The sequence below is a fragment of the Pyxicephalus adspersus genome, chromosome 5 (assembly GCF_032062135.1).
Source record: "Pyxicephalus adspersus chromosome 5, UCB_Pads_2.0, whole genome shotgun sequence".
In the NCBI taxonomy this organism is placed as follows: domain Eukaryota; kingdom Metazoa; phylum Chordata; class Amphibia; order Anura; family Pyxicephalidae; genus Pyxicephalus; species Pyxicephalus adspersus.
Window position 1 is genome coordinate 103,583,441 of NC_092862.1, and position 144,179 is coordinate 103,727,619.

Genomic DNA, 144,179 nt, shown 5'->3' on the forward strand with positions numbered 1-144,179 from the left:
AAAGTGTAAAAAGTGTTTAGGTGTTTTGGAAAGGGTTCAAGTATGGGAAATCTTTCAGGGAATCCAGTCCATACATGATGAAATGGGAAACAGCTGCATTGGAGCTTTTTTTCTGACCAAGGTTTGCTAATGTTGAATTTGATGGACATACATTTTTTCAACATTCTAATTTACATGTGGTATGGTGGAAAACAAAAATATTGTTCTCCACACATTGGCAAGTTCCTGAGGAGCCCACCTTTTTTGGAAGTGTTTTCTATCAATTTCTGTTCTTCTAGCACCCTGCTACCAAGACAGGAAGTAGGAGAAAATATTTCAAGTGGAGACAACAAACACCACAAAAAATTACAGTCTTCATCCCAACTTAGTCAAAAAACAAAAAAAGTATTATAGGACTTAAGTTGAAGCTTTATATTTATACCAAGAATACTTCAAGAGCCAGAGTACAGGTTTATGTGGCAAATTCAGGGATCATTTAGACTATAGCATTTAAATTTTGTTCAATAAAATCTTGCCTTTTATACAAAGTCTTGCCTTGTGTTACGGCAGTTCATAGTAATGTGCTGTGGATGGGATCTGTGATGTGTGGCCATTTATTCATAAAGACATCTCAGCGTCACTACTCCTGTCCCTGTCTTGTGCTAATCTGTCAGGCTCATATTACTAATAAGACAATTCATCTACATTGCCTCTAGAATGGTAAAACATTATAAAACTAAATTAAAACTGTGTAGCCAAGGATTGTATATGTTACAAAATCAAAGCAAAGAATTAATGTTTTATGGAATACTTAAAAAAACACAAAATCCGAGAGGTGGATCCGTTTTCTTTTATCTTTCTAGTTTTCTGGCTTTAGAATCAACGTTTCAGTTTAAGACATTTAAGTATTATGTATTCTGTTAAGTGAAAACTGTTGTATGTTAAAAACGGGCTACAATCAGTCTTTACAGCTTTATGTAGTTGCTCGGATTTATTTTATGTACATATGTTGACATAGTCAGCTCAGTTAGGATTCCGAGGTGAAATGAAAGTCAGTGTAGACATATGGAAAGAGAGGCAGCAGAAGAGGAGTGGTGGGGAGGATAGAAAATAATAGCTGCAGAATTCATAATAGATTGATGAGGGAAGAATAGTCTGGTAAGTGGGATGCCAGGATGTTATAGTAGTTCAGTCAAGAGATAAGAGAATTAACCGGGAGTTTCATTGTCTCTTGAGACAGGTGGGAGCATATTTTGAAGATGTTGCATGGGTCAAATGGGCAAGGGCCTAAAGATATTCGGAATTTGGGGGGTGAAGAATGAAATGTGCATCAAGACAATAGGCCCAAAGAATTGACCAAATACTATCACGGGGAGATTTTTAAGGTGTGTGTGGGGGGGGGGGGGGGGGGGAATATGAGTTCTGTGTTATCTAGGTTAGGTTTTAAAACCTGTCAGCCATCCATGATGAGACAGCCAACAGGCAGCATTGAACTTGTCTGGAACCAAAAGTGACAAGTCAGGCGTCGACAGATAGATTTTTGTAAACAGAGAGTATTGCAACCCAAAGAAGGATATGAGTTTGCTAATTGAGAAAGAGTACATACAGAGGAAAACTGGTCCATCAACTGATCAACAGTGATCAACAGTGTTAAATGCAGAGGAAAGATGTAGGAGAAAAATGCACCGCAACATTGCACTAGTGAGGTAACTGTCCATTCTTGTTCGAAATGTTTAAGTGGAATGGGCAGGTCAACAGTCATATTTAAGAAGGTTGAGTAGGGAGTTGAGATTCAAATAGTCAATTAGTCTTTTGTGAGCAAAATGTCCAGGACAATTGAGGGCATATTAAAGAAAGGAGATTGGGCAGTAGAATGGATTTCTTCAATGACATTTGCAATTGGCTAGCAAATGTTTTGAATCCTGGACCAGATCCATTCCAGATTTGCTGAATCACCAGTTTCACTAATGAAAGTGTATCCTCTCCAGCTTTGGGGAACTTGATGAGAGAAGAGAGGCAGCCTCATCTAGACTAACAAGGCTGAAGTAGGATATACAGGTGGAAGGGGTTGGAATGGTATGGGGAACTGAGACTTCAATTTTTGGTTATTGAGACATCTTAGTTTGTGATGATTTTATCTTTAAAGTAAGTGGCTATGTCTTGAGCGTAGAGGGTTGTCATAGTGGAAGGAAGTGTGGGGTTTAATAGGGAATTAAAAAGTGTTGAAAAGAGGCAGCATGGGTTGGATACTTGTGAGAATATTGCAGTAGAGAAGTATGTTTGCTTGACAACAGTTAGTGCTGTGTTAAACTGTTGGAGCTTGGCTTTGTAATTAAGTCATCACTAAGGCCACATTTCCTCAATTTGTGTTCCGCTGCAGAAGCAGGAGATAAGTAGATATTTACATATTCTGAATTAGATATGTTTTAGAATATTAAACTGCCTATTAAATTTAGAGAAAGATCTAACAATAGATAAAGAAATAGCAATACATTAGACATAGCAATTATTTTAGACAATAAGTTATGTTAGTATTGTTCTCAGATACTTCTAAATCAATTTCTGCCATTTATGTCTTCCTAGGAATGTACAATAATAAAGCTTTTACAGAAATTTTTTGCAGTTCAAAGAAATACAGTAACTGAGGTTTCCACCTTGAGATTTTGCCAAATGTTTTTTCTAATGAACTAATATTTTGAAATAGTTTGTTTTACCAGACCGTTATCTGATGTCTGTGGGTATCTTTAAATTTACTTTTAGTAGATGAGTGGGCTAACTTTGGTACAGTGACAAAAGCCAAGTTACTGTAAGAACTGTTACATAGGAAATCATTTTATTAATATAAATTTATGAAAACACATCTGTTTGATCTTCTGTTGGGTTATTGTGTCTCATGATGTACATTTATTAGTAGCCTCATAAATCAACTTTTATGCTTCCGTTGCAGCATTGGATTAAAATTTTGGCTGGATGACTTGATTTTATGACTGATTGTATCTAGTTATATGACCTGCATGCAACTTTAGCAGTTTATTAGCTAATATGAGTGGGAACTTCCTCCAGCGCTATATTTGTACACTTACATGTGATTAGGTTCATTCATCACAAACTGCTTAAAAGCTCCTATTTTCGTTGGGTACAAGAGACCCATAAAAACTAGTTCAGTTTAACCCAAATGTGGAAAAGAGACAACTAATTCGTTTTTTGTTTTATAGATAACAACAGCGATGTGTAATATGTTGGCGCTATATAAATCCTGGTTATTAATAATATTATTAATAATTAAAGGATATCACACAATTTTTATGGCAGGTACTCATGTTATTGTATTGAAAAGATTCCCTTACTCTTTGAAGCACACCTACACTAGGATATGGACCAGGGTATGGCGATTTATTGCTAATGCTAGTGCATAACTTTGGCTCATGGCTTTTTCTCAGCTGTAGTTAACCCCCCTAGCGGTATTCCCAAGTAAAACAAGCAGTTCTTCTCAGAGCAGAATTCGCCAAAAATGTGTTAAAATCTTTCCAATGTACTAAAATCACCCAGGTTATTTTTTTCCAGCGAATGTGGAATTGCACTATAAATATTTTCTTCCTATCTTTTGATTGGTAGTGCATGAATAAATTATTACCTTTACCTTACCTTACCTTTTGTTAGTTTATTAATTCCAAACACATGCAACAAATACATGAAATAATTTTATTGACATACTGCAAAAAATGCAAACTTTACATTTTCTCAATAGAGCAGTATTTATTAAATGTTAGTTATTCAGCACCACTACAAACAAATACTTGTATAAATGTTATTTCAAGTGGTTACTCAAGCACTTTCTCCTAAAGACCCTTAATGTCACTACAGTACAGCTATGATGTGAGGGTCAGGAAGAACCAGTATTCACTAAAGGTGACCTACTAAAGATGTTGCTACTTGAAGGGTCAGTTTTCATTGTACTTCAGAAGAAACTTTCCCTTGATTTCTGGTGGCATGGGCAGCAAGTAAGCTAAGGGGAATTGTTCAGTTTCTTATTTTGCAGGTATGCATGTTTTCTTTTTCTTTTCTTTTTTGATGATATGATTGCTTTAAGTGTTTGTGGGTATTTTCCACCTAGAGAAAAAAATCACCCATATTGTCTTACCTTTCCACCACATGAAAAACACAGGACAACAATGAAATGTTCCTTTGGACTTCTAATTACTTTTTGATGTAAAAATTATTTTACATCCTAAACTGAAAATGTGTGCATGGTTAGACAGAGGGGTCAGTCTTCTCCCAGGTCCACATCCTGAATGCTAAAGCTAGGCGAAAGATGATCAGAGAAATAGGCTAGTTGTTAATAGACGGTTTGGTTGTATGTGTGTGTGGTGGCTGGGCAGTAGTGTCGATACCTAGCTACCAAAATATTATATTACATCAGCAGTTAACCGGAGCTTTAGGCCTCTTTTAGACTTGTGGTAAAAAAATGCACATTGATTCACTCCCAGGTGTATAGCAAACTGCTGCTAAACCTCTAGTAGTGACACTTGCATGTGTTGCCCTTGCTTTTGTAGTAGTGGTGCAGTTTTTCCTTCAGAGGAAAAGCTACATTTTCCAGAAAACATGTTGCACTCGTGCTCCAACCACAACACAAATGTAACAACATGCAAAAACTTGCACAAACTGGCTCCCAACAGTTGAAAGGGAGCAGTTGGGAGTGCAATTGAACATGCAGTACAATTATACACTTTACAAGAAGTCTAAAACTCACCTAATTTACATGATGATTTTCTTTTTAGAAATATTACTGAACACTTCTCTTTTCAAACTTTTTTGTGTGTTTTTATAAATCTTACAAGATATTTTTAATTTTTTTGCACTTATAATTCTATTGTCCCTAAAGCATTGCAGTGTTACAAATACAGTCTCATCTATCCTACCCTTATTTTGCATTAATATGTAATGCAAAAGTACAGAAAGAGAAAAAGCACCATAAAATAATGTTATCTATACACCATGACTTAAATACATTAATAAAAAAATAATTAAAAATGTTTAATACCAAGACTACCATTTCTGGTATATTTCATTTAAAAAAAAACACAAAAAAACAAAAGCAGTGTTTCCTTTTTTTAATTCCATTTACTAATGCAGATGCATTATTTTTAAAAAAATAACTCCAAATGTGACATGTCCATGACAAGGTAGAATGACCTATCATATCTATGATGAAGATAGGCAAGCAGCTTCACACTGATCTTGTGTTTCAAACTGGTTTCTATTTCCTCCACAGCCACCATACCAGAATTGGACACACTCATTCTGATCAGAGTTGTACCACCATTTCAGTATATAATCCTGGCAGTCTCCTTCTTCTTGTTTCAGTTGACATATATCTGCAAAATATATTGTAACAATATGTAAAAATGAATATTATTAAGGACAGTGGAGCTGGTTATTATTACAGCACAAGCACAAAGATAAAATAGACGCAGGTTTTGAAGGCTAACACCAATTAAACTATTAATTTACAGAACAGCATTATTTGCTCTTTTACATTTGCTCATTATTCAGTTTTAAATGCATGCTTACAAAAGATTTCTTACATTATCTCAGAGCATAAAATATATGTGTGAACTAAAAAATTTTCTCAAACCATTTTGTTTTTATTGTGTGGAGATGGAAATCTTATAAAAATATTCTTATCAAGATAAAAGAGTGACAATATTATTTAGGAATTTTGAGGTCCATAGAGGCTTGCATAGTCTGAACGGTAGGCTCTACTTTCTTTCTTAGCTAAAAGTACAGTACAATTTTGCAGCCAAAAAAAAATAGCAATTTGCATCCCCTTCCCTTACCACCACCTATTCTTTTAGAACATAAATCTTCCCGAATATTCTGCTAAATAACTGTGTGGGACATTTATCAGTCACATTCATGTGCATACAGTACATAGATACAAATCAGACTGCCTTTCACAAAGTCTGTGACAGGTTTACAGTGTATTTGTGTCCCTATGCATCTGATTGCTGGGCAGCAGACCACAACAGATTTATTTCTACAGATAAGACATAATTTCACACCACTAAGCAGTGCTCCAGGTCAGTTTTCATGTTGTCCTAATATATTTTTGAGCAGCCAAAGAAGAAATGTATCACTCAAACTGTAATATTGTAATATATCTAACACATGATCTGTCTCACTACTACCGTTTAGCATTGGATTGCTGTGTATATATGACAAATGTTCCCTAAATATCATAAACAATTGACCCTTTTTTAATAAAGTTTTTTTTTTATACATTTTTTCAGGGTATATTTATAAATGTTTACCCACGTTTTACAAAAAATGTACGCATTTCACACACATTGGATTCAAATAGAAAAAGGTTTAAATTATGAATACAAATTGATTCACCCATTTTCTAATTGTATCCATGTTAACAATGTAAATAAAATAAACAAATAAAAGTGAAAACTAGGGATGAGCGAACGCGATTTTAAAATTTGATCGGGCTGTTCCCGCTTACCGAACATGTAAGCGAGAATGGCCTGTGTAAATTCGGCCATCGAGATCGAATTTTTTGGGACCTGCAAGAGCAATCAGGGGAGCGGAGCTGTCAGCTCCGCTCCCCTGATAGCTCTTGCAGCCCTGTAGTATGTGTTCTTGGATAGAGATTCTCTATCCAAGAACACAGGAGTACTGCGGCTGTGCTCATCATGAATTAATGCAGCCGTGGGAATCATCCTGTCAGCTCCGCTCCCCTGATAGCTCTTGCAGCCCTGTAGTATGTGTTCTTGGATAGAGATTCTCTATCCAAGAACACAGGAGTACTGCGGCTGTGCTCATCATGAATTAATGCAGCCGTGGGAATCATCCTGTGATGATTTCTTCGAGCTTCCGATGGGTCCGCAAAATCAGTTTGCAGAAATTCCGCTGACCCATCAGAAGTTTGAGGAAATGTTTGGGAGAATGTCAGAGGCATTCTCGCTCATCCCTAGTGAAAACGTGGGAGGGTAGGGGAAGCAAATTTATAACATGGGTATATATAAATGTTGTTTATATTTCAGGGATTGGGATAAAAAAAAGAGAGGAAGCAAAATGACCTAATGCAATATCATTAAACAATTTATTAAATTAAAAACATTTGAGTGTTGTACTTACAATACCCTCAACAGCATCCTGGTTTTTCTACATTATTTGGTACAGTATCATTTTCAGCCTTTATGGGAGCAACAGGACTAAAGCTATGGATGGATGGATTTTCCAACTAGCTGAACGTTCAGGATTATGCTTTAGCCTTAGTCTGTCTGGAATTTGCTATACTTTAATGTTCACTTTAACTTATATTGGCTATGAATTGAAGATTTCCAGTAATGTTATATTAATGCGGTTAACGGTATTTACTGTGCTCTTATTTTTAAACAGAAAACATCTCTGGCAGATCAGAAGTTGCAAAAATGATGATCTGTCAAACTAATTGTGCCAAATTATTTTTTAGACCAATTAATGTGGTTTTTCTTGGCTTGTGTGACTGTGTCACACTGACATAAAGCATCTGTTCCTGACTGGAATGCTGTATTTTTTTTACTTCCTTTGTAATTTTTCTAAATACGGGTCACCCTATCCAATGCTAGAGCCAGGCAAGGATCCTCCACCATTTAGAGTTTTAATGATATCAGGGTACCTCTTTGCTGCATTTAAATTTAAATCATACCTAAACTCAACATTTTTACTTTACATAGGCAGTGAAAAAAAGGGTGCAACGCCAACCCCTTAAGTCTTGATCCCCGCGGCGATCAAGCCATAATGGGAGACCAGAGCCTCCTGGGATACTTACGTCATGCAACCTAGGAGGCTCTGAGTGCTTGATCTCGGGCATGTGCAGAAAGGGCATTTTTTCCACCAAGGGAAAAGAGATGTCGATCTCACGCATGCGCAGGGAGATCTCTCTCTTTTTATCCCCTTAACAGAGGCTACATCACCCGATCTCGCACCTGCACAGTGACGGGTGATGTAGCAGTAAGACAAGAAGAAAATAGAAGAGAAGATAGAAAACGTCAGTGCCCCGCATAGGAAGATGTGGGACCGGATTGTGGAAACGACCAGAACCATTGAGGGATCTGCGGGATTAAATTGAAGTCTAATTTTTCCAATTTCTTCTTTTAGTTTAGTTTCCATTTAAGGTCTTGGCGCGGGCGCCACCATCTTCCTTGATCTTGTATCTATATGTGAGATTGGGTGACATACCCTGCTCTAAGTGCGAAAAAAAGGGTTCCAATCTCACTGCACATGTGTGAGATCACCATTTTTTATCTAATTAAAGGAAAAAGCCCTTTCTGTCTTTACAGTGGCGGTAAAAACAGAAGAGGAAAATCTTCACTTTTTTTTTTTATTTTATTTTTTTTTTTTTTAAAGGTTAAAAATGAAATTTTTCCTTACATAAAAGGGTTATCTACCCATTTATGTAGAGTAAACATTTTGGGGATACGTCCACTTTATAAAGGCTTTTATTTGAATTTTTTACCCTTTTCGACTTTGTACAAAATTATTTATTAAAGTTTACTCTCCTTTGTACTGATTGTATTTTTATTTTTCGTGCTGCAAATGCTTATGTGCGTAATGAAAATTATGACATAAAAAAAAATGTAAGTCCAATAAATCAGTTTTAGATTTGGGGCAGGGGGGAGGGAGACCTGTAAGTGTTACTAAACTACTAAAGAGGACATACAGGTTTCTTTGCTGTGTATAGAGCTGTGTAAATCTAAACACAGAGAGACAATCAATTTGCATGTAAAATAGCTCCTGCTTAAGTATTTCATTTGTGTATTTAGATGTTTGCCTGGATTTCAGCTTTATTTGTTACAACAATTTTATCTCCTGGCCCCTGTTTTTCTTGTATTCAATACAGCATGCTTGTTTGCAATTTTTCTTTTACCAAATTCTGTTTTTAAACTAAAAGAAAAAGCCAAGTGACAGACATGTCTAATTCATTTCCAGCTCGGTTTGATGGCTAGTCACACAAGACCGAGAAACAATGAGAAAAAGTAGGAGTTAGACTGTTTGAGGATCACTTTTATGCTGTGTACACAATTACACTTCACCATTCTCAAAAAAAAAAAAATATGCAGTTAGGTGAATTGGCTTCCCCTCAAACTTACCTTAAACTGGCTTAGCCTGTGTTAAGGACATATGACAAATGGTAGGAACATTAGATTGTGAGCCCCTTTATGGGACATATACTGCGTAATATGTCGGCACTATATAAATATTGCATAATAATAAAAATAATGCACAAAAATTACCAGATCAAACTTCAAATAAAAGAAATGTACCAGCTGATGATAACATAGAAACATACCTCTACTGATGAGCTCTGATCCTTCACTAGTTCCTTGACCTGCTTAGACAAGAAAAAACTTATTTCTTAAATCTTAAACAGATAAAACATCAAAGTACATAGTAATTCAGCACAGACTGAATCCATTTGTATGTTTCCCACAAGGTGAAACCAAAAAAAAATGAAAATTGATTAACAAGAAAGATTACTGTCAGTTAGCTCATCACTTTATGTAGAACAGGATTCGACATATAAAGAAAGTATCATGTAAGAACTTTAGTAACAGACCAAACTGGGTTATGCCTGGGAGGAAGTCCATGTTAACTACAGAATTTAGCCTTTTTAGGGAAGTGCAGTTTTAAAAGTTTATATCATAGAAGTCTATTAATAGACCAGTGAATCTGACATGTAGCACACTTTTTTGATGGATAATATACCATGTGCATGTGATTTTAATGGCAGTGATTGAATATACACCATGTGTATTGAATGTTAGAATATTATTTTAGGCACATGCATGTGCGACTGAAGCCAAAGTTTTATTTTAAAACTTCCCAAATCTTATAGGGGAACATTATCCCCACCCCCAGCATTAGGTAAAAAAGGGGAATTTTAATGAACTGAACCATTCCAATTGCCACATAAATACAGACTGCCCTCATGTGTACTTCCTCTGTACCCTCCTGAGTTTCAGAATTAAACATTAATGTAATTATTGTAAATAAAAACAAAGACACTACATAAAACATAACATTCAATTAGAAAAACAAAACAAACACAACCGTTTCAGACTCACACAATTATAAATCCATGTTGGGTTAGCACAATTTATTTAATATCAATTATGTCTCACCAACAATAATGCTTTATCAGTATATACTGGTATATGTATACCAGACATGAGGTCATCCTAAAGAAATGCAGCATATCCTGTAAGGTTTAAGGATGATTATTAATTATTATTACAGTATTGCATTGTTTTGTCTATCTATCTTATTATTAAATTGTATAATCATTCAAGTCTTTGTATTATCTCTCTTTGTACACTTCAAATTGAATCCCATCAATATTTGCATAAACTGTCACAAATTATATCCGTGACATAACAATCCAAAATAATAGATTAGCTTGTTTAGGGAAATACACTACAAGATTCTGCTGAAACCATACCACCAGAATTATTGGTTTTTACAAGACAACAACACCATATAAAAGCCACAATCATAAAACAAATGAATGACCTTGTGTTTAAACAGAAAATAGAACTTAGAAAGACCTAATGTTTGGATGGAAAGAACACAATAGAATATATTTTCCCTTAGATTAGTTTTACTCTGGCTTAGAACGTTTTCCTTCTGCCTTACTTTTGATGAGGAGTTAATGCAATAAACTTTCATTCCAATTTTTAACAGAGCTCAAATATTTTACTAGCTAATGTTTTTTTCCAAAGAAACCCACCATCGATTTTTTATTCACTGGAATAAAATAAATTTAGGAAACATTGAAAGAATTGCATTTTGTTTCTCTCCGTCAAGAAGTTCCAAATTCCTTACACAAGCCACAAAACACAAATACACAACATGCTCTTTGTTAGGGTTCCACAGAATTGATTTTGTTGTCCCTATCTATGGGGGCCAAGCAAAACTTACGTTTGGAGGAGCAAGCCTGTAGACATTCATTCTCAGTGCTAAATCTGTTTCCATTGCCATCACAACCTCCATACCAGAATTGGGAGCATGCATCAATATCTTTTATATAGTACCACATGCGCTGGAAGTCCCTGCATCTTGTGCCATGGTTGACATCCAATAGGCACTTCTCTGCAACTGAAAGAAGCAGGGTTAAACAGAATTCCCCTCACTACTGTTAGTGGCTACATTAGTCATAGCTAATGTCATAAAAGCAATGTAGTGTTATGCTATGATGTTTCCTCAACTTTCTTTATCATATGCTGGTCATAAAACAACAACCTTTCGCTGCTTTTACTGGAGATACATATAGAAGGCCTTAAAGCTGACAAACAACAAAAATTATTTCAGCTATGTATACCTTACTAAATCATTTTATTCTTCTTTGCCAATGTAGGCAACATGTGTATGTGTGCATTTAGTTTGGTATTAGCCTCCTGGACCCCCAATACAGAAGAGTTTAACACACAGCGCTGTTCTATTTCATAGAAAGGGAAAGGAGGCGGATGCGTGAGTGTGGAGTGCACAGCAGTTGTTTCCAATCAGTCATTTATCAATCTGCCATGGCTGCACACTTCAGAATTTTGCCCAAAATGAGCACAAAATCTTATCTCCGATGGCTGTTATCTGACCCGTGTACAAAACTTAAAGAGTGCCAACAGATATAAAAATGTTACTCAATTGCAGCAGAAAATAATCAGTTCAGGCTAGGCTGTCTGATAACAAACCAAAACAGGTGTATTCAGTAAAGCAGCCCAATAAGCAACCCACAAAATAAAGAAAGATCCTTAAAACCGATGGATGATTCAGGGAAGGTTTTCTTATTCATTGTGGCCGGCCTTAAAAGATGCATACATGTGAAAACACAAACAAACCTTTCCCTTGTGAGGGGGTGACATCGTGTCTTGCTGATTTGACCCCCAGAAATGCTAAAACCCATCAGTTTGATGCTGCGCTTGTTTGTTTAACTCGTCGTCCAGTTAGCAGGCAGGAGTGGACAAATGACTAAGCTGTATTGACTAAATTGACTAACTGCAGTAGATAAATGTAACCTGGTTACCTAACTACTTGGGACTTTAGGTCACAAGGGAGACTGAAAAAATTATATATATATATATATGTATATATATATATATATATATATATATATATATATATATATATATATGCTAATGGTTCTTAAAAAAATATTTTGTACAAAATGAGAGATGAGTAAATATCTCTAAAATTACCCAATACTCAGAACAAATATTATTAATACAGTTAGTCTGGGGAAACCTTGGTTGAATCCTTACAGCTCCAGACCATGGAAGGAGGTGTGCATTTTCAGATCTTTATTTGTATGCAGTTGTATTTCTACTACAGAATAAGTTGTAAAGAATAATCCAAATGCTGCAATTTTGTATTTGTTACAGTGTTAATAATGATAATTACATTTTTATAAATCTCATTATAAAAGAAAAACCCAGGGGATGAAAGTTGTAGCATGTGGTTGTAGCAAATGGTGCAGAATTATAAAAGTAGATTGTAGAGAACTGTTGAGCACTTTTTGACTATGTTGTACTTGTGTTTATTGGGTACAGGTCTACTCTACTATAGAAGCTCAAACACCACTGGAGGTATAAGAAGTTATGATAACAGAAAATGCAATGATAACAGAAAGGTCTTATGTAATTATTTAATTAGCACTAAGTTTTAAGAAATGTGTTACACATTAGTCGTAAATAGCTTCACCTGTGGTTTTAAAATGGACTTCCTGTGCTTAGGGTGCAGGAGGAGACATGATGGAAAGATGCTGTACCTCCCATAGCCAGTCTTAGTCCTTTTAACCATCAGAGAAAAAGTAAGGTTTTGTCAGCAGTGCATAAAATGTATTTTGAGTCCTTCCTCAACAGACCCCCAGTCCCCCAATCCCCCAGACTCAAAATGTTGAATAAGTTGTTTAGACCAGTGGTCCCCTCAGAATTTTAAATCTAAATTTAATTCAGAAAATTAATTTTTTTAAAATTAAAATTCGGGGGCATTCTAGTGCTTGACAGTTACCTGAAAGCAAACAAAAAACTTTGGGTGGCAAGACATCGTCAAGGGGTCTTAGAAATAAGGTTGGAGACAGGGACAAGTCAGGAGATGGATATCAAAAACTTTCAGAGGCCTTATCAATCCTTGGGAGCACTGTACGTAAGACGTGTTTGGTATCAATTATAGAACATGGATGGATTGCTCTCCTTCCTCGTCCTTTATTACATGTCCTACACACCTTCCCAGGAAGGAGGTTAACAAACCTCTCTATCAGCTTGTAAACACATTTCTTTTAGATAGTTGATAATATATTTAGATACTTTTTGCTTTGTTTTTTGTTACTTTTGCTGGTTTTATATAACAGTGAAGGCCCATGGGGCCAACCTGGAATGTTGGTAATGGGTTCTGTATTGGCGTGCATTCTTTTACACTGGGCACGCATTTTATGTTGAGTTAGATCTTACACTTGCTTTTTACTAATTTTTGAATGGTGAATCCAGAAAGGAGTTCCATTTTTTTGCTATCAAAATCAGTTTTTACAATACAGGGTACCCTCCATTTTTGTCAAAAAACATACAAATTAACATACAATGAAAAAAAATAATGAAATATTAATTTGAATGTACTGTTTGTTTAAATTTCTTTTGTTCATACAAAGGATTTATTGTTCATCTATAACATTTTTTTTTCACAGTAAAACATTTGAAAATTAATTGAGTAAGCGGTTAAGGTTAAAATTTATGCTTATAGCTTTTCCTGGAGTGTTCAGTGTTAGGACAATCCCGCTGGATGTTCCAACAATAGTCAGCCATAAAATGTACATCCCATCTACCCTGATACCGTCCTTCCATGACCTTCAAATCTTGGTGGAATCGTGCCCCTTGCTCATCACTGACTGCACCAAGGTTTTTCAGGAAATTAGAAAGATGGCTATGCAGAAAATGCACCTTGATGCTTATATTGCAACCAAACATTTTGTAGCTCTCCAAGAGTTTCTGGACAATTTCTGTGTAATTATTTGCTTGTGTGTTTCGAAGAAAGTCCTTGACAATGGATTTGAATGATAACCAAGCATTCTTTTTTCGTCTGCTGACATTGGCCTGATGAAATGTTCATCTGTGGACCATCAAACACCCCGGCCTTTTTTTTTTCAAATGACAGGGTAGGAAATGCCAAAATGAGGTACTTAAAACAGTCTCCTTCAGTTGGCAAAGCTTTAACGAACTGCTTCATCAGACCCAGTTTCATGTGCAGATGCGGGAATATAATATTCTTTCTATCAACAAGTGGCTCATGTAGAATGTTTGGATAACCAGGTTATGGGGCAGATCTTGGGGGCCAACTCCTTTCCACCCAATGCCTCTAATGAGCTCTGCTGTCCCACATGCACAGATAACAGGGATACTTGGTGTATCCGCGTTGCTGACCAAGAAGGAAGCATACCATTTTAAGGTCAACACAGATGACCCAATTGTGTTGGTGATATTGCAACAACTGAATGACTCTTTTTATGTCTGCATATTCTTCTCAAAGAGAAACTGAATGGCCAATTGGGACTGACCCAAATATATTGCTAATTGCCAATAATTGCAAATATATCGCCATTCAGTTGAGTTATAGATTGGAATTCCCAATTCCTTCATTAAACCAGGTATGTTTTGGCAATACACAAAGCCACTTATAGCTTTAAAGTACTGCAGAAATGCAATTTTTCTGGTGCGAAAGTACAAAACATTAGTTCCTTTTTCAAGTAAATTTTTCTCACGCAGTCTTGATGCTAGGAGTTCTGAAGCCTTCTTCGATAGTCCCAAATCACTCAACTCATGCTGTTACCTAGTTCATCACCATAATCATGTTCTTCAAGAGTAGTGTAACGAAAACCGACACTGAGATTTCATCTGAATGAGCCACTGGGCGTAAAGCCGATGGTAGACTAGGATACTCTATGTTACATTTATTTTTCTTGTTATATCCTGAAGTTTTCACTATACAAAAGTAACAGTCACTGAAATGATCTCCTGGCTCTTGCCAAACCATAAGTATACCAAATGAGGTATATGAGGGGCCCAAGACTTATCTTGATCACCAAGTTTAACTTTAAAATATGCCAAATAGGCTTGCTCTACAAATGTGCTGATGTTCGCCCTTTGACTGGAAATGGTGAAACTGCCACAGATATAACAAAATGAATCAGGGTTGTTTAGGCACTTATGATTTTATGAACTGTGCTTGAACAGTTTGTAAAGAGTGGAAAAATACTCTAAAAAATGTTCAAAGTCAGTAGAGAAGTATTCCAACAGACTCAAGCTTCAAAGCAAAAAATGTGAATATATTTTCTATACCCACTGTGTACTGTTTAATTTATTTTCTGTTAACCATTTTATCAGGAAATATTTACATCATATGTACTGAACTAAAAAAATTAAACAAAGCAAAATGAAACAGTTGTGCATCACAACCCATCTCTTTTCTAGTGCAGAATGGAGCATTACAGCACAAACCAGTTTGGTTTATTTTAACTGCAGCTGCAATTTTTTTACCCCAAATCCAGCTGTGTATAACAAAAAAATGGTCTGCAGATGTTTTTTTCTGTAAAAAAAAATTACTTGGAATATTAGGGATATAAATGGAGATGAAATGGAGATGAAATTCACTGGAACTGTATTACTAAGACATATTTTTATATGCATGCTCATACATACCAGTGGTTATAACCTCTGTCTCAGTCAGACCCGTTGGGCTCACAGTCTCTTCTGTAGTTTCTCTTTCTTCCTCATAATAGTATTCTTCCACTTCTCTTTCTGCAAACTCCCCAGTTTGCTCTGTGGGTTCAATTTCAGTGTAATACTCACTAGGGGGATATTCCATTTAAAGATAATTTTTTAGAATATAATTATTGTTCTTGTTTAATAAAGATAATAATAAAGTACTTGAAATGCCAAAATGTCCCCCTATTCTCTTGGTATTATGGGAAAAAGTGTTTATTTTAGACTCCCACACTTCTCAGTAAAAGTTCCTTCTATCTGGAGGAAATATGTGAAGGTATTCTTGAGCCTGATAGGGCCCTGTGGTAACTTCTTTTTCACTTGAATTTACCATTGACAGCTGTTTCCATTACAAAGAGTAATTAAAACATTTTCAGGTCCAACTACATTATTGCCTACAGATTGTGAGCTACATTCATTATTTTTTTATTACTTTATGCAAACAGTTGGATATGTAGCACATAGTGTATTATTGTGAAAAACCTTAATAATTTATGCAGATGTGATTTGACCTCAATGATATTGGATAAATGTGATGTTGCATTCTGTGGATGATAAACCTCTAAACATTCATAAAGGATCTGCAATGCAAAGTTTCTTTGCTCTTGATGTGACTAATATAAATAATTTGAACACAAATCAAACAGCAAAAGCTGACCACAGTGAAACTGCTAATGTATTTCAGTGGTACATACAAAATAAGATGTTTGCAAGAACCTACTATAAAATCTTTTTTTATGGAGTCAGAGGGAGTCTGATACTTTGAGGTATTAGATTTCACAGCCACCTTAAAGAGGATTGAGCACTAGTATTTAAAAACTTGTAGCCTACAATTACCCTCTTTACTACCAGCATGCCTCAATTTTGTAGCAAAACAACAATAAGTCTCCAAATAAAAAGGGATTGTACAACACGTTTAGAAAAAAACTACGTTTCTTCTTTGTCCCAGGTGAGCAAAGCAGCAGAAATATAAACAGTATACTTTGCACAACAAACTGTTATATTTCACAAATCATCGTGAGAGATTACCTTCAAATGCACTCACTGCAGAGAGGTATTTTAGACTGCAGTTTGAATTTCAAGGTACTCTGTTTACTTTTATTTATTCCATTCACAAAAACATCCATGAACATAAACATTTAATATTTTCCCTCGCAGGGGACCAGAAAAATCAAATAACATTATAAAATAACACAAATTTAGCCTCCTAGCTCCTTTCTCTTTGACACTCTTCAGAGCTACTGGTCCAACAGAACTAAACTTTGGGAGACCTCCTTGAGCTATCCCAGCATACAGCATGCAAACAGCCTGTCCATCTGAGCCAACTGCCCCTAGGCTCCAACTTTCTCCTGTTTCAAAGACAGAAGTTCAGAGCCATTCTCAATTTCTGGCTCAGAGTGCCTGGCCTATACCAGTTCTATACCAAATAAAGAGATGCAAATCAACAGTGCAACACATATTGACAGCCTTATCCAGGTCCTGTAATCCCTTTGCCATGTGGTAGATGATGCCAAATACCCTCTAAATCTGGCATCACATGATTCACTCTTCTACTAAAAGAGCTAGTATTGAGCCTTGTGGTACACCACTATTAGATGTCTTGGTTTTGAATGGGTCTCATTTACTGTACATCCAAATTCTGATATCTCTTCTTTAGCTATCTGAGCATTCAATAAAAAACTGAAGTCTAACTTGTAAACTTTTTATTAAAATTATTATGTTGAAACCATTTCAAATGCTTTCTAAAAGTAATATGCATATATTTACAGCATCACCCAGGCCCACAATATAAAGTCAGATAATCTTATGTAAAATCTTTCTGAACAAACAATTTTGTTGTTTAATGAAATGTAGATAATCACTCAAATGACCTAATGTTTTGTAATATTGTAAAACCTGATTATTTATATATATATTACTACTACTATATACTATAATATATATATATTACTAGATTGTAAGCTCTTCGGGGCAGGGTCCTCGCCTCCTGTATCACTGTCTGTATTAGTCTGTCATTTGCAATCCCTATTTAATGTACAGCGCTGCGTAATATGTTGGCGCTATATAAATCCTGTATATATATATTATATGAAAAAGGTGTATAGCACCTCAGCTCACCTTTCCGTAATAGAGATCAGTGAATCTCCACGTCCTTCACATTCTGCTTGAAAGGCTGATCCTGGATAACGGTTAATTTCATCTGAAGAAAAGATAAACTAAGTCATTAGATATAAATTGCTAGTAGTGTAGAAGTGGAGTTGAAACAAACTAAAAAAAAAAATATTAAATCACATAAAATAAACCAGCTTGACCACCAATTTGTGATCACTGCTGACAAAGTGTGTGGCAACTTGACCTCCTCAGGTCTATAGTTATATGAGGAATATCAATATTTCCACATGAACAAAGGAGCAATCTTTATTGCAATCTTAGTTAAAAATAGCAACATATGTTTATACTAATGCTTTGTAGGCCTTATGTAAACTCATAGAAACCTCAGGAGGATGTATTAAAAATGGCAGTTTTACTTATGACAGATTACTGGCTATGCTTGCCTAGCTTTGATTAAAAACAAACACAATTTAAACATATTTTAATACTTCCCAGTAAGACAGCAAAGGAAATCTTCCAAAAAGAACATCTTTTCACTAAGTGTTCTTTCAATTTAAAGGTAACAAAAAATACAATGCAATAAGTTCATTTAAATTACCCCTACATAGTAACCTTTACTTGTGCTCATCCACCATCATTTTATGAAGCATTTTATGAGAGCACAGGACATAATTTTGTAAGCCACGAGTACCTGAAACTATAGCTTAAAAAGGGTTTTAGACTCAACATGTGAAAGTGCTGAATTACCCAGTTAGGCATGGTGTGAATTGCCTATACCTGGAAGTACTGGGTTTTTCCATGACCAAAGGGAGTTGGGTGGCAAAAAAAAGGTATATGTATTTGCTTATTTAGGGGTGAGGGGGGTATAAATCAAATTCCCTGCTTTGAACACAATAGTTTCTTTCAATAGTTTCTATACACCTATAGGTCGATACATCACATTATAAAGTACATTATTACTTACGATTAAGAAGATTAATGAATGCTTGGGTGAAGGTTTCAGCATAGGTCAGTTCAGGTTTTTCAGCTGTAAGCAGGTGTAGGGAATGCTGCTCATGGGGGAGACTAGAAAGTTCATTCAGTTCAATATGGTTTATCTCCTTCCCAAAAGCTAGGACAAATAGTGTAAATTTATCACATTTGGCTCTTTTGGATATTTCCTTCAATTTTTCTCTGTCCCAGGAACTTGTTTTACTCCCAAGGATTGTAAAAATTACTTTGTGTGTTCTTGCATTGGGAGCCTTTTTGAAAATATTTTCTATGGTCCACTGAAGAGAGTAGCCCAGTGAAGATGGACCTTCCAGTTGTGTCACAGCCTCCCTAATATGCCGTTTCATTTGATTCCTGTCATTGTAACTAACAAGGTCAAACTCTGTTTTGACAGGACTTACATTTTGATTAGGCAAAAAGCTAGGACTGGCTTGTTGTACCAGAGCTACTCTCGCTCCAGTGTTACGTGCTCTTGGCTGAGATGATACAGCAATATGATCAAGCATCGAGCTAACAAAATCTTTAGCTTGTAAAAAGACATCACGTCTGACGCTCCGAGAACTGTCCAGTATAAAGACAATGTCCATGTCAATTTGGGTTGGAGGTATGGGATCCAGCTCACATTCTTCGTCAGGTATACATTTATCTAAAAGAAATAAAAATATCTGATCTGTACAACTGCATTAAATCCATGTTTAACTGCAATTTGAAAAAATAAGGAAGAAAATTTCATTGTTTGTTAATCTTTACAAAATCTCAAATCTAGAATATTAAGGGAATAGAAGAAGAGGACATGTAGGGGATTTTTTAATTCCTCTTTACATAGAGGTGTATAGATCATGTATCAACCCAAAACCTCTTTAGATATTGCTGTTTGTTCCTTGATTAAAAAACATTTTCCTCACTTTCTGACTGGGCCTGTCTGACCTGGGGCTGATTTATTAAAGATTGTAGAATGTAGAATATAGATTCTCGAATGGATTTCAAATGTTTTCAATTCTGGACCAGATGCATTCCAGGTTTGCTGGATCATTCATGACAGCCTATCTTCTACAGTCTTGGAGAGCTTTAATAATGCCTTCTATTAAGGAAAGTTCTGAATATTTTCAGGCTACTATGGTCAGACAGAACAAAAAGTGAGCTAAAACCTACCCAACAAGCATACAACATTTAAAACCAAGGAGAGATTCTAACCCTTCATTAAAAAAATGTTTCAACCATAACATTTAATTTCCTCCAATCCAATGTGGCAATAGTAAGCCTGCACTACATTTGTATGGTATTTCTAATGTAAACCTGTGTTGTGGAAAAGGCAACTACAATAATAACAGGCATGGAAGACCTCAGCTATTAAGAAATATTAGGAGAAGTGTATTTATTCTCTTTAGAAGAGGTGATATAGAGGGAATGCGATTATGCTCTATAAATACATAGATGGTCTATATAGTAAATTTGGTGCAAAGTTGTTTACTTCAAATGTATTTCAGAAGACAAGGAGGCACTCTTTCCATATGGAGGTAAAGTTTTACCTCTACAGGCTTAGCTGTGAAAAAGGGCACGATCTTCATGAAGATCATGTTCTTGCCACCTCAGTAGATTATATAAAAAAATGTGCTGAACATGGTCTATGATTTAAAATATACATAACTGGCCATAAATTCTCATAATAAAATGTATGTTGATGGTCTAGGGAGTATCCAGTGATCTTTTATGATCATATTCTTTTCACTTCTGAAAACTGAAAAACAATGGGTTTTGTGCCTTCCTCTGGATCAGTTTCAGGTTTAGATTTCTGAGTATGCAGGTTTTTCATTTTATTGGGTTTTATTGGCTTTTTTTCAATATGACTAACTATGCAACTATGTAGTACCTACATCGATATTCATATTGTCATTAGAATCCAATCAAACAAAGCTATTTCTTTTTTGTTGAATCACAAGCTTACTAGAACACTTTATACCTGCAGTCAGTTCAAATTGCTCTCACTACTAATAAATGATGTTAATGGCTAATGTCATAATATTTCTTTATATTCAATTATGAAAACATAGGTAAAATATTATCTTTTTGCAGTAATAAGTAAGAAGATGTAAAGGTTTTTGACTTAAGATCTTACCATAACAAAGAGTGCAATGAGAAATGACTTCCAGTCTCTGGTCTTGTGGTCTCTTCCACACAAACAGCTGGAATCTTCTGCTTTCATCCGCCTAATTAACAACAGTGGTGACATTTTTAGTTAGAACTGTGGATAGGTGGTTTGCTGTACTGCTGTAGTTTCCTGGATTATGTGACAGGGACATATGGAGTATGTATGATCCTATGTTTGTGGGGATTTTACTGACTTTCTTGTTGTTTCAACATTTAGTTTCAGCTATTCGTAGGCCTTTTTTATATGTAAGCTTAATGAGGCTGAGTGGCCCTGAGTTATTAAGGTCCTCCAAGGCTGAAGAAGATAAACTTTTATCAGTAAACCAGCAAACCTGGAATGGATTTGGTCCAGGGTTGCAAAGATTTGCTAACAAATAGCAAATGACTTTTAAGAAATCAATTCCAGGTTTGCTGGATCACTGGGGTTTACTGATGAAAATGTATCCTCTCCAGCCTTGAAGAGCTTTAATAAATTAGACCCAGTGTCTCTCTTCACCCCCTTTTCTTATTCTCTGTCTCTCTCTCCTGCTGAGCAAACAGGCAAACATTGACAAAAAAAAATATATGTGCTGCCTATGGTTTTGGCAGAACTCATTAGGCAGCACCAAAAGTGCAGGACAACTACTTGGACCAATCATGAATGGCCTTGTACAATGGTTACAGGTAATAGGGTGAGCATCACATTTCTGCTTGTAGGTGTAGCAGTTTAACACATCATCCAATACAATATGGTCCTTGTGATCAGAATTTTAATGTCATTACTTTTTTCAATTAACATAAAGGAAAGTGAGAAAAGACAACAAAAAACCCTGGTTTTCTGATTTAAGAAATCTGCATTATAAATAATACAATCTTTCCATTTACATTACATACTTTATTTCAGACCTTTTAAAGCACTCATTAGGCCCTAACATAGCTTAACGAAAACATTATATAACCCTGTCTTTGTACTTCTTTACTCTTCTCACATGTGGTAGGCTCCTGGGAGGACCTATGCCAATATTCACTTCATTATTGGGCTGATATCAATCTGGAAGAGCAGGCATTCCTAGGCATAGCTCCATGAAGACAGTTCTAGGTAATGTCCACATGTGATGCTGAACCTCCTGGATTTAATGAACTAACATCAATATATTAAAGGGGGCAGGTTGGAGACAGTAAGGCTGGGGTTGGGGGAGGGCTGGATGATGATAAAAAAAGGATGGTCTCTCTCTGACTTGCCACATACTTCAATGTACACTGTGACAAGCCTAAAATGTGCAGTAAAATCAGGGTAAACAATCTTAGAATAAGGGATGAGCCTATGCAACTGTGCTGGACAGAAGATAGGGTTCAAACTCTGCTTTTATGCCTTTGTAAGCTTTGTAAACTAAAGCTACGTACACACGTCAAATTTTTCTTGCCCGATAATCGGCGCAAATCTGGCAGGTGTACAGCCCGTGTCGTTCATTGACCGTGAAGCTGTCCTGGCGGAACCACGGACGATGAACGACAGGCCATCCTAATGCAAGGGAAGGGGGAGAGCACACAGCAGGGTGTCGCTCCGTCGCTCTCCCCCTCCCCTCTTCATAGAGCAGAACAGTACTGTATGTAAAGCACTTGTTCATGCATCGTGAGGTTCTTATCGTGAGGATCTTTCACGATCCTTTCCAATGACAAGAATTGCACGTGTGTACTCGGCTTAACCTTCTAAAAACCTATTTACATTGCAAAAGCTGAATCGTCAAAGCATTGGGGACTCAAGATTCATGCACAGAACTTGATTTATGAACTGCTGGTGAACTTTTCTTATGTTTATTGAAACACATGTTTTTTGTTTTGTTTTATACAATGATTTTTGAATTATACAATGATGCACTTCAATGTATATGCATTATTTTAAGGTTTAGGTCAATTTTTTATTTCATTGTTTTGTTAGCATTATGGGTTTTACATTTTGCTTTTGATAAATTTTAAATGATAACTTGGTACAACAACTGTGGAATAAAGGTAGGGGTACTAAATATGGAGTGTGGAGAAGTTACATATATTCTTTGTAAGCCATTTCAAAGCTGTAAAAGATATTATCCAGAAACTAAAACCTTCATCTTTTGCCAGTTACCAGACTGTGGATATTTTAGTTTAAAACAGATGAAAAAGATTGTCTTATATAAAAAATGCCTAAATGAGAAACTTAAGCAAAACACAATATTTAGTTATAAATAAGCTATGCTACAGTATCTAAGAATGTTTCTTATACTGATAATCTAGCAATGGTTTTGTCTAAAAAGCCTGATTGTAGCTAGCAATTTCGCCTAGCAGCGCTAGGGTACTTAGATTTCCTCCCACATCCCAAAAAAATGCAAGTTTGGTTAATTGGCTTCCCCCCAAAACTGACCTTAGATTGCTCTAATGACATATGACTATGGCAGGGACTTAAGATTGTGAGCCCTTTGGACAGTTAGTGACATGACTATAGACTCTGTAGCAATATGTGAAGTAATATGTTGGCGCTATATAAAAATGCAAGATGATAATAATAATATACTTTTTTTATTTTTGAAATATTTTGGCTAATTTGGATATGCTGTAAAATTATTTACAAGATTTAATAAATGTAGTTTGCTTTTGAGAAGAGTTGCTTTAGTATTTTAAGTCTTGTTAATTTATACTCCTTATGAGCTATGCCTATTGTTACATTACTGTGGGCTCTTTATTTGGCTATAGCTTTGTCATTATTTAGGATAATCATGTAATGCATACATTGATTTTTTGGAAACTATAGAAAACTGCATTTTTTCCAGTTTTGACTAATGTTAGTTAATTAGTTAATTTAATAGATTAATTAAATAAGTTAGTTAGATAAGAATAATACATAAGGAAAGCAAAAGTTAAATAGGGCTAACATTTAAATTTCATTTAAATCTTCATTTAAATTTGTTTTTACTTATAATGGCCCTTTAACAGCTTTAGGACATATAGCTTTTAAGTATTTTTCAACAATGTTATTTCAATGATTTGTGTGTTAACTTGTTATGAATATTTCCCTCAGCTACAGTCAAAAGTGTCTGGATATTATACAATGCATTAAGTTTTTCAAAATCAAAATTTGCTAATGAATTAACATGTCAAATTTAAGGTATTATTGCCAATTCAGTTGGGACAAAAACCAATCATTGATTGAAGATGTGAATTGAGAGGCTAAATTGCTAAATTAATGACGAAGTACAATTTTCCTAATACCTTAAAAAAACTAAAATGTTTTACTATTTATCATCTATACCTTAACTTTAGGTCTTGGAAAAAATTAGTTATTTTTCTTTTGGAGCATGTTCCACAGGATCCCCGACCTCCTCAGCAAATTTAGTAACAATACAATGTTTAAGACTGTGGAATGAACTGAAAGTCAGAGATTGGCTGTAAAACATGTTTTCTCGACTACAATTTAACTTTGAATCACAAATAAATTCTATGTCTTTTACATTTTTTTTGCTCAGGGACTTCGCAATTAACTGAAAAATTGAGCAAAAAAAGTCACTAAAGTCACTACAGGAAGTCTACATTTTACTGTGACTTTTAACTTCCTACATTGGGAAACATATTTCAGATTGATTTTAATCTGGTCAAAATTCTGCCATTTATCCCTACTGTAAAATATGACTTTTCCACATATATAGTTACATAGTTAGTTAGGTTAAAAAAAATAAATAGGTCTATCAAGTTCAACCACTAGAGTACATATCTCAGATAAAAAATGTAAAGAAAAAATAGATATAGTTGATCCAGAGGAAGGAAAAAAAACCCTGGTACAATTTGCTCCAACAGGGAAAAACAATTCCTTCCTGATCTCGTGAGAATGTTACCTGGATCAACAGTCTCTGTTGTCTTTACTTTAAAACTTCAATACCCAGTTATATTCTTTGCTTCTAGAAAAGCATCAAGCCTTTTCCTTATGCAATCTATAGAACTTGTTGAAATTACTTCCCAAAGGGACCCTATTCCACATTTTCACAAACTTTACTACAAAGAATCCCTTCCTCATCCAGAGATTAAATTTCTTTTCCTTCAGATGCAAAGAGCGCCCCTTTGCCTTTGCAATGACCTTATGTTGAATAACTGTGAAGGGTGATCATATTCCCCTTAAACATCTCCTCTCAAGGGAGAATAGATTCAGTTGAGCTCATCTCTTTACATAGCCAATCTCCTTCATTCCTTTTTTTAGTTTAGTTGCCCTTCCCTGCACTCTCTCCATTTCCACAATATACTTTTTGTGAACTGGTGCCCAAATCTGGACTGCATATTCGAGATGAGGTCTGACCAATGCTTTGTGCAGGGGCAGGATTATGTCTCAATAACAATTAAACTTAAGGTCAACCTTGGTAAAGCAGGTCTCAAACAAAAAAATGGAGACTTTTAGGTTAGTTGTCACCTGCTCCTGAATTAATAATACTCATAATTACTAAATTTTTGGCAACCTAGTGAAATTTCTTCTGAATGAAATGGACAAATAACTTACAACAGTTTTAGGAATAATTAAAAATCGTTAACTCACCGCAAAGGCTGTCTTGACATTAGGTACCCCATCAAAGGCAATAACTGCAGGAACTATGTTGAGAGCACTAAGCTCCAAAACAGCAGTGTTTATTGAATCAGAATTTTGTGATTTTCCATTAGCAAAGAAAACAGCAACTTTCCTCATGAGAATGCCATGTCTAACACGCTTGAAGATATTTCTACCAATATATCTCATAGCTTCTCCAATGTTTCTCTGAGCTGTGGTTCGTTGAAGTACAATCTTACGGATTTCATCCAAAAGCAAACTTTTCTTCTTGAAGTCAGAGAAACGAATAAGGTGTTTAACATTGTTGTTGTAGGTGACCACTGCAACACGAGCCCCTTTGGGGCAATTACTTGCACTGATTTCCAATTTTTCTACAAGAGAGACAATTATGTCCTTCATTCTTTGAAAGGCAGCAGGTGAAACATCTTGAGAGGAATCAAGAGCAAACACTACTTCAGTTGGATACACTGGGCATTGAGAAGAACCTTAAGATGAAAAAAAAAAATTAAAGGTCTATTTTCAATGACACATAACTAGTTAGCAATGTATAATAATGTAATAGGTTCATAGATTTACCTGAGACGCAAGCTGTAAAAAAGAAAAAAAAATATTTTCATTATTAGATTAAACTAATCAATATAAAAATATTCATTTAAAAACAACAGAAGGTGAATTTACTTACGGCAATTCTCTTTTGTAAAATTCACAAGCTCGCAGGTCTGAAAATCATTATAATGTAAAAAATGATTATTAAGTTTTATTGTTTATTTGATTTCAGCGATTCACAATTATATATTTTTATATAATTTTTTAATATTAGTCTACTTCTCTCTATCTTAAAAATCATTAGTTATTCAATTAAAAGTGTTGTTTGTGTACTACAGGTCCCAGTTTTATAAAAATGTTTTGGCTGGATGCAGATTGTTATGGATTCAAACGCAAATGCCTTGGTATCGAGCTGAGGCTACAAGGCTAAATTATGAGTTTACCATAATACTATTAGCTACAAATAGCAAGTGTGGTGAACCCTATATTCCTTTGCTGGGCTGTGGGACCTTTATAGAATGGAAAGTGGCTGAGTAATTCTACAGCATTTAGATCAGTGATTTTCAACCAGGATTTACTGAAACCCAAGGGTCTGCTCAAATAACAATTTGTGACTCTAAGATCAGTTTACCTGGTACCAATGATCATTTTGGTTATATGTAATTTGGGGGTTCCACTTATTGGTCAGCAATGTGGCACATATTTTTTTACTGACCACCACACTAATGTAATGAGAGCTGTGGATAAAGTGATTATACAAGAGGTTCCCTGCAGACACAAAAGGCATTACATAGGGTTCCCCATTTTAAAAAGGATGAAAAATGCTGACATAGTTTGTGTCCCACGCGAACTGGTATTCCAAAAAGCTGCTGACTTTAGGCGTAGTTTTCAGCTATTGCCTGCCTATCAGGTGTTTAGAGGACAAGAAAAACGTGTCTAGCAGAATTATGCTATTAATAGACTACTGGTTACTGTTTTTCTCTTGAGCAATTTCTTGTTTAACTGTATTAGGTTGTAAAATGTATGTAGTATGAGCACTGTTCATTGTTGTGTCTGACCCAACTTATTTCTGTCCCAAGTACTAACTACTTTACTATTCCAGCTTACAAAATAAAAACAAGCTTGCACTGACATTCTTGTGGATGTTACTGTGAATTCTGGGTGCCGCCATTATGGTGGGGGCTGTTCCCACTACTTTCACAGACCACACTTATGAGTGTGCCACAATAAGAAAGAGTCAACTGGCTAAATTTATTCACAATTATCCACTTTATAGAGCCTGAAGCAGACAACTAACTGAAAAAACACAATGCCTGTTATCGACACCTGAGTTTCTATTTATATTTATTTTTGAGTTTTACAGGTAAAAGCTAATACCACTGTTAAAATATTTGATCATATTAATACTTTACAGAATCATTACATCTAATACTATAGTCTTATGTGGCCATTCAAGTCTCTTTTGTACTTCTGACCTAAACTTAAAATAGATTTCACATTTAATTACCTAAAGCTATTTCACCTGAAGCATTTGGCACATAAAATGCAATACAAATAATAGGATGTAGATTGCTCACCGTGAAGGAAAATGGTCCTGGTGGCCCTTTGGGACCCTTAAAAAAAGTAAATAAAGATATAATTTGGACATTTTTGTTAAAAAAATAATAAAGTTTTGCTTTGAATTTTGTTCTTACCCTAGGTCCAGAGGGTCCCCTCTCTCCTGGAACACCTCTTTCTCCTGGTCTACCAGAATCACCCTGCAATTTAAGTGTATTATTATTATTAATATTATATGGTCCCTGCACACACCCTGTATAATATGCCTAGGTGCTCTCTGTAGATCTGGAGTATAGACAATGTAGCTCTAGGTGAAGCACATTCAGGATAAGTACAATTTACTGTATGTCACAGTGGTGGGAATCACACCTTAAATGCCACCTATAGGGGTTTTGGTATCAGTAGAGATTTTGCAACAGTAAAGATATTTTTCATAAATCTAATGTGTTGAATTTAAAGGTAACTTTAAAACCCCTAGACACAGTACATACTAAAATGGAACAATTAAATAGTTTTGAAAAAGCATGTATCTGTAGCTTATCTGTAAGATGTAAAAATACATACCTTTTTCACTTTAAAATTAACTTTAAAAGTTTGTTACTTATCTTTTTAGTAGATTGAAGCAATAATTTCCCATATTTATAAAAGCTCACCAAAACCGCAGACGATAGACTTTCATAGGAGAACCTGGCTGATCCAGCAAACTCGGATCATGGATCACCAAAAAATACCAATATGTATTTTTGCAGCAATTTCACAAAAATACATTTGCCCGATTTGCTCAGCCCTACCACTAAAGATTAGATTTGCTACTTTTGAAAAAAATCCAGGCTTTCTATTTCTACACTTATAGAGGATCCTTTCCTGTTATATAAATAATTAGTCCTCTTTTCATGCACACTTCCCCACAAGTAAAACTAAAAGCTGCAGCAAGTATCTTCAGTCCATTTTATTTCTTGTCCTATGGACTTAAGCATCAAGTCCTCTCCCACTATTCTGTGTTGTTCATGGCCCACTTCTAGATATATATTTTTCTTTCTTTCATCTAGTCTTAGCATCATGTCTGCTCGTTACCAAGAGTGAACTGCATTCAGGAACACTTTGCTCTAGGTTTAAACTTGTGCCCTATTTGTTAGACATCTCATTCTGATTTTAAAAACATTATCTCTTTTGGTGTAATTGTTAGCTGAGCTTTTAGCTTTGCTGAAAGTAATTCATAATTTGTCGGCTTTTCTATTATATGTTTTTTTTTACACATTTTTATTAATACTCAGTATGTCTCTTGTTCTGTACATGCTGGGCTCATCTTACATACTGCTAACTGTATGACCATGGGTGTATATACTGGACGGGAGAAATGTTGAGTGTTAACTATAACATTTGTTAAAATAAAGAATTACAGATATTACATCACCATAATATGAATTTTTCAGCAAGGCACATATTTTCCAACCTTCAAAATATTTATGCACAGCCTTAAACCCATGGCTTTATGAATATTGGACTTGACCACTGATGTTTGTTTTTGCTTTATATTTTAAACTAAATGAAAGGATAAACAGGCTGTAAAGGGGTACATCTGGGTGAATAAAAGACCTTCATCCTTGAGTTCAGCTTTTTGAACAGTTTGTGTTCACTGCTTAGAATAACTTAATGTTTGCCACTGCTGAATTTAGTTCAAAACTGTTTGCACTTACCAACATACTTTTTAACAATTATAGATATAGTGTTAAATTGATGGCAAATTTTGAAATATTAATGTCCAACAATTTATACATCAAATACTCATCCCTGAAGTGCTGATAATGAACTTTCTACATTCCACTTCTACAGAAAAAAACTATGCCATATATTACATAGAAAAATTAAAATTTTGGCAAGGTTAACCTCAGCTTAAAATAGACCTGCATATACTTTGTTATTATTCCAGCAGGCAAAACTATTCTTAAAAGCAAGATTCTCACCCTTCTACCCCTGCCTCCTTTAGGACCACGATTTCCAGGACTGCCAGGATCGCCATCATCTCCCTTTTAAAAAAGAACACAAGAAAAAGGTGTTACTAATAATACATTGAATTTTATCAGACTTTTGCCAGACATTGGTCTCAGTAAATTATATCTCTAATTTCTCATAAATTATAAATTGGACTATTTATTATAGGAAAGCATTTATACAAATATGCATTCTGTTTGTTCATTTTTAAGTCTATATTTAAAAGAACAACTAGGAACCGAGGTAAGGTTTTTAGTGAACCCAAATGAGCAAAGGACAGAACCTACACCTATCAGGTTATTTAACCTCCCAAGCGGTAACCCCGAGTGTGACTTGGGTTAGAAAAAAGTTGCTAAAAGCGGTAACCCCGAGTCACACTTGGGGTAGGTAAACCTATGGGAAGTAATAGTAAATACAGCCTTACCTGATCCGCCGGCGTCCCGCGTAATCCATCGGCCGGCTTCTGCATCCGATGAGTCTCCGGGGAGTTCCCGGTGACTTCGGTGCGTGTGTACGTTGCCAGTGGGCCAGGAAATTCAAAATCCATTTGTATTGCATTCAATACAAAATAACTGTATTGAATGCAATACATTGGATTTATTTGTGTAAAAGCAGTACATTGTTTTCAAGAACATTTATTTTACAGTATATATATTAGTATGAGTATTATATGTATTAAAAAAAAAATCAACAAGACACAGGGAGTCTGCAAGGTTAATTTTACTCAACAACAATTCCAGGACACCATTTTCTACTGACACAGGGGCACCATTCCACCAACTGACACAAACTAACCACGTTTTTTATAGACCAATCATGCAGGTACTTTTTTAACTGGAATAAAGTATTAGGGGAATTAAAGTAATAAATCAAGCTTTATGCACAGAAACCTTGCTACATTTTACCTGTCAAGATGGCAGGACTACATTTCTTACTCCTATTGAAAACTGAAGGCAGAGCTATGATTTAATGTTTGTTGGGGAAGGGCATGTTTTACTTGCAATAATACAGTGGCAGTTTTTACTCATCTTGACAACTGAGGCATTTATTACTTTTACTGACCACTGAGAATGTGATATTTTTTCACCCATATTAAACACCAAAGCACCACTATCCCTCCCAACATCCCAATAGATAAAAAGTAATGTGAACGAGGTTTGATTACTTTATTAACATTGAAAGAAACGCCTTCCTTTTTCTATATTTCTTTGTCATACTCCTTGGAATGACTTCAGGTTTGCCAGAATGTCCTTGCTTCAGCTAGTTACTGTTCAGTGATCATTCACCAAATAAATCTTTGAGGGGTCACATCTATGAATTTTCTTTGATGGGCAGCTTGGTGACTCAGTGGTTAGCACTCTGGCCTTTACAGCGCTAGGTCCCAGGTTCGAATCTCTTCCAGGACACTATATGCATGGAGTTTGTATGTTCTCCCCATGTTAGCGTGGGTTTCCTCTGGGTACTCCGGTTTTCTCCCACATTCCAAAAACATGCAGTTAAGTAAATTGGCTTTCCCCCAAAATTGCCCTTGGACTGTGTTAATGACATATGACTATGGTAAGGACATTAGATTGTGAGCCCCTTTGGGGGACAGCTAGTGACATGACTATGGACTTGTACACCGTTGCATAATATGTTGGCACTGTATAATAGTAATAATGGGATTTAAGTCTGATGTTGGCAGCAACCAATTAGTCCCTGGCGTATAATGCATAGTATTAAAACATAGTTTTCATACTGTCTCATCTATTCTACTAATCTAACTTACATAACGCTGACATTACATTATATTTATAATAATATAAATGAAAAAAATTCATAAACGTTTTGTATATTTCAATTAATTAAGCATATTCTACCTGAGGTCCAGGGTAGCCAGGGAATCCTAAATGACCCTACAAAGGAATAGTTTGTAATAATTATTAAAAATATCAAACATAAACATTTTACAGTTCATTCTTTTAAAGTTAAGGATCATAAAGAGAACCTGTACCGTGAAAGCTGTGCTCAAAAAAGCATTACATAACATGAGGAGCTTATCACCAGTACCTCCTGTAGAATCTCTCATATTAGAGCTGCCCCTCTGATAGGGCTTGTGGAGGGTTGGGGAATAATTTTTATGCAGTAGCAGAAGTGGTAGAGGAAACAGATACACAAATCCTTGCATTGCAGATCCTTTGGTACAGCTTCTCAACGAGGAACAGTGAGTGGCACAGCAGTGACATCACCCATTCTCTCTCCAAATTTACTACGTCTAGAGTCAGAAGCAACATTGTCATAGATGATCTCATATTTACGATATACAGCTACATAGCGTAAAGCTCAGGAGTGCCTAGTCACATACATAGAAGTGCAATGGTAATTTTCAATATGATTTTAGGGAGTTCAGTTCCACTTTAACCAATATTTTTCAGCTCTGCTTACACATGTCTTAAGATCTTGTTCTTTAAACATAATTAACCAGCAAGACACCTCATGACTGAAAACCAAATTGTCTTTGTTGGAATACAGCATGCCTTTGTCAATTCACAATTGTGTCAAAATGCGTGTCTATCACACAAAGCAAATGTTTTGCTGGGCTTTTCTTTAATGTGAATGCTAAATCTCACAAGCTGAGCATCACAGCAGGAGGACAAATAAGATTAAATTTAAGCCCTAATACAAGTTACACATCAATAACATGTACAGTTATGCAATAAAATATCAATACAGCCAAGAAATAAAAGGTTTAAAAAACAAAAGTGGAGAATTGTGACTCCATGGCTATGTTTAATAGATTTAAACAACTCACCTTCTCTCCCTTTTTACCAGGTGCACCATATCCTTCAATCCCATCTATGCCCTGTCAGTCAGAAAGAGACATTAGAGAAACAAATAGAATCAATCAAAAGTACACTAAAAATGGAAATATAGAACTGATTTTGTACTGGTGATTCTAGCCATATTTACTGCTAGGATTTGAAAGGCTGCTTCATATTCTCCGACTGCTAAGCAGAATGGTGAAAGTGAGAATGGAAGACAAATATAAATATTCATTTACCTGAACCTGTTGTTTTACTCTGCATATGTAAAGCACATGTTTATTTTTAAGAGATGTTGCCACCTTGCCATTTTAGGACAAAATGACAGCATATGTGAAAATTCCACTAATCATTACATGTGACAGTCCCTGAATGGTAAAAGGGACCGCAACAGATATGGATGTACAGTAGGGAAACTTAGTGGTGGTATAGTACTGTACTTTCTCAAATTTACTTTGTTTCCTGACATTAAATATTATATGCACTAATGCTACCAGAAACAGTTAACATTTTATTATGAGTGTGACACACTGTATAACATGCATACTCATGTATCAAAAACAAATGTATTGACCTATTGAATCTTTTGAAAGTGAAAGTGTCACTTTATATAATTACATTGTTAGTTAGGTTGAAAAAAGAAATAAGTCAATAAAGTTCAACCACTAGGCAAAAAAACATATCCCAGATAAAAAAAAAACCTTATAGACATAGTTGATCCAGAGGAAGGCAAAATAAACCCTGGTACAATTCGCTCTAACAGGAGAAAAAAATGGATTCCTGATTCCCTGAGGCAATTGGATATTCTCTGGATCAACAGTCTTTGTTATCTTTAATTTAAAACTTCAATACCCAGTTTAAAAGCATCCAGATGCAAAGAGTGCCCTCTTGTCCTTTATAATGACCTTAAAGTCATTAACCTTGAAGGAAGTTGTCTTTATTGACCATTTATATATGTATACAGGGGTGATCATATTCTCCCTTTAGGCAGTATAAATTACTATTGCTGGTCATCACTTATAAATAAGGATTTTAATAAATCCCTTATGAAATATTGTCTGTGGTGCTTTCTTTTTGCCTGTTGTGTATTTTTTATAAAACAATTCCGTGGGGTCTATTTATGAAGAAGTGAATCTGACATTTACGCAAACATTCAGTGGTGGAGAATCTTCCAAGTTCAGGTGTTTCAATGGCAGTAATTGATTCTACGTCAGGGAATGTCAGATTTACTGCTTTACAAATAGCCATTGGGCCTGGATGCAGAGCTCAAGCAAGAGTTCTGCAGAGTACAACAGTCTGACTGGATGCTGTGTGTGGCTAGATAGGTTAATAAATAACAAGAAAGAGTGAAGATTGTAATGTTGGCATGTGTCTGACAAATTTCATAAAAAATGTCTTTTAAAAAAGAGTCCTAAGTCTAGTTTAGGGCCAAAAAAAAATTTTTGTTTTAATCCTTGTTTTCTTTTTGTGGCAAAATATATATACATACACATGTCAGATGATTCTTGTTCGATTATTGCTTTGTGGCTAGTATAAGACAAGAATCCGGCATCTGTTCAGCTCTCATCCAATGGCATTCATGGATCCATCCTGGCGGATCCAGGAACGACAAACAAAAAGGGGAAAGAGGTGCTCGTTCATGCATCTTTAAGTCTTTTGTCATTGCGGAAGATCATTTCCAAGGACAAAAGTCTAATGTGTGTACGTAGCTATAGGCATAGATTGGACAATCCCTTTCAAAAACCATAGTGTATTTTGATTTTGTCAGAAAATTATTATTAATAATATACATACAAATAATAATATTACATTTGTATAATCAAAGTATGAGCATCCTATTGTATCACAAAAGAGAGTATTTTATTAGGTAATTGCCTAAATCAAGATCTCCTTTATATTTAGTATTGTTACACTGCTTTTTGTTATATTACAAGTATACACATATTTACATATTATATGAAGAATGTAATAAATTGTACAATAACACAGTAGCATTATGTATAGGTACATTTCTCTATAGTTTCCAGGATCATTATCAGTAAAAAAGCATAATTGCATATAAAGAAATTAGTCTCAGCATTGAATGAATTGGTAGAGTATTGAAGGAAAGATCGGTATGTGTTTTTGGGCAGTAAAGGAGTAAAGCAAACTTGTTGCTTCATGGACAAAGCATCGTTTGCTCCAAAGTATTTTCAAGTTTCAAAGTTTCCAGTTACAAATAAGTTTCAAAAACAATAACACAGTTTACTAGGGTCATATATTTCTGTAAATGTCCTCCATGATGAATTAAATGATACAGAAGGGCATTTTTTTTAAGCAGTATAGACAGTTCAAACTAGCCTTGGGACTGAGCAATCCCACCCAGCCCAGTGAACAGCACCTTGCTAGCCCTTGAGTCACTTGCAGTGCTAGTTCCTAAAGATCCAAATATATATAAAGAACCATTTATACCTCCAAATATGGCACCAGTAAATATAGATTTAGGTATCAATATAATGAAAAGGAATTGAAAATGCTTACAAAGATAGTAATCAACTGATCCAATGAGAGTTCAGCTATCAAAAGTTTAGTATTAGTTTAGTGAAAGATGATTTAATATCTGTTTATTATTTGGTTGCTTTGTGTTATTGCTCATTGGGTAAAACAAAATGATTTTAAGTTTGCAAATAAACACCTAAAGCTGTACCTACCAAGAATAAACAAAATGAACAATAAAAATATAAAATAAAACTTACAGGTAAACCTCGACGTCCTGGAATCCCTGTGTTGCCTTTTTCTCCACGATCGCCTGGTTCTCCCTATATTTAAAAAGTCAGTGGCAGGTACATATATGTACGTCAGAATATTTAATTTTCTATTTAATTGAATTTTTCCAAAAGCTAAAAAATGGTTCAAGCCATGTAAATATCTGAAAAAATGGCTTTGCACAGACTAATAATAGTGGTGGCTTGCTTTGATTTTTTTCTGGGCTTCCAGCTATCACTCCTATCTGCACCTATAACAGTCTCATGTTTTAAGCTCTGCAATGGGAATTTGTGGAGATTGAATAGCACTTCATTTATCTATCAGGAAGTAGTGCTGAGACTTTATAAAAATGCGGGTTAAGAATTTATGAGCTTATACATCAGGCTAAAGCTATCATATTGTTATTGGACATTTAAAGATTATGATAACATTCCCTAAACACATGTTGGTGGACAGCCTGGTAATAAACAGGAAATAGTGTTTCAGAGGACAACCACAATACAAGAGAAGTCTTATGGAAGTGTTTGTGGGAAGTAGGTGTAAGTGAATGGTGTGGTTGGGCTGGTCTTTAAGGTGTGTGATGGGTGCATTCCTGGTGCTCTATGAGCTGTTGCTCTCAGACACCTGACCATTGTCTATCACCAGCCATTACTAGTCAAGAGGCAGGATCAGCATGAGCTGTAGATACAGCACAAGCCAAGGCTAAATGGCTGGACTGTGGGTGTTCAACCCTACAGCGAGATAGGTAGCTTGCTGGATTGTACCCTTCCTGTTACTGCCTAGACTTTGTAGGCTGCATGCAGGAGCGGTATCTGTAAACTGAAGAGACCTTAGAAGAAAAAGGTAAATGATGTGTGGGTGTATATATGTAAATGTGTGTGTATGTATGCAAGTGTCTGCAATGTATGTATGATGGAATGACATTTTGGATGTGAGACCTGTGGATTCTACTTTTTGTACTATTGACCACTACTGGCCCCTCTATGGTACATATTATTGACCCCTGAACTATACATTACATTTTACTGACCCTTGCACTTTATATTACATAATATTGACCCCTAAACCCTACCGATTATTGAACTATGCATTATGTGACCTGTGGACTCTACATTACACACTACCGATGCCTGCACTATGCATTTTATACTACTGACCTCTGCTCTCTGCTTTACATAGTTCTGTCCCCTAAACTCTGTGGCACTGACTACTGACCCTTTTACACTACTGAACTCTGTGATACAAACTACTGACCCCCTGAAGACTGTATTACAAACTACTGAGCTCTGCACTTTACCTTACATACCACATATTGCTAAGCTTTGCACTCTATGTTATATATTACTGCACTCCATATAACATGTTGCTGACCTTTGCACCACATAATACTGATGTCTGCACTATATACTACATAAGGAGTGCCTAAACTTTTTTGGCTTGCAAGCTACTTTTAAAATGACCAAGTCAAAATGATCTACCAACAATAAAAACTTGAACCTAATAACTCCTGTGCGCAGTGGAGTTTATTTTGAAAGGCAGGGCTCCACAATCTACTCGGGTTGCCTTTGCGGTCTACCAATAGATCGTGATCCACCTGTTGGGCACCCTTGTACTACATACTAAAAGTACCTGTTATCTGTCTAAGTTTTAGTGTAATATGCATATGTAATGTAAACAATGCATTTTGTAAAAGCATATGTAACAGGAAAATTTCAGTTGGCACAGTATTAAAGCATTTTTTGTGGGTAGAAGGGCTGTAGAATATATGTGCTGTGTAAACACTAAGAAGGCTGTTTTTGTTTTTAACCATGTCACTTTAGGTTCCTTCCACTCATAATGCAGTTAAGGTAAAGATAAGAAGAAATTCAGTCCTAAATTATTGCAAGATCAAAAGACTTAGACTAAAATATGCACAGGAAATAAAGTATATTGGTCACTAACTGAATCAAGAAATGAATAAAAGGGTAAGAATTTTTTAAGATTTTGGTTTCATATGTACATAGGAAACTTTAGTACTTTTGCATAGGTAAAAATATAAAAAGTACATTTTAAGAAATGACCTACCTTTTGACCACTAGGTCCTTGACTGCCAGGAGCCCCGGAAGCACCGACAGGACCAGGCGTACCCTAAAACATCAGGATATGTCAAAATAATAAACAGATTGACAAGCTGCAAATAAACAGCTTCAATTTTGTCTGACGTACTTTTTACAAAACTGCATATTTTAGGTCTTGTACTTAACAATAGTCAAAGGAGAAACTTTGATGTAAATTCCAGATGCCAGTTTCACAGGCACATTGCATAGAAAAATGACCGCCAAGTTACCTGGCACTCAACAAAGAATTAAAAGAAACCCAGACATTTGTAATTAACCCTCTGAACACTCCTATGTTCTTAAAGCTACAAAAAGAATGTTTGCACTACATGTTTTTTAGCCAGCTGAATAAAAGTATTCTTGCTACATTTATAATAATAGGAATAAGAATATTATTAGAATAAAAGTAAACTATCAATTAATTAAAACAATTGTATGTTGATTTATTCGATCGGTATATTCAAATATATTCAGCTCTCCAAGGCTGGATAGGTTACAATTTAATCAGTGAAGCTGAGTGATCCAGCAAACTTGGAATGGATTTATCCAAAGTTATTTGCTATTTCTTAGCAAATGTTTTCAATCCTAGACTAGATCAATTCCAGGTTTGCTGGATCACCCAGCTTCACTGTAGAAAGTGTGTCTTCTCCAGACTTGGAGAGCTTTAAAAATTAGGCCAATATACTTATAACTGCAATCACAGCAATAGGACTCCTTTTCACTTGGGGGCAATACTAATCTGTTTTAATACTAACCAGACCTACCCAGAAATGAAAGGACACTGCCAATGGTCTTGACAACTGGCACCTACTGTTTAAAATGGATAGTTAACATGTTCCAATATTTTATTTTAACTAGAAAATTAAAAATGGGAAAATTTGAATTTTACAATATTTTGCAGTACCAAAGATATTATAAACAGTATATATATATATATATATATATATATATATATATATATATATACACACACACACAACATGGAGAAACGAGCATGTAATGATTGCTGTGCTGCATATGTTTTTCTTTTAAATCCTGACATGCATACTCTTTAACAATTGTTAAACTAGTTAACATGCAATTTGCTTCTGATGTACATAAATACAGAACCAAGTGTGGCCAAAAAAATGGACATTGTTTTGCATTTCACATGTTTGATTAAAGGACAAATCAAACAAACCCTTATTTTCTGTGAAAGCAACTTTCAGAATTGATCCCCCTCTACAAGACAATTGAACTTTAAGTTATAACATGTTAGGATGACAAGATAACTGAAAATAGGTGGCCACATTGGAGTCGATTGGGAAATCTTATGGTTTAATCCAGTTTACTTGAAACCTGGGGTAACAAGCAAGTGTTGTTATCAAGAACAGAAAATTATTGCCAGTACAGCAACTTAATGCCATTTTTTGGCTTGTTCTTACAGGTGGAAGGAGGCTGCATTTTACCACACTACTTTACCAGTAAGCTTGAACAGGGCCTTAGTTTTGGATGATACCCCATACCATACATCTTTCCCAGTATTTGGGTGCACAGGTTGTAGATCAGGGAAAAATATTTAAATATTTTTTTAGCTTCATCTACTGTAAATAAATCCTGCATGAGTTTTTGGGGACTATTAATTTTTCTCCTCAAATACATGTAGAGCAAGCTGTCTATCATAGGTATAGGGGTTGGAACAAACCATATAACACTAAGAAGGTTGCTTACACCAGACGGCTTTTACTCCTATTAGAAATTGTTTTCCAAACAAGAACTAAAAGTGTCTAAAATGTGTTTGATGCTGGAGTTTGGCTTTCTTTTTTGTTTGTCACTTAGAATACCCTGTTCATAGGGTGATAGTTCTGCTTTGCATTGTCACCATGTTAATGTATGGAGAAAAACAATGGACGGCAGTATTACAAGGTAATACAATATAGAGGGGACTTAGAAACATAAAAACTGTTGTGTAAAAAATCAATATAGAACGCATCACATATGTCATATTTATTTTGTTTTTAACTATTATAAGGATTTTTAGTAATTCTATTTTATTTAACATACCTGGGATCCAGGAAATCCTTGCTGTCCCTGTAGCCCTGGTGGACCAGGCAAACCTCTGGGGCCCTAAAAGTATGAAGTCAGAACTAAGACGAGGTTCTTATATATTAAATAAATGTAGAGATTACAGCTGTGTAAGCTATTGCTAATTGTCTTACAAAAATGTTTTAAAAATACTACAGAATACAGTGACATCATATATGTATACCTATCTTTGTACAGCACCCTAGTAAGTTTTGTAATATCTACAATAAAGAAGTTGAAATAATGGTGGAAAAAAACACTAGGTATAGTAAATCTTTTAATCATCATTTAACGTTTAGTCTGACATATGCACACACCAGATAGAAACTAGGAAGGCAAGATGAATAGTAAAAACATGAAAAGAAACTTCAAAAAGGCATACATATCCCTATTATGTGATCTACTGTCCATCTTTATCTAAATATCTTTTAATTTTGCATGTCAAAGTTTGTTGTAATCTGTTTTGACTAATACATGAACACATTCAATTTACCATAGTGTTGCTAATATACAGTAAATGGAAAGTTGGTCTGACTTCAAAGACAAAAATGAATAAAATAAGCTAAGTTGTTTTAATATACCTGTATTCCTTGAAGTCCATTTTCTCCAGGAATGCCTTGCTCACCAGGAATACCTCGTTCACCCTGCAAATAAAACAAGTTTATCAAATCAAGGTTTTGATTTTGCTACCAATAAATCTTTAGCACTCCTTGACCTACAGTGAAATAATCTCTATCTTTAACTTTATAGTTGGGATAAAACCCTAAAGCTGTCACAATCATGATGCACCAGTTCTAAATCTTTTACTCTACTTTTGTTTACAGGGTCACTGAATGTATAACTTGGACACTTTCCTGTGAGACCTCACTGGTACATGACTGTACCCGTAATGTTAACTTAAAGGTAGCATTTCTTTCTTTTTTTCTTTCATCCCATTATTATTGCTCTATTGATCTATCTATCTATCTATCTATCTATCTATCTATCTATCTATCTATCTTCCTGGTGTAAAGTAATACATCATCCATTTTATTTTGATCTATATAAAGTGTAGGGATCAGCGTGCAGGGCATCCAAAACAACACCAACTAGCCACATAGGGCCATAGTGGACAAATTTACATGTCCTGAAATTAAATTACAAAGTCTCAACAGGCCTTGTGCCCTATAGTAAGCCCTCACTGGATATTAGCCAGCAAAATATTCAACCTTGAAAGGGCTCCTTACTACCAGTTACCTTCTTGCTCATTTCTTCTTGAGAAGATTTGTTAATACATCTAACACATAGGCCTCATCCCTTAAAGTGGAACTAAACTGAAAAATAAAAAAATCACACTTACCTTCCGCAGATCCCTCAATTGGGCTAGAGAAGTCCTTGATTGCGTCCCAGGCTGTCCTGGAATTCTCCCTCAACCCAGTGAGGAAGAACCGACAACCTTCAGCCTTCCCTTTTCTGGCTACGTCACCTAAACTCGCACTGTGCAGGTATGAGATTGGGTGACATAACCTGCTGAAAGTGGAAAAAAAGGGTGCCGATCTCACTGTGCATGCGTGAGATAGATAACACTTTACCCTCAGTGTAGAGAAATGTCCCTTGAGCATGCACAGAAGGAGCATCCAGGAGCCTGCTGGGATGCATGACGTAGATATTCCACTCTGCACTGGTTTTTTAACTGCAATGGTGTTGCAATTAAAAAAAATATATATTTTTACTATATATAAAAGAGTTGTCTACCCATTTATGTAAAGTTAAAATTTTAGTTTAGGTTCTCCTTAACAGGGCAGTCAAACCCAGATTTGAATCCACTTCTCTAAGCCCACATCATTGAGTAACATCTCTGTTCCATATCACCGGGCAACCCTTACTAACAGAAACATAAAGAATTTAATCCCTGAGCTAGTAAAGACATGTGTAAAGCAGAAAAAGTAATTACCACTAAGGCCAGCTAACTATATCATATTTGGTAAAAAAAAACACACTAAATTTAGAGGCACTCCATCTGTAATATGTTTTATTGATAAATAAAGCTTTACCATGTTAATATCAATATATAAAGTAATTATTGACCTCAACCACAGCAAACTTAAAATTACAAATTTAAATAATGATTTGAAGTTGCGTGCAGTTGCATGAACAACATCAACCTGAATTAGGAATGACATTTCACAAATCACCACTAACTTTCTAGCACCTCGTTTTTACACATGTGATGTGACTCATCTGTACCAGCCAGCATTACTCTACTTGGCTCAGAAAATTGCGTAAAGTATGTTTCTTTGAACCTTCATATGTGCTGAACCTTCACAAATCCTCGATGACAATTAAGCCTTTGCCAAACAAAGCAAAAAAAACTCTGAAGGCCTAATTTTTCTGACAAATGTTCCTAAAATCAAACACAAATGAAGTAGAATAATAAAAAAGCTAAAATAAACATTACATTTTTTATGCAAAAATGCACCTCTAATAATAATTACTTAATGGCTCTCTCAGTATAAATGCAGCAAAATGGTGCTCACTAATATATCATTAGTGGTCATGTACAGATGAATGGGTAGAAAACACTCACCTTTAATCCAGGAGGTCCTCTGCGGCCTTGTGGACCCTTAACAAAAAAGGAAAATAAGTATAATGATTTGACCCTACAAGTTAGTTACAAAGACTATGCCTAGTGTATATATTTTTTTCAAACTATGACTATTCTCTAGTAGGCTTTCTGTAGTTTTGTTTATCACAACTTACTCAAATACATAAGGCCCAACTCTACTGTTGACTACCTCCTCTCACCTTTGGTGAAAATAAAGCCCATCTTTTCTAACCTGATTGCTCATGGCTCCTTAGACCTAGGCATTTTTACATGAAGGGGCTTAGGGATTGATTCTAGAGCAGCAAACTAGTGAGTCCTGTTTAAAATCTTCACTTCAGCAAAGGTCACCCGGTCAAATGCTTATCCTTATGACATGGCAGCTGTTTTAAAAGGGTTTGCTGGTTTTGTTGATATATTGTAGAGTGGGGTTCTATATTGTTCTGTACTCAAAATTCAATTTAGGCAACCCATAACTAACTAAAATTCAGGAAATTTCCCCATAAATGGCTTCACAGTTTTCTACTTTAGTTGGAAGGACAACAAAATTAAGAATTATCCATTTTACCTCTGGACCATTGTTCCCAGTCTCTCCTTGTATGCCATCATTCCCTGGTTCACCCTGTAAACACACATATTTCAATTTATTCTTAAAATACCACTTTAATTCACCCTAAACTACTTCAGTTTTATCAACAATCTAATGAACCTATTTCTCAAAATCTGTAACTAAGCAATGTATTTTGCTTGTAAGTAACTGCTTTTCTCAATATCAGTATAAGCAAATTATGTGTAAAATGACTGTAGTTTAAAGTTTAACATTTACCTAATAGTTTTTGAATGTTGATAGAAGAACTCAGATCTACTATGTCTCAAAAAGTTTGCTACAAATACCATAATTAATTTAAAATTTTACTCCTACTAAAGTCTCGTGCCTTTCTTTTTCTTTGTAGTCCTATTCACATGTTATAGAATGTGACTGTTGGGTAATGCCTTAAAATACCTTTTGTTCTTAGTGAAACTGACACTTTCTAAAGTGCAGGGGGTGTATTTAACCAGTCCTGCTCTTTAGGGAAAGCAGGGGGTCATACTTTAGGAAATGTGAAACTGCATAGTCATAAATAAACACCCTGCACAGCTAAAGCACACTTCCAACAGTTCTCGCCCGATAATCGGCTCAGGGCCGATATCGAGCGAGAATCTGGCGTGTCTACAGCACCAGTCGTCCATTGTCTGAATGACCCTCCTGGCGGATCCACGGACGATGGACAACTAACGATCCTAATGCACGGGAAGGGGTGCTGCTCCGTCGTTCTTCCCCTCTCCTCTGCATAGAGTAGAACAGTGCTGTATGTACAGCACTCGTTCATGCATCATGCAATATTAGTCGTTGGAAAGGATTGTGAAAGATCCTTTCCAACAACTAATATTGCACGTGTGTATGCAGCTTAACAAGAAAGTGAAGAAAAGACAATAAGGATAGTTCATATATCATTTATGACTGCAAATCTATTTCTGTGACTTTAAATTGTGTTTAATTTTTTTACATACTTCACTACTTTCCTCAATTTCCTCAATTTACCCATTTATTTTAATAAATTTGGCTTTATCACACGCACATAATTGCGCAAGAATGCAGATGATTTATAATTTATTGCAGCACCATCTAGAGGTCTCTTGGCCAGCAGCTTTATTTATTATTTGGGAACATTTGACATAACGGAGAATAATATTATATGAACCTATTGATTCTCATTGATGTGGGGTTTTGTTCTATTGACCACCCCACATCAATGAGAAGCAATAACTCACAGGAGTAAGCTTATAAAATTGTTGATCATTTTCATGACCCAATTTTGACATATCAATAAATCTTGGCTAAAACATTTACTAGAGATATCATGGAAAAATATTAGGTTTATATGTTTCTGAATAGGTAGGGTCAAAACATTTTTGAGTGCCGATGAGTGATAATATCGAGCAGACAAATACAAGAACATTTTACTGCATTTTGAGCAATCTAATGGTAATACTTTGCAACAATTTATTAATGCAGATGATATATGGTTACACCTCTATGACCAGGTGACCAAAGTTTCAAAAGCATTTAAAAGGGAGAACATTTTTTACATATTATGGAGCAGGAATATGTTGGAAGGGTTAAAAAAAATGCCAAATGTTTAAATTTTGTGGTGAATATGTGGAATTAATGTTATTCTCTGGTTTCAAGTCATTCTCTTTTTGGTCAGGCCTAAAACTTTTCAACACGATTTTTTGTTGTTTGCTTGATTGCAGGCGATGGGCTTGGTGCCCAGGTGGGCAGCATAAGGAAGCTAATATATATAAACAAAGACAATTTATTACCTGCCGTCCTGGATTTCCTTTCTGTCCTTTTGGTCCAGGTACATTATTATTTAATCCGAGATCACCCTATAAAATGTAGGATGTTATTAGTTATACAAAACTCACAAAATATAATCTATCGGGTTCACTAATTATTTATACAGACATAATTTGCTGGTTCATATATGTAAATCCTCAAATTTAAATTGAATTGAATCTACAGTGATTTTTTGCTGAATGTCACAATCAATACTCTTTAATATTATGTTTAGAGTGGGACTCCATCCGAACAAAAAGCTGTTTTTTTTTTGTTTTGTTTTTTAATAAGTAGGATCAGTATTTCTTTTAGATATTATTGTTGCTATGTCTCCATTGGATAGATTTTCCCTTACTTCATGTCCCAGAGACAGTTGTCATCAGGAAAGGAAATGAGGGGTAAAGCTCAGAGAGTAGTAACAACCTAAAAACTAATTCATCCTAACTTTACCTGAAAATTACACTTAAATTAAGGATCACATTGATAAAATGAAGATCCATCAGAATAATAGAAATTACCATTATTTTTTACCTGAATAATGGCATTTTTCAGCTCACTATGTTTATAAATTCTTACTATTTACTGGCACTTTTATTATTGCTAGCAGATTTAGAAACATGCAGTCAGTATGATTGCTACTTTAAAGATTTTAGGTTAAGATTCTGGTGCTGAATACCAAAGCACACAATAGAGTACAGTGGTGTTTTTCAAACATCTTGCCACAATGTAATACACCTGGCCCTCATTAATTATTATTAAAGAAACATGTTAAAAGGAGACAAAAGTCACCATCCTTTTATAAATATACCAATAAAAAAACAATCAAAGTTTAAAAAGGGGACATCAAAGAAGTTGCAATCTGTTATCAAACCCCCAAAGAACCCCTAAGGTGTAATGATTCACAATTGTAGCTAAAAACATATTTGATAATAATTTAAAAAAAAACATTATATATATACAAAAGAAACATGACATACCTTTTTATATAAACTTGCATTGGATCTAAAAAAAAGGTTTTTCATACTTACAGGGTCTCCTCTAAGCCCAGGTTCACCCCTTTCTCCAGGCATTCCTCGTGGTCCTTTTTTGCCCTAAAATAGTTTGAAGCAATTGAAAAACAATTATAGCACATGAAAATACATAAATAGATAATGCTTTTTGTTAGGGAGTTCCTGGCAACACAAATTTAGGGGAGTTTTGTTTGGAGTTATAGACCATGCTTACAATAGTTACACTAGGAGCTCTCTTTAATGTAATAAATGCATGGTAAAGTAATATTTCCTTTATTTGTTTACAGAACAATAAATGACTATTGGTTATTGTACAGATTTGTCAACATTCTGGAAACTGTGGGACTGTGTAAATCAGGAGTACGACAAAAAGCTTCAAAGATTGCAGCTGATAATTACATTATTATTTCATTATTTTCTACTGTATTAATGTCATATGACTATGGAAGGGACATTAGATTGTGAGACCCTTGGAGGGACAGCTAGTGACATGACTATGGACCTTGTACAGCGCTGCGTAATATGTTGGTGCTATATAAATACTGTGTAATAATATAAATAATATTACCTAAATGTCACAGGGAGTACTCATTTTATGGGGTAAGGACAGCCAGTCATGTTTGGCATATTACCATACAGGATTTTCTTTCCTAGCTACTAAATTTGTAGTCAGGTTCATCCCAAGCATTTCTGGAACCTCAAGCAGAGTTTTACTTGAGGCTCCTTCAGGAATCCCACTACTAACTTGTTACTGATAGAATGCACTGTATATAATTTTGGGACATTTTCACAGATCCAATAGTTCTCTGTTTCCAGCATCCTCAATGACCAATAATTCAATATTTAACAGAATAATACATTTTACATTAATTCAGTTGACTTTTTTATCTTGCAGTTTTTTTTTCTTTTTTTTATCTACCGCACTATTTACTTCTTATAAAGCGTGCTTTTACAAAACATTTTTAACTAGGTAATCACAGGGTTGTTTATTTTAGGATGATTATTAACCTTTGACTTTTTATACTCCTAAAATAATTGATGTAAGATTAACAATAACATTAGAGTGGGTTTTTAAATTTAACATTTTAAAGTAAACATTATTTGTGAAATTGTACAGAACATGAATAGTTTAGCAAAGTATTCAAAGTATGTAGCTTAACAAAATTTAAAGGCAAAAAAGTAAACAATTGATAACATTTAAAACTTACAAAACAAATCATTACATTTTTATTAAGTTTGTTTTTTCTTGTGATAGAGTACCAAATATCCAAAATGTACGGTAACTATGATATGGTAAGGAATCTGGTTTCCTGATTTGGTTTTAAAGTTTTACCACCTTGTTTTAACAATTCAGGCTGTTTTTCATGAAACGGAATACATCCAACAGGTTCAACCAATATGGGCTTAGAAAGGCTAATGGCAGTAATTTTTATTAATTTAGGAGTGGCTGACCCTAATTATGTTGACTTCTCCTTAAGACTCTTTCTTTCCACTCTCCTGCTGTTACTGCTTCTTAATTTATATAATATAATCTTAGAATTACACTTTTCCCATCACAGGGTATGCATATATGTGATAGGAGAAAACAAAGTTACTTATTAAACTTGAATTTTAATTTTCACAGGATGAATAGAACACTGTACAGTATACCTATCATCAGAATACAACACCACATTCTATCTGGTACATTGGAAGATAAACATGCTGTATCTGGCAATGCATAAAGATGCATTGCCATATACAGAAAGATAATCAATTATTCTGCAGTATAATTTATTTTTTAATTGTAATTTCAAAACGAGACATGAGGTCAAAGAGTCACTGTGTTCACATATGCAATACATAGCTATGGCTATAGTTGACATTTATTATAAAATAAAGAACATATAGTTTGGACAGCTTGAAAACAATACATTCATACATTTTTTTTTTTTTTGCAAGAAAGAAAAATAAAAAGTGTCCTACCCGCGGACCAGGACTCCCTACTTCTCCTGGCAGTCCATGTGTTCCATGCTCACCCTGTAACAAAATTTTCATGTCACTTTTCTTATGAACATATTTCAACAATGCACATAATCTGATTTGTTGCAATTAGCAAGTTTTTGTAAGCATATTATAAATTTTTAATTCTAATAAAATGTTATTATTATTTTTATTATTAATAATAACAAAAAAATATTATTAACAATTATTAAACATTTAATTCTTCTAAAATGCATGTGGATTATACTAACAGTTAATCCATCCTTAATCCTTACCTAACCCAGAAAATGTAACATTTTACCTAACACAGGACAAAAAACATGATTCCCTTTCTAAACTAGACTCCTAAGAGTCAAATACCCACCTTCATTTCACTCCTTAACTGCTCCACTCAACGTTAGGAATTAGGAAAGGCTATCCTGTGTCAGCTTCCAGTCAACACTTTTTGGTGCTTACGCAGGGCCAAGGACTTTCATTCTGCTCTTTTATGATATGGCTTAGCCAATCTCCAAGCACCATCTCAGTCACATATAAAATGTTATTTACAGCAGTCATTTTACCCTTTAATACATAACCTCCTTTTTCTTACCCTAACTTCAACCATTAGCCCAACATCTGCAACTTGACTGTCACTTTAAACTAATCTTCAACCTCAATTCTAATTACACTTTTTTTGGGGTCCCCTCCGTGGCTAATCTCTCATCAGACCAGAGACAGTTGAGTATATGACTAGCTAATAGAACTGGGGATTCAAAATAAAAGAAAGGTAAAATTTTATGCATAGATCTGTCCCTTGTCAGAAGTCTTACTACCCACCTCACCAAAATATCTGTGAGCAGTTTGTTTACATTTGCCCTCTAATTACATGGAAAAAAATACACATTAGTAAAAATAAACCACAAATACAGAAGTTATATGGGTAATAAATTTATATCTGAATGAAATGGCTTTCACTTTACAAGTAACATGTTGAGGAAAGATTTATTTTACCTGTTCTCCAGGCACACCATCAATTCCATTCTCACCATCATCTCCCTGAAAAAAAAGAAGGTAAACGATTTTAAATTTAAAATGATGTACATTGTACTTTTTATACTTTATTACTTTATTTAAGTGTCAAAACGCCAATCCACACGCTTTACTAAGTTTCTTCTAATTTACAAAAATGGTGGTGTACACAAATTCAAATGGTCTGCTTTTTAGCACCAGATACAACAAGCATGTTACACCTTTTAAACAAAAGGTATCAGGAATTAAAAGGAAATAATGATATGAATCAAAGAAACAATTATCACAAACCTACAAAATGCAATTATAGTTTACCTTGTCTCCTCTAAGGCCTCTTGCACCCTGTATAAAGGAAAAAAAACAAAAGTTTGTAAATACAAAATACTAAATGGTACAAGGAGTCAAGCTCTATTATTACTAGAACACTGGAACACAGAATCACTAGATTTTGGGATAATGTTAAGACATGACCAAGATCTAATGTATGGCAAGAAAACATTTTAACAGATTAGCCAGGACATGAATTTGATTGATGTAAAGGATTTAGGCAAGCTCGTCCGGCATTCACTGAAAAAAGCAAGACTCTGTCTAATTTTAATTGATGAAATGATCATATCATTTTTTGATACTTAGTGGAGTCAGGCATCAAAATTAAGTAATGTTGGTAACATATCATGCATCCAGCAAACAGCCCGAATAACACGAAGTTGGAAGTTCTTTTATGTAAAAAGTTGATCTATTCAATCAAAAAAAAAATATCTAATTTCTCTTCTATGAAAATGTTTTAGAATATATTGCATTTGGTACTGCTTATATTAGAAGAATAAAAAAAAGCCTTAGAATTTTCACTCAAAGAGAAAGTACCAAAAGAACATATGATCCGTTAAGTGGAAGGTTCATCTCCTTTTAGATTTCAATGTAGATTTCAATGTAGATTTCACCTATTTCTAACTGTAAAAAAAAGTTCTCCTTAGTCCCGATTTTTTTATGTTAACCTTGCTTAATAAATAATAATAAATATGAATCTGTATAGATAGATTTACTTAGTATGATTCTTAGTAATATTCCTCTTTGGCTTCTGTTTTATCTGCAATATTTTGGGAATTTCCTAAAATTACATACTAAATATATATGGGACCATAGGGGTATAGCCAACAACTTCTTTACCTGTCAATTATTGTGTCATGAAAGATGATTAGATAATACAGCAATAATACAAATTTTGCATCATCTATAAAGACTTGCCTTTGGTCCTCTGGGTCCTGGGCATCCATTGTCTCCTCGTGTTCCATTCAGTCCACGTGACCCTCTGTCACCCTAAGCAAAAGGGGTAAGTAATATAATTGTTATTAAAATAAAAACATTGAAAATCTCTACTCAAACTTACCACTTTGACATTAGGTAGTTAACACATTACATAAAATAATGTGACTGCTGAACTTTCTATTGCTAAGAGTGGGTCTACATGAACAGTTTTAAAAACGCATATAAATGTTCCTACCACGTTTATATGCGTTTTTATGCACTTTTACAAGTGTTTTAAAGCTTAACTTTAAAACGCTAAAAAACTTTTACAAACACCGCGAATTGCCGCGATTTGCCGCAATTTTACATAAGCGGTTATAAAAGTTTTACTTTTAACCCTTTCAGGGAATGAGTTCAGGGGTACATAAAACCCCTTACTCATTCCCTGAAAGGGATAAAATATGTTTAAAAATATTGGACGAGGCATTAATGGTAAATTATTTTGCAAAATGTGTGTGTTTTTGTAACTAAATTTTTTTTTTTTACAGGTTATCCCAAGGACAGGATGATTCCCAGGGCTGCAATCCTGACATGAGCACAGCCCTGGGACTTCTCCTGACAGTGAGGGATCACAGGGCACTAGGGGTTAAATGAGGACTAGCCTCTCCATTTACCCCTAGTGCTCTGTGATTGACTGAGGTTTTACGTTTCTCAGCCATTCAGCCGTGTGCCCATTCATCTCTAGTGCTCTGTGATTGGCTGAGAAATAGGAAACCCTCATGACAGCTCAAGCATCATCAGGATTTCCCTTTCCTCAGCCAATCAGGGAGCAGAGCTCTGCTATGCTAACAGCTCCGCTCCCCTGATTACTCCTGCAGCCCGAGAGGAGCTGTGACATGTGTTCTGTATCTGTAATACATGTCACAGCTCCTCTAGGGCTGCAGGAGTAATCAGGGGAGCGGAGCTGTTAGCATAGCAGAGCTCCGCTGATTGCTCTGCTCCCTGATTGGCTGAGGATAAGGAAATCCTGATGATGCTTGAGCTGTCATCAGGGTTTCCTATTTCGCAGCCAATCACAGAGCACTAGGGGTGAATGGAGAGCCTTGTCCTCATTTAACCCCTAGTGCCCAGAGATCCCTCACTGTCAGGAGGAGTCCCAGGGCTGTGCTCATGTCATGATTGCAGCCATGGGAATCATCCTGTCATTGGGATAACCGGTAAAAAAAAAAGTTTAGTTACACAAACACACACGCATTTAATAAAATAATTTAACATTAAGGCCTTGTCCTATTTTTACATATATTTTAACCCTTTTAGGGAATGAGTAAGGTTTTTTTTGTACCCCTGTACTGATTCCCCAGGGTGGGGTGGTGGAGATCTGGGAGTTTCCTTATTAAAGGGGGCTTCCAGATTCCAAAGTCCTGCTAAAAACCTAAACCTAAACCAAGCCTAAAAATGTTTGAAAAAGCCTCCATTGAGTTCAATGGAAGCATTTTCAGGGGGTTTTCCTGCGTTTATCCAGCGTTTTAATTTTTTAAACGTTGCAAGCAACGTTTAAGATAACGCTCAAAAACGTGCCTAAAGGAAATGTCCCCGGGGTAGATTAGCCCATTGGAATGCATGGGGACTTCAAACAAGGGCTTTAAAAGCCTCAGGTTAAACGTTGGGGAAACAGTCCGTGTAGACTAAGCCTAAGATTTTTTTTATATGTAAGTCTAAAAGTTAGTTTAAAAGCTACCTACTATCGCATTGGAGGCCGAGGAGACTAAAATTATTGGTTCTGTACAAAAGCCACATGCATGTAAAACATAATCATGATCTATACATTGATGTTATATAAAACTACAATGTATTTAAAATATGAAAGCATTCCTTTATTACTAAGGAAAGCCTTTGGAAATAGTTATAGTTATAGTCTTTAGAAATATTAGCAAAAAGAAGATATGCTTATCCTAAGTATGAATGCTTTTTCTATCTTAACATAAAAGTTATTGAGCAAATAGCATCATAGCACAAATGTAAAAAGTGAAGTACATGGGTGACATATATGAAAAACATATATGAAAAACTTAATCTTTTTCTTTAAGTTACAGCCAAACTTTGAAGGAAAATGGTGCATATATCTTGTATATTACATTTGTTAAATTAGGTCAATTTCTGTTTGTTGTACATACTTATTCATTAGTAAACTGTCCAACCAAGTAACATGTAGCAGATTTTACTTACCATTCCACCTTCATCCCCAGGGTGCCCTTGAGATCCTTTTTGACCAGGCCCTCCCTTAGTAAGAAAAAAAAAAGAAATTATTTAGTATACTTTACCTATTCATACAAGTATTGGGACAAAATTACATTTTAAGACTACATTATTACAATAGAAGTAGGGACTCAACTCTGTAAAGCAATTGAAATTCATGACCTGTTTTATTAATTTGCCATACCTAATATTTTGATGTGAAGAGCCTGAAACCGCCTACTCCATGCTCTTGTTTCTTTTGACATTATAGTGCCAAGTAATGGAACAATAAAGTATAGCAACTTCTTTTTTTTTTACTTTTGCTGCTGCTAAATTGGGGCAAATTAAACAAGGAAGCAAAATCCCATTTTTTCACCCCAAAATATTGAAATATTCTTTTCCTTGAATTTAGGATTTGTGAACTGAGCCCAATTAGTAGTAAAGTAGATATTTTTTATTTTGTAGATGATCAAAGCAATACCATTTTTAAAATTTTTAAAAACTTTTTTGCACATACATTGCAGATTGGATAAACTTGGATGAACAAAAGGGAAATGTTTTAGCAATTGTGTTCTACTTTTTAAACCGTTTTACTGAATTAGCCAGAGGCAGTGTGGCTTAGTTATCATCATCTACTTTTAAGTAAACAGGTAAAATGCCACATAATATTATCAAAGATTGCTAACATTTATTGGATTTTCCATTCTAAACTTAAATTAGATCTTTAATGAAAACTTTTAGTAAAACAAATTGCCTGAAACATAATTGGTCATTAATTTACCTAATCTGTACTATGTAACTAGAATATACAATCTTTCACCTGAAGGTTAAACCTGGAATCAGAGTTTAACAAGACAAAAAATTGTCTATAATCTCTATTACTTACTATTACTCTATTACTATGTATCAAGAGCCCTCTTCATTTCCAAGGCTATTGGAGGAAAGAGATCTATAAATGAATACTAGCTTGCATCAAATTTTAACCTGCTGACCCCTTTAAAGCTTAAATTCAAATTTAGCATATAGGACCTGATTTATCAAAGCTCTCCAAGACTGGTGAAGATAGATTATCGATTGAAAACCTGGGTGACCAGAAAAACCTGAAAAGAATCTAGTCCTGGATTGAAAATTTTGTCAACTAATAGCAAATGACAAGTACAAGCATGTACATTCATAATCAAATTTATTGTCTTTCATATATCTTCTCAGTAATCCAGCATAAAACCTATATTTTGTAGGTTTACAAATATCAAGCACTACTGCTCTCTCTCCTGGCACATGGTGATTGGTCTTATATCTATCCTCTCCACCAAAGGCTATATGCAGCCCAGTGTTGATATCACCACTACTTTTAGAAGGTAGTATCTGGGCAGTGGGTGCACACAGTGCGTTTGTAATCTATGTGGCTATTAAAGAATATTTTTGAGCAAACAATTGTACAAAACCCCACTTATGAATATTTTTATTGGCCTAATGCATACTTTCCAACTGTATTACAAGAGCCTTTATTTAAAAAAAAAAATAGTATTGCAAACATGTTTGTAGCCAGAGAACATCTGGACGAATTTCACATGGTTACATACTTATCTCTCAGGAAATACTAGTGATTTACCAGACACATACACCATTAAAGATAAATTTAACTCCATTATTTATCTGTACTAGACTGCAGAGAAATACAGGAACAGATCTAACACAAGTTTGCAGCTTGCAATACATTTGTATGTAATATATAATAAATATGTGCAGTTCGGGAATAAAACTCTCCAAACAGGGCAAAACCTGCCAATATTCTGAAACGTGAAAACTGCAAAAAAAAAGGGTGTCCCAAAAATTCTTTGTGCTAAAATGTACAACTGTGAGAAATAAAACATACTGTTAACTTCAGTACATGGCAGGTGCAGTTGTTCTGTATAAATTGTATTCATTACCTAGATTTATTTTATTTGGATGAACATTTCAACTGAAATAAATCAAAACAATAGGAAGACTTTTGATACTATGTTGATTTGCTGGAATCAATTTAAAGCAAAACTTAAAATTAAAAATAAAAAAAATAAAAAAAGGTTCTTCATTGCAGAAAAGACAGGTGATGTCTTTTCTACAATAAAATAAACGTATCCACATTTTTTTAGTTACCCTTTCCCTGCCTCTTCACCAGGTCATCTTCTGGGTTTGGGTCCTTGGCCATCTTGGTTGGCCAGCCGGGGGTGATGTAGCTTCAACACATACACACAGGAGTTCATTGATTCCAGCAAGCCAGGGGTATGCTGGGATACCTGGTATTGTACATGCTCATGTGCAGCTCAGTGTACATTGAAGAAAAGATTGGAAACAGGCAGGACGGTAGTTTGTTTTGTTGCAGAAGGGACATCACCTCTACCTTTTTGTAATAAACACCTGCCTGCTCACATTTTATATTTTGACAGTTTAGTTCTACTTTAATTTGTATTCAAGGTCAAACTGTCTATTACAAGTACTTAAAATACAAATCTCCTGTGTAAACCAAAGGGTTCACAGACCTTAAAGCTGAACTCAAGTTAATAAAAAAATCCTGTTCTGGTACCATTGTATATGAGGTTTTTAAGGGCATTTATAACAGTACTGAACAAGGGGAACAAGAAAAAAGCCAAGTTTTAATCCCCTAGAGTGAATGAGCTTTATAACCTTACTATGGAGTATGAAATACCACTAAAAATTTGAAAGCTGCTCAGTATTCGTCGTCCACCTAATATCCAAATTGAAATCTTTGACTTCACTCCTGATTTGCATGCTTGTCTCACATAAGTGTTCTAAAACACCATGGATAGTTTAGGGTGATTTCCAAAAAAACTCTGAAGATGGACTGGGAAGTAAGAATAAAACTCTGCAATGTTAGAATTCCCATCTTAGATAGTTATTACCACAACAGTTGTCCCTAATGGATGATTCACCCCCATCTCCCATTCTGAGGTCAACCACAGGTTACAATGATCATCAGTACCAACAGAGGGGGTTGAAAATCAATTACAGAGGCACAAACTGTTTTAATCAAAATTTAAAAAAAAATGGCTAACATGCATCAATGCAAAGAACGTATGCAATTATAATCCTAAGTGTAAAAGGGATTGCAGTGACCTCTTAAAATAATGTCTGTCTGGTCAGAGGATTATAGGAAATTTAAATACCACAGCTTCAGACACTTAGCTGTATTTGCTAAAGTTGTAATAAAATATGGTTTTCAAAAGAATGCACATTTGTTCTATTGAATAGTCTCACCTTGGATCCTGGAGGGCCAGGAAGACCACGAGGACCACCTTGCCCCAGGCATTTACAAATGACATTGCAGCATTTTCTTTCAGCAACTGTATCCTATCAAATGAAGAATAAAGTTGAACAGTGAGAAAAAATATAAAAAAATACTAACAAACCATATTTAATGTAGTTATTTAGATATACAACTTACAATTTCCTTTAGCATTAAACTTGGCAAATCGTAAATTCCAACACTTAGTGGCTGTTCATATGAAAATCCTCTTCCAAACTCAATTTCCTGTAATTCTTCAAAATTCTGCACACCTTCCAGTCCAACCAACAATAAACCATCCAAACCTAAATAACAACACGTTAGATGACATTTGTGTTTGCTTGTTCACATAGAGTGTGTGAAACTATGTGGTTACTACTGCACCAATAAATGCAGTCACCTCCCACCACACTTCCTTTAGACCTAGCGGTTAAGCGTCAGAGATATTTGCTGTGAAAGTGGGTCAAAGATACAAATGACTGCCAAACACTGTACACAGAGTACATTCCAGGTTTGCTAGATCACTTAGTTTCACTGATGAAAGTGTATCCTCTTCAGTCTTGGAGAGCTTTAAAAAAATCAGGGCCAAAGTCCCAAACTGTGGACACTACCATGAATACCTGTCAGTTCTTATTACTAAAATGGACTCATTCTTCCTTATGACACGTGATATGGGGAAATGGTAGATCAGCCGCTGGCAGGCAATGCATCAGCCCTGTAAACTCCTTCTGTTTGAAAAAGCTCAAAAATAATTCATCAAAGAAAATGTATTTTCTTTGATGAATTAACTGAAAGTAATTCTAAATCATGAACATTTTTAAGCATCCAACTGGTCGTTTTATGTTTCAGACTTACATTTTTTTACATTCCACTGTAATAACATACACTATATTTTGACTTTTTGGTTGAAGATTATATAGCACAAAATACTATTAAAAATGAAATACAGTGAATGCTGTCAAAGATGAACATGGGATGATAATTTTATTAATGGCTGATGGCCTCTTTTTGTATGTTTACTGGAGTATAACTTTAAAGTGAATGTCTAAGTCATAAATAGTATCTGTGTTATATAACAAATAAAATTATTTTAGGTAATCTAAACCAGATGGTAAATTTGGGTTGTTAAAAACTTGTAATACATAACAACAAAATTTGGATTCAATATTACCAATGCTTGTTTACCAGAAAATGTCTGTATTTGGAAGAACAAAGGCATATATTTTTACTCAGTATTTCAACAGAAAAGCATTACTAATACACAAACCTCAAACCTAAATTACAAATGAATAACTGTTCTATGTGTCAAGCCTTCAGATGTTTTATTACAACATATATAACCCTAACAAATTGCCCAGTTTTCCCAGTAAGTCACCAACAGAGAATCTTTTGCGATTAGGACATCATTGGCAAAAAGTTCAGTGTTCCCAATACTACTCAGAAAATTTCCCTTAGATTTAGTATACCTGTATACTTTTCAGATGTTCTGGACAAGTTTTATTTAGTATATACCTGGCATGGTGCCCTATATGTGCAGTCTATCACTTGATGTTCTAGCCTAACGCAAAGATGTTATATTGTAGATATATTTTTATGAAAAGTGCACAAATTTTAGTTGTCTATTGTTGTGTGCCTGTCTTTGGTCCATGGCAGAGTTAATAAATGCTTAGCATGTTCCTGCCACAGTGTTGTCCATGTGGTGAAATGAACATGTGCTCAAGATGCATTACAGAATATCCTTTGTCCTTAGTACTTTATTGGCAGAATGCATAGTGTACTTGTTCTAAGCCTAGTACTAAGTATTAAGCCAATGCTCCTTGTTCTCTGCCTAGCAGGTTGCCCGGTGTGGCAAATTTGTTTCTGATTTGCTCCAACAAGGGAAGATACATAATAAACGTCCTATTTTTTTAGCTAAAACTTTTGTTTTCCAAGTGATCCAGTGACAGCAAGCAACAGCAAACTGTCATCAATCTAGTGGTTTGTAATTAGTTCCTTCTCTGATAGATTCCCTATGGGCCATCACAGAGGTACTTTGGAAAGGAAAAAGAAATCTTATAGGTAAGTTCAAAAGAAAAAGATGGGTTTTAAGGGCCACAGTTTAGTCCGAAATTACAAATTTGACTTATTTTCAAAAACATAGTGAAACATACAGTGTGACATAGCATCATGAGAACCATACATGTAATATGTATGGTACATTTAACATATATTAGGGACCTGATTCAGCACTCTAAGCCTGGAGAAGATATACTATCATCAGTGAAGTTGGGTGATTTAGCAAACCTGGTATGGAGTTCTTCAAATAAATTTGCTAGCAAATGATTTGAATCCTGGAACAGATCGATTCCAGGTTTGCTGGATGTCCCAGCTATACTGATGAAAGTTTATCCTCTCCAGCCTTGGAGAGCTTTAATAAATCAGGTCCTAAATGTAATGTAGGGACTTGTTACTAGTGCCTAGCATGAAACATTCAATTGTGGTTTTTTAATAAACTTTAAATGTTGTGTTATGTAATGTTATGTTGGATCTGTAGCACTAAGAAGATCTTGTATAAATAGGAACAATAATCAAATGAAGCTTTAGGTCCATGTTTCTCATTTACTTATATACCAAAACATCATCTAAATTAGCCCTAATGTTTATCTATGTAATATATTATATTTTTTTTCATTTTTTTTTTTTTTTTTTCTTTTTACAAACCTTGCATACGAAGGCTTTCTGAAGTCTTCTTCAGCGTTGTTACTGAATCATCAAGTCCATCCGTAAAAATAAGTATGATCTAAAAAACACATATGTATCACAAGAAGAAATTATTCAGATTTGTGACACTGTGGCAATGCACAAAGGAAAACTCCTTATAGAGTGGTATGCCTAAAACGAAGTGTCAACTTAAAAAAAAATATGCATGCAAACTTTTATGGAACTACCAAACCACATTAGGAAGCATGTAGACCCCAATAAGTGTACTTTCTATACAGAACAAGTGTTACTTGGATTGCTTTGTTCTAATTACAGATTTACTTCGAGTATTTGCTATTCAGATTTTTATAGAAGGCTAATTTTATAAAGCAAATACTATATAGAAAAACTAGGATAAAATGAGTTTTCATTTAGTTTCTATACAGCATTTACAACCATTTAAAGATAAAAGCTACAAGATAGGAATCTGAATTTTTGAAACATAGGACAAACCTTTGAAACAAGCTACAGATTACCGCTCCCGTATTTAACAGTCTGAACATTACAAATTTACAGTTATAATTCATTATTGTTCAAATATACAAGAATGTCTAGAGCTTTAGAGTAGTGTTTATACTCTTACTTTTTTAAGAGTTAATGAATACCCTCTTTCACCAGCTCTTGGCACATTTTTAGTTAGATGTACAGACAGACATTTCAGACTTCTATTTTTTTGCTAAAAGATACTTTCTAGGCAAGCATGTGAGTAAAGAAGTATAGGGATTAAAGTTTTCGTTAGTAACATTGCGCTAAATTTATGCAAAGTGCTACACTGTTAAATATGGGCAATTGAAAACACCAGTATTGCTTCAATGTGTAAATGTGTAAGCTGCTTTGTTTTCAAATTTGCAATATTTTTTATTTAAATTCCATAATATTATTAATGTGCATTCCATTTATAGGATGCCTTTGGATTCCCAAGATTCAAAATATATTAGTTTAGTTTGCAAAAGAAAAACTAGTTTATCTTTTAGTCCTTGGCGTTTATAGACATATTGGCAATAAATATTCTGTGACAAAGAGGATCATTCTGAAGACACTACATCATCAACTGAATAAAGGAATGGATTCATTTGACAGTGTCAGTCATGTTGGTTTGGCATATAGTGCATTTAAAAAAGTTCTCTAAATAAACTATTGAATTTGATTGTACATAATGGGCTGGAAAAGAGAAAACCCATCAAACCTGGAATAGATCTGGTCCAGGATTGAAAACATTTGCCAAATAATAGCAAATAAATCTATTCTAGGTTTATTGGATCACCCAGGTTACCCCATGATTTGAATCCAATATTCTCCAGTCTAAAGGAGCTTTAATAAATTAGACCAATCTAAGAACAGACCAGCTCACTCTCTCCACTTGTGTAACTCTCCATTATGCACAGGTGTCCTGTGAATTCTATGGTTTTTCCTCTGTGTTTCCTTTACAGCATTATTACTTGTGACAAGATGAGCAGTGACTGTGACTGTGAGGAGACACTCTTTGGGCCGACAATTCCAGGTGGTGTCTTATGGCAGAAGAGCAAGCTCAGGTGGATTCCCTCTGGTCCCGGCACTCGCAGCAGCATAGGAGTTCTAGGATTTAGTGATCTGCAGTTGCAGCATCTATGTCTCCCTTTAGATGTGTTTTTTTCTCTAGGCATCCCCAGCACTGAGACTGCACAACTGAAGGGGATTTGGCGCTGTGCTGCAGCTGATGAGCAGAGTATTTCCTGAGCAATCCCATGCTGCCATTGGCTTCTGGGACTTTATAGCCTCTCTGCTCTCAGATTCCAGTGCCTGCTGTAGCGTTAGCTGGACTAATCTGTGGTGGAGAGATTCTTATGTGTTTTTCTGTTGCTGACCATTGCCTATTCCCTGACATTTCACTTGCACTGACCTCTGCCTGTGACCCCGACTCTGCTTGTGCCCATTCCCTTGTACCTTGTTTGGTGGACTGATCTTCTGTGTTTGATTTCAGCATGCTTTTGCTGCCTTTTGTGTTTACCTACATACTTTCCAAAAAACTTCTATCAAACCAAAATCAACTCATAACAATTCAGTAAATCAATTATTGGCTGATGGAAGTGTATAAGAAGTATACAAGTATACAAGTAAACAAGTCTCCTAAAATAGCCCTACCACTAGAGATACTGTTTATGCTAAAGGCATGCATGCTAAGCGAAATATAGCATTTGCAAGATTATTACCCTTCAAAGACATAATGATTCTCCAGTTAGTGTTTTCATTTTTTATTCCACAAGAAGTCTTTGTTCATGCATCATCCAGGGTCAGTATCTCTTTCCTGGCCAAGATACTGCCCAAGGGATGATCCCTTACCAGAAAGTGTTACTAAAATTCCAAATCTATCACCAATGGGAACAATATATATAAATATATATATATATATATATATATATATATATATTGCCAAATACTTGCAATAAATCATAGCAAACTAATAGTCAATACAAAATACTTAAATCACCTTAATGCAATATTATGTTGTGTAAATATTAAATTATGTGTGCACAACTATAGTCCAAATTATTAAGTGAATCCAGCTTTTGCAGTTCATCCATAAAAAGTCCCTAAAACAATAACAAGGTAAGAAAAACGAATGGTAGAGGAGTCTGAGATAGGGAATGAGATTTCAGGACAGGATGGTAGAAGTGTAGTAAAGAAACGTAAAAAGACCTACATCCAGTCATCTAGTAAGTGCATGAATTTGGGTAGCACAATGGTGACAGTGCATAGACATTTCCCGAAGATTTCATGTTAATTATCTGTCAAAACTGCACAACAATGTTTTATGGTACTTTATGTATTTTGTATTTACAATTAGTTTCTTATGTTTTATGATACCAATCACTGTACACATGTTTAATAACATGATTTTGCACATAAGTCTAGGTTTAGACCTAGGCTGCCTATGTCAAGAAACTGTCAAGAAAAGTGGCTCCTGGCGACTTGCACCTTGCCAGCTACTCAGTCGCTTGCAGGGCTGAACTGGCTCCTAAAGAACCAGCATCTGCAGATTTGACAGCGGGTGTAAATGGAGCAGAACTTTACTGTTCCCCATTCATTCTCTATGGCGGAGTTTCTTGACCTTTCTAACATGGGGTAAGCCCTTCAATAACTTTAAGGTGTTCAGATAACCCCCACTATAGTTACCACAGTTTACACTGTATTAGCATAGTGGTTTGTGGGAATAATTCCTCTCACATTGCTGGTCATTCTGGTCATTAGGAAGAATGTCAGCACTAAAAATAGGGCAAATGGGCAGCACAGTGGCTCAAAGTTTAGCACTTCTGCCTTTGCAGCGCTAGGCCCCTGTTTTGAATCTCAGCCAGGGCATTATCTGAAAGGAGTGTGTATGTTACCCCTATGTTTGCCAGGGTTTCTTTGCGTACTCCTACATTTCAAAAACATGCAGTTTGGTTATTAGGCTTCCCAAAACGACTGTGTTAATGACATATTACTATGGTTGGGACATTAGATTGTGAGCCCCTCTAAGGGACAGCTAGTGACATGACTATGGACTTTGTAAAGCACTGTGTAATACGTTGGCGGTATATAAATACTTTATAAATATTAAATATGGTTGTAATATAGACATCATGGGTGTCACTTAAACTGACCTGAGAGGTCAGCACAAGTTGCTCATTGCTCAAGGAAACCCTTAAGGAACAACCTCTGGAAAAACCCCTGGTCTTCAACATAACCCTGGTTGAGAAACACTGCTAGTTAGGGCTGCCATGGGTAGAATTTACTTTTTGTGTCTCCCTTAAGGCAGCTGTTCATTGCCATAAGGGAGTGGCAATCACACCAAAACATCATTGTCAGTCCTAAAAATTTAGCCAAATTCTGAATTGCATATTTTTACACACAATCCCATGACTATAACCCAAGGCCAATTTGTAATGGTAACTGTAGGCAACCAGCAGGAAAGGTACTGGAGAGTAGAGATATTTGCACAGGATTCTTATCCTGTGGGAAGTAGCAGGTGGAAGACTCTCACCTGGGAGATAATTGATGAGGAAGCACTCAGGGTGTAGAGATATCAAAGAGCCAGGAGCTCAGTCAGTGGATGTGATGTGCTGGAGACACAGACAGGTGGTCTGTGTGAGTGACTGTGCTGGAGACACAGACAGGTGGTCTGTGTGAGTGACTGTGCTGGAGACACAGACAGATCTTGAGACACAGACATGTGGTCTGTGTGAGTGACTGTGCTGGAGACACAGACAGATCTTGAGACACAGACATGTGGTCTGTGTGAGTGACTGTGCTGGAGACACAGACAGGTGGCCTGTGTGACTGACTGTGCTGGAGACACAGACAGATCTAGAGGCAAAGACAGGGGGCTCTGTGGGAGGAAGAGGAAAAGACCCTAATGGAGAGGGCTTGACAGCATGCAACTCCACAGTGTTCCACAGAAAGAGAGAGAGAGACAAGACTCCACAGAAAGAGGGAGAGAGACAAGACTCCACAGACAAGGTGACTCCATTTTTTCTGCATATTTGAAACTGGACTGTTATAGACACGGGACAGCTGAAAGATAAGTGCTTGTGTGTTTGATGTTTAACCGGCTGACGTTAAGCCTTCCTTTTGGGACAATTTTGTTGTTGTTTTTTTTATCAATAAAACCCTTGTATGGCATCCAGTCCTGCTAGTTGCCTACCATTTGTCAAGCTAATTCCCACATAACATTGACCGTTTTTTCCCTAATTACACTATTGATGTATATCATTATTTAGACTTAAAAAGTTAAGGCCACGTAACAGTACAGACAGTCTGAAAAAATATACTCACTTTGGTTTTCTGTGTAGGCAAAGTCTGCATTTTCTTCCAAAGTGATTCCAGGAAGTTGACATTTAAAAAGCTGTCAACAGACGACTGAACTTCAATGTACTTCCTAAGAATATCTTCATTATATTTTTCAAAATCAGATTCAAAGAGGAATGTGGAATCCTGCCTAGGAACAGCATATCTGAATTGTATGTTTACTGGGGAGCCTGACGTACAGCTCAGGTTGCTCAGGGTAGATATGTGCTGTAACACCTCAGGGAGAAAGCGGTTGAGTTTTTGCTGCAGAATGGATGTAGTAGATGGTCTTATTCTTCTTGAGTAGTCAACAGACACTGTAATCTCTATGTTGCAATCTGTAACAAAAATGTTGGGGTTAGTATTGGTAAAAAGAAAACAAGTGAATATTTTTTTATTGTGAGGCATATATGAAATACTGTGAATGAAAACAAAAGTCAGCCAGAAATGGGAATTATAAACTTTAGGCAAACAGTCTGTTCCCTTACATCAAATGACTGGTCGCTTCTTTTTCAGATTTTGGGAACCACATTTTCATATATGAGAAACAAATCATTTCTTTTTTTTTATACTTTTAGAAGTAAAAGTCCTGCTTAAATATTTTCTATTACCTTTTCATTCCCAGTAGTGTTGCGGTTTGGATTCAGGTACATGCAAAATGTTGAAAGTTAACCTAAGTTAATTCTTTTAAAACACAAAAGGCAATCACCTGCCATCACTGGTACTGTTAATAAACATCGGAGTCAAGGAAAACATCAATAGGAATCTTCCCTGTATGGGTGATTTTGCACCCTGACACTCCCAACCAATAAGCACACTAACATAGGAAATTCTCATGGGTGCATGGTGTAAGAACCAGTCTAATTTCCTTAAAACCATCAACTTATTAAAATGCTATTTGCCTTTTCATTGGCAACAGGCTCACAGGCCCTTGTATAGACTGTTGTATGGACTGGAAGGGGACATGCTAGAGCAATACCACCAGCCAGCAAAAGTACTTATGCACCCTTCTTGAATTTAGTTTAATTTTGTTACCAAACCTGGCTATCTCTAAATTAACGTCTACGCCTAATTAAATTTCCTCAGTGACCAGTATGGGTACCTTTATTCTTATATTAGACAAAATGATGGCATTTGTTGTCATGAACTTAGCCAGGACCTGGCAACAAAGTGAAACAAAATCACAGGGGAACAGAAGAGGATATTCTAACTAATAAAGTTTAACTATCTGTATAACCTAAATGAAAAAAGTAAAAATATAAATTTCTGAGAAAAGAAAACAAGTGTGCCCACCCAACATATACATTCAGTGTTCAGAGTACAACCGGTGATCTCCAGACAGTTGGGGAATTGCAAAAGTAAGTTAAGTTATTTCTGCAGCAGACAACACTGAAGAATTGACTGAAATGTTAAAACCCTTTGGACCTCTTTTGCTAAGTAAGAGCCAAGGCTCCTGATTGTTTCAGTGAATATGACACAACTATTTTAAATAATTCATATATATATATATATATATATATATATATATATATATATATAGAGCATCAAAGACCTCTAAAAGACTGCATCTGATTGCCTCAGGACATATTAATTGTCATTCTTTGATAAGAACCTTTGTCAGTGTTATCTGGTATATAGCAAACCTGTTTGAATGTGATACATTTCCCTATGTTATATCCTTTTAGACACCCTGCAAGTACTGAAAAATAACCAAATATTAAATTATCCAGCAACCAAAGTAGTTTGCATCTAAATTTATATATTGGATCTGCTGCACTTAAAGCCCAAGCAGTTTTTTAAGCCATCTCCTTGGCTTGACTAGAACCACCCTCTCTGCTTATATTTTGGACAGCTGTGCTAAATATGTTTATTTTAGTTTTAGCAATTTCACACTAATTGTTGAAGTGGAAAATCGATTTTATATTGTACACAAACTGAACAAAAAAGAATAAAAAAGAGACTATTTCACTCCCTTCGCAGCAGAATACACCTACCATTTCCTTCCCCATACACTGCGGCATTTAGGTGCCAGGAAGACAGAAAATACTCAAGTATAGAAAGGTATGTGGCTCATTTAACTTAACACTGCTCATGCTTAATAGCTGGCCTAGAACTGTCACAATAGGATAAGGAGAATTATTCACTCATAGTAACTGAACAGGGGAATAAGGGAACAATAAGAATATGCAGCTAAAAATGGTGGAATTCATGTGAATGTATTGCTATTTTGAGGGGTATTATCAGTTAAAAATTAAATACTTTTTTATTGCTTACATTCTGATTTTCTGCAAAAATCCTTAAAAAAATGTATTACTTCTGAAATTACATAAAAATGCAAAAGCTCTCAAAATGAGGATATATATTGTTCAATAGGCAAAGTCACAGCAAAGAAGTCTGGTGCTTTGGCACCACCTAGTGTAATTTTAAATACTACAAATAGGATTGTAACTAAAGTCTAAGACATAAAGGTCTAAAGTAATAGAGTAATAGAGAATATCCACCTATTACAGTGACGAATTAAAAATATAAGTTTGCATTTGCCTTTACAAAAATAAATAAATAACTTTTCAGCATAAATAACTCATTTAAAATTTAAATACTTGAAACCTAGCAACTCTAGAGTTATAATTTATTCCATTGACATTATATTTATGTTCATAGCAATACTATATTATAGAGAGTTTTGGCCAAAGGGCCAAGATGCAGAGTCTAAGCAACAGCCTGGTTTTCTCCACAGCCCTTAGTGGTGAGGATGTTGTGCTGAAGACTTGTCAATTGCAGTCCTTAAGCACACCAGGGTGTGCAGTACAAAGCACAGTATCACATCAGCATGCAGAGAAGAGTCAAGGAAGGCCGGGGTTGAGGCAGGCAGCAGGAAAATGAAATCAGGAACAAAGTCAGGGATCGAGCACCAGGAATCCAGAGGATAGATTCCAGTGACACTGTGGTCACCGAAAACACAGGAGAACACAGGAGGCACAGGTGACACTGGATTTCACCGAAGACACAAGGGAACGAAAGAGATACGGGTGACATGGGGGTCATGCAGACACAGGGGAACACCGAAACATTACAAGGGAACAGAAACAACAGACTGGGCGACACAGGGTTAACACAAGAGCTGGACAGGGAAAGCACTGAAAAGATCAACAAATGTATAGGAAATGCTAGAGGGGCCTCGGCACTGGTGAAGACATGTTGCACAAAGGTTGTGTGTTGTGTCCGAGCCAGCTAAATAGCCAAAGGGTGAATAATAAGTTATTTCCTGATTGGCTGGCGGGAGGGTGATGCTGATAAAACATGGAAGAGCAGGCGTGGCTGTGATCAAAACTGCCCGAATGCACAGGAGAGAGTCGTTTGCGCTTTAGCGAGGAGGAGATAAGTGTAAGCAGTATGGACACTTTGGCATTAGACAATGGCCTACTAATTAACTCATTTAAAATAGAACTGGAAAAAAACAAAAACACTGACAATAGTGTCTACTGCAAATATCAATGTTGGCTATTGCTGTATGGCATTTTTATTTTGCTTTATGCCTTTACTTTCCAGACTATTTTTTACACTATCCAGGTCTAAAAAATAAACATTTCATTTTTTAAATTTTAGGTAAATAATTTGAAATACTGAATATAAATACTTCCAGCTTCCTTAACCAAGCAGAGCTCAAGGCAGATTTTGTGTGCTTACCTATCCATTCATAACTGCTTTGTTAAAATTAGTCAGAGAATCTGAATGAAAACAGCTTTTGCTGTGATCCCCACTTAAAATAACCTTGTTGCTACAGTAAAAAAATGCAACCAGCCTATAAAAGAACATGTTTAATATTTACTTTTTTCATGAGTGCAAATGGAATCCAACACGGTTTGTATGACAAGTATCTGGATCCAATCTGTTCTAGTTCCTTCCAACAGAAGCTACATCACTTCTGTGAGAGCAAAGACTTGACATTTGTTAAAAATTTGAAGTGTTTAACATGTTTTTTACAAGCCAGTTGTGATTTAATTTTTCTCTTGCAAACACATAGTGCTATGCAAATCCTGTGTTGTCTTTTATTCTAAAAACATTCACACTGAAATGCAACATGCGCAAATCAACACAGGAGCCGAGAACTAATTTATACATTTCAAACAAGGTACCTACTGTACATTCCACAATTTGAAATCACACATTACATAGTCCTTACCTTTAGATGGTTCATCTGTTGGCTCGCAGACTTGAGACACAATTTGCCTTTTGATTGAGTCCAAATCTTGAAAGTTTTCAACCATAAAAACATTTTGTGGGTTCCCGGCTATTTGGATAAGCTGAAAGCTATTTTTGAGACCAATTCCAATAGAGAAGATTGTAACTCCATTGCTCCTCAATTCAGCAGCCTCTTCATCTACAGTATCATGAGATTCACCATCTGTCATCACTATTAAATACTGAGGAACATTTTGGTTTTTACGACTTCCATTTGCAGGATCAAAAAACTGTTTGACAAACTTTAAGCCTTTTCCTGTGTAGGTATTTTGGTTTAGCTGGACAATTTGATCAATATGATCTTTCATTTTTAAACTGGAAAAGTGCTCATTCAAGAAGAACTCCTTCTGGGGGTCCTCACTGTACTGGGCCACCCCAATACGCACTCGGTTTTCAGCAATCGTGAAACTCTCTACTATCTCTTTCATGAAAGCCTTTGATGTTTCAAAGTCATTTTGGCTAATACTTGCAGAACCATCAACCAAAAACACAAGGTCAAGCTCTTGATGAGCACAAGCTGCAAACACAGAACAAAACAAATGACTTATCACAGTAAATGATTAACAACTATTTAGAATTATTCTATGCATCATCGCTTGTCACTGGCAATTTCACCCTTCAACCTTCCGGAAGATCCTGAAGAAATACCAGTCTTATACAACTACAAGATACTTTTGTACCCATACCTCTTTAAATTAAACCTATTACAAGGAATATGAAACTCACTTGTTTTTGAGTCATACAACCCCCTCAAAAATATTCATATATGGATTTCTGTAATTAATATGGCTTTCTTAATTTACACACTAGTTGTTAGTCATTGATACAAAAACAACTGAAGTCAGAAGATAAAACAGCCAGGATACCAGCTTTTTCAAAATGAAATCACACATAGCATCTATTTATGGAAGGTTTACTTTTTAGTTGTCTTTAATGTCCATACATTTTGAACATGGTTAACAGTAAAAAAATGTCAGTGACATAAAAGTCTAAATTAATAAAGATCAGAACAGACAGAATCCCACCACCACCAAGCCATTTTTCCCTCTCCCACCCCATGTCTTTCTTCTCTCACTCTTTTACTAGATGATTTAAATAACTTAATATACCTAAAATAACAAGGAGTACATAGTGAAACCATGTTGGGTAATGCTTATTAACATTTTTTTTGAATAGTAGAACACACTTTCTACGCATATTAACTACTGACTATGATGTCCCTCGTTGGGCATTTAGGTATGGATAATTAATTTGTTGTAGTAGTTAGAGCCTGTTACTATGCAAGTTAAAATTTAAATGGTTTTACAACTAGTTTTTAGTGAGCATTTACCTTATTATAAGTTTTTGTACTACAACTCTTATCCAGTATTTTTTCCAAATTTTATTTAACGTTTATTTAAGAGATAAAAGGAAACTTTCATGTAGCAAGTAATTAATGCAAGCAATGACCACATCATAAAAAAATGGAAAATGTATTACCTAATCTACTACAAAGAGAAGGATGTCACCATAATATCACAAGTTCACAGATGTTTGCACAAAATGAACAAAGTAAAAGTTTTCAATAAACAAGTTTGTGCAGAGACAAGAAAAGCCCATGTGAAAAGCCTAGAAATTAAGTATATCCACAAACATATTTATAGATCTGAGACATTGAAGGATGGGGAAAATGTGTACTTGACATCATGAAAATTCAAACAAGTTAACTAAACCCTGAGGATTATTTGCAGCAGATTGTATCATTACAAGGGCAGGGAAACCTCTTGCTTGTTTTTTATATGGAAATTTATATTGTATTATTTTATTCCATAGGTGTGTTTAAATTTATTGGTGGGCATCCATTATAGAATTTGCAGTTTCCTAGAGTAGAATAATAGCTCATGATGCAGAGTTAGTTTAGCAGAAGATAATGTGAGATTAAGTAGGACTTCAGATACACATACCTGAAGAACAAATGGAATGGAACAACCCATACAATTATTTGTTTCAAGGATCTGAGGAATTTGATCTGATGATTTGTTTCTAAAAGATGTTAACTAAAGAAGCATACCCATAGGAGATGTCAAAAATCATTAAGGGTATTGTTATAAAGTGTGCCAATCATCAACTGAGGTTTTTCAAAAAAAATAGTTCAGCCTTGGGAAATATAAATAATAGCATACAATAATGTAATTCATAAGATATCCTTACCTGGTTTGGACTCATCGCAAACAATGTGTGTTATATTGCCATGCAAAGCTTCCAGGCTGTTGTAATTATCTACCAAGAACCATCTATCTGGCTGTCCAGCAATCTTCTGAAGCTCTTCTGGTTTGGCTTTACCCACGCCAACAGCAAAGATTATAAAGCCATTGTTCCTCAAAGATTGAGGAACTGTTTCTAATTTGTGTTGGTCTTCTTTTGTTGTTGCGCCATCTGTGATGAGAATTATAATCCGTGCAATTCCAGGACGCCCACCATAAATTGGATCAAACCTTTCTTGTGTGTACTCTAAAGCTGTTCCAGTATAGGTATATCCTTTAGTACGTTTTAAAGCAAATATAGCCTTGCGGACTTCAAGTTTAGTAGAATATGCTTTCAAAGGAAATTGTTCTTCAGGTGTTGTCCCATAGGTTACAACACCAAACTGGACATTTTCCTTTCCAACCATAGAGTCATTTACTACAGCTTCCATAAATCTTTGCATAATTTTAAACTGGGAAACAGTGATGCTAGAGGAAGCGTCCACTAAAAATATGATGTCTGCAATCTCTGTCCTTTTACATGCTGTAAAACAAAACAAAACACATTATAAATCATTATAGCCAATATTTCCATCATGGACAGAAGATATATAGTGTATAGGAGTCTGTAGTTCCTGCTGATTTCTAAATAAATGGCTACATATGGAAACCCATAATATAATTTCAAAATTCATCAGGGCTTTTTTGTGTTATTGCATAATTGTAAGAAAAAAAAAATCATTTTTTACATTACTTCAATATCAAATCCAAGTTCTTTTGTGAAAAGTGGAGGCTTTAGAATTTGTCAGCGGAATACCACATGTCAGAGCTTACTGTTAGGGATTAATGGCAATTTAGGCAGAAGTAGTGATTTCATGTCCAACATGGGTGTATGGCCCAACATGGGCTTCTAATGGACATAGCAATCAACTTAAAGACTAACATAGGGAGCCGCTAACAGAACAAGGTACCTGCATTTCAGTATTCTTGTCATCTTAGTTATGCTTTATGCCTGGTTAATTTTAGAGGGCTATAATAAGAAATAGGCTAAGGAATAACTATTTTAACTTACGATCTTGAGGATTACAAATCTCAAACATGATCTGTTTATTCAGAAAGGTCAAAGCATCAAAACTGTCCTCAAGGAAGACACGGTCTTGCTTTCCTGCGATCTCCAAAAGCTGTGTGTTGTTTGCATTCAGTACACCGATGGCATAAATGTCAACACCATTGCTTCTAATATCAGCAGCGGGTTTTGCCACTGGATCTGAAGATTCTCCGTCTGTGACTATTATAAGATATTGTTTTGTTCCGGGCCTTCCTCCCATGGCAAAGCTAAAATATGGCAATGCATCTTGTAAGGCAACTCCAGTCATGGTTCCTTGATCCAATTTCTGCATACTCGATATAGCGTTTTGAATTTCATTTTTGTTATTATACTTGTTTAGTGGGAATTCTTCTTTAGTTTCAGAACTAAACTGTATTAAGCCTATTTGAACTCTGTCCTGACCGATTTCAGACTGCTTAACCATGGAATTCATGAATTCCTTCATCGTCTCATAATCACTGTTACTGATACTGCCAGAACTGTCAATCAAAAACAGAATGTCTGCTCTCATATTCTTGCAAGCTGGAGACAAGAAAAAGACACACATTAATATCTTTACATATGTTTGTACATCGAAACTGCTTGTATCATATTGTCTTCATGAATTTACAAATTAGGTAAATGCATATCAGTTTCCAAAAACCCTTTACGTCCTTGGAATATCTCTTAGGGGCTGGCAAATACATATTTCCGAAAGAGAAACCACCCTCTGAACATATTAACATTATGATTTTTATTTTTGCTTCCTTCATTTATGACCATATCTGACATACATAGACTTGTATATATTGTATTGCATCTATATTCTGGGGCAGGCTTTTCATTTTTCAGAAATGTTTTATTTCTTTCTTGTTATATTTCTTATTATTATTATAGTTATCACACATCTATGTTGTGCCCAGCAGCTGGCAGTCCACACTGCACTTTGGTTTTGTTGCTTTATTTCCATACGTACCAAGGAGAATTTTTAAGGAAGCCAATTAACCATATTGGATGTTTTTGGTGTTGCAGGGGAAAATCGCATGTCCAGAGGAAACACAGCTGATCATGGGGCAAACATTCAAACTCCTTGTACTGTCCTCCTATTTCACTTTCGACACTCTCTCTTTACACATCAATTTACTTAATCTTATTCTTAAGAAAACACAATGTTTTGTTACTTCTGCAATAAATAATATAATGTGTCTCATTATTGGGTAACTCAACCCAAAAACTAATTTGTTTAAATAGTTTCTTGGCTTCTTATACTGCTCAGAAACTGAAGTGGTAACATTTTCTTGGAGAGGTCTCCTTTCTGTCTCATACTGTTATAGCAAAGATATATCATTCTTACAGATGGATTCGCCACTTTTTTTTTATTTTTCATTAGGAGAAAATATGACACTGTCACTTGGCTTAGTGTTTCCCATGCAAACATATAATTTTTATGAGTAGTATGAGTATAATTCTAATTCATAGGTGGATACCCTAAAAATTAGGCTATGTACATAAATAGAATTTTTGTAGTTGGAGAGGGGGGGGGATGAGCGCGTGGCACCCTGCCCCCCACTCCTCCATTGAAATGCATAGCTCCCCGGCAGAAGGGCATCATGTGACCATTGTACCCGTGTCAGATTCTCGGCAGAGAGGTGCATGGCTGTTCATCTAGCTATTTTTGCATACTCTTGAATGAGAAGGTAGAACACCCTAAAAGATAATCATTATTGCTATTAGTGTCACTGTTCTGATTTGCATGTGTGTGTTTTATTTATTTTTGTCAACTTGAAAAGTCAGTTACAATACGTACTATACCATTCTGCTTTTTTTAAAGCTTGCAGATTGTATTAAAGTTCAATTTATTTTATAGAATGTACAGTACATACTGGTAATGTGTACAGAACATCACTCCGTATTGCCAGAATTAGCTCAATTAGGATAAATATTGACTATGAAAATTGTTTTAAATAATAAAATGTTAGTGCCTGACCAGGGCTTTATATCAGCTTTTGCACTTACCCATACAGTAGCACTTAGAATGGGAGAAGGAAGGGAAAGGCTGGGAGTCAATTATGTGCTCCACAGGCTAAAAAGTTGGCTAAGAACGGTCAATCAGCTAGAGGGGGAGAGAGGACTGTGGGTGGTCATAGGCTTTACTGTAAATTTGGGTGTGTAAAGCTCCAGATTAGATGGACAGAAGTACAAATTATTTTGGCAGATAAAACAGCCCGCGTATATATTTCTGTTCTATTTATGTAAATATGTCTATTTATCAGTTGGTCTTGTGTTCAGTTTACCTGAGATATTTAGCTCTACAAGAAGATGGGAATGTTTGGAATGGGAATGGGCATGTTTCCTTCTGAGGCATGATTTGCTACATACCTTTACTTTGGTTATTATAAGTGACATTCAATGAATTAAAGCAACATGCAGCAATGCACAGTGAATGGGTTTGTTTGCTGTGTTACTAATAATTGTTAATGGGGAATAGGAATGCACTACTACACACCGGCTTGAAAATGTGAACTACATTTGTGTGTGATATGTTGTGTTTGGTAGACTATTCAAATGAAGGGCAAGTGTTATAAAAAAAATGTTATAATTAGATCAGATCCTTCCTTATATACTCGCACTTTTTGTCTGTGGACTAGCATCAAGTCTACAAGCATGAAGCGGGAATGAAACTTTGAGAAACAAAAGTAAAGGTATGTAGCCAATCATACTTCAGAACAGAACATGCCTTTTATAAAAAAAGACATCTTGTGACGTCAAATCAGTTAAAAATTAAATCTGACTTTCCATCAAACATTCCCTCGCGGGAATCAATTACTACCATTAAAGCACATGGACCTGGAAGATTCCCACAAGGGAATGTTTGAAGCAATGTCTGATTCCCTGTTTTAAAAATAGAGCCCCTAGTGTTATTTTCACTTATAGTTTGCTAATTTTCCAAACTGTCAACACAATTAAATTTTGAAGGTTATTAAAAAGCCTTGTTTTAGATAAGGAAACAGTGGGTTAGACACTCTCTAACTAGGTCTGGTCAACTGATCTTCACACACAAGTTCGCAATTGCTCTATATGTCTAACAGCACAATTGGCTTCCCAATGCCCCTGCAATAGATTAGTCACTTAATTGAGCAAATGAGATGATGCTTTACTGACTTAAGCCATCCTGTCATTTAGATCCTATCAAATATGTTCATCTTTTTTTTCAAGTGAATGGGTATTCTTTGAATTTTCACTGCTTTGACTTATTCAATTAAGATAAATGAGTTTTTCCTTGAAGTGATAATTCACTTTCCTAAGTAAACAATCTAAACTTTAGTTAATCAAAACAATTGTCTGGTATGCAGTTAATCAACCAAACTACATAGTAGAGGAGCACAAAGGAAACACTTTGTTCCCAAGAAGAAAGGCTATGTTGACACGTGAGGTAGGTGTTGTGAACTAAAAATATTAACTTTCAGGGAATAAACATAATTTTCACAGAATGCATATTACAAGAACAGCTTTTCATATAAATATATATGAAAAGCTGTTCTGGTAATATGCATTCTGTTATTACCAGTAATATATAGTTAAAAAAAGGTGAAGGCCTTATATTAGGCCTTATAATATCCACTCAGCATCTCAAATATGTGTTTGATTCACCATGCTGTAAAAACTTCAGTCTGCTTACCTTCTGGAGTACACAAATCACGAGTCAATTCATGTTTGATCAAATCCAAGGAATCAAAATTATCAACAAAAAACATCTTGTCTTTGCTCCCTGCTATATCCTCCAGCTGTTCTTCCACAGCATTTTTAACACCTATGGCATATACTGTAATGCCTTCTCCTCTAATTTCTGCTGCAGCTTCAGTCACTCGGTCTTGAGATTCTCCATCGGTAATAACGATTAGGGACTGGGGAACTTTATTTGGTCGGTCACTTTCAGCATGAGCAAAGAGACTTTTCATTGAACTCAGGGCCTTCCCTGTTTCAGTTCCCCCTCCCAGCTGGTAGATTTGATTAATTGCGTCCTTTAAAGTCTTTTGTGCAGTGTACATAAAGAGAGGAAATTCAATCCTCGGGTTGTCTGAGTATTGTACCACTCCAAAGCGGACTCTGTTTGGTCCAACCTGAAACAAACTTACTACTTCAGTCATAAATCTCTTCATGTCCTCGAAGTCTTCTGGGTAAATACTACCCGAACCATCAATCAAAAAGTAGATATCAGCTTCTTCTGTATCCACGCAACCTAAAGGAAATCATTTTGGCAGTTTACATGCAAACAAATTATGTGGTCACAAGTCTACCTATTACTGACCTAAAGTCAGAGTACATCACAGGATCTCTTAAAAGGGGGACTAAACTTTTTGGTGGGTGGTGAGCTTCTGCCATACTTACCTGTGTGCAGTGTGTCCCTGTATCTTCACCATCTTCTTCTGTTAAAATGGCGAATTTCTGTCATTGGATGATGAAACCCGTGTACATTATCCCCAGTAACTGTCTCTTGTGAATGCATTGCACTTGAATGTATTTTTTGTCTAATAGTACTACCTCCTGGTGTTTTTTTTTTTGTTTTTTCAGTTTAGGTATGCTTTAGGAGCCCTTGATGTAGGCAGTGGGCTGACTCTTGTGTTTTGAGTCAAATTTCAAAATTTCTTGAAAGGTAAAGGACATTCTGAATGAAGTATTGAGTGTTCCTAGAAAAGCTCACCCTAGGAAATACCCACATTGGATACCGAGACTGGGACTGTCAGGCTTGGGAGGAAAGGGCTAGATGATGCTGGACATCTTCCTGCTTGAAAATAGGTGTGCTCTATTAGACTTGCTATAATTTCTAATACACATTGTAAGACGTTCAGACTTTGCAATGAAATCAGAATGAGCAATTTTAGTATAGGAGAGGAGCCTGTACAGGACTAAAGAAAAGGTTGGAGTTTAAATTTACCATTTACATTTGCTGTGCCCACACATTCACCCAGTTGCCAATCCAAAGCTACTTTCTTTCCTGTGAGCCCAGTCAAAGTTCCTCCCCTAGACCTGGACATCCTGGTAAAATACCAGCAATGTTGACGACATTATGTGGCGCCCTTTTCTATAGGATATTGCACCACTGAAAAAGAAGGAGATGAGGAGGACCTGTGATGTCTTTGGACCTGGCCTAAGATATCCAAAAATTAAAGATATTAGGGGTGCTATAAATTTGGTGGGGGCATATTAGGCTTTAATATTTTAGCTGATATATAGTTAATGTTGCCTAACTGAACTATGTTTCACCTTCAAAAATAAGAACAAATCAAAATAGTAATTAACACAACTCAATATATTACATTGATTAATGCTGTATTTAACCAATTCACTGCTATTAGCTATTTTATGGAGACATGATTGGTCTTTCTTACCTTCTCTCAGAGTCCGAACTAGTGCTGGGACTGCAAATGATTGCACAACAATCTCCCGACACAGAAGCTTCTTTAATTTACGTTCAAGTTTTGAAAGCTGGAGAAAGGACTTCACATTGGTGATGTGTTTCCGTGGTGGGTGTGATGCTATTCTTTTAAGCTCTGTTTTGCTAGCATTTTGAAAACCAACTGCGAAGACTTCAACTCCTGACCGTCTTAGCTTTGCTGCCTGTTTACCGAATTCATCTTTTGATTGTCCATTGGTCATGACCACAGCAATTTGCTGGACACCCTGCTCTGCTCTGCCACCATTTTCTTTAGAGAAAAGCTCCTTTCTGACAAAATTAAGAGCAGCTCCAGTGTTTGCCTGTCCTCCTCTGTATGGAAGCCTAGTAATGTAATCCAGAATTTCATACTTTTCCTCAAATGTATTGAGTTTAAACTCTAGGTTGGGCTTGTCACTATAAAGAACTAAGCCAATCCGAACGTTGTTTAAGCCAGTCTCCAAAGCATTTATAACTTTATGCAAAAAGACTCTTGTGAGCTGAAAGTTGGTATCACCAATACTACTGGACTCGTCAATCACAAAAACAATATCAGCGAGAGATGCACTGCTGCAAACTAGAAAGAGAAATAGAAACATGTTGTAAGAAAACAATGTAAGTGTGGTCTATAATATAAGAGAATAAAATATTTAACATATATAGTAAAAAAACCAAACCCAAAAGAGAAAAATATATATTTCAGCTATTAGCACTTAGAGAAGGTGGCTGCTTTAGCTTCCCTTTTTTAAAGTACATGAAAAAAAGTTATGTTTTCCCAGCTATCCTTTGTATACAAAATCTTTCCATCTTATGGTATAGAAATGAGGAGTGGAAGGTGTTCATACAAGTAGTTCAAATCAGAACAGTGTGGTGTGACAACACTAACTCTACTAGTGATATAATACAGTGATTATGTGATATCTGATATATAAAGTATGTTACAAGATTACCAGGTAAAAAAAATTATAACCACCACAGGTCAGGAAAACTACAACAGATTATATATTTGTTTTAGGTTATGTGTTCATTCAGAGTAATATTTTGATATCTAGAGGTAAATTGCTAGATCGCTCTACCTGCTGGAGCATCCGGAATCACAGAAAACTGCAGCATTTCTTGTGTGACAATGGTATCGACTATTTCCTGTACTTCTCTTGTGCCTTGCAAATCCTTCAGTTGGAAAACAAAAGGATCTGTTGCTATTTCTTCTAATTCCTTTTTATCTGAGTTCTGAATTCCAACTGCAATAGTGGTTACCCCAATGCTTTTTAGCTGCTGGGCATAAGCAGTGACAATATCTTGAGATTTGGCAGATGTTATGACAACTGCAAACTGTTGTAATCCTTGGTTAATACGGCTCCCGGCTTCTTCCACAAAAAATGTTGAGCGCAAGAAATCTAAGGCACTTCCCGTGTTTAGAGGGCCACCTCTAAAAGTAATGGCTTCAACATGGTCTATAACCTGTTGCTTGGTGTCATAGGTGTTCAATAGGAACTCAGTTTGTGCTTCACCACTGTATTGTGCAAGTCCAACGCGATATTTATTAATACCCACATCAAGTTCTTTGATTATTTTTGAAATGAAAGCTTTAATCTGCTGAGATACTGAAGTCCCGATGCTGGAGGAAGAGTCAACCAAAAATACAATATCTGCATAACGTTTTGAAGATGCTGAAAAAGAAGCAAAAGTATGTAGTAAGATATACAATTACATAACTCAAACAGTGGATCTGGAAAAGTACCACATTCCAAAACAGTATAATACCAACAATTCGAAGCGTGGGACGTATGTATGGGACATATGTATGGGACGATGTTCTCACTACTGTTTTTTTTAAAGAATATTATTGTGATTCTGCCAGTACTAGCTTGGTTCATCTTCTAATGTACACACTATATGTAGTTTATGTCCCTCTCCACATCTTCTTATTCCATGTGAAGCTGAAGTGATCTCCATAGTTACCAGTTTACTGTTCATGTGATTCAGTTTTGGTGATTTCACTCAAATGCGTAGAAGACTACATACATTAGAAGATGAATGAAGCAATTGATGCATAATAATGATTATGCACTGTTTAGCAGATTATTGAATACTTTTATTTGATTTTTATTTATATTGTATTACAAATAAACTCAATGTTTGACCTTAAAAGTCCCGCTCTTTAATAAAACTCAAATTTTTTTTTATTAGGTAATGTCATGAATGTCATGATTTAGCAAAACAACTTGTCCAATGATCATACTTACACCATACATAACCAAAGTGGTCTATCATTTCTACCACTAGATAATACAGAAGCTAGGTTCTTTTGCTTCAAATATCACTGTCCTATTAACTATTTCCAGCTGTGAAAGCTTTAGAAATTAATTTGGTTTGAAAACAATATAGAATGATTGCGTGATATCACTCATAAGGCAGGAAATGTTTTCTCTTTTCTAATCACGGTTTACATTTAAACCACAGCATAGTATGACCCAAGGAAGCTTTAGAAAACCAAACTCTCTGTGGGAAACATTCTTTGTAAAAAGGTTCCCAACATTCAAAGACAAATGGAAAACTCTGTGAAGGCATCCTTTTTCCTTGTAAAGAATGACTAAAGCAGACAACAGATTCTGGTTTTGGATAGTTTAGGAGATCATTATTTTGCATACTAACAGCCTTTCCAACTGCAAAAATATTTGATTTGTATTGATCTACCCCCAAAAAAATCCAAAAGTTTCTCATTAACCAAAAATAAGACCCAATTGTTTGCACATTGCAGAGTGTTTATCTGGATGTTTCCTTCTGTGTCACAAAACATCAGAATTTTTCAGGAGAGCAATTAAAGTCATCAGCACAGAACACTTACCATCAGCAAACATATTATTTCTCAAGTAAGATTAATGGAACTGATTTGGAAAATTAGGTAAACAGAATTGGCCAGTAAGGAAGTTTTGGTAATTTTGTAATTGTATCTGCCAAATTGCGATTGCTGACTTTAGTGACATTATAATTTTTCAGGGCTTTGCAAATAACTTACACTGTAATTTCAAAAAAGGTGAATGAAATATTGGAAAATTTTACATTAATAACTTTCTGTTTTGCACATTCCTATTGGCCAAATGATTTCTAGGCATTTTATGTTTCCCTTGAATATGTGAGCAACAAACTAATTGGCAGATCTATAAAAGATGTTAAGGGTTCTCCTATTCCTAAATCCCTTGGATAATGTCCCCAAACATGGCTGTGGCCAGGGAAGCAAGCCAGCCATCTGGCCAGTGCATCTAAAAGAGCCATAAAAGAGGTGACCGGTGACATTTCTTTTGTCAAGTATAGAATTATCTGGTAAAAGTGTGAGACATGAACATACAGAATATACTGTATTTGTATTTTCCATTGATGTTAAGCACTTTTATTTCATTATACCTTAACTAGCTTCAATTAGTAATTGCTACTTGGGATCCTCTATGGTTAGTCGTTGCTACGTGGGTTGGCACTACACTTTACAGTCCTTATTAAAAACATGTTCTGTTTTTATTGATAGCTTCCCTGTTAGTTGCATCTCAATACCTCTACTATATAAAAAATGCATTAACATTCATTTTATTTATTTATAATTTCTGGTCTTACATGACCTGTTTTAACCTTTTAGTAAAACAAGTTTTCTATAATTTTTCTCAACCCCTTTTTTATTTTTTAATATTATGAGTGATGTGTATGGAAACCTATTGGACACCAAGTTGCTAACCACCTACTATGGAGAAAATTGTTTACCTTGAATTTTTGTGGCAATGTTGGAACATAAATTGTTCAGGAATTTTGAGGTTACTTTTAGGTCTTCTGCAGCATCAAAACTCTCCTGAGGGAAAACAAACTTCCTGCTTGGCTTACTAGCCATCTCCAGCAACTCAGCAATATCTTGTCCAGTCACATAAACTGAGATGCCTCTAGATTTTATTGCTCTTGCTGGCTGTTTTATCTCATCAGCTGATTTTCCACTGGTAATAACAACAAGAACTTGAGCAATGTTCTCCAAAGCTCTGCTGCCTGCTGATTCAGTGAAGAATCTATTATTGACAATTTCTAGAGCCCTTCCAGTGTAGGCAGTGCCTCTTATATAAGATAGGCTTTGTATTCTCTCTAGAATTTCACTTTTTGTAGAATAATCATGAAGTAAGAAGATTGTGTTTGTCTCATCACTGTACTGAGCAAGTCCAATGCGGACTTTGTTGATGCCAACATCAAGACTTGTAACAAATCTGTGGAGGAAATCTTTCATTTTTTGGAAACCCGCTTCCCCAATTCGAGTAGAACTCTCTACAAGGAAAACAATATCTGCCTGATTGGCATTTCTGCAACCTAAAAAAAAGAAGTATTATTATTTTTATTTATATATTAATAGCAATATTATCGTAAGCTATACTAAAAGGTGCAGTTAGACTTTAAAGATTCAGTCACAAGTTAAAATTTAAACTTTCAAATATCTCTACACCTTCAGATAGTCAAAGTAATCGTAGATCAAAGGAACAGTAATATTCATTCTGTCCTACAGAAAACCTGTGCAGAGATCACAGCCCTCGGTAAGCCCAACAGATCCATCTATTACAGGCAGCCTACAGAAATCTGCAGGGGGCAGATACACAGAGCTAGACACTCTGAACTGAGAAAAACAGTGATTGATCATTACATTACTGTGTTTAACATGAAAAAAATCACAACATACCAAGATTTTTTAAAAAAATGCATAAAGCCCTGTATTTAAGCAATGCCTAGCCCAAATTTAACTTTACATGTTAAATTGAATATTAGGGTAATGACCAATGTTTAAAGTGTATTTAAATACAGTAAGAGTTTGGTAAATATGTATTCATTAAAACTATTGTATTTAAAGGTGACTATGACTTAACTATGTCAATATATAGATTTTCATAGTTCTTATCAAAAAACATTTGGAATACACTAATGTAGACAATACCATCTGTTTGCCATGTGTACAATTCTGGCAGCAGTACAACAATGTTATTCTACATAAAAGAATAATGAAAACAATAGAAGAAGAATAAGAATTTATATTAACATTCATGCTTTGTGAGATCTACACATAAATTTTAATTTCTATTTTTGTCTGCTAGTTTTCGTTTCTTTTTTACTTTCCTAAAGTGAAAGGGTGTAATATAGAAAAAAATGCTTTATTTCCCCAGATGGTTCAGTTTTTTCTAATTTCCTTACAGCTGTTCATAATCATGGAATTTCAATACATTCTGCGTCTAGAATTTTAGCCTTTAGGCTACAGATTGAGAGGAAGGAAACAGGACTGAATAATTTACCTTGAGCAATCTGACCAATCTGCCTGGTGGCTTCTTCTACCGTAGTGCACAGAACCTGAAGCATGTTTTGAGAAATGCCCTGCAAAGCTGTAAAGTCAGCCACATTGTAAACGTGTTTCTCATCTGGATCACTGGCTATTTCATTAAGCTCTGTCAAAAGGGCATCCTTTATACCAATGGCATATAAGGTGATGCCTGCCTCTTTTACTTGTTTGGATGGATCTTTAATATTGTCTTGAGATTGTCCATCAGTTATAACAACAGCTATCTGTGGTACTCCATCATTAGCTCTTCCACCAGCGCTTTCTGTAAAGTGATTATCCAGCATAAACTGTAGACTTTCTCCAGTTTTCGTGCCTCCACCTTTGTACTTTAGGGTCTGTACATACTGTAATATGTCATCTTTGTTATCATAGGAGTTTAAAAAAAATTCTGTGCGGGGCTCATCGCTGTACTGGATAAGGCCAATTCGAATCTTATCTTGACCAACATCAAAGCCATTTATTAACGTATATAAAAAGTTTTGCATGCTTTCAAAGTTTTCTGTTCCAATGCTCCATGACCCATCCACAAGGAATACAATGTCAGCAATGTTTGCTTCCTTACATACTGAAACAAATGAAATAAAGTTATTTTTAACCTCACTTTGCTAAACATGCCAAATAAACAAAGTAGTGATTGTTTTTGTATTTACTGAGATTCATATTCACTTCCACAATGACAGGAATTAAGGGGAAAATTTGCAAACATAAGTACAGAAGGCAAAAAACTAATCATCATAGAGATTCTTACCTTTTCTGGCTTCACTCAATACAAAAAAAAAACATAATTGCTTTGAGCTGAGTCCAATTAAATTAAATGTATCCCGTATTTATTTATTTTTTAAATTGTTGATGTTTTATTGATACTTCGTTTCTCTCAGCATCTGGAACATTCATTCTAATTTCTTAGCATCTTCAAATCTCCAAACCTACATAACAGGACAGAACTGGAATGATAAAAGGTGGCGTATTTGGGGGGATGTCCTGTGCCGATTACAGATACATTTGGCCCCATGGAATTTGTATGATGTTTGTGATGGCTCCATTTATATATTCTTGGTTAGTAAAATTGTGACACTGGCGAATTTGATTCAGCCAGAAAATTTTCCAAAAAGGGAAAGCATTTAGGTCCCCACTATAGGGATGGTAAATTGTGATAAACCTAATTTTTCAGTTTTGGATTGAAGGAGATTGGAATGGAACCTGTCATTTTTTATTGCCGTGTTATGTCCCTGATACAGAAGATTGCTCGACAGAGGGAAAATCAGAGCAAATCCAACATTTTTCTTTGACATCAGACCAGAAAAAGGAGGAATATTGCACTTGGGAGTTGTTTTCATAGCCATCAATCTTCTTAGAAAAAACAAAAAAGTTTCTATTTATAAAACAGCAGATCAAACATTCCCTCATGGGACTCTTCCAGGTCCATGTGTTTCAATGGCAGTAATTGATTCCTACCAGGGATGTCAAATTCACTGTTTCACATATAGAGCCCTATGTGAACAATTAATACAAAATGTAAATATAAACAGGGTGAACATTTTTTTTTTCAGATGGAGCTAGAAACATTGCAGTCCTTAAAATAGATTTCTGGAAGTGGACACATTTAAAAATATATACAAATATAAAAGATTTAAACAAATACAAGCCAAAGCAACAATATTAAATCTGGATCTTGTCTGAAGAATGAATGTTTGTTGTATTTCTGTGTAGAATTACAGCATGAAAAGTTAAGAAAATCTCCTCCAGAGTTTTGTGGTTTTTGAAATTAGCCGTACAGTAACGGATGATGTTAATTAGCTTTTTCTGTTCTTTCCCAGTATTGTAAAAACTGTAAGAAACATGATTAGGGTCTATTCCTAGAAGTGTGTCATGTAAAAATTTAAAAACACATGTATTATGAATTAACTAAAACTTATCAGGAACACAGCTGAATTATATGTACACAGCTGTTTAGCTTTTGTTTGCCTTTCAAAAGTGCCATTATTGTCCCATATTTCATAAAGCTGGACTACAAAAACAGAGTCATGAACCACTGAGATGACACCATATTACCCAGTACATTCATTACTGGTAACCTCAGCCCAGAACTATTGATCTTGGAGTGGGGATCCTGGCGCTAAAACAAAGTGCTTGTTATCCTTCCGTAAAAGAAAAAAATGTTCTTTTTATAATTCTGTTACACTTAACTTTCCCACAAAAACCTAACCTCAAAAGTATTGCCTGAAAATACAGGTATGCCTTTGTATGAAAGTTTTTACAGTTAATATTCCCCATCTTATCTACTTAATCTATTTATCTACTTATTATATACTTAAGTATAAACCAAGATTGTTTGACATAAAACTGACTGTTAAAAAAAATATCAGTTTTACTGAGATTAGCTAAAATTGCAGCTCATGTCTTCATTATTTACATTCAAATTATTTAAAAAATAACTGTCACAACGTCACATAGCAGGGTGGTGGACCCTACGTGTCACCAGCTGAGTGGGTAAAGACATGCACAGGGCAAGACATGCACAAAGTGGGTAAAGACATGCACAGCAGAAACACTGAAGATATGCAGCCTAAAAAAATGAAGATATAAAATGGCAGAAATTAATAAACCAAATATAAAAACATAAAAATGATTATAAAATTAATATTGGGTGTAGACCTCAAGTATTTCTAAAGCCTAAACTTTTTTCTTTAGTTTTGCATAGAGTAGGAGATGGTTAAAACATATGAATCATCTTTTGGACAACTGTTTAAGAAGTGTCCTCACTCGAAGAGTCTTTTTTTTTTTATGTGCGGTTGACAAATCAAAACGTTGAATATTACCTCATTTTTCAGTCTAGTGAGAATGGTTACAAGGACAAATAGAAAGGGTGAATCTACTTTGTGGAGATACATATATCAAAAAAAAAAAAAAAAAAAGGCCGGCTGCTTACACTTTCATATTCTTTTAAAATGTTTTCAGAAGCTGTCATTAGATACACTCTTAACATACAAGTTAATGAATAAAAAAAAGTATTGATGTGAGTTACATGGTCCATTTGTTTAAGCCAGGGGTGTCCAAACTTTTTGCACAGAGGGCCAGATTTGGTGAGGTGAAAATGTGTGGGGGGCGACCATTCAGCCTGACATTCTTTGAACCATTAACATTTACCATTAACATGCAAATTAACTATTTTATATAATATATTTGTTAATTTTGGGAAGTGGCAGATAATTTTACTGAATTAATTGTTGGAGATTCCAGGTGTTTCTTCTTTGTGTTTTACACGGCATAATTGGGGCTTTTCTATTCCAATTGTGCTGATTGGCTGATCTATACAGAAAACAACTTCTGCACAATCATAAATAATTTTACACATCTACTAGATCTGCAGCAGATCCCTCTGTACACCCTGCATGTCCTGATGGCTGCTCAGTACAGAGCACATGCTCAGGTTTAGTGTGGGCGTGGTCTGAATGAGTCCCACACAGCACAAGCCCCCTACAAACGTAGGGGATTCCCTGTGCACACACACAGACACATGGGCTGCATATTATTCATTTCATGACAGAGGCTGCGGGTCAGGGAAAACCTGAACACAGCCCGCAATTGGCCCGCGGGCCGGAAATTGGACATGCCTGGTTTAAGCCATTACAAATGTCAGGTAAAGGACTATGACTATGATACCATGTTTCTATATGCCAAAAATGTAAATAAACATACAATTGGAAAAAAATTGCACTCATCAAACAATAGGAACTAGCAGACTGATATTATCTAGAGCTAAAGACCAGAATATAATGCAATCTATACATTATTTATTATAAGAAACATAAATGCATACCTGTTTTCTGTGTGTATGCTACATGTACTTTAATTTCAAAGAGTAAGAAGAATAAAATTGATCTCCAGTGTCCCATTTTCTTATGATATCTGTGAAGTGAAAATAAAAAAAAAACAAACCTTTGTTTAAACAAAAAGCATACACACTTTAAAACAAAAAAATAATTTCACATGCTACTTAATAAACCAAAGATTTTTAGTTTACCCTAAATTGCATAAACATATCTAACATATTTCTGAATTCTGAATTAGAATGAATTTACCCTTTAATGTCTATGTAATATTAAAATCAATGTACATATGTATAATACTAGTTTTCTATGTATTTTTTGTTATACCAACATATGTCTCCTAAGTCCCCTAAGGAAGCTTTCATGGCGAAATGCGTCGGGGGCTGAGACTATCACTAGGAGATACTTATCACCAGAATCTCGTGTGAGAGTTCAGTGTCAAATTTATAATAGCACAGTCTTTTTATGTATAGCCAAAGTAACAGCTTAGTAGAACTTATTTAATTTTTTTAAATTATTTTGGATTTTTTCATTATGAATGCCTACAAACACATGTCTTTCCTCGCTTCTTTTTCATTTAATTGACTAGGCAGCTGTATTTCTACCAAAATACCCCTCTTGGACATCTAATTTTACTACTAACATATTTAAACAATTATATGCTTTGTGTTCTTTATTTAACATAAACAAATAATAAAGAAAATATATCTGTTTTTATAACAAAGTTGATTCTTGAGTAACTAAATGGTTTACGACATGCTGCTTCAATTGAAGCATCCATTCCTATAAAATGTTTGCTCTGGAACAAAAATGGACAGTGGGTCTTATTTTTGTAATTTCCCCCAGATATTTAGTGTTGACCCAGAAAATTTACTGTGCATACTACAGAATTTATTGACCACAAAACTTTAGGTAACCTCGCTGGCTATCCAAAAGAAAAATGTATTACTATAAATATATATTACAATAAATATTTATTAGTAACATAAAATGTTTAATCTCAAATGGACCACATCGCTACTTTGATAGATGGGTATGACTGGATACTGTGTAGATCTTTTTCAGTGATTTCAATAGTCCACATATATTGAATAGGCAAAATAAAGAGGTGCTTCTCTTGAAAAAGTGATTTAAAGCAAAAAGTGATTTAAAGCACTACTTAAGAGCTGGTTCAAAGCGAACTATCATTCTTGATCTTGATCATTATTTCGATTTTTAAACACATGAACATCTGAAACTGACTCTTTTGGCTTCCAATCCATAGAGATTATAAAATAATGTTTTGTTAGTGTACTGTGGTCTAAACAAACTAAACGGAGGTTTGCAAACTTCTGTGGGAGGCAAACCTTGTAAATTAGCCTGTTTGTACTTGTGGTTGTTTTTGCTAGTGTATTATACTTTTCAGGAACCTGTGATTTCAAAATGTTTAATAACTTAGGATGAAAACTCTGTAGCTGTTTTATTCATATTATTATTATTATTATTATTATTATTATTGAGTCATTTTAGTTAAAAAGGTACATTCCACACAATCTTCAAGTTCAGTTTAAAGTTTCAACTTATTTACAATGTTTTGCAGTATTAAAATCTATTTTTGTCACATCTACGGAAATACAATTTTCCCCCAAAAAATCTCTATTGGAGAATGGGAATGCCATTGGCATAGAGTATGTTTCTATGTATTGCAATCTGAATTACACCATAGGCAGGGGTGTAGTGGGGTGGGCACAGGTGGGAATACCATGCCCTCTTTTTTCGGCCCGCACACTCTCCCATCGCAGACTCAGACCTGCAATGGGAGAGTGGGCGGGTTCTGGTATCATGATGTCACTCCTGGGGAAGTTTCTTCCTCTTTGAGTGACACATAGACAGGGGTGTAGTGAGGCGGGCACTTCGTGGATAGTACCGTGCCCCCTCTTCTTTTTTAACGACTACACCCCTGACCATAGGTCATAAAAAAGAATTATAGAGAGTGAAGTGAAGTATGTTAAATTATGTTAAACAGGTAGTCCCTTGGTTTACGAGATAGGGACTGTGGGTTTGTTCTTAAGTTGAATTTATATGTAGGTCGGAACAGGTACATTCTTTTAATAATTAGGCAGTTTGGTGTCAGGTACTGTATAAAATCCTCACAGTGAGCCAATCACAAACAAAGCAAAAAAAAAAAAAGACTTTATGGAACCTAGACATTCATTAACTTCTGGAGCAAGCTGTGATTTGATATGCTGCAGAGTTTGTCTGGTCATTAAAGAGTTACAAGATTTTACAGATTAGGTCAGCTCAAAAGATCACCCACAACCTCAGCTGTGTTCAGCAAAAGATTTCTCCTGCAAGTCATGCAAATCAAACCCCCCCCCCGTCATCCATATGTTGGATGTCCTTAACTTGGTGACTACCGGTACAGCAATGTCAGGCCATATAAGGCCTGATTTAATACAGCTCTCCAAGACTGGAGAAGATATACCGTACTTTTTTCAATGAAGCTGGGTAATTCAGCAAACCTAGAATGGATCTGGTCCACAATTCAAAATATTTGCTAACAAATAGCAAATGACTTTAAAGAAATCCATTCCAGTTTGCTGGATCACCCAACTTCACTGATGAAAGTGTATTCTCATCAGTCTTGGAGACCTTTAATAAAACAGGCCCATAGTGTAATATCATAGTGTGATTATTTGGGTGGCTACCAGGCATATCCTATAATATTGCACAAAATGTAAAAAATCTCTTGTATGTAATTGAAAGTTGAGTTGGAATATCCTATTTTGTTATAATGATAAGATGTTTACTAGTTACTTGTTAAGTGAGCAAATGGAGAGTTGAACTAAGTGACCACTGACTGGCCCTGCCACACACTCCATTGATCATTATTTGCCTGGGATTGCTAAGATTTTATTTTACATTCAAATTCTATTATGTGTGATAACCTAGGATCTGGAAGCATCACTATTCATATGTCTATACCCTTTTTTGTAGGATAGCACGGCGGCTAGCACACTCGTCTTGTAGGACTAGGATCTTGGGTTTAAGTCATGTTTTTGCAAGTTCCTCCAACATCCCAAAACTATATTTAGTGTACATATTAGATTTTAGGCTTCTCTGAGTGGCAGTAACTAGGGACAGATGACTTTGTACACTGTAAATCACTATGCTATATGTCAGAGGTCAGCAAACTTTTTTGTCCACTAGGTCATTTCAGGGGTTAGCAAGAGCACACTAGGATGGACTCTCTCTCAAGTCCCACCATAATGGCTCCGCCCCCACCAGGAACGCCCCCTGAAGGGAAGTCCCTCTCCTGCGCAATGCATACGGAGGAGAGGGAATGTTCCCTATTTACCGGCCACGGTAAATAGGGAGGGGAGCCACAACACGGAGGCTCAAGAGCCGCATGCAGCTCCAGAGCTCCGGCGGTACCGGCTCTGGAAGTTTGTTCTGGCTCCGCCACGGGTTTCCAGTTGGGATTGGGCTGGATCGGCCAGGGGGCGTAAGGCTGGAACAAACTACCAGCTCGGCCGTATCTGGCCTAAAGGCCTGAGTTTGCCGACCCCTGCTATATGTTGATACTCTAGAAAAACGTAATTATTAAATATGTACGTTCTGTGGATTTCACAAGACCTGGGTCAGGTCTTGTTTTCAGTTGGAATCTGTTCTGAAATTGTACAACATTTGGTATATTTAAAGGCTGGTGAGGATGATATTTGGGGTATGAGGGTAGTGTTTGTTTTTACTGTTTCTGAGCACCATATGTTTAGTGTGCTAAATTTTCATATATCTAGCTGCAACTTTGTGTATCATTAAATGACTTTATGCTATTCACCTAACAAAGTGAAATATCAACTTGCACAAACATTTCACTTAGCATAGTAAATATAGTGAACTTTGTAAAGAATGCCAATCATGTGCAAGAAAAAGGAAAGATACATGATTTTTGCATGCACATGATTGGATGGGTAAAGTCCACACAGCTTCATTTCATTCACAGGGCCTGATTTATTAAAGCTCTCTCTGGCTTGAGAGGATAAACTTTCATTGGTAATTCAACAAACCCGGAATGGATTGTTAATCATTCCAGGTTTGTTGGATCACCCAGCTTCACTGATGAAAGTGTATCTTCTAAAGTGACAGAGATCTTTAATAAATCAGGCTCACTAAGTGAAAATTTAGCTACTCTGATGTTTTGGGTGTCCAAATATCCTTTAAGAAGCTGAGTTCATATACATATTAAGTATATGGAAAATAGTCATCTTTAATGTCATAAGACCAACAATCACATTTTTTTTTTAATTAAGACTTTTACTATAGTAGGGCCCAATCAAGAATACTGTTGCATAAGTTGCAGGTTGATTTCTGTGCATAAAGCAATGCAACGTTACAGAAAGCTGAAGGTATTGGTAAAGAATGGTGCTAGGTAGAGACGGCAAGGTAGGGTAAGGTATTGGTATGGTGACTAAAGACTTGGTTTACATTCAATACCAGCATGGGTTTGACCTAACCTTCACCCATTCATTCATTATTTCTGCAATCCGGACATTTAAATAGTCTAACACTGGCCACTGTAGAAGTCAACAACAGGCTTACAGCCAATACCTACCTTGTTGATCAAGCAGTTGGCAAGGTAAGCTTTGGAAAATATGTTACTAAAGTTGGGTTTTCTGAATGCAGAACATTGACCATACCCATAATAAACTGTACCTAGTTAGATTCGCCCATCTCCTAATTATGATCATGACTATTATATCTTGCACCTTTTTAAAATATGTATTAGCAAATGCAATCTAAAAACTTTGTAGCACAACCACATTTTAAGGAGTTACCATTTTTTTTTACTGATTACCATTCCCACAATTTAGGAATCAGAGTTATATATTGCTCAATCACAGGGTACTTACATAGTTTACTGTTCAAGCCTAGCTATTCCCATTAGACAATCTTTTTTACAATCTTTACAATCTTGACTTAAAAATTCTGATAATTAAATCCCATTACTATTATAATCATCATGACCTATCATTACAGAGCGATTACCATAATTTAGTTATTCCCACAGCAATTCCCGTGACTTGAAAAAATTTGAGCATTATTAAAACTGGTATATTCATCAAATAACCTTTTACATCCACTCTTCAAGTTTAAGCCCTATACAATCTAGTATATTAATGGCATCAAATGTTTCCCTTCCTTGCAGTGATAGTGTGAGTACAGGAACACTGCGACTGGGAGTATTGGATAAGTATATCATTTGTTAAGTAATAAAAAGGGGACCTGTCATATTAGAAATAAAGTAGCAACCACTGGTGACTTTTTGGAGTAAATAAAAACTAAAATTAATTTTATTTTTTATTTATATAACTTTCTTTATTACCTAGTAGGTCACTGACCTAGACCAGGTATTTTGACTTCTATTGATATATAGCTTTACCCTGTGTGTAACTTTATAAGAAATGTAGCAAGGATAGAGATAACAGCTGGGAGGGTGTACTTTTATTTCCCATTATGTTATCTTAGCTGTTTTCCTTTGAATGTTTCAAGTATAGAATAGTAACACAGTTTATGTCTGTGTGTTACAGCTACAACTCCACTAATATTCTAGTATTAATTAGACCTGTTATACATAATTTCTTGTCAGTTAATGAATAATGCATTGATTAGCACAAACCAACATTTGACCTAGATCAGGTTCATACATATAAATAAATATCAGTCAATCAGCCCACACTATAAACTAGTAAAAGGGCCCTTTGAAGCCCTTACAGGGTAACTTAGGGACCCCATGCTTTTTTTTAGAATGCAAGCCTTCAGTCCCTCTCTCACACACTTGCAGACTGTCAACAAGTAGGATGAATATCCAATGAGTGTTATTCTATCCCTTATGAGAAAAGCAAAGAACATTATTGTGAGTAGTATGTCTTCATAAATCCCCAGTTCCTTGCTAATATTATTATTTTTATTATTATTAATATTATTATTATTATCATTATTATTAATAATAATAAACAGGATTTATATAGCGCCATCATATTACGTCTTGGAGCTGTGTGGGTGATGAGGTTATGAGTGAGGAAGTCATTAGTAGGTCCTTGGAGGAGCGAAGAAAGGGGCTACGGGAGTATTTTTTATCAGGTAAGAAAGGTAGGTGGGGAAAGAACTGTGGAGGGATTTAAAGGCAAAGCACAGGAGCTTGAATTTGATTCTCAAGTGAAATGGAAGCCAATGAAGAGAACTACAAAGAGTTGCAGCAGAAGAGGAGCGGTGGGAAGGATGGATGAGTCTGGCTGCAGCATTCATAATATCAGAAAGGAGGAGGTTACAGTAGTCCAAACAAATCTGATAAGCACATGTACAAGGGGTTTGGTGGTCTCTGGGGACAGGTAGGGGCAGAGTTTAGAGATGTCCTGCAGGTGAAAGTGACAGGACCTGGAAATGTTCTGAATATGGGAGGTAAATGAGAGGGCAGAATCGAAGCCAAGACATTGTGAATGAGGGGAGGGGTGAATGACAATGTTTTTAACAGTTGAAAAGAATCATGCCAGGGGGAAATTTGAAATTTGGGGGAAATGGTGAGTTCTGTTTTATCCAGGTTGAGTTTCAGGAATCGGTCAGACATCCATGATGAGATGGCTGACAGGCAGCATGAGACCTTATCCAGGACTGAGGGAGACAGGTCAGGGGTGGACAGATAAATTTGAGTGTCATCAGCATACAGATGGTACTGTAAACCAAAGGAGGAAATGAGACTACAGAGAGGAGGTGTACAGAGAGAAAAGAGAACCGGTCCAAGGACTGATCCTTGGAGAACACCAACAGGGAGGAGAGTGGGTGAGGAGGAATTACTATTGAAAGAAACTTGAAAGGAGCGGTCAGACAGATAGGAAGCAAACCAAGAGAGAGCAGTATCACAGATACCAATGGAGCGCATGATTTGTATTAGAAGGGGGTGATCAACAAGGTCAAAAGCAGAGGAAAGATCAACGAGAAGGAGCAGGGAAAAGTTGCCTTGAGATTTAGCTCTGATGAGGTCATTGGCCACTTTAGTAAGGGCTGTTTCGATGGAATGGGCAGCTCGAAACCAGACTGCAGAGGGTCAAGGAGAGAGCTGGTGTTCAGGTAATTGGTGAGTCTTTTATAGACAAGGCCCTCAAAAAGTTTGAAAACATATGGGGGAGGGGTGATAGGCTGGTAGGTAAAAAGTAGGGAAGGGAGGCATTGTTAAAGTGTTGTAGTCCGGTTTTGTAGTCCATGAAGTCAGGACTGAGGCCAGATTTTCTCCACTTGCGCTCAGCTGCATGAACAGTCTTTTGTAAATGTTTGATGTGATTATTGTGCCAGGGTCGTGGGTTAGCAGGATGGGGGTAGCCGAAGGTGGCAGGGGCAACTTTATCTAGAGCAAAAGAAAGAGTGTGGTTGAACTGAGTTGCAGGTTTATCTGGAGATGGTATTTTAAAGAATGAGGGTTAGGGACGTAAGGCAGTTGGAGAAGAGTTTGTGGTCAAGGTTACAAATATCTCTCTGCTATTGACCAGGTCTGCGATGTGCGAAAGGGAGACAAGAATTTAATAGGCTGAATGGGAAAAGGTTTTGATCATTAAGGGGAAATGGTGAGTTGTCAAGGTGGGTAAGGTTGCAGAGTTCTTAAAATATCATGTTTAATGTGTGTACTATATTATGTGTGGGGCCATTTATGTTCTGTGTCCAAAGTAAAAGGTAATAGAGAGCAGTTGGGCTGAGGAAGAATGGTTGGGGTCATCCACAGCAACATTAAAGTCACAGAGGAAGAGGGTGGCAAGGTCATGGGAAAGAATATATGGGAGCCAAAAAGAAAAGTTCAAAAATTGTTATACTTGGCCAATGAGAGGTAGGGGGTGGAAAAGACAGACAGATTAGGCTACAAAGGAGGTGAAAATGAGAGAAGGCATGGTAGGAAGGACTCTGTATGTACAGTTAGAACAGAGAATGGGACCCACACCACCACCTACTCTGTTGCCAGGTCTAGGGGTATGTGTGTAGTGCAGTCCTCCACAGGAGAGTGCAGAGGCAAAATCTGAGAAGGACAGCCAAGTTTCAAAGAGAGCCAGAAAGTTAAGGAGAAGGTTGTGGATATAGGTTAATTTATTGCAGACAGATCTGGCATTCCATAGACTGCCAGATAAAGGAGGTAAGAACTTGTGGGTGGTATGAATGGAAATTAGGTTAGGAGGTAGAGGAGGATCTTAGTGAAAGGGTAAGGAAGAGAGAGGCTGTGTGTGGGGAGGGGGGGACCAGGGTTGGGTGAGATGTCACCAAGTAGTAATAGAAATTTCTTTCAGGTCCAGAAGTAAAGACAGAGAAAGCATACAACTAGGCATAAATCTGGAACCAATCTGATCTAAAATGTTTTGATACTTTATGGTTGGGTCACAGCTGATCTTCCCTCCTACCTTACCCTTATTCCCACTGACCCGATGACATGCTGCCTTACTGGCCAAAAGCCAATGGGCAAAACGTTGGTAATGGGGGCAAACTTGAACACTACTGATTAAAATGGCTCATGATTTAACATTCATTAGATTGCTGAAGTATGTGCAGGCACACCAATGTGCACTTAATGCATGTTACTAGTTGTTTGATAACTTTTGTATTCTAACGCTACATGTTTAATAGGTCTGATTGGTGTGTGTTGGGAGTGACATCAGAAAGAAAACTTTAGCCAAATCAGTAGGATAACTAGCTGCACCATAATCATGGAATAAATAAATGTAATCTCATGCAGGAGCAAAGAATGATTAAAATGGTTTAATAAAATATGTCAAAACAAGTAAGCATTGAAGCAGAGTAAAAGCCAATACAGATTTTTTTTTTTACAATACACTTGATTTTTACATCATCAGCGCTTTTCACACTAAAATGAGGCATGGAAGTACATAAATCTTTACTATAAACAAAGCAAAGCACAGCTGGAAGGTATTACTAGGGATTAACATGCTTTATTTTCTGGATTACATATGAGCAATAAAATAATTTTTATAGAACAATGTCCTCATTGTGAGTGGTTTAAATGAATTAACACATCATTAGAGCTAATGTTGATGCAAAGACATATTTTTTATAAATAAAGTGGGCACATGATATCTATTAAAATCTTCACAGAGACCATTACAGGTATATAGGCAGTGGTTTGGCAGTTGTTTGGGGTAAGGTCTGGGACTACTTTAGGTTTGTGGGAATTCCTGGGTACTTCAGGTTAGGCAGTCCTAGCAAAATAATAGCAAGACCATGATGTCAATTATGGCCTTTAAACTTTGGTCAGCAATAACCAATATTTGGAAGCTTTGTTATATGTCAGCCTCGTTAATATAAAATAGAGGAACCAAGCAACTATATGTATTGCTGCAGAAAGAAAGCATGCAGTTGTAAAGGAAGCATAGTGAAGAAGAACAAACAGCACAAAGTGAGATTAGAGTTGGTTAGCAAATTTAATTCTAATTTCTAAATGCATGTTTACTCCCTTTCTACTGCCTGTTTTAGCAATTGACACCTTTATGGTCTTTGAGGGCTTGTTTTGGCAATTGACCCCTTGAGGGCTTTTTGGTCTTTATTATATTTTGGGGTTGATTTGAGTGTTTTTCTGCAATGCTTTTCTTGTAAAGTAAAAAACAGCATGGAATCCACCTTAATGTTCCAACCAGACCTCATTCCTGTATAATACAAAACACATGACACTGGTCAGCAAAGTCACCATCCCCCTTCCTTGCAAAAGAGCTTGATCTTCCGATGACAAAGGCTTCCTCCTCACGTCTGGGACCTTAAGATAACCACGCTTTGATGCCAGTATTTTTACACTGCATTCCCTCTGCTAAATTACAGGTTTACTGACTGTGACAACAGTGCCTAATTCCAGGGTGAAGGTATTGACCTAGAATACCCAGAGCTATTACCATAGCCAATGAAGCTGTATTTACTAGCAGTATTATGGCATGTAAACATTAGCAAACGTCCAGTCAACATAAATAATGATTAGCTCTACATTTAATTATAGGTTTTACATTGCTGGATGAAGATGGATTTGCGTTTTGGACCAAAACGAAAATTTAATTTTATAAACTCCTTGTGGGAATGGGTAAGGGGTACTATTAGGGTCAATATTTCTCTAAAAGAGGCTGGATATCTGGTTGCCCCCTAAATTTTAAAGGGAGTTTGAGTGTCCCCATAATAACCCCACTTAATACCTGGGGCCAAGTCCCTAATCCCTCTTTCCTTTCAAATGTAGAAATTAATTTAGCCTAATATGGAAGGGAGGGCAGGCTTGAGGGTTGCATGTTTCTTCTGCAATACATTAAACTAACAAGCACGTTTGCAATCTTCTGTGGAATGATCATTGAGCTGTGCGTGAGCAGGTTGGTGTAAGTTGTTATATCTCAGTGCTGGCATAAATGAACTCCCATGTACATGTGCAGGGGTTATATCATTCTAGTTTGGTATTGTATAAAACAATCTCATATTTAAAAAGTAATGTTTTTTTTTTGTTTTTTTTAATAAGGAAAGTATTGATCTGAAAAACTATTGCAGAAGTATCTTGAAAAATAAAAACTTGTAATTACCAACTTTTAATTTTGCATGTTGTCTGCTTTACCAAATATGAAAGTCTGGGGGTTTTACTAAAAACCTGGGCCAAAAATATGGGTAAAGTCAACATTTTATATTATTCACTAAACTAAGCGAGCATTCATTATTCCTTCAGCGAATCAACCACATCATCTATAAATAATCTTACATGTGATTTCTGTATTTCTGCTGAAAAATGGTAACAAATGTGTGGCCCAATACCCATAATGGCTAATGTCACCTGTTTTTCTATGCTGGCCACAGATACAATACTTCTGGGTCTAATGGTAAATTAAGCCTGGTATTTTAGTAAATCAGGGTACTCAAAGACACTATATAATATATATCTTATCCATCAAGTATATTGTAATTAGGCACCTATTGGGGTCATTTCTGCTTTTCCGAATATGGCCTGAAAGCATGCATTTTGGTGCTGATTTTTTTTTTTGCAGAGCCTTCTTTTATTATTTGGAAAATATGTTCAAGCAATGCTCAGCACAAGCCTTTTAGGATTACCAAGATTGTAAATGTGGCAACACTGATATGATGTCAGTAGGGCTTTGATGGCTAAGAGCATAAACCAGAAATAGCTCCAATACACATATTTAAACTGACGTGTTTTACAGCAATAGGAAAATTCCTTGCTTCTCAGTCAGCACTGCAACATCATCACCTATAATATATTAACAATTCTATAAAAGTTTGAGGTCTACTAGCATAATTTGTACATCACAGACGCTTTGTGTTTAAATGAAATAATAATCAATGTGTGGGTGTAAAAGGTCCAAAGTTTTCCCTACAACATTTCTTGATATAAATAAACTGGCCACATGTTCTGTTAAATAATTACTGTAATTCCTGATTCCTCAGAAATCTTAAGATTTCACATGCAGTAACTCTATAAATAAACACACAGCTATAAAGTAAAGTAAAGTATAAAGTAAAATTGTATAGATGTAATATTTTGTTCTAAATGATTCTATAAATAGGGCAATTTTATTATTATACAGTATTTATATAGCACCATCATATTATGCAGCGCTGTACATAGTGCATAGTCGTGTCACTAACTGTCCCTCAAAGGAGCTCACAATCTACTTTTCCTATCATAGTCATATGTCATTAAGTCTAAAGCTACGTACACACTTCCAATTATTATCGTTGGAAAACGAACGACGAACGATCCTGCACGATATCTACGAACGATCGTATAGCACCGATCCTGCACATAGAGATAACGACACGATCGTTCGTAGATATTGTACACACAATAGATACGATCGTTTGAGCGATAGAGGAACTATGTGCACGACAGGAAAGTGAACGAACCTTCGTTCATTATGCATGCTCAGCCCATGGACGATCAACGAACGACCGTACACACGAACGATGTTCAACGATCGTCGTCCAATCCGATCCGCCGGTCCGGTCGTTCGTTTCCAACGACTTTCCTCGTTCGTCGGCGTCGTTGGTTACTTTTTTACGAACGATTTTTTGCCCAATCGATCGTTCGTCGTTCGTTTTGAACGATAAAAATTGGAAGTGTGTACGCACCTTAAGGGAGTTAGTCAATTGTTAGGGAGAAGCCAATTAACCTCACTGCATGTTTTTGGGATGTGGGAGGAAACCGGAGTACCCGGAGGAAACACACACAGACACGGGGAGAACCTGTAAACTCCATGCAGATAATGTCCTGGCTGGGGATCGATCCTGGGAACTAGCGCTGCAAAGGCCGGAGTGCTAACCCCTGAGCCACCGTGCTGCCCTACAACAACACAATAAAACACATACCAACATAACATTATAACATTTCTCACATTCAGTCAGATTCTTGACTTCAAGTTTTTCGTGTGGGAACCAAAACATATAATAAGAAGGAACTAAGCTCAAAACTAAAAAAAAAAAAAATACACTTACCTTCAATCCCGCAGGGTAGTCCGATCACTCCGGAAGTGTCCTGGATCAGGTCCCACGTCCTCCCGGCATCCATCCCAGAGCGCCGCCATCCTAGTCCTCACTTCCAGGTTCTTCATCCTACGTCACCCAACCCAGGTGCGAGATCGGATGACGTAGGATGAAAAGAAAATGTGATGATCTCATTGCGCATGCATAAGATTGGCAAATTTTTATCTTTGCGCAAAAAGGCTCCTTCTGCACATGGGATATGTCCGGCAACCCGGGAGGCTTTGCACTCCCATTCATTCTCTCTTTAAAAAAAAAAAAAAAGGTGTTGCAAAAAAAAATGAATTTGTACCTTACATAAAGGGTTGTCTACCCTTTTATGTAAAGTGAAAATTCTGAGTTTAGGTAGGCTTTAAGGAAGTTTATTTAGTTTTGTTTGTAAGCCTCAGTTTTTAAAAAAGTTTTTAAATTTAACTAAATATTAATACACAGTTTTATCATATAGTTGTGTGGAAAGATGTACTTATCTGCTAGCATTAAATTAATTTAGGTACAGACACTGTTTTCCTGAATGCAGTGTCTCTTTTTGAGGACACAAAGGTGGCAATAGGGGGTGGGACTAAGTCAAGTTAATTGAAAAACTGGGCTTGACTAATAATAATTGAATAATAATTAATTTTTTAATAATTAATTGAATGGTCTATTTGATTGTTTTCCCTGCTGTCCATGATATTCATATCATTTATTGCATTTTTTTTTACCACACCAATAATTTTCCAGTTTTGCTTGTTCATTATTTAGCTTTCACATCCAAGACAAAGTGACAAAAAATAACAAAGCCTGAAAAATTCAAATCTTTGTACCTAAAGACACATTAGTTCTTAATCTTAAGATCTTTTTTGGGTCTTTCATCCTTGCCCTTCCAAAGGTAAGCCTGCATCTTATTTCTTGGCTGCTTAATACTTTATTGTTAACAGTTGACCAAAACTGATGACACTCCCCTCCCTGACCCCCAAAAAACACAACCTGTGTATCCTCTTTCCCTGCCCTATATATATCAAATAATTCCTGAGACCCAAAAAACAATAAAATCACAATCCTTGGGCTCCCAGGCAAGTGACTGCCTAGGCTGAAATTATGTATTTGCTCACCATTATCAGCAAGCTGTAAATTGTTTGTTTGGTAGCACTGGAGACATGGATTCAAATCTTCACTAGGACACGGTCAGCAAGAAGTTTGCATTCTATCCCTCTGTTTGTGTGGATTACTTCCAGACACTCACACATATCAAAGGGTACTGTGAGCTCAAACCAATGATAATGCAACCCCTGGCAGTCTGTGGTTCACAATCTAGGCTCAGAGAAAGAATGTTGATGAAGGAATGAATGATACATCCTCAAGACATATTCACTTTGAGGTCCTTAATGTCAAACTTATGACATTTGACCTTAATGTCAAACTTACCTGTCGCTTCAAAGACTATGTAATGGATGCCAGGCTTTGGAGCTAGTTTTCCTGATTCTGCTGCTGAATTGCAATTACCTTTAATCCTAGCAGCTGCACAGCAGCTGTATCTTGTAAGTTATTTTGGCTCCAGGCATTACTTCCCTTAAGGAGCATTATAAACACTGAAACAGCTCCATTTATCAGATAGAATACAGGACATAAAAGTAATACATTCCTGTGTATTTAGGCAAAGACAAGGACCACACATAGATATTTGCCAGAAGCATCATCATTTGTTAATAGGTTTAAAGAAATAGGAATTAAGACCAAAAAATATTACAGGCAACAGAATGGCGCAATAGCAGATAATGTACTGCTGATGCATGTAATGTATTGAAAAATATTAATAAATCGTTTTTAGGCTAAGCATGATGGGAGCTTACGACTCATAGGAATTTTCTAGTTTTTGTCTTGCCTAGTCAAATAAATTTACCTAGGTCTCCAAGCCACCATGATTTTGGCTCAGTAGACACATCATTTCCCTCCTCCTGCCAGCCCAAACTATGTGCTTTCCTTCTTCATTTCCTTTGACCAAACATATCCTCAGAATGTGCTTGATGATGCTGGATGACTAAAGTAAAGGTAAAGATAGGTGTAGGAAGGCAAACTGGGCTTCCAAAGTATCATTGGTATTGACCCTGGCCAGGGTATAGTAATGTTTGCTGCCTATGCATTGCAACAATTGCAATTTCTTTACTGCCTTTTGCAAATATTTAATTCTGGCTTATGGAAAAGTATATATGCTTTGCCCATTAACCCTCACGTATTGCACGAGAATTTACAAATTTCACCGGATATAAGCAATTTCTACATATTCTTAGTGGCATGCCACTTTTCAGTTCTACAAGGATGGCACATTCAATTTAACTTGGGCTGGCTCTTTTGTCTTTGCAGCACTAGGGTCCCAAGTTCAAATCCAGGACACTATCTGCATGGAATTTGTATGTGACAATGGACTTTGACTTATATGAAGCCTATTATGCAACACAGTTCTATTCTTTCTACTTGATTGTCTGTACTCTGCTAAATGCCGACCTAAGGCTATGTACACACGTGCAATAATTATCGTTGGAAAGGATCTTTCACGACTAACAACTGCGTGATGCATGAACGAGTGCATGAACAATATCTATGTTCTCCATCAAATTTAATCCAAATACCATTGACACCAAAGGGCTCATTTACAGCTGAAAAAGGATGGCCAGAAGGAGTTAACATACGCTAATGAATTGTATTGGCTTTCACAAAGAAGTTCATAAACATAGTATGTATTCTTATTTAAAGCTTGATTCTTTATTTTTGTATTTACCCTTTTAAGACAATAGACCTGATGTATTAAAGGTCTTCAAGACTGGAGCGGATAGAATATCATGAGAGAACCTGGGTAATCCAAGAAACCTGGGACAGATTTCTTAAAAATTATTTTTTTTTAGTTGGTACATGTTTTCAATCCTGGGCCAGATCCATTTCAGAATTGTTGCATTTCCCAGGTTCTCCCGTGATAGTCTATCTTCTCCAGTCTCAGAGACCTTTATTAAAGCAAGCCCAATGTATAGTGTTGTTATAATGGTCATGACCTATTTCTTTTTGAATTTTATTATCAGGAAAGTATGAGGGAATACGTAAATCAATAAATTAAATATAATAAAAAAATGATGACAAGTGGTGGCTTTCCAGCTTTCTTCACAATTCCCAACTCAATGTCAAGAATGTTTAGCTTTCATTGCTTTAACATAGCAAGTCATAAAGTCCTTTTCCCAATGGACTTAATAAATACAAGTATAATAAACATTTGTCCAGATTGCACAGATGCTTAAACTCTTATGCAGGTACAAATAATTCTTAGGGGAGCAAATGTAAGGTTCAATAAGTCAGCACTGTCAAATAGGCGTATCTGTAGTAATAACAGAGCAGTTAGCTATTATAAACAACTCTACAACATACAGCTGTACATAAATGGGAATCACATCTCTGTAATCAGAGACATTGCAGTGACTAAGCAATGAATGAACTGAAGTTACTTAACGTAATACTTAGTAGTTAATCAAGTGCAACAGGATAACATGTAACTTGGCCAAATTGCTTCCAGGATCTTTAGCTGATAACATCATGCACAAGCATAATCTTAGTGTAAGAAGACCCAGTAATACAGCTATATATCCTCAAAGCTAATCATTTCATAAATATGATACATTAAACATATCTATTGAGATTATATCCTGTCCTGTTTTTCACTACACTATCTTCCTATCTACTGATGCTCAATACAACGTTGTTTTATACCCAGGACTTTGTATCAGAATTGGGTAATGTTAGATCTTCTATCAAGTTTTTATTTTTGTATGTAGCTAAGTCTCTTATAAATCAATAAATATTAAAATATATGAAAATATTTAACAACATAGATGAAAGATACAAAAATACAAAGCTAAAGGAGTTACAGGAGGCAATCCACCTCCGGAGTATGTGATCCCCTCAACAATAATGGCATTGGAGACCAAGAGGCATGAGCATGGCTGGGTCCACTCCACTCACAAGGCCCGATCTCTGGCCAAATATGTCAAAGTTTCCAGCTGTGAACGAGAATAAATCAAATATCCCAACCCATCCAGAAAGATAAGCTTTCAAAAGTGACTTGAGTCCATCCAAGAGATAAAATACTTGATTGTAAAGTTATTTATTACAATAAATAGGTGATGTTATTCAAACAGTTTTGAGCTATATATGGTATTTAATGTATTTTTATGTGCAGTTAAAGTCCCATTTGTTGTTTATGAAAATACAAAGCTAGTTTGAGGACATGTGTATATAGCAAAGTTTCTTGACTTTTTTTGAGTTAGCGTAACCCCTCAAAATAACTTTCAGGTCTTCATGGAACCCCTGCTTTACTTATTATATCCACAGCTCACAGTACATTCATGTGGTGGTCAGTAGGAAGAATGGGTCCTCTATTGCTGGTCTTTGGGAGGGCTGCCACACTTACGTATAGCCAAACTATCATTTGTATCTGATCACTAACTGCTCATTGCTCGAAGACCCCCTAGCAACCTATGGATGAACCCTAGTTGGGAAACACTGATAAATAGGTTTTAAAACCAACCCTTACTATAGGATGAAGGACTTGCTGGTCATATATTTTCTGTTTGTGTTCAGCCAATGTTGCTGGTATGAAACTTTTGATGATTGGTATTAAACTGAAAGTGTTCAGTTTTAGTTTGCATACTTTGTGGAATTTGCTATGAACCTATGGTAATTGTAAACACAAACCTCATTTCTACCTATATTTCATTGATTTATAGGAATGAACAGGTTTAAATGCACAGAAACTGAACAAAATTAAATTAACTGTAACTAAAAATCTTTCTCTACGAAGTTCCTGTTTTATACTGAACTCAATGCTTCATTCCTGGAATTTAGTGTAGCACCCCTTTATTTGTTAATCTCCTTTAAATGTGTAGAGGGGGTTCTGGACCAGAGTCTTCTAGATTGTAGGTTCTAGTTTTCCCTTGTGGCTGGTTGTTTATCACCTGTTGCCAGGTAGAATCAAAAATTCCAATAAATCAACATTTTGGTAGCTATACATGCAAAGTTTTGCATATTAACTAAATTAGGAATTATACAATTTTGTGGAATGTAAGAAGAATTTATGGAAATTGATGATGTTCGCAACATATTTGCACAGGAAAACATCAGATCCTCATTCACAAAGTACCTACATAAAGATAATTGGCCTGATTTATTAAAGCTTTCCAAGGCTGGGGAAGATACACTTTCATCAGTGAAGCTGGTTGATCCAGCAAACCTGGAATGGATTTGGTCCATAATGCAAAACATTTGCTAGCAAATGACTTTGAAGAAATCCATTCCCGGTTTGCTGGATCACCAATGTTCACTGACGAAAAGTGTATCCTCTCCAGCCTCGGAGAGCTTTAATAAATCATTTCTTTTCATAACTTAAAATATTAGTTTTCCACCACTTCAAATTCAAAAATTACAATCAGGTATTCCAGACTAGGTGTTCTGGATTAAGTTCCTTAGGAAGTCTAGTTGTGAAATTATTAGTAATAATTAGCGAAATTAGTGTTCAGAAATACAGGTTCTGGGCTTTGCTATTGGCCTGTGTTATTATTATTATTAATAATAATAATATTAATAATAATAAACAGTATTTATATAGATCTAACATATTATGCAGTGCGGTACATTAAATAGGGGGTTCCAAATCACAGACAGATACAGACAGTGACACAGGAGGAGGAGGGGACCCTGCCCAGAAAATATTACAGTCATTAAGGTATGTCATTATTAAAAATGTAATCCTAAAGTTATCTAAGGCCATCAGAAAGAAGGATACCAATGACGTTGGCAAGAGATTCAGAATGTCACTGTAAGTGCTAAAGATTTTAAATTTAAATGTTAATTTGTTCAGGACTGACTGGCTCAGAAATTATTTACCAAAAACCCCAAAACGTATACTGTGTGATCCTCTGGGTAATCAAGCAACAAGTGGTGTCAAAGTGAGAGATGTGCCAGAAAAAAGTCTTTGAATTCAAGAAGGACAATTATGAAAGTTTGTGTCCAAGAAGATAACAACTTTTTATTTAACATATAAGCAAATAACTTTTCTATTCTAAAGGCTATTATTGATGTTCAGATTTATATTGATCATGAAATCAACTCAAACTTAACACATATAGGTTAACTGGACACAAACAATGTTGATATTTTGCCAAAATGTAGGATATCCCTTATCTATAGTGTAGCAATAAGTGCCTATAAAAGGCAGGAGCAGCTTCAAGGCTTCCATTACCGTGTGTGATCAGCAGTATTGTACTTCTCATAAGACATTTGTGCAGCCCCCTCCTGTCCGACTTCTCTGGAACAGAGATATGTATGTAACTGAAGATATAGTATTAGGTGCACCCTCCCCTTTCATTTTAGCTCATCCAGCCCACACATTGCATTTCTCTGGAAGTAACCATTTCAGGGATAATGGGATTTAAACATGGTTAGCAGCCCCCAGTAGAGATGTCTGTAGTTTTAGCAGTATTAGAGCTGGCAGTTCTGTACGTGCAGGTGTGATCATTGCCATAAAGGCAGCACCCATTTCAGTTTCACAGTTTGTACAGTGAACAGGGAATTTTATTCCACTTCTGTGTGATGCTTTTGAAACAGAAATTTTGGTCACCATTGTACATTTCACTCCAAAAATGTAAATGCTTTTGTATGTTTACACATAGTTCCAGTAATTGTGTGCAAATGGGAACTTTGTAAATGAGAAAGATTAATACTCATTTTAAAATAAATATTACCCCAAGGGAAATAACATCTGCTACGTATTAATATTTTTTTTAATTAAACTTGGTCTTCTTGTAGCCACAATATTTCCGGATTGTAAGAACAATGATTTAAAAAAAAACACTGGTTAACTAAAATAATATACTTGGATTTGTTCTTCATCTACCCTTCTTATCTCTTATCAGTACGTACTTTCATATTAGAATCTTTTTTTTTTTGCTTTATTAAAAAATAACTGACAGCTAATCCATTTATGTACAATGTTTAGATATTTTGTATGACCTATAAGTTGTGATTCATCTGAAGATGTATAAAAATATTTGGCTATTGGTACACTACAACTAACTGTAGATCCAGCTCTGACTACAAAGATTTAATGCATTGTTTTTGTTATGTGAAAATAACATAGCAAAATTAAGTCTAAATAAGTGATATAGATATCTTCTCTGAAATATTTTATTTAAGTTCCTAAACCTGGAATCTCCATTATTATTACCTAGGCATGATTGTAAAAAAAATGGTTTCCCCAGCCATACTATGTCTCACTGATTATTTCTGCTTTGGAGATATCCAAAATTCAAATGACATTGCTTCAATGTCTATTGTTTAAGGAGACAATCAGTAAACATTGTCTAGGAGTAAATAAAATTACCGTGCAATACCTGTACTCACAAATCATGCACCATTTACTGATCTTCTGTATCCACCTCAGCTGTAAATAAATCTATGGTAGCTGTCACTCTCCAAAGAGATTCCGGTTATACAAATGTGAGGCCGCACACTGTTAATCCATAAATCTCTTCATAGCCTGTTTCACCTCCATGGGGTTTAGTCATTAGCTTCATGAATCGGCCCCAACAGGGAGTGACACACTTTAAAGGGAGGCAAGGGTGGAAATTCCTCAATTTTGTAGAACAAGGTATGACACCATACGGCGTGCAAAATTAGGAATATGAAGTATAGTGCTGCTTTATGGTCCAGTTTGCTGCCATGTAAGATGCACTGGCCACTACAACACAGCTTAGCTTAAAGTATGTTCCAATAGCAAGTGCCAAAACATATGTTACCACAATGCAGTAAAGCAGACACTCCAAATGGTGTCCTGAACCCACATATTTACACTTGTCTGCCTTAATGTTTCCCAACTAGGATCTTCTGCATGCACTTCTTATTGAAGAAGCTCTCTGGAACAATGAGGTTTATGCCTTCATGGTCAGAAGATGCTGCCTGGCCACTGGATTGTGAAGGAGGAGCTTGGACAGGTATACATAAGGGCTCAGTGCAATGCACTTCTATACATTAAAATGTGCTGCCATACAAACAATGAAGCAGATAAGATAGAACAGGAGCACAGAACTATGTAACATCCGTATCCCAGGAGGCTCCTGGCTGTTCCTTCTGTACATGCCCGAGACATTTTAGGGGACATTTTAATACATTGAAGTAAAAAAATGCTGATCTCACACATGTGCAGTGAGATCGCCACAACCCCTCCTCCCCCCCTACAGCAGACTACACCACCCGAGATCAGGAGACATAGCCAGAAGGTGGAAGAAGGGCGCCAGAATGAAGACTGAAAACTAATTGTTAAAAAATGTTTTAGTTTAGTTCCACTACCCAAATATAAAGAACACCTGTGGGTGTGAGTCACTTTGTTTACAAAACCACAGGAAATACAGCGAGACAGCTTCATCAAAGAGAGTTGAACTATTTTATGGTTTTAGCACATGACACTGATGCACTGGACAGAGGGTCTGGAGATCCCTATAAAAAAAGGTGTAGAAAGAGCATGGAGGAGGGCCCGGACAGAAGGGAATTGTGTGATCCATGCAGAGGACACACACACATGTGTTGGCCAAGGAAGGGTAATGATTGTACATTGGGCCTGTTTGTAAAATTGCTATTATTTATTATACACATTGCATTTGTATTATTGTTATATAATTTGTTTCCTGCACCTTTAACTCTGTGCACAATATAATCTTTTTATACGCAATTGTTGTGTCTACTTCTTTGCTGATGACCACCTTAGAACCTACAGGAGGAATTTTTATTATTGATTTATTACTCATATTATACTGGATATAAACCTCAATAAAAATCATAATTTATTACAATAGTACCTAATGGATGATGTCACGAAAGTAGAATCTTTGTGCCCAAACAGCCACAGTGGTCACAGCAGGATAATACTTAATGTTCCTTGAAATGCAATGCAGATCCTGGCAGATCTGGGATTGTTGGGAGATATGAGATCATTAAGAGTTTTGGCAAGGCCATTTGGCACCAATAGCCTCTTCCCACAAAAGGAAATATCAGACAAAACTATTATATGTAGAAAGAAAGCCACGTGGGTACATATTACATTACTACTGCTACAAGAAATGTCCAAGAATAATGAACGCGAGCATGAAACCTGACTGAAAGGATAAAAGTATACATTAAGATCTTTAGATCATTTTACTTCAAAGAGATTTAGGCAGCACATGCCTTGAAAATCACATAAAATGCACATCAATCATCCCCTGTACATTTCTTAAACAATATAAAGAACCTTAAAAAAAACTTTAAAGAGATGTAATAGGTTTTGGTATGCTGTATGCAATATTCGTAAAGTTTGATGAATTGCATACAGTATTTGGAGCTTTAAGGCCTTTCCAAGATGTTTAAAAGTTCAATGACAGATGCTCAAATGTGGTACATCGAATAATGTGTCATAGTGCCCTACACAACTCTACAACGGGTCAAATTATTCTTCACACATTTACATTGAAAAACAACAGAGCAAATGGTTCTGTACTAGTGTACTCTTGTTTCTGAAACAAAGGCCTAAAGATAAGTGATGCTAAGGTTATGATAATGATATAAAAATCACATAAAGAATTTCTGGAATAGATATGAAAAAGTCTGATTTCACTGCACACTGTAAGCTTCTCACAGTGTGCAATGGAAGATGCACGTCACACAGAGCCTGCCTCATTTCTTGGCCCCAGGACAATAAGCAGCATCTATCCTGTTCCTCTATGTCCTGACTGCCCCTGGTCTACCACTTTTATTCATTGGATTTCAGTTGTTTCAGTCATTGAGGTGCAGCGTCATAGGTGAGTTACCATTTATCCCAGCGTTGGATACTGCATAGCTCCTCTTATGAAAAAACCCACTGCTTGCGTCAGTGCAGAGGAGTAATTAAAAAAACACAGAGACAGGGGACCTAATTCATTAAAGCTCTCTCCTAGACTGGAGAAGATACACTTTCAGCAGTGAAGCTGGGTGATCCAGTAAACCTGAATGGATCTGGTCCAGGATTAAAAACATTTGATAACAAATTGCAAAAAGCAATAGAAATCCATTCCAGGTTTGCTGGATCACCCAGCTTCACTAATGAAAGTGTATCTTCTCCAGCCTTAGGTTCAGGGTGCTTGTTTTTCAGGAAGCTATGGACCTCCCTGACAGCCCCTCCAACCAGCCTTCGATGCACAGTCAAGAAAAGAGACCCAATGATTAGAGTCTATAATTTATGTTAAAAGATTTCAGATTACACTTCTGATTTAGAGAGTACCTGAACTCTGGAAGTTGTGCCCAAAGAAAGCAGGCAGATGGCAAAAACTAGCATGCCTTTAGGCTCCTTGCAGCTGGTAGTATAACAATGACCATATACATATACCATAGGCCTGTTGTACCCATGGCAAACATTCATACATGACTTCCTCTACTGCTTCATTGAACAAGTTTTCATTTATAAATTATATTATTTTCCTCTGCACATAATATTGCATAATAAGCACAAAAATACAATATTTAGACATTCAACATACATAACAAATTAGGACTGCAATGTATAAAATAAACATTGAAAAGTTTACAATATGCTGGATCAAGTATCACACAAATGTATATCATTCATGCACAAATACCATTACGATTTATTTGTGTATTGCCATAACTTTAAACAAAATCTTCCAGTTCATTCACTGGTCAGGTTGGAAATTAACTGTCAGTCAAATCTTTTAGTAAACATTCTTGCATGGAAACAGATGCAACTCATTTTTCTATGTCTAAGAGATATATTAGCATCCTTCTCTCTCATCCTTACATCAAAATATTTGCATAACACTTATCATGCAATGGAAATGTGCTACAAGCCCATTCAAACAACATCAGTCTTACACTTCCTTCTATCATTCCAATAAATAAACATTAGTTTGTAATAAACCTTGAAGAGTAAAATGATGGTCTTACCTTATGCTTCCTATCATAAAACAATGAACATCTTCAATTAAATAATGTGTGGACTGAAGCAATGTGGACCTGCCAAAATGAACAGAACTTTACACACAGATACATACAAACTTGTTTAAAGGTAAAAAAAACCCTAAGAACATCTTAAGAAGTAAAAGTGCCTGAGAGCATAAAACATTCTTTATGTAGCTACTAAATGTAACTTTGCCTTTTTAAGACATCACCATGTAAGGCATAATTAACTCTTCATAAACATATAAGGGGAAAGGGATTGGTGTGATTTTCTTTCTGGATCTAAAAATTCTGTTAGTTATTTTGATGATGTATATAGTTAAGTAAGAAAGTGAACAGAATAAAAGTAGTAATCATTTAAACAGACTTGCCTGATTACTGATGGATGTGCTGATTATGATCTTGCAGTTGCAGAATGGAGGTGCTGCTGTGTTTTATCAAGCTTCAAGCTCCAGTATGAGAGCCAGTGAATTCTGCATCACAGTCCTTGGAAAGGATGAAAGAAAGAAGTATCAGCATTGGGTGGGTGGGACTAGGTTGGAGGGGGCTGCCTGAAGAAGGGTTAAACTTAAACACTTGGATAAACATACAGCCATATGGATAATAAATCTTTAGGCTGACACTTTTAAAGCAACCCAGAAACTCATTTTCTTTCTTATCTCCAGTCCACCATAGGTTTTGGGCAACAGGATAATCAACAGTGAATCAAACATGCCTTTCATCTGGCACTGTTTTTTTTTTTTTCAATGCCCACTTCAATATCTAAAGTCTGATAAACAAAAATCATTAATTTTTTTTAAAAAAAGGTATTTTTTTTTTATCGAAAGATTGTAAAATGTTCAATGCAACAATGTTAAAGACAATGCAACAAGATATTTAAAGCCAAAATAATTTTTTTTTTTTCAAAAAATTAGCCCAATCTTAAAAACAAAAATACGAAACTCCCCTGTGGATTTACATATATGGCGCTCCTCTCTGCTATACTTTAAAAACTCACCAATTCGTGATCCGAGGCTGGCCCTCTTACAGGTTTGATTCATCTAACCCACTTTTTATTTGGATTAGGCTGTCACGGACCTACCCCGGGGAAGCCTGCACATATAGTACAATACTACAGAAGGGGGCCCATATAATGTTACGCCAGAGTGTTCTCTGCATATCCAACACCACCCAGAAGAGCAAAGAACTCTGGATTCAAGTGTCTTAGCTGCTTATACTTACCTTTCTTGTGTTTCAAGGAAGTGAATGACCTGATGTCCATACTTCATACTTAGACATACTAGACATTTTTATTTGCTTCTAGTGCCTGTTTTGAGTGAAAAGAAACTATATAAAGCAAGGGAGGGTAGAACTTAGGTGAACCTGTTGTGTTGCTTTGCATGTACAAAGAATGGGTTCACTTTAAAATGTACCTGAACTGAGAAAGTAATGTTTTGCTATAGACAACATTTAGAATTAGTAATTGTAGCTAAATAAAAAATAAACTTACAATGTAACTTTTGTCTGAAATTTGCTGTAAAAAATAGTATTGTACTTCAAGACATGTGACTGTGTATAGGTACTTTGGTACCTCATAGCTGTTTACAGATTCTCCTGTGTTAATGGCCAGGTTCTGTCCCTCCAACCTGGTCACTAAATGAATTAGTCATTAAGCGAGGACTATGGGAAAGACCCGGTCTGCAGTGGTGCCATCGTGCAGATCGGGGATCGTGGAGGATTGCAAAGGATCGTGAAGAAGGAAGACAGATGGAGCCTGGAAGCCTGAAAAGGAGTCGCTGCCTGGCTGTACACTGTGCAGTTCTTGTACAGTGAACACGTCAGGAAAGTCAGCCATAAGTGTGGGTGATCAGTAAACAGGTAAGCAGGTTACAGTAAGTCAGGTTAAAAAAAGACATAAATCCATCAAGGATGGATCCATAGGGAAATAAACATATCTCAAAATGTAATATGGACATAGTTGTTTCAGAGGAAGGCAAAAAAATCCTGGTACAATTTGCTCCAACAGGGGAAAAAATTTGTTCCCGATTCCTTGAGGCAATCGAATGTTCCCTGGATCGACAGTCTATTATCTTTACATTAAAGCTTTAATCCCCAGTTATAATCTGTGCTTCCAGACAAGCATCCAGCTTTTTCCTAAAGCAATATATAATAGTTGCTGAAACTACTTCCTGAGGGAGCCGATTCCACATTTTCACAGACCTTACAGTGAAGAATCCCTTCCTTATCCGGAGCTTAAACTTCTTTTTCTCCAGACGCAAAGAGTGCCCTCTTGTTCTTTATAAATTAATAGTTTGGAAGAGAATTCTCTATATGGACTATGGGAGAATAGGTTTAGTTCAGCTAATCTCTCCTTATAGCTGAGCTCCTCCATTCCTTTTATTAGTTTAGTTGCCCTTCTGTGCACTCTATCCGATTCCACAATGTCCTTTTTGTGAACTGGTGCCTAAAACTGGACTGCATATTCCAGATGTGGTCAGACCAATGCTTTGTACAAGGGCAGGATAATGTTTCTGCTGTCTATTCCTCTTTTTAATAAAGAAAGTACTTTGCTAGCTTTAGATATTACAGCTTGGCACTGCATGCAATTATAAAGTCTATGATCTACCAGAACCCCCAAGTCGGAAAGTTGGTAAACAAGGACTACATGTATTTGCTATGTGAGAGGCACTGTCCCTCTGACTGGTAATCCCACTATATCACTATTGTGTGGGAAGCTCTGACATTAGAAAGCAAAGTCCTGCCTGTATATAGATGGCAGTCTCTACAACAGGGCACAAGGCATGGTAAGTCAGGAATGATCAGATGTGGAAAGACTACAAGTAATACTGTGACAAGTCTTGTGCCCTCTATTTTCCCTTCTTTGGGCACAGGTTCACTTTTTTTATGTAGTTTTACCACTTTCAATGCTGTCCTTACCTTTGCAATATTAATCCTATGATATTAAAGCAGATATTATACTCACCTAACCTCTAGGAATCAAACATCCACGAGCTCTCCCACAGCATGCACATTTGCCTTTACTCTTCTGGGTTTGGGACCTTGCCTGAGTGGAAAAATTGTACATTGCTCAAAGCCTGCCTGATCACACATTCTGCAATTCCAGACTAAGGTTCCACTTCAAGCTCGCAATATTTGCCTCAAAGTCGTAGGGATGAGTTACTCTGTGATTTCTCTTCTTACGCTAAGTTTTTTTACAAACCTCTTTTTTTGGCTATCTGTGTCATGTAACATGTTTGACAGCACTGCACAATATTGGTTCACAGTCAATAACTCCCATTCCCTTGTCACTGGAAATTATTACAAAGGAATATTTCCAAAGACAGAAATATGACATCTCTCTGATGTCTGTACAGGGCTTTATGCTGATGTGTATGCTTAAAGGACACAGTAGGGAGGGGAAACAATAGCCATTTTAAATGAATTTCCCTTAGTTGGATGAGCAGGAAATTGCTGTTTCAATGGTAATAAGCAACACGTGTTGACCACATAAAAATAAAAAAAATATTCAATGCTCATGCTTGTATTTTGTTCAAATTATTTCTTGGTCATATTTTTGTACATTGTCTTTTTTGTGATTATAAATAAAGTTAAAAAAGTATCTGTTGATACTGCTAGAGCCCTAGGGATTGTTGTCTGCCCTGCCATGTTCCTCTTTGCTGAACTATAGAACACCTCACCCTCTCCTGATCTCCTTTACATTAGTAGAAATATTTTTCTATACTGATCCGGCAAAATAACTAGGTGTTTACTGTCCTAATAAGCTTGCTAAAACCCATAATTCATAGATCACCAATCACAGGGTTTTTTACATTTGGGAGGTATGACTTTAACAATTGTAAAAGAGCTCATCTTAGTCTACAAGAACATTCTCATACAGGCATATCCTAAATGCTATCTAAATCCTAAGGCTAAAAAACTTACATATTGCAGTTTATCGTCATTATTTTAGGTTTTTTTTCTTTATTTCCAACTTGCAATTCTATCCCTGGCTACACACACCCCTCAAATTAGCCTGATTTAATAAAGCTCTCCATGGCTGGAGAGGAAGCACTTTCATCATTAAAGCTGGGAGATCCAGCAAGCCTGGAATGGATCTAGTTCAGGATTCAAAACATACTAGCTAATAGAAAATTACTTTGAAGAAATCCATTCCAGGTTTGCTAGATGACCCAGCTTCACTGATGAAAGTGTATCCTCTCCAGCCTTGGAAAGCTTTAATAAATCAGGCCCATTGTGTCTATAGAAACAGCCAGGCTTCCACCCAGGCTAGATTTCAAACATGTCTGCTTTGATTCACCTCCAGTATATTAGGAGTGGGTGAGTGGACAATGGAATTAGTAGTTTACACAAGAAAGATAAAGCCGCATACACACATGCAATTATTGTCGTTGGAAAGCATCTTTAACAATCCTTTCCAACGACTAAGGACTGCACAATGCATGAACGAGTGCTGTACATACAGCACCGTTCTGCTCTATGAAGAGGGGAGGGGGAGAATGAAGGAGCGGCACCCCAGTCCCTCCGTGCTTTCCTCCTTCCCTTGCATTAGGATCGTTTGCCATCCATTGTCTGTGGATCCGCCAGAATGGTCGTTCGGACGATGGACGACAGGCATTGTACACACACCAGATTTTTGTCCAATATCGGCCCTGAGCCATTTTTGGCAAAATCATCAGGTATTTTTTGTATTTGCTGAACTTGAACCCTAAATGATTGCACTTCATTTGAACTATCATGAGTCATGTGTACTTCTCTAATAACAATACAAGTATTGACCTTCTTCCCTTCCCTGGTCCATCTAGATTAGGAAATATTAAATAACTATACTGTCTCTACAGAAATGTATAGATTACTCCTTGCATGTGAAAAGGGATAGGCTCCATAAATTAATGGTATCTTCATATATGTGTAAGGGACAAAGATGTTATTCATCAAAGATGAAACAGAATGACTGGGAAGACTCATTAATATTAAAAAAAATATTGTCTTACCCAAACTGTATCTGAAAATGATGCATAACTGTATATTGAGCAGTTTATCTACATGCACTATGCAACAATAAAACATTCTTGTAAAATTTCAGTGTAAATAATACATTTCACAAAAAGAGATATACATAGATATAAAAATATGCAGTATATAGGTATATGTGCCTTGCCAAACATACAATAGGATGTGTCTATACGAAGAATATATAGAACAATAGACTGATACCCCCCTCTCGGGAGTTACAGGTGACGCTGACAATACCCAGTATGAAAACAAGGTGTTGATCATGTCCACCTCTGTTCATTCACTGCTACCTGTGATGAAGTTTGAGTATGAACAAAATAATGCTAACTAGGTATTGTCAGCTTCAACTATGTAGGTAATGCCAGACACATTTTGGTATATCACTGATTTATCACTCTTCTATTTAGTTTTGCAGAGGCAGAACGGTCCATGTGTGATATTAAATCTCCTTGGCATGTTCAGGTAACAGGTAGGCAGAATGAACAGCAGATGAGAGGGAGCAGCTGGGCCCTTTTTATATTTTCAGGGAAAACCACTTGGTTGACTGCTCCTTGGTACAAAGCAAACTGCGGATGCCCTGGAGAGGCAAACTGCACTGCAGGTAAACACGTTTGGGTGCAGTGGTGCGTGCGGTTCTACCTTAAAGGATGAAAATCAACAGGCCAGCCTAATTTCTAAAGTACATGTCCACATTTTTTATTCATTTAGCAACAGCCTAAAGTTAAAACCATGTCAGGATCTTAGTTTGTGGAGTTATAGCATTTATATTACTGCTTATAACTAATATCGGGCCAGCTCATTACAATATTATTAAAAAAAAAATCAGTTGTCCTTTAAAGAGAGTTTGGAGGTTAGAAAACCATTGACGTAGTAAATTTTGCTATTCATTAAAACCAGCAAGTCTGTCCCAAGGGCTAATATTCCACAAACACTCTTAAGTTATCATATTATGAGTTCTGACCTTTTATGACCCATCAATTTTTTTCTTCTTTGTCATTTTTGCTTCTGTAGTTCTGCAGTTCTGCAAAAGTGTCTGAGAAATATGCCTAAATGCTTACATGTAGGCTAACTTGCATAAAATAATAAAAAAAACTTCCTCCGATTCTATATTCATATTCTATGTTTCAAGGTAAGGTAAATATTTCAAGAAAAATTTGTAAGGTATAACAAAACAATGTATAAACCTAATAGTAGAGAAATAATTAAAATCACAGGAAACAATGAATCACTGTTTTATTGGTCTGTAAATATAGTAGTACATTATTGTTATATGTTATTTAGATAACACCTTTCTAAATGTACTTAAAGTTAGGGCAATATTCATCTTTTCAATTTTTGGGCAGATTTAAATATGTTCAACCATGCACCAGTGGACACGGGATAAGCCAGCTGGGGGCTTAATACTTTTGTGAAATTCTAGTATTTCACACATAACAAAAAGGACAAAATATATAATGGAAGAAAAACATAAAAATGAAGAATACATAAAACCATGGCACAAAACAAAATTTTCTTAATGTTGTTTTAGATGCATGAGCAAGAATTGTTTCAAAATCAGTTTACTGAGCAGTATGTGTTTAACAAATAATCATACGTTATGTGCAAAAGCGTGAAGTGTGAATTGCCAGTGTTTGTCAGATCTCTTACTGTAGACACTTAGGAGTCTATAGCACATATATTAGGCATTAAATACATGATTCATTACCACCTACGCTTGCTATAGGGGTCTGATTTTTTTTGTAGCACATTTTTGAAGGCATTAATGTATATATAAACCTTTTGTTTCACAATATTGTGGGGTATAGTGTAGACAAACACTAATATTCTGTAGGTTTTGTATTCAAAATGAAAACACAAGCAGTCTTTATATTGTTTCTATGAGCATTTCCACCCATGCATGCCAGTGGACAGGGGAAAACCGCTTGATGTTACTAAGGATATCAATAAATCAGGTGGTCCCAGTCTAAATTTAAAAATGGTCAAAATCAGTCAACTAGCAAGTTGTGTTAACTGCATGGGTTCCTATTGTTCATATTGTAACAACACTCCAACAGCACTCCTGAAACCTGATGGGACAACATTGTCACCCAAAGGAAGACCTCAGGTATTAACCTCAATCAACTAGTATTTTTTTTTTTAAATGCCTGTTTACTTTCTAGTTTACTGTCTGAAAACAGACAGTAAACTAGAAATACTGTGTTATTTATACACAAACAATGTAATTGTTTGCCTTTTTTTATATGTGGCGATCTGCTAAAAAGATTTCCAAATTAAAACTGAACTTTTATAATTACCATCACTATTATATTTACATATCATGTTCACCATATTTATAAAATGGTGTTGCCCCTTAAAGTGGAGAAGAGCACAGGCAACCATCAGTGGCGTTTTCTTAATATAATGGAGCTTCTGATCACCACTTTAGAGGTATTATGGTATTTATTCTCCACATTCAAAAGCTTGAAGCCAGGAAACATGTGCTGCCATACATGTCCTCCCATCTTCTCACGCAGTACTGTCCCAACAATATTCAGACAGGTTTAAGGGATCAGGCAAAAAGCCCTGCATAGCACAGTAGTCTTCAGTTTGTTATTGTGGTAGTGTAGGACACTTTCATTATTATTAATAATAATAAAAAGGATTTATATAGTGCCGACATATTATGCAGCACTGTACATTAAATAGGGGTTGCAAATGACAGACAGGTACAAACAGTGACACAGGAAGAGGAGAGGACCCTTTCCCCCAAAGAGCTTACAATCTAGGAGGTGGGGGAAGTCTCACACAATAGAAGGGGAGGGGAGTGGTGGGAAGTAGTGAGGGTTTTAGAAGACAGAAGAAGAAGGGTAGGCAAGTTTGAAAAGATGGGTTTTGAGGGCTCCTTTAAATGAGGAGAAAGTAGGGGCAAGCTGAATATGACATGAAAGACCATTCCAGATAGTAGGGCAGTTCTAGAAAAGTATTGCAGTCGTGCATGTGAGGAGGTTATGTATGAGGAAGTGATTAGTAGATCATTGGAGGAATAAAGATAGTGACCAGGGTAGTATTTTTCTAACAGGTCAGAAAGGTAAGTTGGACAAGAGCTGTTGAGAGTCTGGATAGTGGAATACCAGAGAGGAGGATGTTTCAGTAGTCTAGACGAGGAATGATGAGAGTGTGTACAAGGAGTTTGGTGGTCTCTGGGGACATATGGGGCAAACTTTGGAAATGTTGCGTAGGTGAAAATGACAGGACCTGGAGATTTGGAATTCTAGGGGGGGGGAGATGATGAGTTTGGTTTTATCCAGGTTGAGTTTCAGGAATCAGTCAGACATAAATGATGATATGGCCGACAGGCAGCATGACACCTTATCTGGGACTGAAGGAGACAAGTCAGGGGTGGACAGATAGATTTGAGTGTCATCAGCATACAGATGGTACTGTAAGCCAAAGGAGGATATGAGACTACCTGGAGGGGAGGTGTACATAGAAGAGAACCAGTCCAAGGACTTACCCTTGGGGAACATCAACAGACAGGAGAATGGGAGAAGAGGAATTACCATTGAATGAAACTTGAAAGGAACGGCCAGACAGATAGGAAGCAAACCAAGAGAGAGCAGTGTCACTGATACCAATGGAGCTCATAATTTGGGTTGGTGTTCAGGTAATCGTCCTTTATAGAAAAGGTGCTCAAGAAGTTTGAAAACATATGGGAGAAAGGAGAAGGACAGGACAGTAGCTAAAAGGTAGAGAGGGGTCTAGGGAGAGTTCCTTCAGGGTCGGGAGAATAAAAGCATGTTTTAAAGCAGAGGGGTAGATGCCAGTAGAGAGGGAAAGGTTGAATAGTTGGGTGGGGAGGGTGGAGGAGTAGGCATGGAGTAGATCAGAGGGAATTGGGTCAAGCGGACAGGTAGTAGATGGAGATGATGAAGGAGATGATGAGAGAAAAGAGGGGTGAATATGATTGGAGTGGCACGGTGAGCAGAGACATCATCTGATTTTGACAATTTTATCTCTAAAGTAGGTGGCTATGTCTTGGGCAGGGAAGGTTGTTGTGGGGGAGCATGTGTGGGGTTTAGGAGGGAGTCAATTGTTGAGAAGAGGCTGTGTGGCTTGAGAGGAAATGACCGTGAAGAAATACTTTTGCTTGGTGACAGTGAGCTCAGTGTTAAAGTATTGTAGTCCAGCTTTGTAGTCCAGGAAGTCGGTATTGAGGCCAGATTTTCATCCACTGAACAGTAAAGCTTTTTGAGAAATGTGGAAGGGCCCACCTCTCCTCTCCGAAATCTTCTCTTTTTTTATTCTGGGGTGGGGGTGTGGTAGGGGATGCAGTGATTTATGTCCCTGTCCTACTGCCAGGGTATTTTTCCACCAGGATTGATTTTTCAATTATATAATTTTTATTTATACTGAGGCTGTTTGTTTGGTGAACATTTAAATACATCTCTCATCTTGTTGGGTCCTGCAAGGATTTGCCAACAAATAGGATTTATCATAGTTATATCACTGATGTGACTAAGGGCTGGGTTTGGCTACACATGCTGATAGCTGGGTGGGGGTTGATATGGGGATTTGGAGACAACAATCCTCATTATTTACAAGTGAGCCTCTAAGTTATAAGTGAGCATTTTGGCTTTGAAAGGTGAAAATTCACTTAAAAATGAAAAGAGAATTTTAAAAAATGTACAACTGCTTGTTTGCACCAGTGTTACAGCAGTCAAATCACAATGCAGTGTAAACCAGACTCATAAAGGGCATAACAAATAAAGTAAATATTACATATAGCTTAGTTTTTCAGGGTCAACAAGAGCCCTCTCCTCTTCCCAATGAAAATTGCCTTACTAATGTCATTTTACAAACTGCAATACATACAAATACTGAAAAGAAAGAGAGCCCATATGATAATAGTTATTAATCAGTGCATTTGGCCAAAACACCATTTGCCTCTATAGTTTCTATCTTCACACATTTCCAAATAAAGGAAAAAGTCAAGAAACTGCAAAACAAGCATTTTATCAGATTTTTCTCTACTTAGGGTGGGAAAAAATTGATAATGGTGGCCAATATTAACACGACAAAGTAATTTAAGAAAGGTTAGTGGATGTATATTAGACCACAAGTTTTGGGTTTAGAATGTTTTGTTTAAAAATTCATTATGTGAGTTAAACAGGAACCATGTGTACAGTTACATCATTATTATAACACAATCATGCTTAAAAAGAATTCCAACAAGCCTCACTGCAAAATGATAACCAAGTTCTGCAAGAACTTAGGAGGTTTGATAGATAGAATCTCCATTAACAAATGTAGCTCAAATATATGACTTCATGTTATCTAGGCAGTTGTCTAAGGCTAAGTACACACGTGCAATTGTTCTCGTCCGATAATCGGCTCAGGGCAGATCCACAGACGATGGATGACGAATGATCGTAATGGAAGTGAAGGGGGAGAGAGCGCAGCAGGGTGCCGCTCCGTTGTTCTCCCCTTCCTCTTTCCATCGAGCAGAATAGTGCTGTATGTACAACACTCATTCATGCATCGTGCAGTCATTAGTTGTTGGAAAGGATCGTGAAAGATCCTTTCCAATGACAATGATTGCACGTGTGTGCATAGCCTAACAATATTTAATCTACTTTTTAGGTTTTAGAAACATTTATAGTAACTGCAATTATTTAAGGATTTCAGTGAATTCTGTCATCTTACACATGGAGCTTTTTAAAGGAGAGGGTTGCAAGTATGTTGGAGACTCTTAGGTGAAAATACCTTTATCACTATCTGTGTGTGCTACAAACATACCAGATCATGATCACGATGTACAGATCACCAAGACAGACATAAATGTTAGGCACCATTAAGCAGCACTTTGCCTTATGTGACAATTCTTTTAGATATCTTGGGTTTATGCTACAGTAAAACAAATAAAACAACCCTGAATCTGAAAAGCCTTTAGTTCTTAACCAAAGATCTCTTTTGTCATAAAATGTGAAAATACCATTGTATGTGATCATTGGGCACAGCTAAGTTATCACTGTATGTGTCTCCCAATTACTCAAACTCAAATACACAGTGGGCCAAAATTAAAAATGTAACACCACTACAAATCCCTGCATCAAGAAAACTGGGGCTTAATGTTATAAGTGTCTGGAACTCCCTCTTCACTGAAATAGCACTGCTACTACAATTCCCTGCGTCTATAAAACAGTCCAATGCGGGGCCACGCATAGGCAGATAGGTCGCTGGTCTAAAGACGCAATTGATGCTGCTACTACAATTCCTGGCATTACTTGCTTCTATAAAACAGTCCAATGGGGGGCCACGAATAGGGAGAGGGGCCGCTGGTCTATAGACGCGAGTGATGCCAAGAGTTGTAGTAGCGGCGCTATTTGAATGCAGCAGCAGGCCAGCTGCAATTCATATTTAGGATTCGTTTAGGGGCCAAAAAAAATCATTGGGGGCCAGAGTTTGACACCCCTGCATTACAGTTTAACAATTTACATATATTATAAATACAAGAAGAGAAGCAATAGTAAAAGCTAAAAATAAAACTCTTAGAATAAAAATACAAAAATATGTTTTTAGTCTTTGGGCCTGATTTATTAAAGCTCTCAAAGGCTGGATCACCCAGGTTCACTGATGGTACTGTATCTCCTCCAGCATCGGAAAGCTTTAATATATCAGGCTCTTTGTGTGTGAGTTTTTTATAATATATCTTCAAACTTCAGTAAGTAACTATAAAAATATATTGGACATATCTTAGCTTTAATTAAAAACTTTGAGGACATCCATCAGTAGCTGGTAAAGAAATATTTATCATAAGCAAAAAAAAAAAAACAAATACATTAAAAAAATAAGTGCACAGTGCATAACACACTGGGCAACAGGTTTTAAAAATTGCCTATCTGCACTAGCCGCAGCTAATGCAGAAAAAGGCGATGTGCCGAATCAGCAAAAAAAAGTGCATGTACTAGTGCACGTTAATCTCAGTGGGTTCCCGGGCCCAGTGATATTAAGGTGACAGGGGTACTACACTCGAAAGCAAGATCCGACTGCCTGTCAGCCTGTCATTTGTCATTGGGAAAGGTGGGTATTGCAGAAAGGGACATGCAATGCCTGACATGACTTGCCTGGTCATGTCAGGGATGTAAGAAAAAGCTGAACTACGCATGTGCAGGGCAGGCGCAGGGGAGTTCATTTATTCCCTGCACACACAAGGGAAGCCAAGATTCCCAGGAAACACTGAGCTGAACATGCAAAATTTGACAGCTGTGTGGCGATCAGTCATGTAGGAACTTCAGTTGCAAAAGGAACATTGCCTTTCCCTTTTCTGCTAAGGACCTGCCTGATTTTCAAAGTGGGACTATTTTATTACCTTTTTAAATGCACACAAGTACATTCCCCTATCTCTTTTTCATTTTTAGGTATATTTGTCCATCTCAGTTCACATTGTTCATCAAAATGATGATAAAATGAGCACTAAAAGATAAACTAATCTCTATGTAAATGGTTTTTATTAAATGAGGAACGAATACAGGTGCTGCCATGCAATGTGCAGTTTTCCTGATCCTGGCTTGGTAGTTCACTACCTAATAACTTACTGACCTGAAATAACCATGCAGTATGAAAGATTAGGTTTTGGCTCACTTCTCTGCTCTCTACTTGAACTTGAAGTTACATACTAAGGACTGAAGCCAGGATTAGGATGACAGCCCTGAATCCTGCACCTTTAAAATACACATACATATACATATAGATAGATCGTAAGTTCTTCAGGGCAGGGTCCTCTCCTCCTGTATCACTGTCTGTATTAGTCTGTCATTCGCAACTCCTATTTAATGTACAGCGCTGCGTTGTCGCTATATAAATCATGTTTATTATTAATAATAGTAATAATAATAATAATAATAATATTACCAACATAATCAAAAGGTTCACTTTAAACTTTTTTTTGTAAGTACCTTGAACTGCATACAGATATGCTGACATAGAATTCAGAATTGAAGGAAAGGACACAGCTGAATTGCATTAACAGCTCAGGGAAACTGGAAAACTCACTAGAAACATGGTTTTAAAGTTAAATAAGTATTAACCATGAGGTGTACAATTGGATCGATATTACAGAGGGCATTCCAATATTAGATAGATGTCATAGGGGGAGGCGTTTTATTGGAGGAATTTCTCTTACATCTTGCTTTAATTACAACTCTGCTTTTTTAGATTTTTACATGTCTTTCTCTCTTGGTTGCAATAGTCAGCAGTACAAATAAAGGAATATCTATCTTAAGCACACATTAAAAGAACACGTTTAAAAAAGCAGATACTGATTCACTTGCCTTGACTACCATTAGTCCTTTGCCTCACACATTTAGGCAAGTTAAAAGTGATAAAATGTAAAAATTTATATCATCGGTAAGGTAAAATAAGGTTTAATGCTGGCATTTTAGGCAGGTCATTAATTAGATTAATAATTCATATGCCATAGTAGGAAAAAGAGAGAAATGGGCAGAATTTTTCAATATCCGCTATATTAAAAAAAACAGAGAATGTTACTGAAGTGTAAATTTCCCATTTAAGACCTGACCTAGGGAATGCGTAGTCAACAATGGCAGTCATGCAATAGGTCAGTGTGTATTCAAGTAATATTTTGCATTATACTGTAGTTAAATAAGCATCAAAGTAAATTGTGATGACGGTCATTTTTACCGGTCATGATCAGCCATTCTGATTTTGTGGCATCAGTTATGGTTTTATCTTCTTTCGTCACAATTCATCATCCTTCATAATAAAAATTAAAAAGAGCACAACTGAAACAACAAGAAGTAATGCTAATTATGATTTTCTAGCAATTTTAAATATTCTCATTTAGCTTTCAATTGTTCAAAAGGAATAAGGCATTTATGTGTAATAATTGCTATGTCAGGGAGAGTGGTGGATTTCATTAATATTCTTATTCAACTCGAGGCTATTTAAAAATAGATGAAAACACTAGAAAAAATACAATGTAAATAGACTCTGGCCAGATGTGGGCCAAGAGACAGTACTAACCATGTCAAGAATGCCAACTATATGCAATACAGCATTACAAAGATGTTACGTTCCCATTCTAAACTATCTATGATGGGGACAAACAAGTATGGGAACTGTTAAACCTTCTGTTAAACGGTAACGTTTTATTCCTGTCCAGTAACTCTTTTGATTCATCTGCCACACTATACTAGTAAGACTAATTTGGTATAATGTATAACAGCTACTGGTCCACATTCTTGATCAGTGGACACAGGAAACAATGTTGATTCATTGGTCCTGATTTATTAAAGCTCTCCACTTTGATCAGTGAAGCTGGGTGGTCCAGCAAATCTGGAATGGATGGGGCCCAGGATTCAAAACATTTGCTAGCAAATGATTTTAAGAAATCCATTCCAGGTTTTCTGGATCACCCTGCTTCTTTGAAGAAAGTGTGTTCTCTCCAACCTTGGACAGAAACTATAGCTATGTTGGAGTTTAAACACTTCAAAAAAATAATGTCACCTTTGTATTTTGACACAGAAAAGTCTAGTCCTTAAAAACAGCTGTCTACCTTGTTTTTTTGTCAAAACCATGATAGTTAGTGGTGTGTTAATGTACATTAGCCAATATAAGCATTTAGTTGTACAACAATTCGATATAACTGTGCAACTAATGTGATGTCCTTAGATGACATTCTAGCCAAGACATTGGTTTACTCTATCAGTACCATATGAAAAATGTCATTCAGTTTTCCTTTTTCAAGCTCCTTTGAATCTTAAACAGGTTTGGAAATTCAGTCCAGGAAATAAGGGATTTATTGTAACTATTACAGTAAGGAAGTTGTGCATTAAAGTTCAAGATCTCACATACCTGTTTATGCATTTCATTCATGGATGGCATCTGTTGGATTTTCTTTTAGGGGTTACTGGTGTATATTTTGGGATTATTTAATATTCTTGCATAGTTGTTTTTGGCTGTGTTTGTTTTCTGGATTGTCAGTTTTGTTTGCATTATTTGTTGATATTGGCACCATTCTTAAAATAAACTTGACTTCACCCATCAGTCGTCTTGCATCAGTTACTGCCATTAGTGATCACCTGCCACACTGCTGGTGCAGTTCATAACAAAATCTCAACAGCTCAATAATTGAAAATTATCTTTAAAGTGGAAAAACATATATTTTCACTTGCCTTTTCTTGTTGAATGCCTTCCATCAATGTACTAACTTCACCCAGCATATCCTGCCCTGCATAAGCCCTATCCTGCCCTATCCTGCATAAGCACTGCCCTGCTTTCCGTCTTCTTTCTGGGAATTCCCATCATGTTCTGCGCTGCTAATTTCTTTCTTCTAGGTTCTTGAAGACTTCACCTGATTGGGCACTCTGCATGTGCAAGACCAGGTATATTTTTCCTCCAAATTTAAAAAAATCAGCACCAATTTCACCAAGAGCTGAACTTGTTGATTCTCATTTGAGGAAGGCCCCTGGAGAAGCAGTGCACAATCTTGGGCATAAGCAGGAGAAGCAGCATGCAGCCTCTTGTGTTATGTGGTATCTGTGATGTAAGTATCCCAGAGGGCTGTGGGTTTCCTCTTCAGTCTTTACTGTCATGGCAGTTTTAAAAAGTAGTACAAAAACAAACGCTATTTTCAATATGTAAAATGGCAAATTACCCTTTAACATATTGTTGAAAGCTTGATGATAAATTCACTTTAACTGATCGCGGGATGCCTTGTGACTTACCTACTTGATTTTTAGGTTGTAAAGGATATTAAAAAAAAGAAGAATGGAAAACAAAAACGTTATGGTAATTAACAGTATTACTCCAACATCCAATGTTATTTGGTTTGAAATCATGAACATCAATTCATCACAAACAACATGTTCTCAAGCCCTAAAACAAGAATTGGCCACGCGGTCTAGTGATGGAGAAATTTGTCTTTTACTAATTATACTCCGTTTCTGTTATGTTGTTTTTGTTTTTTTTTTAAGTTTTTTTATTACAAAAGATAGTTTTAAGGCATAAACAACAGTGCAAGTACCATAACACAAAAATAGGCACATATCGGTGAACAGTATTACATACAAAATAAAATCTCATAAGTCATCAACATACAGATGATAATTACAAAATATATATAATAAAACATGCAACCCAAACAGTAATATCAGTAAACATAAGTGCTTACATCAGAAGTGATTCAACTTTTATGGGAGGATCATGTTCTAGCTCCCTTCCTAGGTACCATGTGGTGTATCGAAAACAGTTGTACAATTTTATTTTTGTGGGAGTATTAAGTGTAGCAATAAAACTCTCCCATGTTTCAAAGAAAAGATTGTGTTTTGGATTCCTTATGTATGGCAGTTTACGCCCATTCCATCCTAAATAATTTATGTAATTTGACGTTTTGTTGGGGGGAGGGTTTCAACCAGCAATGCAATATAGTTTTCCTGGCTACCGCTAAATATAACAATGAAAAACGTCTCGCTCCTCTAGAGAACTGAAAAGTAGAACTCTCCACTATTTCAAAACCAGCCCATTCAGGGGTAAATGGCACGAAAGTTAATAGTTTAATACAAATATAGCTCACCACATGACTCCAGAATCGTTTATTACACGGGCATTCCCAAAAATTATGAAAGAGAATAGCTGCAGGGGGGCAACATTTAAAGCAGGTATCTCCATCAAAGAGTCCCATATAATGGGCTCGATTAGGGGAAATGTAATTCTTTTGAAAGAGACGAAAAAACATCTCACGATACTTCGTTGCAGGTATAGCTTTCAAGGATATTCTTTACAATTGTAAGATTTTAGCAATTGGTAGATTGGGAAAATATTGGTGCCACCTCGCCATTCCTGTTTTAGTGGTAGAATAATCCAAATCCGTTCTTAAAAAATTGTTTTGTTTTTTAAACATTCTTTAAGATTTACAAATATACAACCAAAAAAGAAGCATTAAATTACACATATTATAGGTAAATAATGCAATATGAACAACACAAATAGAAACAAAAATTTAAAAAAAAAACAATTTTTATATATATAAAAACAAAATGTAAAAATATATAAAGTCTAGTAACAAAGAAATCAGCACCAGTGCTCCAGAAAAAGTTGGGCTCTGTAGGGAGAGGGAAACAAATATATATAGAAAAAATCTTTAGTAAAACCCCTGAGATTATGACTAAATATATGGCTGAATCATTGGTGGGGGGGAGGAAAAAAAAAGAGTAAAGAGAGAGAAAAAAAATGCTTATACCACAATGCTTACCACAGACTATAATATAGTTGTTTGAACCTATGTAGGAGGGCCAGGTGGTTTCTGTAAGCCTGTGAGGTGGAAAATTCAGACCAATAATACCAGGTGTTTAGGAACAGTCTATGTGTGCCTCTGGCGGAGAAAATAAAGTGTTCCATTCTATCAATCTCATAATCTCATGGACTCTCTGGAACCACAGCCGCACTGGGGGGGGGTTCCACTTTCCACCAATAGGCAGCGAGGCAAGATGAAGCTGCCACTATCAAGTGTCTAATCACTGATCTCTTATTTGTTTTACCTGGGAAGTTGTTCTGAAGGAGAAAAAATGCTGGGTCGTTTGGTATGTGTATGTCTGTCATCTGTTGGAATATTGAACGTACAGCATCCCAGAACTAGCGTAGTAGGGGGCATTCCCAGAAAATATGTATCAAGGTACCCATTGTTTTTGAGCATCTCCAACACTTATCTAACTAATTTGAGAAGTACTGATGTAGCTTACCCAGTGTAAGATACCATCCAGAGAGTAATTTATAACTAAATTCCTGGTATCTGCTACTGATAGAAGTTTTGTGACACCAGAACAGAATCTTCTTTCTCTGGGCCATCATAAATTTCACCCCCAGATCTTCCTTCCACATTGTAAGGTAAGGGGGAGATGTGCTCAGTAGAGAATCTCGGAGCGTGTTGTAGATTAAAGAGAGAGCTTGTCTCACTCCACCTACCCCCTCACTGAGCTTCTCAAAGGGTGTTAGTGTTCTCAGAAACTTATCACCTGATTGTAGCAAGCATAAGAAATGCAACAGTTGCATAGTTCTTCAAGAATCCAGGCCCAAAGACTGAAAACTAGGCTCCTCCCTGTCTATCCATTCACCCGACCTGAGGAAATGTTGAGCTCTACAAATGTTGGACGCAATTATTCTGAGAAAAACAGGATCTTCTGCTCCTGGAATGAAGAGAGGGTTGCCCAGAATCGGGAAATGGTATTATTATTTTACTGACATACATTTCTATTATGTTACTGTTGTTTAATTTGTATTTAATATATCCCTGAAACAGATATAAAATTCTAACATGCCATTGAGGTGATGGTAATGAATCTACAATATATATTCTTTTTCTCCTATTCGTGATGACTTGCGGTTCAATATGTTCTCAGTTTATATATTCTCCTCTGGGTAGGAACCCTTTGTTTAACTGTTATGCTTTTATTGGGAATTAGATTGCTGACATAATGGTATGCAGGGTTATTCTGTTAATAAAATACATATTTGGTTCTATTATAGGTTTTGAAAACATTGTTTCTTTGTGTGTGTATAGATCATGACATCCTAAATTCAGTTCAGGTATTGTGTCTGTATACCCCTTGTAGTCCCAGATTTCCACAATTTCACTATGGGTTTATTGACTCAGCATTAGCTTCATCATTACTTAATGAAAACCTTTCAGCCAACTTTACATATTCTGAAGCTTTATTCATTGTAGGCAAATTCACCTTCAACATTCATAACAGAGGCACTAAAATACTACTTTTAGGTAATCATACCCCAGATGTTTCTAAGCTGCAAACAAACTAAATTACTATTTCAGATTTTCTGAGGGTCTTTTTAAATGTTTTTAATTTCTTGTTAAGAAGACATATTTCATTTTTTCTATCTGTAGACTGTTCGAAGACAGCACAGTATTAGTTGTATATTTTTTCCATCAAAAACAAGGCTATTTTGGTGGTATTATCTTAAAAAATATATTTTAATTTTTACACTGTCTATAGACAAAAATATGTAACTAAACCTCAATCACTTTTGGTTTAAAAACAATTAGTCCTATCATAGATAAGAAGCATACATTTTATTCTACATTCTGCGTAGTTTATAATTATAGTAAAATTATTAGAATACACGAGGAAACAGAGGTTGTAAAATAGGTGTAAAGGCGTACAACCTCATTATGTAAATTACGTACAACCAGATTTTTCTGGTTGGGTTTTCTCTTTGCTAATAATGTTTGAGGGTTTACTAGCCAAGATCAAAACTCTCTCTAAGGCCATCAAAAATAAGGCTGTGAATGCCTAAAAGCTGGCAATGGATTTAAAAAGGCCATCATATTACTTGAAATGAATCATTCCACTGTAAGAAAAAAAATCTAAATCTAAACGACCGATAATCTGTCTAGAGATGGCCAAGTAAAAACTTATGTAGGCCAAAAAGAACATGAGTAGGATTTCAGTTTGCCATTGAATGTTGGCTTCCTCTAGCAGCAAATACAGCCTGTGGAAAAAGCTTGGAGGGACCAGTTGCACCAGTGAGCAATAAAGAGAGTTTTCTTTCCAACTGTAGTTAGACTTTAAAGCTTGAATTGACCTTTCAACATACTAACAATCTGAACCCCTTAGGCAACTCCTCAAAAGCAATGGCTCAGAAAAAAGACAATGTTTATGGAATGGCCTGATCAAATGTCACGGTCCCCTCCGTGACTGAGGTTAGAAGATCTGTGAGACAAGCTACACGTGAGGTTATCTAACAGTCTCTGTTTTTACTTGTTTCTGTGTTGTTGTTTGTAATGACCACACCTCTTGTATCAGCTGCAGCTGGTGGTCATTACTGCTCCTCCATTTAGTCTGGCCTCACACTTCATGCTATGCAGTTGATATTCACTTCTGGGATGTGAAGAGCTAGTGTGTTGTCCTCTTCAGGGTTTCTGCTCCTTCATTTGCTATTTAAGATAAGTTGAACAATTTTTGGTGTTTTGTTGTTACTAGGCCTCAGGGAGACACTGGTTCTTTCATCAAGGAAGGAACCAGTAGTCTCAAGTCCAGTCACTAATCTAAGGGTAATCCAGGGCTACTAGGGCCTAGGTTCCAGTGTATGAATATTCCCACCTTCAGGGGATATTTATATTGTCAGGAGTCAGGGCTAGGTTAGGGTGTCCGTAGGGGTGTGACCATTTCCTGCTCGCTAGCCTTTGAAGGCCTAGTCGCTTGTATTTATCCTTCTGTTTTCCTCCCCTCCCCATATCCGTGACATCAAAGCTCTTATTTGAATGCCAATAAAATGTTGTGGGAGTATTTCGATGGAGCAGTTTAGGAGTCCCATTACCATCTTGTAATTTATGGAATTTTGCATTAAGAAGTGGTCAGAAATGTTCAGAGTTGATGTCTAATTACCCAGCTTCTGTTAATATGCAAAATAAAATGTATGAGGCGTAATGTAAATATGAAAAGACATGAAAGGCTGTTTTTTGCAGGATCTGATGATATTCTATTTGTCAAAAGGGAGGTTGTGTTAATCTACTGTGATTTTTTTTTTACAGTAGTCCCTGTGGCTGATTTAACCTGTAACTGGCCAGATTGTTTTTCTTTGTAGGCTCTCCAGCTGATGTATTCATTGTCTTAGACACATCTTATGGATACCTTGTTGGAAATATAAAGTACCGTAATTTGCCAAGTACATTCTTGTTAAACCATATGCTCTGTAAATTCCACATAACTTATAATTACCTCATGAATATATGCTTCTAAATAAAATACTTTGGATGGTGCCAGACCTGTACAGTTTACATTTTGTATCTGATTTATAAAATCTTCAGGATACATAGGAAACTTTGGTCTATTTTTAACCAGCACTATAAAAATGTAATGGACAGCTTGTTAGAGCCTCTGTTTTATTGATATGATTCCTAATCTAAACAAAATACTTTATTGTTTTTAATAGGTGAGCTATTTAGATCTCACGTTATATTCTATTGCTTTTTTTCTTCTGAAGATATAAGGACCATGTAGAATAGGCTCTGATGTAGTAAATCAGATACCAATAATATTTTTGAGTAGAGTAGTGACACTTCCTTCTTCACTTAGACGTTGCAATCAGAGACTTAGTAACACAATTTTGTTACCAATACAGAGGGTAAAAGTAAGCTTCTGTTTGGTTTAATCCTGTATCCCTGTCCCATTTGGGAAAATTTACTTCACAACCTGCCCTGTGCAAGGAGGTCACAAGAACATGAGGTGCAGAGATAAGATATAACAATATGAGATATATGATGGCAAATGTGCAGGGTACTTGGCATCATCTGCCTCTGGAAAGGGGAATAAAGAGCTTGGATAGGGCCGTGCATATTTATATTGCGTCAGAGTTGCAGCATTTTATGTGGGATCAAGGCCCAGAGTGTCCTGGAAGGAATGGGTGGACCAGGCACTCCTCCTAATTTATGCTGTCTCAGAATCATATTGAATTTTAAAATTTCTTACATTTTTCATCCTTAACCCAAGGTCACCAAATGTAGAGTTTTAAACATTTTATTATTGTAAATTTGAAATGCTTTAAGAACTGTACTTCATTATTAGCATCAGTTCATGCTGCTGTTTGACAGAAAAAAAAGACCTAGATTAAACATGTGTGTGTGTGTCCCCTATAATTTTATGACCTATGACCAAGTACTGCATATGAATTTGTAAATAAACCTGTGTGGTAGTTATGGACTGCAGTCATACACTAATCCTCCTTTATATCATGTCCCTTTCACTGCTTGAGAGCTGTTTAATGCTAAACAACAAAGCATAATGCAACTGCCTTGCCAAGTGTTATGACACGCTATATGCTGTGGGGTTGAAGAATCTCAGTCAATGTTCCTGAATGGCAATTTACTAGAAAAAACATCGAAACACGCCATCCAGACCTTTCTTTCCAATGTGCTGCAATAAAAACCAGTAGTAGGATCAAATCTGCAGAGAACATTTTCTTCCCTTAGCCAATGTATTTAGCCAGGCTTTAAAGATGCATAGACATGTCTACAATATAAACAAACACCTAAAGCAATATTGCAAGAACAAATGATTAAAAACAGTATCTCTGACTGTGAAGTTACACTTTGCTTTTGCTCTTTGCTCTATCCCAAACTGATGTACTTGGATGAGAATCTACATGTAGTGTCTCAAACTTGGCAGATTTTAAAGAATAAATGGGTGTAGCAGTGAGGGTGACCAATGCCAGCAGCTGGGAGCTGCACAGGAACCACTCCAAGGCTGGGGAAAATACACGTTCATCAGTGAAGCTGGGTGAACGAACAAACGTGGAATGCTTTTCCTTAAAGTCATTTGCTATTTGTTAGCAAATGTTTTCAATCCTGGACCAGATCCACTCCAAGTTGAATTACCCAGGTTCACCCAGGATGAAAGTGTATCTTCTCCAGCCTTGGAGAGCTTTAAAAAATGGCCTAGTGCATTGTAGAGCTGACTTTATACATTTTAAGAGTATTGGATGCCATATACCCTTTGTTTACTGTAATTTATTCATCATCACCTACTGTTAAAAGCTATACCTTTATATTATGTCACATTTATGTACATGACTGATTCAAAAGTAGAATATCTGTTGTTTATCCTTCATACTTGACAGGATTGCTGCTATTTATGGATTTTGGGACTGCCCAAGAGGCTGGGGCAACTATTCATGACTATTCATGACACACATTTCTGTATTTATGACCATATTTGATTGCATGGACTTGATTGATTGTATGATTGTATATATCATATTGTATGCATGTTGTAACACATCACATTTATTGGGTGTCATATCACACACTTTTCACATTTGACACATGCATACATATATATGTTCACACTCATGATCTCTTTGTGAATTGCTACTGTAACGTTTTATGAAGATTTTTGAGTAGCGAATATGAGAAGAGAGAGAGAGTAAGACAGGCTTTTAAATGGCAGTAGGAGTGCCTTTTATGGGACTTTTTTTCAATTTTACATAACTTATATATGTAGGCTTATTACTGGGGAAACCATATAATAACCTTGATCATGTGTATATTTTAAAATCCTTTGTTGGTTATGTTAACAATATTTTTTTATGGTTCCTTTGATGTTGTTAACACTGAAACTTTAGTCGAATCACTTGCAGAATCATGTATAGAGAATAACTAGACCATGTACTTTAATTATGATATATATGCTCTTAAAATGTATTATGTAATATATGTTTTTATTTCCATTGCAAATTATGTTTTATATGTTCTTTTCCATTGTTCATATTTACCCAAGTCTCTAAATCCCCTGAGAAAGGAATCTTTTTGGTGAAACGTGGTGGGAAATAGCTAAGACACTCTAATTAGTACAACATTTAAATCTTTATTTTTTGTAACAATGTAAGTGTAATTCACTCCTAATGGCTCATTTAATCCTTATGTGGTAATATGTATTTTGTGACATGGGTATTACATGTTTATCAAAACTCTTTTTGATTCAATTTATTTTATGTAAATATTTCTCACTACTAAGAAAGTATATTGGAAGATACTTAACTCTCATGAAATCCTACTGCCATTCGAAAGCCTGTCTTACTCTGTCTCTTCTCATATTCGCTATAGCAATTTCAGGCTTGGCAAGATAACAATACATTAACACTTTTCTTAGAGAACACAACCATTTTCCCTTTCTTTTTCCACGATTTTTCAATAAATACACAAGTTTATTTATATTACACAAGAAGCCAATCTTGATCCTAATACGCCCCAATAATATTTTTAACACCTACATTAGTACATAAGTAAGGGAGAGAGTACAAAATAGGGGGTCCTACACTCTGCCTCTACATTTTATTTATTTCTATTATAAAAAACACAACAGGAGGTGCTGAAACACACAAACTATAAAGAAGCTAGGAGCTAACTCCATCTAATTCTTAATATGTTTGAGTGGATGGCCCCTGTAATCTATAACAGACACATTTTTGTTTGTAAAATCCTATGACCTAAACTCTAATGTCAGACTTAATATTGGATATCTTACTTGGACAGGAATGCCATTCCCACTCAGTACAAATGGCTGTGTCAGCTTGCATCCATGAAAAAAAAAATTCATTATATGTATAAAGGAGGCCATCTTGTGTGTGGCAGGATGACCTTGCCATCATCACTTGACCTTCTCCGCCCACAGCCTTCACTTCCTGGTTTCTTTTAGGCCCCATCCTTAAGCCTAAACTGAAAATATGAGTTTAGGTCTGTTTTAAAGCCTAACCCTAGAAATTGTTTTCCATCTTGGACCACTTTGAGAAGATTTTGCCTCACTTCTGGTTACCATGACACCCATAAAAGACATGTGGGTAGCAGATGTGACGGGGATGGAACAGCAAAAAGAGCCCCAAAAACATTGTCAAATGTTCTAAACTTTCCTTGTTCTATTGGAAATGTGTTTTTGTTTTTAACTGTGTCACTCTTAGTACTTATTTCAACAGGAAAATTATTATTATTATTATTATTATTATTATTATTAATAATAATAAACAGGATTTATACAGTGCCAACATCTTACGCAGCGCTGTACATTAAATAGGAATTGCAAATGACAGACTAATACAGACAGCAACACAGGAGGAGAGGACCCTGCCAAGAAGAGCTTACAATCTAAAGGCAAGTAAAGAAAAATCTCCAATCTCCGGGGCAAAGGATGGAAATAAAAGGTGACAGAGGCTTTAACTTTTCCTATTTTCAAAAAATAAATTAAATGATTTGACAGGAGTTGGGCTATTAGATCTCTTCATAACATTCATTAATGGTAGTACTGGGAATTTGTTTTTTTTTAGCCCTAACCTAGCAAACACACAATATATAGTGAAAGACAATATACTTTTCATATTCTGTGAATACTTTTTTATTAGGCAATATATTCCACAGCTGTACAGAATCACAATGATTATATACTGTATATCAAAAGGAGTCCATAGGTCTGAAGTACTCACCAGAATGCAGCAGCAGGAAAATGTATTGAAGGTATTCTAATTCAAGCCATGCGTCAATTATTGTATCATACAGAAGGATAACTAAGCCTAATAATAAAAGTATAACACCCTACCAGTCCTTATATAATGGCTATATTTCTTATTCTTATTAATATTTATCATTTATCAAGTACAAAAAATTACTGTATGTGCCATCTCCTGTGAGCTGCACTAAAATTAAAACTATATTATCTTTGACATGTAAACTACTAATTCTATCATACGTCGTCCAATGTAGGTGAACAATGAATGACAACTATGGCTCCCTCCATATATACAGAGATATCATACAGTGGAATAAAATAAAGGAAACTAGCCTGATAAGGTGATTGCTGACAACTCATCTAAGGACTGGTAAGCTATACCCTCTTTCCCCGATTTTAAGGCACTGTCTTATATTTTTTGAAATGCCAAAATATGCCCTAGGTCTTTTTTTCAGGGGGATGCCTTATTTTTCCATGAAGAAGACTACAGTACACATTTATTGTTGAAAATCACTCATGATCACTCATGTGCCATTGATTGTCCCCTTCTGATCACTCATGTGCCATTCATACCGTATTCCCGTGCAGAATGCCGGCTTCTTACATTCAGTTTGGCTCTGCACTGCAGCCAGGAGGAGACACACACTGCAGCCAGCATCGAGGAGACACACACAGGATCAGATATCAGAGGATGTCTTATTCACGGGTGAGTGCCTTATTTTAATTATTTTATCAAAAATCGGGGGTGGCTTATTTAATGGGGATGGCTTATATTCGGGGAAACACAGTAATTTGAATTTGAATTTGTGTTTAAGTATAATTTCAGGTGAGCAGTAAAAGAGATTGTTTATACCTAATGATAAAATTGAAAGACTGTTACAATTTCCTAAACCTAATTTTTGCCATCATTAAGTAATATTTCATTCTGTTGGTTCTCTCTTTTTTATCTGAAACAGTGGAGGGCATAGGAAGGGAAAGTTCATGGTAGTTGTAACAGATGGGGGGGTAAACAGTGCTCTGACTGAAGCAAAATCTTCAAATATAAAGATAATCAGTGTAGGAATACCTCCAGATCACACAGTAAATGTACAGTTCTAAAATAGTTATTCTTTGCTTGTAATTGACACATCAGGCTGAAATGTTGGGGTTATTTAGGGTGCTCTTTAGTCTGCCATTAGAGCTATCCTGTTTGGTCTGCTATTTCTGGGATTGGTCGATTTCCACAGTTATAAGTACATTGTTATGTGTGGTATAATGGGATATGCTGTGACCTGGAGGTGTTGTAGTGGTGCCTTCGGTCTGTCCTAGTATTTATTGAATGAAGAGTCATCACTCACCATATAGCAGGGTTACCCTAGTCCTGGCACATAAAGTTACTAGACCTTGTGTGGAGTAAGCAGGCCTTATCCTTTATGAAGCTTTGATCACAGTGTAAGACTACCACTTTAACTCGAAAACAGTAAAACAGCAGCTTATTCTGTGCAGAATAATGTTACAGTAAAAAAGTACATTTATGTGTTTTCTAACAGTGAGCCTGATTTATTAAAGCTCTTCCAGACTGGGGAAGATAAACCATCATGGAAGCACCTGTGTGACACAACAAACCTGGAATAGATTTCCTAAACATCATCTGCTATTAGTTTGCAAATGTTTTCAATCTGGATCCAGATTTCTGGATCACCCAGGTTCTCCCATTATCATTTATTTTCGACAGTCTTGGAGACTTTATGACTATTAAGAATTTATGCCCATTGTGTGGACATTGGTCTGTCTGTTGGAACAGTGAAGATTTAATTGAATAAGGCACCCTGAAGAAAGTGAGGTCAAAGTGTAAGGCCAATTTAAAGCAGAACTAAACTGAAAACAAGAAAATGACACTTACCTTTAACCCTGTAAATCCCTTGATGGAGCTGATCCTCCCCACAATCTGGTCCCTTGTTGTCCTGGAATTCCTCTTCTTCTTCTCTTCCATTTTCTTGGCACGTCATCCAGATCTCACACTGCGCCGGTGCACGATCGGGTGGCGTAGCCCGCTGTAAAGAGGGAAAAAAAGGAGAGCACGAGATCAGCATTCCTTTCTTTTAAAAAGGCACTTAAAGATTAATCCCTAACTTAAAAATATGACTTATCCTTATCCTAGCTCAGGCACCAACTTCTTCTGGTAAATACAAAGCTTTAGGGGTGGTAACAACTGTGCCTACTGAGTCGCCAAAAGAAATATCTGAAACCCTATACTAGGTAAACCTATTGGGTCCCCGCCCCCTATGCCCTCCCCTCCAGCATGGCAAAACTTAAAACGTACCTAAACTCTGAAATTTCATTTTACAAAAAAAGGGTAGACAACCCTTTTATGTTAAGTAAAAATTCTGTTGTTTTCTTTTTTTTTTCAAGTGCAACACTTTTTTTTAAAAAAAGGGTGCAACACTGCCCCCTAATCCACACCCCAGAACCTTAGCCTAGGCGATCAAGAATGAATGGGAGCGCAAAGCTCTTTGGTGTTCCTTCTGTGCATGCCCAAGCATCTCGGGCATAAGCAGAAAGAGCCTTTTTGCGCAAAAAATTTTGGTGATCTCACGCATGGACAGTGAGATTTTTTCCATTTTTTTCATTTCTTTTCAAACCTACGTCACCCGATCTCGCGCCTGGGTGACGTAGGAAGAAGGACCAGGAAGAAGAGGAGAAGATGGCGTAGCCTGTGGTGCTGGCTCGGGGACGGATGCCGGGACGTCGCGTAACCCCATGCAAGACACCTCTGGATGGATTGGACTGCCCCGCGGGGTTGAAGGTAAGTGTATATTTTTTTTTTAGGCACTTTTCAGTTTAGTTTCTCCTTTAGCTGTTTTGATCTGGGCCCAGGACAGAAGTGTATCTGTATCCTGCTGGGAATGTTTGCTCTCCATCCTGGAGATGCAACAGGAAGTAAACAAATATTCTTAAACAAATATCAGAACAGATTCCCCAACTGAAAGATTTCCCCTCACCTCCTGTTTGTAATGCGCCTGGGCACACAAACCACTACCGACTCCAGATATCCTTGAATAAGGTTTATTCAGAATGGTACAGCACAGCAAGGGTTAAGTCCAATCAAGCAAGGTACAGAAGGATAAGGCAAAAGCAGGTCAGTAACAATCCGAGGTAATTAGTCCAGGGCGGATCCCTCCGCCTGCAGAGACAGACAAGCTGTGAGCAGAGGAGCAGCCTTGGTTATGCTGCTTGCTACTGAGGGGTCTCCCTCTGTGGCTGGGAACCCCAGGGACACCGCAGGCTCGCAGGGCAGGTAAGTTCCTTACACTGTTATTGTGACAGCTGTAAACTTTGGATTTCTCAAACCTTCCTTGGTAGCCAAGTGTTACAAGGGAAATATGTATTTCTGAACTTTTCCCACATTTTGAACTGGGAAAGAGAATTAGATTTTACATTTACAGAGGAGCAATGGACATGAGCTATTTTTTTCTGCATACAAATACATTAAGAGTACAACACCCTGGGATTTGTTCCTTTTACATTGGTACAGGACACCAATATTATTATTACACAGTATTTATATAGCACCGAGATAGTCTATAGTCACCATATATAATACCCAAATACAACCCCGCTGTATCACAGTCCTGCTGGAGATTGTGCAGACAAATAGTTTGCTTATTCACATTTTTTAGAAAAGCAAAATATTGATCTTGGTGTCTTGGTCACACTAAATGCACTGGTCAATTTTAAGGCAATAGCCTATTCTTGCCAGTCAACAACACTTGATCCACTCCATATAAGCTTTTGGAGACTTTAAGCACTAAATGGTGCTTGCAATTAAATATGAACAACTTTGAGTAAATTGCCCCATATCAAGTTATACCAGGAAGATGTCTGGCAGGAAAAAAGATTTGATTTTCCTCAGTTCAATTACACCTGTTTTTCAGTTTGCAGTTTGATGATTTCAACTAATGGAACAGAACAATAGACCCAGAACTGCGTAATATGTTGGCACTATATAATTCCTGTTTGTTATTATAAGTATTATAATTATTAATATTAATATTAATAATAATATTAATAATAATAATTGACTTATCTTGCTGCTTCTCCCTCCTTAGTCAAAACTCTACTATACAGGGCCTAATAATAAATTCATGTTTTTACACTGTTTCATAAAAAACATAATATTTTGAAATAAAGAATGATGCATTATTTTGTGTCTTTTATATCTGAATCTAAGGCTTAGTCTACACGGACTGTTTCCCCAGAGTTTAACCCGAGGCTTTTAAATCCCCTCTTTGAAATCCCCATGCATTACAATTGGTTAATAAACACAAGGATGTTTCCTTGAAGCAGGTTTATGACATTTATCTTAAATGTTTAAATAATTAAAACTCTGGGTTAACACTTGAAAACACCCAATTCGGGAAAATGCAGATAAACGGTTCCATTGTTTTTAATGGGTCATTTTCCAAGCAAGCTTTAATTTTTCACAAGCATTTTTCACAAGCAAGCTTTAAAACGCTAATAAAAAAGCAATAAAACGCATATAAATGCAATAGGAACTTTATATGTGTTTTTAAAAAGTGTCCATGTAGACCCAGTCTAAGCTTCAAATTAGGAAACCACAGGCCAATGAAATAATGTTTCTGCTTGTTTCTTGTTTCCATTTGCCTTACTGCATAAATACTTACAACAAATAAAATTTTCCTTTACAAATCTCTACTATTTCTGTTCTACAGGCACCAAGAGGAGCTCCTGGGCCACCTGCAAGTCCTGGAGATCCAGTAGGTCCTGCAAAATTATTTTTGTAAAGCTTTTGCTAGCTAACATATTGAGAATATCTCCCACCATTACAAAATCTGTTTGCACGAACAGCATGTTTAGGCAAACTACATACACAATATTTCATGGAATAACTGCATATGTATTTTATTTTTATTAAAACCTCTTTTATTTGTAATAGTTTTAGTGATTAATAGTGATTAATTTTGAGGATATAAGTATATCCAGCTTGATCGTAAAATATGCTTTTGTGAAATAATATAGCCCATTCATTCTGTCAGTTTTATATTTTCCCACACATCCCCATCCTAATGTACTCAGGTATTGTAGCAATAAAATGCAGCTCTCAACCTTCTTATATTTGAATTGCATGGCATTAGAAGTCAGACTGGTATAAAAATGATGCAATTGTTTTCTTAATATAAGATTGTACCAGCAAATGACAGACAATATAATATATTTATATTTACAGTATATATATATATATTTCAGTCCTGAGAAAACACAGGAGTGACCTATCTATGTTTCTGATATGGGCTTTTAAGTAAAAGCCATAGCTTGCATGGCTTAAGGTCACTAGCACAAGCCTACAAAAGAACTACATAAATGGGAGCCACTTTTATTATTTCTATATAGTTGGTAGGGAACTGAGCTATGAGTGGCACTTGGGATTGAGAGCCACCAACCATAAGGATTGTTGACTGGTGTAATTGGGAACATTTATAAATACATCTCCAGCATAGGACATCATACTGGTTAGGCTGCAAATACAGACCAATGACTCAAACAAGTTTTGGTATTTTGTAACTTTAGTTATCAGATGCCTTTTCAAGTATATTTAAATTATTATTTAAGTGAAACAAAAAAGACACAAACAAGACTTTAAGCTTCTGTATTCAGAATTTAAAAAATGCAAGCTGATATGCTGCTCTAGGTTTGTACTCATTTCATTTAGGATGGACATAAAATGTCTCCCCAAACAAAATGGCAACCCTCAAGTTGGACACCCTGAAAGCTAATGCTAATATTTCTATTCAAACAATTGACAACTTATGCTCTGTTCTGTTACTGACTATACAGCTTTTGCTGCCATTTTTTTATGGGGTTTTTGAGTGAAATCACTTATCTTTTTTAGGTATAGAATTAAAGCTAAGCATTTAAAATGTAAAATACCATTGTCTGCCCTCTTTACCATCCTTGGGTAGAATGAACTGTTCTTTTTTATTTGAAAGAATGATCTTGGAAGTGATTTTATTGGGGAAAAGTTTAAAAACAGTTCATATTTCAGAAATTCCAACTATGTTTACACGTTTCTACACCATCATTACAGTTGTAGATAGCAAATCTGTTTCAGTGAAAGGAAAAGCACAAGATAAAATCGCCAAGCTGTCCAAAACAAACCTCAGGGCAAGAATAAAATTTCTCATGAACACGTAGGCAACAACCACTACTTCTGAAACAATATGCTTTGGACAGATGAGGCAAAAAAAAATATTTATAGAAAACAAACCAGAAGGATAAAGGTTGTTTTTAGTATAACGCATCTATCTTGTAGGACTTGAATTAAGGGTTTACCTATAAGAGCCGAAACAGATAAAATTCAAAACCACATACATGTTGCCACATGTTGCCACATGGTGCCACAAATCTTGTTCTTCTGAACACTTACAACACTTACTATGGAACTAAAGTACAGCATCAGCCCACACTCATAGTCATTTTAATTTATTAAAGCTAAAATTATGTGAAAAATGTGCATAGAACTAAAAGTTCAAAGTTCAATGCAAATTTTTTTATTGTTTTATGTTACGTTTTCAGATTAGTTAAGGTTTTCTGTGCTTATTGTGGATATTGATGCTTTCAGTTTCACTATTTACTTTCAAGTAGCCAGTGGTAAAGCATACTGTTATGGTGTTAGAGAATTGATTGACATTAGAGGGGTGTCAGTTTAAACCTTACCTCTAGTTTTGGTTTAAAGTGGATCTAAATCCAATGTTTTTGCTTAATGTAAAAGGGTAGACAACCTTTTATAAAAAGTAAAAATCTGTATTTTTTTTTTTTGCAACAGTGCAACATCCAACATGTCTTGATCACCTGTGCATGTCCGAGACTGGGAGCATTACCCTTCACTAAGTAAACAGAAATGCGTGAAATTGGCTACCTTTTTTCCCCCTGTACGAGGGGATGCTGAGAAGTTCCTGGCTTTGCCCAGAAAGTAGACAGCCAGAGTTATGAAATAACACGTTTATTCACCATATTCTCCCCTGAGACTGATGCACTTGGTACAGCGTAGTTGCAGCTTTTCTAGACCGTTCAAAAAAAAGTCCTTTGGTTGGGCCGCAAACTAGCTCTCAGCAGCATCTTTGATTTAAAAAATGTCCTCAAAAAGTTGCCCCTTCAGGTGTTTCTTCAAAATCGGGAACAGTTAATAGTCCGAAGGGGCCAGGTCCGGTGAGTAGGGAGGATGGTGGACCAATTGGAAAGCCAGGGTGTTTAATTTGGCAGCCACATCTTTGGACGTGTGCACAGGTGCATTGTCCTGCAAATAAAGATCCCTTTTGTCAACTTTGCAAGGCGTTTCGTCTAAATTGACCAACTGCAGGGACCGCTGTGGCGCCATTCTTTTGACTGCTCCTTGGTTTCAGGATCATGGATGTGGAGCCAGGTTTCAACCTCAGTCACTAACCTAGCCAAAAAGTCCTGTGCAGCTTCAAAATGGGCCAAAACAGCTTTGGATGTTTCAACTCGTTCCTTCTTCTGATCACTGTTAAAACATTTCGGCACCCACTTCACTGAAAGCTTTCACATGTCTAAGATAGTAGTGATAACAAACCCAACACGCTTCCATGAGATGTCAAGTACCTGGGCTATCTTTTTTGTGGACAGCATCGCAGGTTGCCAGGTCAGTTGAGGTTGGGAGGCGCCCAACTGTGAAATGCCCAGTCTTGAAAGAAGATATGCAGGTTTTCACATTGCTGTAGGAAGGATACTTCTCCCCCAGTGTTTCTGACATCTAAGTGTGAATTTCCTTTGCTGACTTTCCCTGGAGAAACAAAAACTCCAACGACGTGAAAGTTGCCTGTGCCTCTGCCATCACAACTTCTCACTAAAAGAAAAAATAGTTTTAAGAATCGCAAAGACCTGATATTTGCACAGTTACATACTAAGATATTAGTCATATGGCCCACACTTATTTTTCTATTTCATTTGGAAAGGGGCAAAGCCAGGAACACATCGGCACCCCCTCAGATAATATATATACATGTTACCTGATCTTGCCCCTGCGTAGTGTGAGATCGGGTGATGTAGCATCAAGAAGAAGGAAGAAGACAGAATTCCAGGTGCCATTCCAGGAATGCCATAATCAGGCTGGACCTTTCCTCGATCCGGTCCTGCTCGTGGGATCTGCAGGATTAAAGGTAAGTGTGATTTTTTTTTTTATTTTTCACTTTAGTTCTGCTTTAAAACATAGGATAAACATAAAGATAAAGTAGGCTTTGCATGTACCAACATATGGCCTTTGTCTTAAACCTTAACTTAAACATGATCCTAGGGGGAATTTGACATGAGATATATGTCATATATATATATATATATATATATATAATATGAAGATGAAGCTATCAGCTTTATTTCATTTCATCTGTTTTTCAGTTTCTCTTGCTGAAAAGCCTGTTTTTACAAAGCTTAGTTGCTCAAATCTTAGTTTACATACTCAGTGGTCAGAAGATCAGCTCATAACCCTCTCTGCCTTCTTTCGGAAGCTTCTGTGGGACAGTGGGACTGGTTTACTAAAGTAATTAGCATTGTTCACTTAATAAGATAATGATCCTAATGCAATAAATAATTTTCTTAGCCTAGTGAATGTGATGAAAATTCATTTTGCAAAGATTACCTAATTAACTAATCACATTCAAGGAAATCCAGAAGAAACAGAATTTTTCTTTGCACACAGTTGGATGGTTGAAGTCAGCACAGCCTCATCTCATTTATTAAGCTAAGTGAAAGAATTCATCATGTTAAGTGAAGTGCTGAGTTAACAATCCCCAATGTGAAAAAGTGGGAGAAAACAATTTTGCATGTAAATTAGAACTCTTAACTTTGCATATAACAGTAGAAAAAAATTACTAGGTTTTGTAGTTGCCTTTGTCTTTTATGCACTTTTAGTAGTTAAGCTACTTATCTGGTAAAAAAAAAAAATCAGTATCAGTATGACAACACTTTGCCCATTAGAGAACATGCATGAAATTAAATCACTGGTGGTTTGATATCATAGTTTGAGTTTACTAATGAGTGATTGACATTGCAGGGTAAACCAGGACTTCCAGGCCCACAATATATGAAGGCATGGCTGGAGAAAATGGCTGCACTATAAGAATATTTAGTTATATTAGCTGAAATAAAATGACTTTGATTTTTTTTAATTAAATTAAATTTTGTGTACAGAGTGATACTATAGAAGTTGGCATGAATGGCATTAAAGGTCAGGCATCGTGGGTTCAGAGGTATGCTATATGAAATATATCCACATCATCAGTGCTAAAAAATAATGGCAAAACAGTTTCAATTTGTTCAATAAAATAAAACAATTACCTAGACAAGCCTTAAACATTAATATGTGATGTATATTGATGTATATGCATAACAAATACATGTTATTAATTTGTAAAAGCTGTACCTAACACACTGTTTTTAATTCTTCTGGCTCTCTGCAGCAAGGGTAATTAATTTTGTTGTGCCAAGAGGCATTTTGTTTAATTTTCAAATAAATTAGACGTATTGTGGTCAGAAAAAGGTCAATACACACATTATTTCCCTTTGGGACATTTTGCTTGGCTGCTCTGGGGTAACGAAAGCTAAGTAGCCAGATAATCCTTTTGTATAACTGTCTTTTTGAGAGTTTCTTTTTAAACCTTCTGTTATCAGTTTCCTCTGTGTCCCTGCTGTGATCCTGGCCAAGGTTATATACAACCATAACTTCATATTACACGTGTGTATTTTCTTATGATGGAGACACAACTGCCAAGACTTAACACTGGAAATTATTGGCATGCTTTGTCATGGTTTTTCCTGGGAAAACTTTGATATTCTGTTTTGTAATATTCTACAATATTGTATTACTCAACAAACAAAAAGTAATAGAACAGTAGATGTGTCAGTTTTATGCACTATGGGTTCTCTGCTATTTGCAGACGATCCTTGTCAGGACAGGAAATTATTTACTCAGTCTTGTATCATTGTAGTAAATTGTAATATCATTAGTAGTGTATTTAGAATGTTTACTTTTATTTTCAAGGGAGAAAAATGTAGTATAGGGTTACCAGGACCACAAGGAGACCCTGGACTTCCTGGAGACATGTATGTATATCCAGATTTATCATTTCAATGTGTAACTGTACATTTTAATCCTAAATAATGATTAGTTTTGAGAATACTTTACCTAAAAGTCAAATAACCTATTTGTGGTCTGAAATCATTAATTTTTATTATTAATTTACAATTAACAAGTGTACTCCTGATGGTGGCTTTAACCTTTCCATGTTTTATCCACAATAGAATGAATAGCTGAGGCTTTAAAAATTAGCAAATATATTAAAAAAACATCAAATAACAAATCAATACTGTACCTAATACAGCAATCAAATTCTTTGCTAGTAAAGTAAAGTAAATCAAAATATAATATATGATTTATTTTATTCAAACAGTTGTTTTCCAAATAACTTTAGTCTAGACATGATTTGTCTATTTATACCTCCCAAAGGAGATAAAAAAGTGGTTGGTCTACTGTTTAGTCTTGGTCATTTGGTTATGCATTACGAGTCCTAACAGAATAGGAATGTGTAAGCAAACAAACATGGGGTTTATCAGTGGGAGTGCCGGAGTTTGTATGGGATAAAAATTATATGAGTCAGAATAGACTCATAAGACCTGATTTATAAAAAGATCTCCAAAACTGGAGAAGATAGACTATCATGGGAAAAACTAGGAGATACAGCAAATCTGGAATTGATCTGACCCAGGAATGAAAACATTTTACAGTTAATAGCAAATTAATTTTTAGAAATCCATTCTAG

General features: G+C 36.1%; 1 protein-coding gene across 2 annotated transcripts; it reads right to left on the reverse strand.

The window, feature by feature from the left end:
- Positions 1-3,667: 3,667 nt before the first annotated feature.
- Positions 3,668-108,406, reverse strand: LOC140331363 (collagen alpha-4(VI) chain-like). Of its 2 annotated transcripts, XM_072412333.1 has the most exons (42): positions 108,320-108,406; positions 84,787-84,875; positions 80,923-81,531; positions 79,370-79,954; positions 76,693-77,286; positions 75,573-76,193; positions 73,862-74,422; positions 70,168-70,725; positions 69,064-69,639; positions 66,815-67,390; positions 62,620-62,969; positions 57,790-57,868; positions 55,249-55,394; positions 55,062-55,154; positions 51,795-51,848; positions 49,569-49,640; positions 48,639-48,665; positions 48,306-48,350; positions 47,298-47,351; positions 45,351-45,413; positions 44,307-44,372; positions 42,511-42,564; positions 41,928-41,963; positions 39,943-40,005; positions 39,341-39,403; positions 37,266-37,328; positions 35,192-35,254; positions 32,447-32,497; positions 31,515-31,550; positions 29,628-29,690; positions 27,801-27,863; positions 27,684-27,719; positions 26,243-26,279; positions 26,137-26,148; positions 25,552-26,045; positions 20,989-21,079; positions 18,847-19,518; positions 17,889-17,970; positions 15,708-15,856; positions 10,948-11,124; positions 9,320-9,358; positions 3,668-5,354 (listed from the first exon to the last, which is right to left on the reverse strand). In XM_072412333.1, the coding sequence occupies exons 1-42, from the start codon at positions 108,334-108,336 to the stop codon at positions 5,182-5,184; spliced, it is 8,352 nt and encodes a 2,783-aa protein (XP_072268434.1). In that variant the 5' UTR covers positions 108,337-108,406; the 3' UTR covers positions 3,668-5,181. The 2 variants fall into 2 exon arrangements, with proteins under 2 accessions (XP_072268434.1, XP_072268435.1); XM_072412334.1 differs by lacking the exon at positions 10,948-11,124.
- Positions 108,407-144,179: the final 35,773 nt, after the last annotated feature.

What these genes read in the sequence shown, in the direction of transcription:
- LOC140331363 (XM_072412333.1), bottom strand. An exon ending in CAGGACCCAGAGGACCAAAG is followed by an intron (nt 48,666 to 49,568) that starts GCAAGTCTTTAT and finishes TCCTTTATACAG; the next exon opens with GGTGCAAGAGGCCTTAGAGG. An exon ending in CAGGACGTCGAGGTTTACCT is followed by an intron (nt 32,498 to 35,191) that starts GTAAGTTTTATT and finishes TCTGACTGACAG; the next exon opens with GGCATAGATGGGATTGAAGG.